Source organism: Amphiura filiformis, chromosome 7 (genome assembly GCF_039555335.1).
Source record: "Amphiura filiformis chromosome 7, Afil_fr2py, whole genome shotgun sequence".
Lineage (NCBI taxonomy): Eukaryota > Metazoa > Echinodermata > Ophiuroidea > Amphilepidida > Amphiuridae > Amphiura > Amphiura filiformis.
The window spans coordinates 32,028,893-32,173,071 of NC_092634.1; the positions used below are offsets into that span (position 1 = coordinate 32,028,893).

The window sequence follows — 144,179 nt, forward strand, 5'->3', positions numbered from 1 at the left end:
TGTCAATATAGTAACGGTGTTGAAAATCGGGAACAGTGTCGATAATTTCATGGCTGATTGCATTTTCCTACACTTCCTCATTTCAACTGCTGATTTCCATAATTATCCTCTTCCAAAATCCAAATACTGCTTCCCACAATTATCATCTTCAAAACTTCATGAGTTATTGCATTTTGCTAGATTTCCTCATTTCAACTGCTGATTTACACAATTATTCTCCACCAATTTTTCGAATATGGTTACTTTACACTACACAATGTTGATTTTTTTTAATCAAAGCCGATTTTTTTCTGTCCTATATCATGACATGTATCCCATTATCTCATTATGGCCATAACATACACTTAAGTTAAGATACATTAATTTAATCCACGATACTTTAATTTAGAATGTAAATTTTCCAAAGTTTCAATTAATTGAGCTTTGCTAATTGTCAATTGCTCGACAAAAAAAACATGGCTATAATTGAAGGCCAAATTAAAAAGACTAGTTTGCGTATGACGTTCTGTCAACCAGACCAACAATGCCGTACTGCGGAGGTCAGCGACCAATCACGTCGCGCCTTTGCACTGACGTCAGATGCAAACTACTCTTTTTAATTCGGTCTTCATTACACATGGTTTTATTTCTCCTAAATATTTCAGGATATGTGTCTTCTTGAAAATAAAAGCGTTAAATAACCAAATCCACCAGAGAAATGCCCAACAGGCTTTGCGCGAGAGTAAGAATGCCTTCTAGCGCCAACTCCCTTCAGCGATTTGAGGAGCTCTGCTCCTGCTCAATTGCTCGTAAAAAACTAGTAACCGTCTAGGTTTACTACCTGAAATTCTTAGGACATCCCTGAAAAAAACACAGTGTTTTAAGAAAACATTGTTAACAATTTAACAAAGAAAGGTTAACAGACTGGTAGCAAGATAATTGAAAAAAAAAGTATTGTCAGAGAAAGAGCTTTTGGTTAGCTAATTGCTAAGCAATAACACTCTTTATTAATCCTGCTCAGTTCATCACTTATGTCATGTTAAAACATCTCAAAATGTGAGGACATACATGTACTCAGCTTTGCAAATAAATGGTCATTATAAAGGCGATGGCAAGATTATTTTAAGATCGGCTGTGAGAGGAGTTCAATGCCTATCTTTACAGACAAAAAATAAATTAAGATCGTTGACACGAGCTGTGGAGAACATCAGTTGTTGGATCAAGTCAGTGTTCGGGTGTTAGAGCATCATTCACAAACAAACCATTGTGGAATGAGCTGCTTGTGGCGACCTCCAAGATTACACATTTTCAGTTTTAAGAATACCATTTTAATTTTCAGGTATTTTTTCAAAATGGATCTAGCTAGAAGCCTTCACATTCTGTATGTAGTTGTTGTTAGCGTTGTGAGCATCTTGACTCTCATTAGCAACATGGCAACAATAGTTTCTTTCTTTAAAGTAAGACTTCTGCGACAGAAACCTAATAATTTATTGATTTTGAACCTCTCATGTGCTGACCTTGGAGTAGGACTGATTCAAATTTATAGGTTCCCTAAAACTGCCTTCAGAATTTGGCCTTATGGCAAATATGGATGTCAGCTGTTACATTTTCTTGTCAGCTTGTTTGTCAGTGCGGGAATGGTAACAACTATAGCAATAGGCATGGATCGATTTCTGCTTCTGTCCCGAGACTATCCAAAGTATCTGATGATCCAATCCAGAAAGCGCATAATAAATATCATTGGTGGGATTTGGCTGTATGGAATTCTACTGGGATCTAGCGAAGTACTCTTATGGGATATACTGACACCACCCACTTTACATGATTACTATGACTTTAACCTAGATTGCCGCTCACCACCAAAGCATAACGTAGTTTACGCACTTGTGGTGTTTATGCTAGGCATTTTTGGTCCACTCCTTGCGATTGACTCATTCAGTATTGCATTTTTTGTTCGGCTGATAAGGAAATTGCGGCAACCAATGGTTCATCCTAGCAGCAACACAGGTATGTCATCTCAAATTATTCATCCAAGTTCAAGTAGGTCTGCAGCAGCACCAAATTCTGTACCAATGGCCAATGGAGCAGATGTACTTAGGCCTGGAGCTGATCCTAACCAGCGCTACAAGAAGGCAGCCGTGTTACTTGGTGCTATCGTGTTACTTGTCAACATCTGTACACTACCGTTCGTATTATACGTTATCATCACCAGCGTCTTCTGTCCCCAATGTAATAATGCATACCATCGCGATATTCTGGGAGATTTGCTATACCTCAACTCCTGCATTAATCCATTTCTGTATGCAGGTACCATGATTAAGATACGTAAATTTTACAAGCGTGTTCTCTGCAACACGCGGTAACTTTATTGTAAACACTTCAGATAAAAGAGTAAACTATTACGTACTACAATTGCAAAGACATTTGATTGATTACCGTAAACGTTCGCCTAATGGCGCTATGGGCTCCCTTGACATAACTGGGATTTTAGACACAAACTAAATATATGCCCTGCCATAAAAAGAAATCCCTCCAGCAAATAAGGGCACGTGCCCTTAATCCTTGTTGGGATTTTTAGAGGAGGGAGCTCTGAATAGGGGTGGATGGCCCAAAACGACATGAGGACACGCCATATTAGCATTCATCATACTGACTAATGTTATAATGATAGTAGTAGGCCTATCTAATTGTAGGCATGGTATATCCAGAATCCAAATGTTATACCTCAAAATGGGTCACTTAAGCATGTTAACTTAAATAACAGGACCGGTTTCGTCCCTCCGATATTGGGGACTCATCAGCTGTGGGATATGTAGGCAGATAATAATAATAATTCAAGAAGTATACTAGGAGTATAAATTGTAAACCCGTTTAGGCCTACATGCATAGGTATGCATTAATTCCGTATATGAAAGTTGCAAGTGGGTAGCGGTTAATAACACGATATGCGTAATTATGCAACTATGTAAACATATAGGATATTATATAAATTGTTGAAGTAAAGTATACATGAATTTATCGTTTTGAATTCAGAAAAAATAAGTACAACAAGATAACAGCAATTATGGATGCGTAGTGTTACGCTAAAAATCCGTGTATGGGCATTGCAATTGGGTATAATAAATACGATAAGTATAATATTGCAATGATGCATAACACAGATAGGATATAATAACTTATTAAATAATATTAAATAATATTATTAAATGTTTTGCTGAATTTTGTGTAAACATATTTGTAATATCGGCTTTATGTGAACAGACCGGTATAGGCCGGTTTCGAGTGGTAGGCACACTATTCATTGAGAAGATCTAAGAGGCAGCTTAAGTTTGCTCGATCAATATCATCCCACGCTGACTTGCTTATCCCATCACTTGATGGATTTGGGTCAATAGGCGGCAATTCCTCAAAGGATGCGTCATGAGGCGTCGATTGATTGATCTCATGCCGACCTGCGACCCTGGGTAACTTTGAGTTTACCAAGATATCAGCCAAGTTTTTGGCCCGTTTGAAAGCAAGAATTGGTGGGTTTGGGAATAGAGCGTGTAAAGTAGGATTTTGCTCGATTTTACCCCAGTATTTGAGTAAAGCTGTCTTAAAATCATGGGTTTTGGTGTAGGGAGTGTATGTAGTTACAAGAACCAGAGGAATATTTTTCTTATTCTTAGTTGTAGGCCCATTCTTTGAACCTTTGAGATAATTGTCCCGATCTTCAAATTTAACTTTGTTAGTAATTTCCCAGCAAACACAAAACGTTTTCGACATCATTCACAAATGGTTATAAAAGGTTGTCAGAAAACGTTTAAATGTCGGGTTATATAAAGGGTATATTAAGAGTATAAAACGTTTTCATAACCTTAAAAACATTTTTTGATAATCTACTGCTCAGCAAACAAAAATGTTTTACAGAAAACGTTTAAATGTCGGGTTATATAAAGGGTATAAAAACGTTTTAATAGCATTCCAAAAACATTCTTGAAAACTTGATACAAAACATTCTAAACAAAATGTTATTTTGGGGTTGAAAAAATATTTTGCGAAAAATGTTTGCCCAAAATATTTTCAATAACGTTTTAAAAACGTTTTCATGACCTTTATATAACCAGACATTTAAATGTTATTAAAAGGTTTTGAAAAAACATTTTAAGAACATTTCTGTGTTTGCTGGGTTCAAATATTTTAACATAATGTTATTTAAGTATTGATACAATATTTGGCAAAAATGTTTGCAAAAATAGTTTACAATAACATTTGTTGAAAACATTTAAAAATATTGTTGTAGTGTGTTTTCATACAAAACGTTTTAAAACGTTATCATGACCTTTATATAACCCGACATTTTAACGTTATTAAAACGTTTTTACCTAAACCAAAAGCCAAAATATAACTTATTTAAAACGTTTTTAAAACGTTTTTGTGTTTGCTGGGTTCATTAACTTTGGTTCGATCATATCCTCTTTCTACCAGTTTGTCTGTGAAAAAGTTGACCTTGTTAATGAAATTTGTTTCTGATGTGTGTCCACGACAGTAGCGGATCGTTTCTCCAAGAACTAGCGCTGAAAAAACAGATGGGCAATGTGCCGAGTCGGGGCTCAGCCACTGATGCGTTTCTGTTTTTTTCATGTTGATCTTGTGATCAAGTAGGCCTTGTTCCAGAAAACGTGGTCCTTTAAAGATTTGAAGATCTAAATAAGTGACGATTTCGTCAGATGTCTCAAAGGTAAATTTCAGGGTGGGATGAGCACCGTTCATGCGTGTTTTAAGGTTCTGTAACTCACTACAATCACCCCGATAAAATAGCAATATGTCATCACGGTATCTGCGATAGGAAACTATATTCGGGTCTGTTAAAATGAACTCTTTTTCAATCACATACATAACCAAATCGGATATTTCAGGTGACAGGATATTTCCCTGTGCCGCGCCTACAATTTGAAGGTAGAATTCATCATTAAATTCAAAACAGTTGCGTTTGAGGATAAGCTCGAGAATTCTACGTACTAGATGAGGCGGAGGTTTTGGGATTTGGTATCTGATGTTAGATCTTTCTAATCTGTCAACAACGATATCAAGACATTGGTCCTGTGGTATATTGGTATACAAACTAGTTACATCCGCGGTTACTAGAGTAATATCATGCGGAAGTTTTAAGTTTGCTAGGATTTTGTTCAGGAGAGTCTTTGAGATACGTGTCTTGTTCTTGCACTAGTGGTAATAGGAAATAGTCTAAATATTCTGATAACGCTTTTGTTGGTGAGCAACATCCAGATATAATTGGTCTACCACAGAAATCACTATCGATAGGTTTAGGTTTGTGTGCTTTGACCAACATATATAGGCTAGGTACCTTGATGGTATTATTATCAGATAACAAGTATTCCCTTGTGTGTTTATCTATAAATTTCTCAACAAATAAGTCATCGACAATTTGGTCCGCCATTTTGGCGGTATGTACGGTCATGTCATGATCAATTTTTTGGTATTGAAACGCTGACAGTTGTCTGTGCGCTTCCTTGATGTATTGATCACGTGAGACTACAGCACATGCTTTGCCCTTATCGAGCGGTTTGATGACAATATGTTTGTTATTCTTGAGTTGGTTAAGTGCAGCTATTTCAGCTTTAGACATGTTGTTTTCAGGTTTGATACGTTTGATCTTCGAGAGTTCAAGCATAGTTTCGTCAAGATATTCCTCCAATGTGATACTGTAGGAGGTCCGTGGGTCCCATGTTGATGGTAGTTTGAATAGTGGTATCTTATTTTTAGACTTAGACTGCATGATATATTTCATTCTCACTTTACGTGCAAGTAGATGAAAGTCTTGCAAAATTTGAGAACGAGGCGGTCTTTTGCCCAATGGTATGAACTTAAAGCCTTTTGATAATGCAATGATTTGCATGTCAGATAAGTGATATTCTGAATAGTTGTAGATGAACCGTTTGCACAGGTCAGCTTTGGCTTTGATATTCGCCTTTGCTTTAGATATATGATTAGATTTAGCTGTCTTTTTGACATTTACTCTATTAGAGCGGGATGCATTGCGTTGAGAGCAGTTAGATTTATTTTTAGCCCGAGAGCGCTTACTTTTAGGATGACCCATTATTCTAATTATTGAGATATATGAGGATAAGTAATTACTTTAATATATTTATATGATAAGGGATGTCGGTAAATGGGTTGTTGGTATGATAATTTATTGATATTAGCAACCACCAATTAATGACACACAAGGTTCAATATCTCTTTTAGAAGTTTTGGTGGCTCTGAAAAGAGCCGTTGGGTTTTAGTTAGAGTTTAGCAGCACTGGTTGAACTTTCTTTTGGTAGAACGGCGTGATTCTTCGGAGTACTTTTCCTCGACTTTCTTGCGTTTGATACCGTACAGCTTAATAGCCTTAGGCAAAGGAGCCCATGTGCGCCATTAGGCGAACATTTACGGTAAGTTACGCGATGCTTATAATCAACTGTCTCACCTGTGTAGGTGAAGTGTTACTATAAAAAGTAAAATTGTAACTTATTATGCAACAAATGTGTATGTAGTGTTAATTGTTAATTGCTCGCGCTCTCTATATTAATAATAATATTCTTATTTCACATACAAATCTAGCTAATTAACTGTCTAAACTGTATTAGTAAAACTTTTAAAATTGTACTGAAGTGTCGTAAAAGAATCTGAAATTAGGGATGCTATTCAAGGTTGATGTAATTGGGTGCAATCTTACATTGAAGCCTGCCCTTAAGGGGTTGTCTGGAATGGCAGGTGGGTCAGGAGTCCAAAAAATTGTTACCTTTTTGACCGCAGCACATGTGTATGTATGATGTACCATACAGAAACTAACAAAACAATACCTTAATATACCGGGGTATACCGTGGGCGTGTCTGTTGTCAGGTCGATGACATAATAGAGGCCCTGCATGCTTTTATTGATTGGCTCCAAACAAAGGATTTGAACCGGTGTCCTTCATCGTAATCATGGCGCAGTGCAGTCCATTCAATCAAATCGTATCATCAACCTATTTGATCGTAGTGCATTTGTTATGTGTGTGAGACGAACTATCGCGGCAGTCCGCCACGGTTACACGTCGCTAGTCATAAGGGTCGCTAGTCATAAGGTTCATAAGTCATAAGGGTCGTTAGTCATAACGTGTAGTTTCCTATACCATGAGTTCGCTAGTCATAAATAAAACAAAGGGTTCGCTAGTCATAAGAAAAAGGGTTCATTAGTCATAAGGTCCGCTAGTCATAATAGGAAAAAAGGTTCGCTAGTCATAATAGAAGAGGACCGCTAGTTATAATAGAAAAAAAAGGCTCGCTAGTCATAATAAAAAAAAGGACCGCTAGTCATAATAGAAAAAAAGGCTCGCTAGTCATAATAGAAAAAGAGGACCGCTAGTCATAATGCAAAAAGAGGTTCGCAAGTCAGAATAAAAAGAAGGACCGCTAGTCATAATGAAAAAATCACGGCCGCTAGTCATAATATAACAAAAGGACCACCAGTCATAATAGAGAAACACGTTCGCTAGTCATAATATAAATTTAGGACCGCTAGTCATAATATAAAAAAAAGGATCGCTAGTCATAATAAAAAAAAAGGACCGCCAACCATAATACAATAGAAGGTTCACTAGTCATGAAAAGAAAAGGGTCTGCTAAGCCAGAGAATTAGAACTAGAGCTGTTTGATGATCTCTGCATGCTCTTTGACCTCAACTATTATACAAATATTATTATTCTCAATTAGGTAACTTTTTTATTTTGTAAAAACAATTTGATAACATTAAATGTCGGGTTATACAAAGGTCATGAATTTTTTTTTAAATATTTGTATGAAAACACACTACAACAATATTTTTTAAATGATTATTAAATGTTATTGTAAAATATTTTTTGCAAACATTTTTTGCAAAATATTTTGTCAACACTTGAATAAAATTATGTTAGAATATTTGCAGTAATCAAAAATATTTTTGAATGTTATGAAAACGTTTTATACCCTTTATATAACCCGACAGTTAAACGTTTTCCGGTCACTTTTTTCGGGGTCATCCGAGGTCACCCAGGGGTAATCTGAGGTCAAATTTAAAAAAAACTTTAGTATGGGCATGAAACTTGGTGGGTACAGTCAATATTTAAAGTCAATTTTTTTGAAGGTCATTTTCGGGTCATGCGGGGTTATCCAGGGGTCATCTGAGGTCAACTTACTAAAAACTGTTGTATGGACTTGAAACTTGGTACAGTCAACATTTAGAGACAAATTTTTAGAAAGTCATTTTGGGTCATCCGGGGTTATCCATGGGTCATATGTCGTATGGACATGAAACTTGGTCAGTCAACATTTAGAGTTAGATTTTTAGAAGGTCATTTAGAGGTCATCTTATGCTATCCAGGGGTCACCTGAGGTCAAATTACTAAAAACTGTTGTATGCGCATGAAACTTGGTGGGCACAGTCAACATTTAATGACAAATTTTGCCAAGGTCATTTTGGGGTCATGCGGGGTTATCCAAGGGTCGTCTGAGATCAAATTACTAAAAACTGCCGTATGGCACGAAATTTGGTGGGTACAGTCAATATTATTTTAGAGTCATTTTTGGATGGACATTTCGTGGTCATCCGAGGTCACCAGGGTCATATGCGGTCAAATATCTAAAATTTGTCGTATGGACACGAAACTTGGTGGGTACAGTCAATATTTAAAGTCAATTTTTTGGAAGGTCATTCGAGTGGTCATTCGGAGTCTTCCGAGGTCACCCAGGGGTCATCTGAGGTCAAATTACTAAAAGTGTCGTATGTGAATGAAACTTGGTGGGGACAATCAACATTTAGAGTCAAATTTTGGGAATTTCATTTCGGGTCATTTTGGGTCACCCAGGGGTCATCTGAGGTAAAATTACCAAAAACTGCTGTATGATCACAAAACTTGGTAGGTATAGTTAACATGTAGAGTCAGACTTTTAGAAGGTCATTTTGGAGTCATCCGGGGTCACCCTGGGTTCACCTGATGTCAAATTACTACAAACTTTCGTATGGGCATTTAGAGCCACATTTTTGGAAATTCATTTTGGGTTCATCCGGGGTCAGCCAGGGGTCATCTGAGGTCAAATCTAAAAACATTCGTATGGGAATGAAACCTGTAAGTACAGTCAGCATTTAAAGTCAAATTTTGGATGGTCATTTCGGGGTCATCCGGGGTCACCCAGGGTTTATCTGATGTAAATTACATACCTGCCAACATTGAAAACCTAGAAAACAGAGTACATGGCGCCCGTAGTATCGCCTCTGACGGCGGGGGTCCAGGGGCCCGCTTAAGGGCCCCTGGTGGGGTCCAGGGGCAAAGCCCCGGTGGGGTCGAGAGGGCGAAGCCCCTCGAAGCTAGATGGTTTCTACACTGTAACATCCCTTATAAGCCGCTTCACAGAAGACGCATTTGATAGAAAAACAACAATAAAGAACAAGGTGAAAATGAAGCCCTAGGCTTTTATACACTTTGAGGAGGGATTTATACTCCATATCTAGCAACAATTTCAACACATATTTTTTTATTTTTTTTTTATTATCTTTGACAAATAAATTGTCTAGCTTACGCCTTTATTTATGAAATTTTCTATATTCTTTCTTTCTCTTTTTTTTTTTTTTTACCATTATTATAAATGTAGTATCATTACTTAATATTCTAATATATTTTACTATAATTCCATTTTTCTTTATCTATATTTATCCTCAGTTTTCGTTTTGTATTCAACATTATTTGATCAATTCTTTTTATTTCCTGAATAAATAACATCAATATAGGTACAGATTTTCCAGTATCATTGTATATTATTCTAGATTTGTAAATAGCAAAACACCCCAAAACAATTAAAATATTAGCTAAATGTTTTTCATTATTTTCAATATCCCACCCACATAAAATGTTTTCCAGGTTTATTTTAAACAAGTTGCAATTTTCCATTTGACAAATAAAGTTTGAAAATTTAATCCAGAATACGTTGTTATTTGAACACATAAAGAAATGTTCCAAATCATCTGTACTATTACAAAAGTCACATGTATCTGAATTACTAAGTTTCCATAAATACAAATTCCTTTTACATGGAATAAGATTGTATAACACATTAAATTGGAATTGCCCCAATCTATTTTCAATTCTGTTTCGAATTTTAAATTGAAATACCTTTTCCCAAACTCTTGCATACACACCATGTTTTTCCCAATACTGAATACACACAGGCTTCTCCAGATCAGTATTTAACATACTATAAATTTCTTTCGTTTCAAGAATGGATATATGTTTAAATTGCTTATTCGAAATTCAAAAATAGTGAACGATTTTTTCTTTACAGGAGGGCATAGAATTACTCCTGACCTCTTTTTTCCAGTTTTCCGGAATCGCATGAATTAATTTGTGAAATAAGAACATGTTCAGTGGATTTTTGATAACTTGAGATAGTTCATTTAAATTTAAAACCTATTATTTATAACAATGTCTTTCATGCGTATTACACCTGCATCAATCCATTCCTTAAAGAAAAGAACTTTATTTTTATGTCTTATATTTGTATTGCCCCATAATACAGTATTATTGTTTACAGAAATGTTTTTCCTTTGTCTGTTTTGCAGTGTATACCAAGCTTTTAAAACCTCTTTATAGAACAGAGGCATTTTGTCATACACGATTTCTTTTATGTCTTTCGCATTACAATTAAACTCGAGTATTAAAGACAAGCCACCAAGCTGTTTGAACCAATGTTGTGATATTTTCTTCCATATATCGTTATTGTTATTTCCATCTAAAATTCTAGCAATCCATTTTATTTTTAAAGCAGCTATTTGATGCTCTAAGTTTATCATCTTCAAACCACCATATTCCATATAACCTGTTATTGTTTTTCTTTTAACCTTTTTCTTTCTGAACCCCAAAGGAAATTAAAAATTTGTTTGTTTACGTTCTTAACAACATACTCTGGTACATTTAGATTACTGGCATTATAAAGTATTTGTGAGATACCCAACGTTTTGATAATCGTTATTTTACCATAATATGTTAGTTTTCTCGCTTTCCAGCTAATTAAGGTTTTTGCAATTTGGTCAATTTCGGTTTCCAGTTAAGGTCCTCAGTAATCTTCTTATCCTTCCCAAAATATAAACCAAGACATTTCACTGGACCTTCTGTCCATTTAAAATCTGGAATTAAATTCGAGGGTTTATTTATTCCCAGCCACATTCCCTCAGTTTTTGTTTGTTAATACTTATTCCTGAAAGAAAACTGAACTTCTCAATTTCTTCCATAACATTTTTAACAGAATCCATATCATTTACAAATACAGTGGTGTCATCTGCTAGTTGAACAATTTTAATTTGTAGGTCTGGTTCCTCTTTGAAAGAGACACCCTTAATATCTACATTATCTTTAATATTTATTGACATAAATTCCGCCGCCATAATAAATAATAAGGCCGATAATGGACAGCCTTGACGAATACCTCTTTTTATCTCAAATGATCTTGATAACCATCCATTCATTGAAATGCAGCTATTTATATTAGCATAAATGGTTTTTATCCATTTTAAAAATTGCGAGCCAAAACCAAATCTTTTTAGACACTTCAACAGAAAATTTATTTCCAACGAATCGAAAGCCTTTTGGAAATCAATAAATAATATAGCGCATTCATTATTCTTACCATTACAATATTCAATAACATCCTCAATAATTCTTATGTTTTGTCCAATGAAACGACCCTTAACATATCCACATTGTTCTTCACTTATAATCTTTTTAAGAATATTTTGGACACGATTTGAGAGCACAGCAGTACATATTTTATAATCATAATTTAACAAAGTTATAGGTCGAAAATTATCCAAATTGTTTTTATCACCTTTTTTTTGTAAAGTAGGTTGATAATGCCTCGTCTCTGAGAGAAAGACAATGTACCTCTTTCAAAACCTTCATTTAGGGAGTTCGTAACCATTTCCTTTATATCAGACCAAAAACATTTATAAAATTCGGGAGTTAATCCGTCAATTCCGGGTGATCGATTAAGTTTAAGTGTTTGTACTGCTTTTGTACATTCTTCAATTGTTAGTAGCCCTTCACATTCGATTGTTTCTTCATTTGATAATGTTTCTACACGAGTTTTGTTAATGTAGGCATCAATATCTTTATCTTCTATTTCTTTTGATTTATACAGATTAGTATAATAATCTACAGATTCATTTAGAATGTCATCTGTGTCTGTGATATTTTTACCGTTTTTAACTTAAGTTCTGTAATTGAATTTCTAGTTGCTTTGTGTTTTCGAGCCCCATGAAATATTTAGAATTGGTTTCACCCTCCTCAAACCACTTGACTCTTGACCTTATTATAGCTCCTTTAGTAGTTTCTTTATACAGCTTTTCTAGTTTTGACTTTGCTTCAATATATCTGTTCTTAAATACATTTCCAACATTATCCATTTCTCTTCTAATTCTTTAACATCATTTTCTAATTTCTCCAAAAGCTTTTTTTTACATCGGGCCTTTTTTTTTACAGTATTTTACAGTGAAATCTTTTATATTTCTTTTACATAATTCCCAAGTAAGTTGATTGGATAATTTTTGCCGGGTACAATCCTTTTGGCAAGAACAAATAACTTCACGAATCTCTTTTTTGTAGTTATTATCATTTGTGAGTGAAGAATTAAATTTCCAAAAACCTGGTCCAGTATTTGTTTTTCCCATTTGTAACTTTAATGAAATAGCATTATGATCTGATTTTACAGAGGGTCTAATATCAGTAGTTTTAACAACATCGATGAACTCTTTGTGAATCAGCCAATAATCTAGCCTAGAAAATAAACCAAGTGATATTTGTCTCCATGTGAATTGACGTTTTTCTGGCCATCTATGCCTCCAGATATCAATTAAATTACAATGTTTAATAATTTTTTGCAGATATTTACATGGTACATTTTTCCTTTTCATGTTTTTAGTATCTTTATTATGGTTTTGAGTACAATTTAAATCACCACCAATAATAACATTGTACTTAGCATTTCTTTTAATCCAATGAAATGTTTTCTTGAAGAAAATATCTTTGTATTTTTGTTTCGTTGGTGCATATAGATTGATTAAAGTGCAAGGTTTTTTACGGATTAGCATATTCAACAAAATTTTTCTACCATCGTCAGCAATATGACTATTTTCGATTTTTACATCTAAGTCTTTTCTATAGACGATTGATACCCCTCTACTGTGAAATGTTCCAAACGAACTAAAAGATTCTATCGCCCACTCTTTCCTCAAAGCATTTTCCAACCTTTGATCAAGATAAGTTTCTTGCAAAAGAAATATATCAACTTTTGGCTTTTTAACCAGTTACATACAATTCTTCTTTTATCTTGATTTCTAAGCCCTCTAACATTGAGGGAAATAAAATGCACATTACACGAATTCATAATTATTTAAATAATACTTATATTATATACTATATACATACTTTGTTTTGAGTTTTTTGTTGCTTTTCTGCTTTTTTTTTTTTTTTTTTTTTTTTTTTTTTTAAGCTCTAAAAGAGAACAAAAGAAAATGCACATTATACATATGCTTCTGAAAGTAGATGGGAAATTCATTCAACTATTGTTTATATTGTTCACTTTTTTCTACTTGATCCTCTGCTTCTCCTCTTCTTCTGTTTGCTATCTTTCTGCTTTCTCTTGGCACCTTGTTGATCAGGTGATGGAGACTTGGCATAAGCTGGAATATTGATAATGATCTTGATCGCTTGATAGATCTGAACTATTATTACTATAATATTCTGTCTCATTCTGGTCAGATTTGTACCCTCCTTCCCACAGATGAGTTTCTATCACAGTTCGGATCCCTGGTGATTGCAATCTTGCCAGCAGTTAGTTTTAGCACACTTTGCTTGCTAGCCTTAGTAGATTTGTTGCTTTCACTCATGTCTCGCGATGGGGTGGGATTAGATAGGGCTAGTGTCTTTGGCAGATGAGACGGTGTCTCTTGCTGCTTCTGCTCCTTCATTTTGTTTTGGTTCGTTTCATGTTGCTCATCTATTGCATTATGATCATTTACCACTGCATTAGTTTTGTTTACATTTTCATTCTGCTCCTTTCGGGGACAACTATCAAGTGAGTGTCCTGGTTGTCTGCATTCTTTACATTTCTCCGGGTTTCCACATGTAACCCAATAATGTCCCTTTTCTAGACAATGGCTGCACTCTACATCCTTAATCTGTGGTTGACCTTGATGGTATACCTTGGCTTTGAAATTGTTCACATTTATGTATCTTGGAAGTGGTTTTACGGGTTTCTTGATAACAAATCTTCTATTGCCCGTCAGGCAATTTACAAGTTCACCGCCGACACGAAGTTTTTCATGCATACACTCCCCAACAATATTCGCACCTAAAGAGAGTATCTTTTTAGTTATATCTGAGTTGTCCACTGATAGGGGCACTTCACAGACACGAACAGTGTCTGTGTCTGTGCGATCACGGAGGAAGGGGTTGTCTTGGTGTATTTGGATGTTTTTACCTCTAATGTTCACTCCTTCCTTCAACACATATTTGATGACTACAACCTTTGAAAAAAATGTGAAAAAACATTCTGGGACCTGTTTTTATAAGTTTGAAAAATATGCTTCCTTCACACAGAAAATGTGCTTTTAAAATGCAGTTTCCTATACTTTTGTACATAACGATCATTCGTTGAAGCGATTTTTTGGCTTTATAACAAGGCCTACGTGACTGATAGGACACTGATATGATGCACAATACAAAGTTAAAAATTCAGAAAAAAAATCTATTAAAAAAATGTAAAAGTTTTTGTTGACTTTCGAGAACCACTAGACGTATTTTGAAGTGCTAGGATCATTCACAGTTAATTTGAAAAAAAATTGAAAAAAATTACCGTTTGTTATCCTTAATATGGAAACCACTAACTAATGTTTACCTCTACATCTATCACATTATTATACATGTATTGGTTTTCCATGCATTTATAATATGTGCTAGATGAAGAGGTAAACATTAGTTAGTGGTTTGCATATTAAGGATAACAAGCTGTAATTTTTTTGAAATTTTTTTCCAATTTTTTTTCAAATTAACTGTGAATGATCCTAATACTTCAGAATAGGTCCAGTGGTTCTCCAAAGTCGCCGAAAACTTTGGAAAAGAAATAAAAAAAAATGTAAAAAAAATGAAATTACTCAAAATTGTCGTATGGGCATGAAACTTGGTGGGTACAGTCAACAATTAGAGTGAAATTTGTGGAAGGTCATTAATTCAGGGTCATCTAAAAATCCGCCTTGTTTTTAATGAAATCGGCCAAAAACATTTTCTGCACAGGGTCGTTCCTATACAGGTGAATGGACATGAAAAGAGTGTATTGCACGAGTATAACGTGAGGATGTAAATTTCGTGTTAGTTGAGGCTAGAAATGTAATGAATCAAAGAATGACCACGGACTCCATAGTGGTCCAGAATTCAAACCCCTCAAATGACGCAATTAATTGCTGTCTTCTGAAGATAGCAATACCAATTGCACTGACCTAAGTGGACACTAAATGATCACTGACCACAAAGTGACCACGTAAATAGCGCCCTCTGTTGTCTGTAACTGGAGCAATTTCTAAAAAATATTCAAATTAGGGACCGTTCACAAACATTTGTTAGAGGAGCAGGGCTGTCAACTTTTTGGAATTGCTTGGCGTGAGACACTAGTGGCAGACCTAGAGCAGTAAAAAACGCCGCGCTTGCGCGGCGCAGGGGGGTATCTGAGGAGGGATGTGCCCCCTGAGACGTAAGAAACTTTTGCAAAATGAAGACCTAATTGAAGCGATTTGGTGGGCCATTTTTGCTGCACTATAATAGTGTGTAAAAGTTTAGTTTGTAAAAGTGGTAAATTTGTGTTGGACCATGAAGTCTTTTGTGGACAAGTTTTCCCTATTTGTAAGCCTATATATTGTGTTAAACATTCATTGTCAAATGTCGAAAGTAAAACAAAAATGGGCGCTTGTTTTTTCACTACGCAGGGGGTGACTGAGAAGTTGGAAAATTTTGCAAAATGAAGACCTAATTGAAGCGATTTGGTACGTGGACCATTCTGGCACTATTTATTTTTAGTGTGTAAAATTTTAGTTTGAAAAAGCCGAAAATTTATGAAATGACGATCCATAAAGCCTTTCGTGGACAATTTTTGCCTATTATCGTAGGCCTATATTGTCTTAAACATACATCCTCCAATGGCAAATGCCGAAAGTAGAAACGAAATGGGCACTTGCTTATTCACTTACGCAGGGGGTCTGAGGGATGGTGCCCCCCCCCCCGGATTCGTCCACCCTCAGAAGTTGGAAAATTTTGCAAAATGAAGACCTAACTGAAGCGATTTGGTGGACCATTTTGGCACTAATAGTGTGTAAAATTTTAGTTTGAAAAAGCCGAACATTTATGAAATGACGACACATGAAGCCTTTCGTGGACAAGTTTTCCCTTTTATTGTAGGGCCTATACATTGTGTTACACATTATGTACATTGGCAAATGTCGAAAGTAGAAACAAAAATTGCTACTTGTTTAGCCCCTTTACAGACCTCAAAAATTTCAGCCCCCCTTTTTTCCCAGAAAAATTTAATTTTTTCAGGCCCCCCCTTAGTAGGGTCGAAAAATTTCAGGGCCCCCTTTTGCATCAGCGCCCCCCCTCCAACAAGTGTTTGTGAACGGTCCCTTAATTCATGTTATATTAAGATATGTGCCTTAAAATAAAGTATATCATTAAAACGTTAATACTAGTATTTTTATTAGTTGAAAACCGAAGTGAGGTATGGGGCTGGCTGGGGGTGCTACGGTATGTTAAAAAAAAGGACCACTAAGGCGACGAAAAAGAAAACCTGTTCTACGGGCGGACGGACCTTTGAAGTAGGGTCGGTCGGTCGGTCGGGCTATTTTTTTTTCTTTCCTTTTTTTTGGGGGGGGGGATGACCCACAAAATCACCAAAATCTGTTAATATTTGCAATTTGGGAAAATAAAAAAAAAGGGTTCCTGAAATTGTCGGAATTTGGGTCGGTATTCATTTGTACAGGAAATATTTTTTCCCAATTTGTTCAAAATCTGGATCGGTCGGGCCCGTAGAACAGGGTTTTCTTTTTTCGTCGCCTAACCGCGAAATGTGGATACCCAAATAGTTTGCTCCGGCCCGCACGGCTGCACAGAAGCACTGACCGCGAAATATGGATATCCAAGAGTCTTAAACTATAAATTAGCCCCTGAAAGAGGGCAGGGCTTGAAGAATGGGGGAAATTATGGGGTAAAAAGTAAAAAAAAAGCATTAAGGTTATGGTTTAGGGTTAGGGTCTACATGGTCTAGGGTAACCTTAATGTAACATTGACTAAAATGAACCATATTTACATTTAAAACCCTTTTACTGATTATAACTTATGTGAGGAGAGGAGAGGAGAGGAGAGGAGAGGAGAGGAGAGGAGAGGAGAGGAGGGGAGGGAAGGGAAGGGGAGGGGAGGGGAGGGTAGGGGACGAGAGGAGAGGAGAGGAGAGGAGATGAGCAGTTTTTAGCGTCATAGGGGCACGGGGGGGCACATGCCCCAATCGATCTGAATTTTTTTTAAATCCCATAGGAAAATTGTCGAAAAACGGCCTGTGCCCCCAAATCAGACCCGGTGCCCCCAATCATGGTCGGTCTCAATCTCGCTCTCTAGTTCGTACTTTTTATTAAGGCTCCTTTTTTTTATTATGACTAACGGTCCTTTTTTAAAATTATGATTAGCGGTCCTTTTTTTTAATTATGACTAGCGGTCCTTTTTTTATTATGACTAGCGGTCCTAAATCTATATTATGACTAGCGAACGTGTTTCTCTATTATGACTGGCGGTCCTTTTGTTATATTATGACTAGCGGCCGTGAATTTTTTCATTATGACTAGCGGTCCTTTTTTTGATTATGACTAGCGAACCTCTTTTTGCATTATGACTAGCGGTCCTCTTTTTCTATTATGACTAGCGACTCTTTTTTTCTATTATAACTAGCGGTCCTCTTTTTGTATTATGACTAGCAAACCTTTTTTTCTATTATGACTAGCGGTCCTTTTTTTATATTATGATTATTGACCCTTATGACTAGCGGTTCTTTTTTTATATTATGATTAGTGAACCCTATGACTGACGACCCTTATGACTAGCGACCCTTATGACTGACGACCCTTATGACTAGCGACCCTTATGACTAGCGGGTGTTCACCTCCGCCACATTTACGGGATGATAAGTCATAATTTTTATGCACAACCTCTATTGACATAACCTTGAATAATACATATTCCGTATTGCTCATTACGGAGATTACCACATTTATTTTCCAATGAAAATTATTTGTTGTACTTAAATACAGTTAATTGTGTGCTATTTTGTTTTTCTAACCAATATTCGTGACATTTTGCATGCAGGTCTTTGTATAAAGTGCTAAATTGCTCCTAATAGTCTATTAAAACGGTCATTAAAATTTCATATGGGTAAAACTATATGCCACAAAAATTGCTGCTATCGTATAGGTTAATTATCCTTTAGTTTCAAGGCCAACTTTGCAGTCCAACTTTGGCGAACATTTTTGTACGAATACAAATATAACTACAGCTGCTGTGATTCAAGAGCCACGAATACATGTGGCGGATTCTGGTTGACCTCATTTGACCAAATTGGGCAAAGTTTAACATATGGCCCCATTTGACCTTTGACCTCTGATGGCTTGATGTTGATTTTTTCATGATCCTCGCATATTGAAATGGATTCAAAAAGAGTATTACAATATATATGATACCAAGAGGTATCCACCATTACTGCACCATCAATTGAAACTACATTTACCACATAGTGAATACTATAGTGCTAATCCGTAATAGATTTACTTAAGATCAAATATGATTCAACATTATTTCAACATTAAACTATGGGAAAGCATCAAAATTGTACATTAGCATTCCCCCTTATACAATGACGGGGGAGGGGTGGTGCATGTGCGTGCGTACCCACTGATAAACTCTTGCGCGACTCTGCAAAATTGCCACTGCGAAACGCCACAGCACATAACCGGACACATTTTGATGAAATATGATTTACCGTAATTTTCCAAATGCATTGTGTGAATGCTTGGAAATATGCATTAGCTTCTATTTCCCATTATGTCATGGGTTGGGACAGTAACTTGAGTATTAAGCTTTAATGGGTATCGAGTTTCAAAGTTATGAGATTGTCCAGAAGAGTCGGTGTTAATAGATCCACTCCACAGTACACCTTACTTTAATAACAAACCCTTGGGTGTAGTTACAAATATCTCGGTATTATGATTTCTTCAAATCTGAAATGGGGGACCATGTTAAATCTGTCACTTCAAGAACCTCGCGGCTTTTCGGATTTATTAGGCGGCTGGTCTGCTGTAATGATCTAGCTGATGTTCTCTTGTCCTTTGTTTTTGTTCCCGGAGGTTTAGTTGCCAGAGAAATTTGATCTGATATTGGCAAAACTGTTGGCTTCTAGCTTGTATAATTATAGCGCTGGACACGAAGACACTTTTGGACAAGTAACAATTATACCAAAAGAAGTAGCGAGTATTTCGATAGCATTTATGCCAAATTTCATATGTACAAGTTGATTGACAAGTTTATAATCCACTGTTTTATACTAAAAAGCTGTGTAAAAAATCGGATGATGAATGCTTAATGCAGCAACCCATGCTCTTGACGCAAGGATTTTTAAAGGAAACATGTCACATACACACATGAATTTGGTGTACATGCTTATCTGAATATTCGCAAGTGTTTTTCGTCCAAAAAAGTGGGATAATTTGTGAATTTAGATTGACAAAATATCAAATGAAAATAGACGTTGCCGAGGGCGTGAAATCATGTCGAATTGTCTGCACAGACAAGATTAATTCGTCGGCTGTATTCCATAGTGACGTATAGTGATTTTTGGTCATTTTTTTGAAAATTGGCACATATGTTTTTAATGATGTTCTCTTTCATTTTTTCTAAGTCTCATCATTAGCTAATTAATTAGTAATTAATTAATTAAATGTGGCGTATAGTTACAAAGTGACATTTTTGTATTCCATAGTGGCGTATCGACCATACGCCACTTTTTTACTACATTTTATAATTATGAAATATCGGCAAAATGAAAAACATCGTATGTCATAGTGGCGTACGCGTATCGGACCTATACGCCACTATGGAATACGAACGACGAAAAGTAACGCCATAGGGATTACACGGCGACCGAGGTGGCGTACGGTTAACGTAAGGTTAGGGTATTGCGTTTTGTTCGTTTTCCATAGTGACGTATAGGTTTATTGTCAGTTTGCCAGCAATAGTATGTATTTATTTCTTTTGAAAAATATATGACAATAAAATCTATTTAGTTTACTACAGAAATTTCACATCATTTACAAAATATAATGAATGTCTGATTTACACAACTCGATTTTAAATTGGCATTTCTTCAAACCCGATTTTCTCGAAAAGTTGTTTATTCGCGGCGCCCCACTATACGCCACTATGGAATACGGACGACGAATTAAGGCATATGTTGTGCTCAGAAGTTTCATAATTCATTCTTTAGAGTTTTCAACACACAATTGTAAACATTTTAGAAAATCCGTCCTCGGGAACGTAATGAAATCACATCTCGAAAATAAACGTGCATGAGCTGAAATGCAACATCACATATACAGGCCTATTTAAATAGTTTCCCATGACCTTACACAAGTGACCATGCTCAAATATAAAATTAGAGAATTTGGTCATTGATGTGCACCATCAATTTTGAACCTGTGATCAATATTGCTAGGCAAAACTTCATTTCTCATTTCTGGGCAGTTTCCACAAAAACTGTATCACCCTTTAATACAATATGTTTCCTAATTTTGTTAAAGTTTCATAATTGCTTGAGCGGTTCCTGGTTGGTTTTGATATGGGAAACAACAAGAACTGTCTTTAAAAAAGATAACGCGATTAATTATTAGAAGAGTGCATATAGTGGAAGCCAGTAGGCTATTAGTAAGAAAGATGAATATAATGGACTTATATAAGATGCGAATGGTGTTTGCTTTTTTTTTAAACTTCGTTTGTGCAATCACAATTATTTATAGTCAGATCATTTTTCTTATTTATAGTCCAAGAAACAGTACTCCTGCACATGGTCTGTGATGGCCGATCTATTAACAATGGATGGAGATGACTTTCTAACCACACGAGTCTGTACATTAGCCCCTGTCACAACTGTTCAGATGTGTGATCAGCATGCAATCAGGACATCATTGAGCAACACATAATGGGGTTTTTCTTTCCATGCCACCTTCTGTGCAATAACAATTAGAACAACTTCGTGTATAACAATACAATAAAGGTAGAACATAATTGAAGAGCTTAGTTTCAAAACCCCTTACATCCATTCTGTATGTAGTTGTTGTCAGCATAATCCCCATTCTGACTCTCACTTGCAGCATCGCAACAATAGTTGCTTTCTTCAAAGTAAGAATTTTGCGACAAAAACCAAGTAATTTGTTGATTTTGAACCTCTCATGTGCTGACCTTGGGATCGGTCTGACTCAAATTATTAAGTTCCCTCTAACTGCCATTAAAATTTGGCCATATGGCGAATATGGATGTGAGCTAATACAATTTGCTACTAATTTCACTGAATAGATTCATCAGGTTTGAAGATAAATAAATATACAATTTCTTCTAAACAAAACCAAAATTTACTCACTAGTTTGACGGTTTTGCTTTTCATGGTCGAAAAGCATCATAATAATATTGATTGATGATCAATTCTTCCGGTTGGACGAGCCACAAAGGAATAAATCAAATGTGAAAATGACTTCAAGAGAATTCTATGAATATCTTTTCTTAAAGTTTGAAATTACAATTTTAAGGGACATACAGACATTTTAACATTTTTGGACAAACTTTGTTTAACGATGAGGCTACGGATACGTTTTAAAAGATTGAAGAAAAGTAATATTTGTAACGTCATATGGATCATATTTCCAAGACTAAATTTACATTTTATTGTGGTTGCAGCGATATGCAGAATGCCACTTTATCCAGCATCAGAGTGAACTTGCAACACTTAAGCAAAGCACTCTTTACACAAAGTAGCCCAAACCCTATCAGAGATTAATAATAACCCATTAAATTTGAAGCGTGTAAAAACTGATGGAAAATTATAAGATGCGATCTTTTCCATAAACTATCATGATTTAGACATATACCACATCATGAAGTCAATAAAATTACATATTCTAACAATTTGAGTTGCGCACCCACAAATTGAATATCTTTTTACTGGCATTGCATCCATTGCCTTTGTTCTTGTATCATTCGGTAGCAACTAATTTGAGCAGAACTTGAAATAAAAGTAGTAAGAACTAAAAATGTTGTGTTTAAAGTTGTAGCACGAATAGTATGTGACGGCTTATAGTCATAACCAGGGCGAACAACACTAATTATGTTATTTTATCCCAAGTATTGTAAATTATGGGCTCATTCATGTATTTTCATGACTAAACGGTTGTTTATGGCCGAGGGCCGCATGAACATGCCCCATCTTTTAGTTAGTTGGACATATTGTGTAATTATGAAGCCTTAATTGGTCACCTCTTATTCTTGGAAAGATGTTTAGGATCACCGTGTCTAAACACCCAAATAGTTGAATACCACTATATATTTTTAAATTTAGGGAGCAGCGTGGCACACTGGTTAAGGTCTTTGCCTTTGGTGCAAGAGGTCCCGGGTTCAATTCCCCGCAGGACCCAAAAACTAAAATTCCGCTCTCCCCGTGGCTCATCTGGTAATAGCAGGGCAGATGACCCGTGACAAAACACCTCGTTACAGTTGGTTCCAATCCGGGTGATAAGCCCGATTGTTGGCTACACTGACTGTCCTGCAAAAATTCCCCAATCAGCTATCTACGGCGATCCCCTTCGTTCACCAGGTCGCTTGTGCCTGGCCGAAGTTTCGTCAGCGTTATCTCTTAGATTTCAGCTGTTAATGCCTAGATATGCTCGACATATAAAAAACAATTTGCGGTTTTGAAATATTAAAAAAAAACATAAATCATAACCTTGCGAGTAGTTTCCGCTATATGTTACTTGGCCAGGATAGTTTGATTGAATAGGATGGACTTTATGATTAAACTTTTTGCTTTCAAACTGTGAACAATAGAGAGCTTCTGATAAGGTTTGGCTACTGAACGGGTCATATTGAAGAATTGTATGTTTTCAAAATGTCATGGAATTAAACAATATTTATTGTTGATGCTATTTTGGTGTGTTATGTTAGCAGTTGTTGTTGCCACTAAGATATTACTAAATAAGTAGCAACAATATTGCATTATGAAGACTTAATTGGCCACCTCTTATTCTTGGAAAGATTGTAAGGGTCACCTTGTCTAAACAACCAAATAGTTGAATACCGCCATATACTTTGAGAATATCTAATTTCCCAGCGTTATGTGTTGCAAAGGTCTTCCTGGCATTTCACCTATGACCTATCAAATATCAAAACGCTATTGCAATAATAAATTTGAGTGGTGGTGATATTTGAAAGATATTAAATATATATATTTTGAAACTTTGAACCAATCAGGGTGCTTGAATTTAGCACCAATGTGGTTCTGGATACTTATGCGGCCCATACACGTTCAATCTTATTGATCAATATCAAAGACCCTTGATACAAAAGTGTCTACAAAATCTACCATTGAAGACGCACAATGTTAGATTTTGTATCCTCTCCTGCATCTAGGGTCCCCAATATTGATCAATATTTTGATCGTGTATGGGTCGCATAATGCTAAAAGTCAACTGGAAAGAGAAAGGAACCAAGAAGACCATTCTCAGTATTCTTGGTAGATCCAGGCGGCTTCTATAGGATACTTTGGCCAAGTGTTATGAAGTGGTACTCCACTTGCATTGCAAATAATGGAAGACAAAGTTGTAGGCAAAGGAACCTGAGGCAGCCATACGAAATAGTGCTATGAGAATCACAGAATGAACATTTATATATAAATTATATAATATAATTTATATATATACCTACCTACACACAATCATAGCATCTAGCACAAAACAGAGTAGCATGGAGACAGGAAGCAAGAGGTGTAGAATTGGTCAATGATCGTCAGTTGTGACAGAAGCGGCAAGCAGGGCAAATGGAGTGCAACTGATGCAGTTTAAGTCTTGCATTGTTAGGATAGTTTATTGGGGGAAAAGGATCAGCTTTTTTAGTCTTTTTTTTCAGACTGAATGAGTGGAGAAGGGAGAATGAAATGGCAGTGAAATTACTTACCAGAATTTATGGAGGAGATTGACGTGTTTCATCACCTTGAAGAATTTTGTTTCTAATTTTATGGACAAATACTCCTGTGTTGACATTTCAGTAAAAGGAATTCAAAGAAATAAAGCTTTTGGAGTCTTTTCTCAGACTGAGTGAGTGGAGAAGGATGAATGAAATGACAGTGAAATTACTGACCTGACTGTATGGAGGAGGTTGTTGTTTTTCATCAACTTAAGAAATTATGTTTCTAATTCTAGGGACAATTGTCATTTGTTGTCAGTTCGTGAGAATTTACAACAAAGACATTTTTGTTAACAAGAAGATTTGATAACAAGAAAATTTACAAATGATATCTACTGACAATCCTGATGAACTTATTTGCGGATTTTTGTGATATGTTTTCTTGAATTTAAATTAAAACTATTATTAGTCTAAACCATGATTGAGTAATATAGCAACAAGTAACAAAGTAACAAAAGGACAGAAAGTAACTTCTTAATTTGGCTGTTTTTTTAATGCTTGCAAATGTCAGGTGGAGATGATATGTACGAGCTATATCAACTACATTTTCTAACAACAAATGACCATTATCTCATTTTAAAAGCTCGTTTTTTATTTCAATAGTTTTTTTTTAATACGAGTCGGTTCATCTCTTTACGCGAATATATTCATCTTTGAGAATGGTCATAATAGCGACACAGGTGAGGATATGATCATTGTAAAGCATGAGCTTACTGTGAGAGGTGTTCAAAGTCTGCCTTGATCAATACAGAGAAAATCAAATTCATCAACAACCAGGAAGCTATACAAGTTTTGAGGTGCACTCGTCTAGACCAAGTCAATGTTTAGGTGTTCACATCATTCACAACAGACCATTTTGAAACTAATTGTGAAAAGAAAAGCTCTCTGAAGGGTAGCAGATACCCAGCCAGGGTTGAGTATAATTATACCGTCTTGATATTCAAGTATCATTACAAAATGGATTTGGACAATCTGTATGTAGTTGCTGTATTCATTATTACCATCATGGCTCTCATTAGCAACGTCGCGACAATTGTAGCGTTCATCAAAGTAAGTCTTTTGCGACAAAAACCAAGTAATTTATTGATTATGAACCTCTCATGTGCAGACCTTGGGATAGGTCTACTTCAAATTTATAATTTACCTCAAATTGCCATGAGTAATGTGTTTGTCAGTGCTGGAATGGTAACGACTGTAGCAATAAGTGTGGATCGATTTCTGCTTCTGTTTTGGGAGTATCCAAAGTATCTGAGGATCCTGACCCGAAAGCGCATAATGTGTATCATCGGTGGGATTTGGCTCTATGGGATTCTACTGGGAACCGTTGAATTGCTACTGTGGGATATGCTAATGTCACCTTCCTTGCATGATTACTTCGGCTTCATCCAAGATTGCCGCTCACCGCCGAAGCATAACTTAGTTTTTGCACTTGTGGTGTTCATAATAGGTTTATTTGGTCCACTCCTTGCGATTGATTCGTTCAGTATTGCATTCTTTGTTTGGCTGATACGAAAATTGCACCAACCAATGGTTCATCCTAGCAGCAACATAATTATGGCATCTCAAAATGCGGATCAAAGTTCCAATATGTCTGCTGCAGGACCAAGTAGTAGTTCAAATGTACCAATGACTCATGGAGCAGCTATACCTAGGCCTGAAGCTGACCCCAACAAGCGCTACAAGAAGGCAGCCATACTACTAAGTGCTATCGTGTTGGCTGTCAACATATGCACACTGCCATATGTATTATACGCTCTCATTACCATCTTTTGTCCACGATGTAATAATGTGTACCTACGAGAGAGGCTGATACATTTGGTTTACCTCAACTCTTGCATTAATCCATTCCTTTATGCAGCTAACATGATCAAGATACGCAGTTTTTACAAACGTATCTTGTGCAACTCGCGGTAACTTTATTGTTAACACTTTTCTTGATAAAACAATAAACAAGCATTTGAGATGAAGCTAAACATTTGAACGGGAATCGTAGCGGAGAGCGGGAAATTGCATTGGAGAACAGAAAATATGTACATTAGTATTTAATATAGAATACTAGACATAAGACAATCACGACTAAGCCTCAGTATTATGATAATGACAATTTTCTTAAATTACGCAAAAAAGTATACAAATATACAGCAAGTTTACTTTGGAAACTTCAGCTTTAGTGATGTGAATTCTAGTAAATGATGCGAATGTTGTGTAAAAGTCACTCTTACTAATCACCTTTATTGTGGAGCTTATTTTGCAAATTGCCCAATAATATTGAACGATTTTTTTCTGTATTAAATTTTTCTTAATGACAAAAAAAGGTCAAGTGATATGAAAATACGTTAATTAAACAAAGCATGTCAATACTGTCATATTACACGTTGTATCAATATGAAAGTTCACTGTCACATAATAGGAGAGAAAATGGGCTATTCCAGAATGATATTCCAGAAATAGATGCACGCCCCTTATACAGGAGTTCGAATTCCCAGTCTTTTTGTTCATTCATGATTGTTGAAAATCCAAACGATTAAAGTGTTCAAGGGCGACAAATCCATCAGAAAATGTTCAAATTGGAAATCCTCAATTTAAGAGGCTCATTTTGGACATTTCCGTGATTTTTTATTCATTAAATTGCATTTCCAAGCTTTTCTAGTAACATAGCAACTAGTCGTTCTTAGAAAGTAAATTTGGAAATCCAGACATTTGTTTTATTGAAAAGTTACTCTATGGGGAGTGTGCACTTACTTTCTGGAATAGCCCAATAGGCGAGAAGTGAAACTGACTTACTTCTGTGTAGTGAGGATAACCAGATAATAAGTGTATTCAGCATGTTCAGAAGAATATTAATTGTAAAATATTAAGCCGAAAATGTGGATGTTGTATTCATTGTGGTTGGTCACACTATGAAAATATTATTATTTCACAATCTATTGTTACATGTATAGTCAACTGTTAAACCTATCTAAGTAAACTTGTACCAGCAAATGGGGAAATACATGGGAAATACATTTATTCAGAAAGTATACTAATTGTAACACATTGTGCAGAAAAAATGGATGTTGTGTTCTCGGTAGTTGTTTGCACTATTATCATTTCTCGTAAAAAATCTAATTAGTAAAGTATCCAAAGTGTGTAAGTAATTTTTTACCATCAAAAGGGGAAACAGAATGAAAAGAATAACAAATGAAATCTAACAAATTCTATTAGGTTGTGTATGGAAGAGAAATTCTATAGAAATCATTTTGAAGATTGAAAATATCATTTTAAAGGGATATAGAGAGATTTTGACTTTTTTGAACCAAAGTGGTTGTATGGTGACCCAACATATACGTATAATATATATCGCGTAAAGGTATCGATATATTTAAAACAAAAACCATTTCCTAAAGACCCTAAAACTAAATTTTGAAATGAAGAGGTCAATTGTTAACAATTCTAATAAATAAATTTATATCTGATGATTTATACTTAAAGTGCATGTAGGTGGGATGAAAAGCCGACGATCAATTTAAAATTTTGACCTTTCGTATTGAAGATATGGATTTTTTTCCCAAAACACCAAAAAAGCATAGGTCTTTTTAGGAAAAGAATCCATATCTTCAATATAAAAGGTCAAAGTTTTCAATTGATCATCGGCTTTTCCTCCCAGCTACATACACTTTAAGAATATATCTTTAGATTTATAAAATTTATTTCGAGGACTGCTATATATCAAAAATTTGAAAAATATCAAATTTTAATAATTTGTCATAAAATTTGTATTATATCGTGAATTTCAAAAAATGAAAATTATTTGATATCAGAAAGACATGCTTCGTATTCAGGATGCAATTCGATACGTCTGAGGTGCTCTCATGTCCCACAAAAAATACTGTCGAAACGCCATAAACGCTCATTCTAGATCCCTTAAGGAGCCTGAAATTGAGCTTTATGAGGAACACAATTTCGGATTTTATGCAACATTGTTCTGTTGGTATCAAATTTACTGGGGTTTTAAGGAGACTGATGTTGAATTTTGTAGGGTACAATTTCTGAATTTGGGCAACATATTATCTAATTTATTGATGTTTGAGGTGATATTTGAGGTGATATTTACTGAACATAAATACCAATATGTGTTCGTCAGAACTGAAATGCACTTGTAATGTACTAGGTTGAAAGTGTGAGGAGCTTCAAAAAATTATTTTTTAAAGTTTTAATGCCCCCTGGTGCCAAATGTTTCAAACTTACTCTATACGAAGAAACAGCTTGATTTCATTGGACAGCCAGGAATACGCTCAATTATTTTTGTATCGTAAGTTTGAAACATTTGACCCCAGGGGGCCATTCAAACTCAAGATCAGGTTTTGGTATAACTGAAGAATTGAGGTGGCGTGTTTACACAAACATAATTATGATATGGTTCATGATCCTACTGTCTTACAACATTACGCAAAATTGTATTGATTTTGGTAACGTTAAACACACCTGAATACCGGCAAGCAGCAACTTCTTACTGGGTGTTCAAAATTTCAAACCCTGGGAAAGTGGTGGGTTCATTATCAGAGGACAATGCAATGTAGTTTATATTAGGCCAAAAAAGAGTCTCAAATACCCTCGCGCATTGCTATGTGAACTCCAATTAACGTTTATTTATAGCGCTACGCGTTGGCTTGCCATACACTCGCTCTTTTAAGGTAATTTTTCTCTCATCAAATACATTGTAGTCTATCACATTGTCAGTAAAATTAATATGCCCGGAAACCTGTATCTATCTATATATATGGTCGAATCCAACCAAAAGTGTCCACGGGCCAAAAATAAAAGTCCGAAATAAAAATGTCTCCACAATTTTTTCCTTTTGCCCATTGATTGATGACATATTGGCCTTATAGGAACCAAAAGTGCCATTACTAATCTTGAAAAATAAATCCAGGACGTGTGATAGTAAATGTGATATCAAAACCCAATGTTACCTACGAATACCATTTGGATGCTTTCACTATCGCAATACTAATCAACCTAAAACCAATGGAATATTCCCATTAACGTTTTTTTCGTGTAATGTAGACCACAGGGTGTCAGGAAAATGCTAACTCAACCAGAAAATATTTGTTTTTATTTTTATAAAGCGATCAATCTGTTCTTTGTCCATTTATGCTAGTTTATTTTTGAAATGAAGTTTAGGTCAGTTTCTGTATTTTATTTATCAAATGAGTATGAATCAATTTACACATTGTATAAGAACGAGTATGATATATGTTTTCAAGAATATTAGGAATTATACGCATACACCTAACGCTTTATACAATGAAAAGGTGAAGAAACCCGGGTATTCGTAGGTAACATGAGCGATTTAACAATATCTATATTGAGTTTATAAAGGGTTCACAAAAAATAACTCCCCCTAAAATTACAAGACATTTCTTTGCATAACTTGACATAGATTTCGTTGTTTTGAAAAATCTAAAAACCTGTGAATAAAGGAATCATTTTCCTACCCTCCCAAAGTTCTTTCATTAAAAAATCTTTTTGTTTTGGCCAAAAATAATCACATTTTCCAAAAATGATACGTTCAGAAAAAGTTGCACTTTTCCACATCCTATACATTTAATGTACAAAAACATTCTCGATATCAATGTTTTGATTTATTTAATGGTGTTTTTGATTTCTTTAATTTTTATGTATACGATTACTCAGTCACCCATGCAATCATCTTGCAGTATAAAACAATGAATAATTAACATGTACGGGGTTTTTCTAGAAGATTTTATTGAGCCGGTGTTTCAAAAATGGTAAAATCAATTTAGGAGTTACAAAACATTTCTTTGCATAACTTAACATTCATTTTGTCGTTTTGAAAAATTTAAAAACCTGTGAATAGAAGCATCTTTTTGCTACCCTACCAAAGTTATCCCTTTTCAAAATCTGTTTCGTTTTGGTAAAAAATAATCACATTTTTCCAAAATAATGCTTTAAAAAAAGTTGCGCTTTTCAACATCCCATACATGTTATGTACAAAACTTTCTCGGTATCAATGTTACGATTGATTTAATTGGGTTTTTTTCCTTCACCTTTTTGTCTCCGAACTCTTAGTCACTCATGCAACCATCACGTTGTGGAAAATAATGATTTGTTGAAGCTAATTTTTACATAAATGAGGATGTTGAAAAGTGCAACTTTGCCTGAAAGCATCATTTTTAGAAAACGTGATTATTTTTGGCCAAAACAAAAAGATTTTCAGACGAAAGAACATTGGGAGGGTAGAAAAACAATTCCTTTATTCACAGGTTTTTAAATTTTTCAAATCCACGAAATGTATGTCAAGTTATGCAAAAAAATGTTTTTTAATTTTAGGGGGGAGTTATTTTTTGTGAACCCTTTAGGTTTAAATTTTGCTATTATGGTAATGAATTAATAAAATGGTGGTTTTTAGATCCCTTTCAGATGGTACGTCCAAATGAATAAATGCTATTACCTTAGATCACACAATTTTTGATGCTTTTAGCAAGATTTTGACCACTTCATTTTGATATACAAGTAGTTAATCAGCAATTTTACATAATAAATAATTGTTGAATGAATCCGTATATGGGTAATAATAGTGTCCTGGGGTACCGCTTAAAGTTTTGACAATTAATTTCCATTGGTAGGGACACTTCATTACATATGTCATGTATTATGCTGTATTCGTAAGTAACATTTCAGTATTTGTAGGTAAGAATTAGACTTTTGGTGGATATCGCAATCAAAACTTCATTTTATAAAGCACTTTGAATGTATTATTTTCTTTATGTGCGTTTATTGATACTTTAGACCCTATCATGTATTAATAATGTCGGTTCACAACGGTTGAAAGAGGATTGAAGTAAGAAACAAAGGCACTAAAGTGACTTTAATTTGCTTAATTGCACACAAATCGCTTAAAACCGTTATTGCAGACTTGTGAAGTCCATCTTGGAGTCAGTTACGTCTTGTGGCCTTTCGTTTGAGGGCAACTACAATTAGCTTTATACCAGGGTCCATCAATGTGTTGTCTAGATCATGAGACAATGAGAACAGTCGTTTTTTCCATGGTATTCGTAGGTAACCTTAGCGAAAACGTCAAAAGTTACCTTCGAATAAATCAATTTGGACACAAATTACTAAGAAACCAGAAGGTCGGTAAAAATTTAAAATGAAGCACACATGACAGTTGACAAATCCAAGTATTTATCCCCTTCTAATCTTCTTTGAATCTGATTTTTCTTTCAAATGAGCAGACCGTCGTCTATTTCAGTACATATTTTTCACCAATTAAGCCGTATTCAGTTTTGCATGGTGGGCACGTATATGAATTCGCAACTTTCATTGACATATGATTTGATAGCAAACATACAGGCCTTCGTTATGTACCAATATGGGCATTGGCATGAATGGCGGTGTTTCACAATACTGTCATGATGTCAAAGTGTATTCGTAGGTAACATTCGGTTACCGAAATTTACCTACGAATACTTGCTTTTATTGTTGACATCTCAGAAATATTTAAACGCAGGTTATTGAAACTTGGTAGAAATAAAGAGTGTATTACCCTGCACCTATTTCTTAACTATTGTTTACTATTCTCTCACTTTGTGGAAATGGCACAGCTTTTAACATGTATTCGGAGGTAATGCATATTTTTACCAAACCTACCTTTGTGCCATTTAGAATTTCTGGCAGCTAAACACAATAATAAAGATGTCCGAATGCAATGCATTTCAGTATTGGACATATCAAAGCTTGTATCAATTGCGCATTTATTAGTGATTTCCATTTTTTAAAGATATATCTAGTGCTATGAAAAATTGTATTCGTAGGTAATGTAACAAAATACCACTCAAAAAATTATCACAAAAGCTTCATAATTATGTACAAATATGTGAAAAATTGAACAGGCAATCTTTGAATACACACCTTTCAGGAAATCAATTTAGATTCAATCCAATGACTTCTTTTCATAACTGATTTAGATGTTTTTAAAAATACTTTAAGAAATATTTTGAAAACATGGGTAAAAATAGCATGTTTTGGGGTCTCTGTGTCTAAGTTTTTCACCGAAGGGGGTCTTATTATATATGGCGCGAAGCGTATGATCAAGGCGAATAAACACAATACAAAAACGAATGCCAATTGATTAATACTTTTAAGCTATGGCCCTGAACATGCCGTGTACACTTTTCGTTGGATTCGACCATATATATATCTATATATATATCCGTTCAGTACTATCCTTACGGGGACGTGTTTAGCTTGTGGAGACAAAAGCCACGTTCCCACAAGCTAAATATGCGTGTGAAGCCCACATCCTTAGGAGCAAGTCTTCACAGGGCATGTCTTATAGGGATCTGAGTTTAGTGGGGACATTTTGTACTCATAGAGATAGTACAGAACTAAACGGCCCCAAAAAGCTTACACACTTACACACACTTGGTCCCCATAAAGATAAGAGTGTCCGTATGTGTGCACCATGTGTATGACACCAGGGCCGTAGCAAGGTTGAAAAATGTGGGGCGCCATGGCATCCCGGGCCGCCCCGCTTGTTACGGCCCTGTATGAGACGGTGGTAGTTGCGACTAGAGACAGCGAAGGCATGACACCGAAAGCATGACGCTATCCAATTTTGTCCTTTGTTACAGTTTGGTTGTTGTTGGTTTATTTTTTACACATTTCGCCACGATTGTAATACAGAGTGTCCCAGAAAAAAATACCGAATGAATTACATGAATGCAGTTCATTCCAAGTTTGATCAACAGGCGCTTTTTTTATATTCGCTCAACGCTTCCTAAAGTTTGTGTATCTCATTAGATTTAGTCCACATTATCTATTTTATAATCCGACGGTGTTATGTTATTCATGCTTTCAATGAAGACGAATAACAGTTTGTCCGAGAAATTGTCTGCAATTGGAAACTTTTTAAAATTAAAATTCTTTAGGTTGTGCAAACATGTTATATTTTAACTTTCCAAAGAACATATTTTGAGCCAAGAATGACAATGATCAAGTGCTTACAGCTTTACGTGTGATTTTTGATACCGTGCAACATTAATGTTGAAGTTTTAAAAGATTTAAATTTGCAAAAACATTAATGTGTGTGAGATTTTTTTAAGCCAGGTGGAATTCTTTATGCATTAAATCTATGTATTTCCGATCAAATCGTAAAGAAGTCGATTTATCTCTATTTGTGAGATAGCATGCTAGCAAATTTTCACACGCCCAATTGCATTATGGGTAGGTCCAGGAATTTATCTTCGATGAAATCGGGAAACTACTAGCTACTAACAGCTTACTGATATTGCTTTATGCTTAAATGTTGGCGTTATTCCTGTTAGGTGCACGCTTTCTATAACATGTGACTTATTCTGTCGGTCCGTGCCACGTCACTTCCGGTTGATGATGCGACTCACGGTCGAGTGAAAACAAGTCCCTGATTCGATTTTTGTTGATGATTTCTGTCATTGGTGTTATGTAAATTTCTATCGCAAATAGTCAGTGGAATCAAACAACCGTTTCTAAGTCTTCAGAGTGGAAGAAACTTACTTGATTTACCGTTTATATACAGACAAACTTAAAATTAAATTTCATGGTCGAGCGTCGTTTTTTCTGAAATTGAATGTCACTCCAACAACATCGCTATGTAGCCTCCTTCACAGCCGGTTTCTGTTGTTCATAACAAACCATGAGCCGCATGCAGTTTGGGCCCGAGACTAGAGATAGCCCGGATGTTGGACCGACAGAATAGATTGACATAAAATCACCCTTTCTTCTCATACTAAACTATAACAATCCGGTATACCTGTTTGCTATTTACAATGATGGGTACAGCGATGCCATTTTAAATTCGCGCGTACTAACATGTGAGGACCTGAGCGCAAGAAGACCGTAAGTCCACTTGGCCCCTCCACATGAATACATTATTAAAAGTTACGTATAATTTCTTAGGGTTTTATAATGTTTAATACATGTTCCAGGGTGAAAACATCATGAAAGGTTGTGAAAGATTTGTTTTGGCAAGTTGAACATGTATAAAACATTACCCAACTGTACAAAACTATACGCAACTTAAGTGTATACATGTCGAGGGGCCAAGTGGACTTACGGTCTTCTTGCGCTCAGGTCTACATGTTGGCTTGCTAATTGTGGTAATTAATCACATATTTACGCTAAAAATGTTCTAATTTTGTACATATGAATAAAGGGGTACGAAATTTGATATTGTATGTAAGTTTGAAGAAAATACATATCCTAAACTAATAGGGTCACTCCCTTTAGATTAGATCGTGAAAGCGTTCCTCCATGGCATGCATGATCACGTGTATGTCTACTTCTTCCACCCTTCGTTGACTTGAACCTGGGTAAGCAGATTGGAGCGTAAGGTCTGCTGTGCGACTCTTGCCACGTCATTCCAAGTGGAGTGAAAACGAGCGCAAACGTTGTTTGTTGGGTTCGCCGGATCCAGAATGAAAGGTCTAAAATTAAACACAAAGTATAGATCAATTTTCTTCTAGAACCTAAAAAACTATTAAATTGTTCTGAAGCTAATTATTGTTTTCACTTCTGCAGTTCGTGCTACCATGTGTCATCAAAATTATTGGTAAACAATATGAATAGTATAGTACTTTTAAGTTAGCGTTAGCATTATGGGTGTCATTCCTGAAGGACTGGGGACACCCCAACACAGCCACCCCCACACCTCCACCCCACCCCCCCCCCCCCCCCACACACACACACAGACACACCCTTTTTTAGTAAGCCACTTTTGGTTCTTTTCCGGAAATAATTTTGGTAATTCAGACCAATAACTGTTCCCGTCCAGTTTTCAAGATGGATTGACGTCGTTTGTTAGAATTAAGGATAGAGTTATTGCTAAGATTTAAGAACCCTGAAACTAGAAAATCAAAAAAAGAAGATATAGGTAATTGCTGTCATAGTAGTTAGACTAAAGACATTGTCGCTTAATTAGCGTAATGTCTAATATAAATTTATACATGTAAATAATAATAGTTAGACAAAAATATTTTTTCAAACCTTCGCTTGGTTTCCGAATCCATCTTTTGACTTGCTCGTCGAACCATAGATTCGTCGTAATTGCATGTCCAATACGTGTTCAAAGTTTTCAGCTCGGTAGCAATGATAGTCAAGACAGCTTTAAAACCTTGCAGGCGATTGAAGGATCTCGGACTACCAACTCTTTCCCACGCAAGAATAGTAATGAGCTCCATTGGCTATGACGTTGGAAGAGGCCACTTGCCTTTCAAGGCAGATCCAGGAATAATAGACAAAGGGATAGGCATCCTAGTCTGCTGCCCTCTTTCGAAATATGTATCCTAGGTCTCACAATAGGCGGATTAGCGGCCATTTTGTCTTCGACATCACGTGTCCTTATATTTTAGTACACAAATATATAAGTTAACAGGTTTACTATTTTAAAATTATATTTTGAGTATACAATATATTCTGTGAGTAAATAGATCAAATGACGATGATTGTTTAGGTATTATATGCTTGATAGAATTAAACTGTTTGACCAGCTAGTATTCTCCTCCGCCGTCAGTGTGATTCCAGTCACTCCACGTACCGTGCAGTTGTGTTGCGAAGGTGGAGGAGTCTAAAGCTGTATTGACGAACACGCATGCGTTAAAAATATGTAGCCTAGGTCGAACAATAGCGTGACGTAGTTTCCGGCATTGTTCCTATGCACTTTCACCCTCCTGGCAGATCCCACGACTTGTGAATTCCAGTACTTTAGTAGACGGATCAATTCCTTAACACCAACTGGTTTAGTCTTGATGAAGTGTACCTGAAGTTTTACGAGACTCGCAGAATAGAATTCCCTATCATCCTTGGTACGACGCAACATAGACTCATAGATTTTAGGTTTTCCTATCATAGTATGAAAGGGATAAAAGTAATCATGAGATATGGGTATCATGCATCCTTAAGCAGGATAGCTTCTTCCTTTTATATCATGTTTTCATCTCTTCGTTTCTCCCACCTCTGCTCCTCCCCCTTTTCTTCCGCCTCTTCTTCCATTGTCTGCCCTTTTCTTCCGCGCCCATACTCTTCTGCCCATTCTCTTTGCCACCCTTTTCTTAATTCTATAATATTTTTATCTAACTCTACCATATACAATGTACATATAACGCTTATGTCCTCGGCATGCCTTGTCAGTATCGAGGTTAAGTTTGCCATGAGCCGTGGAAGTGGGTGCGGATCTTGGAATATCTTTTGTTTTTCACAATGGTTAATACGTACTTGTGGTAAGTACTATGCCAAGCAGGAAACTTAGTCTATCATCTCTGGCTTAAAATTCATTCGCAATGAAAAACAAGGAGATGCTTACTTACGGCATTTAAATCTACGTACTGGAAACTTAACCTCTATCGCCAATTGGTGGCCAGATTAACAGTCCCACACAACCCCTGTGGAGCGGTTGCTTGATTTTCGAGTACGTCTCTCTACTGCTGCATTGTCGGGTTTTTTTGGCACCGATTAAAAAATAAGAAGGGGATTTTGAGGATAGCTGGGGGTTCCACCTTTGGCCATAATGTATCGTTCCATTACCCAGAGACAGAACCGATCGAAGACTGTGGGACAGTCTACTACAACCGTATACCTTTTTTGACAGAAAATACTCAACCTACTCGTGGACCGCACGGACCGAAATTAAAGCAATAATATGTGATTTACTTTACAGCGACGCCTAAAGCCCAATGGAGTACTAACATACCATGTGAAAGACTAAGCCTGAATTGCTTTATTTACAGTAAAATGTAAGTTTTTATAATAAATTCGGAGATCTCTGGTTTTATTCCGAGATCACCAATTGAGTGATGGCTACCACGTCTATTGCATGTGTATCAAGGCCTCAATGTATTTAAAAGGTAGAAAACGTCTACCTTTAATGCTCCACATGATACGTCATAAGCCCATTTCAAAACATTTACAAAGACTCACCTTCTTTTGTGAGATTGTCAGCTGTTGGAATCAAATCGAATTTCAAACTGTGGCCTGACACCTTCAACGTTGCTTTGACCATGTACTTATTCGTCTTATCTTTAATCACCGTAGCGTTCTTTTCGATGGCTTTCTCGATGCTTTGGTTAGCACTTGCTAGAGCTTGCTGTACGTAGTCGTCAGAAATTGTTTGAACATCTTTAAGGGCTGGGGTATGAACGTTTGGACAGTATTTATTTTGGGACATTAGAGCACATCAGACATATCAAATTGCATTCTGAATACGAAGAATGTCATTCTGATATCAAATAATTTTGATTTTTGAAATTCGCAATTTAATACACATTTTATGGCAAATCATTAAAATTGATATTTTTGATATTTAACAGTACTTGAAGTAAACTTTATAAATCTGATGATTTATACTTAAAGTGTATGTAGGTGGGATGAAAAGGCGACGATCAATTGAAAATGTTGACCTTTCGTATTGAAGATATGGATTTTTTTTCCCAAAACACCAAAAAATATTAGGTCTTTTTGGGGAAAAATCCATATCTTCAATATGAAAGGTCAAAATTTTCAATTGACCGTCGGCTTTTCCTCCCTGCTACATACACTTTAAGAATATATCATTAGATTTATATAATTTACTTCGAGGACTGTTATATATCAAAATTTGAAAATATCAAATTTTTATAATTTGTTATAAAATTTGTATTATATTGTGATTTAAAAAAAAAAGGAAATTATTTGATATCAGAAAGACATGCTTCGTATTCAGAATGCAATTCGATAGGTCTGAGGTGCTTTCATGTCCCACAAAAATACTGTCGAAACGCAATAAACGCTCATTTTGGATCCCTTAAGATACGGGAGATCTGAGCTGTCTATCATAACAACACAGTCAATATCAGATATTCCTTTCAGCATTGTTCCTTTTCCAAGTGATCCGCCCTAAAATACAATAATTAACTTACATACTAATGCAATATTAACGCTGGGCAGGAAAAACATCCTATAGTTTGATCAGCTCGTAATCAGCGGGCCTTATAACATCGCGGATTAATATCAATATATTTTACTTTGTGAATTGTCTGGTGACATCTCGTCAGAAGCATCACAAATTATTACTTGAAGTATTGTTGACCAGACAGGTCAACTATATAACTCCGGTCTATATTTCGGCGTAGTGGCAAAAACAATTCCCGCCAATTACGACCTGATCAAACTGTAATTGTTCTTGTGAAAGTATACTCAGCTTCAATGCCTCCAATCTGAGACTAATAGTACTAATATTCTCAGCTTCAATGTAGAATATACGAGGGTCATTCAAAAAGTTCCACCTCCATCGTCATATCTCTGTTATCTTAAGTGCCAGGAAGTTGAAATGATACTCTTAAATCTTGGCAACAAAATAAAAGTTATTTGATTTAAAAATGTGATTTTTGGTTGTTATGTTTTGGTTAAAGCTAACAGAGATTTGTTACGTCGGAAACGGTCTGAAAAGAGAGGCTAATTTTGATTTAAAAGGTAGGCCACATCTATGTGGAAATCATTACAGATTTATTTCTGAAAATGATTTAATTCCTTTATTTTTCTACTACTTGCAGGTACTGTTTTACTGAGTATCGTGTTTTTTGCACCACAAAAGCGATTCATGTTCAGGATAACCTTCATATTATCCCTTTTCCATAGGTTGTTGACTTCGACCGGGTGAGTACTTGTTGGATCAAGTCGTATTAATTAGGTCATAAGTTAAAATCAAATTCGTATCATTTTTGTATTTTGTGAGTATCAAGTTTAATTGTTCATCTTATTTCCACGTGAAGATTTACATTTTGTTTAAAATAAGGACGTAATAACGAATTACCCTTAAACATGGTCTAGTCGAAATCTTGCCAATTTCACTAACATTTGTGTGTCTGTTGAACCCTTCGATGATTTCTTCTCATATAAAACGTGTTTTATTTTGTTTTGAAGTCACAAGGCATGTCAGGGAGCTCAAATAGGAACAAAATATTTATCCTGAGTAGGCAGTTGGACAAATCTGTATTCGCTTTAACCAACATATCTAAACAACCAAAAATCACATTTTCATAAAATAACCTTAATTTTGTATCCGAGATTTAAGAGTATAATCATGGGTAATTTTAAAATCCTGACACGTAAGATAACAAAGATGCGATGATGGAGGTAGAACTTTTTGAATGATCCTCGTATGTGTGCGACTTTGCTGAAGCAAAAATCATAAGAATGTAAAAATGTATTAAACGTTTTAATTGAAGACACGTGGAGTATTTTTTTATTTCGAAGGTCAAATACTTAATTAGTATACTTGGTTGGCTTGTCTGGGCAAACTGTTCCAATTTTTAACCACTCTATTGGCACAGAAGTGGTCTGCAAACGTGGCTCTTGTTCGCCTGCCATCGACAAACAGGTTTTTTTTAATAACCTCATAATTCTAAGTGGGAAGGAGAAGAATAATTTATCCACTGAAGTTTTTTACAGTCCATGGACATTATTGTAGGAGTCAACAAGTTACGTTTTCAACGCTTTCTCATGCAGTGATTCCATCTGAATATCTTCCTTACACAGGCATCAACACAACTTCTGCACCTTCTCTAAGGCAATTCTCGTTTGGAATACGCAATCTACTTAAAACCGGAACTATCTATGTCCACAATTACAATAGTTCGGCAACAAATGCATTGTTAATTATGTCCTCCATAATAAATGCAAGTAATTTTGGGGGTATGTACATAATCACTTTTAAGTGTTAATTATGTCCTCCATAATAAATGCAAGTAATTTTGGGGGTATGTACGTAATCACTTTTAAGTGATTATGTACATACCCCCAAAATTAAGTGATTATGTACATACCCCCAAAATTACGGTTTAAAAACAGTTAGTTACCCAGCAAACACAAAACGTTTTTAAAACGTTGTTAACAGGTTATATTTTGGATTTTTGGTTTTGGTTAAAATGTTTTAATAACATTAAATGTCGGGTTCATTTTGGTGTTTTTTAAATATTTATTGAAAGTCTATTCATTCAACATAAATTTGTCAAGTATGAACCTGTTATGATGTTGAATAAAGAAACTGCAGTTAATTACTTTAAAATAATACAAAAACTACAAAGTTTGACATTTTGATGGTGTCTGGAATATAATTTTCTTTTTTACTGTCAACATGGTATGTGCCACCATTACTCAAAGCCAACTCCAAAAAGTAAAAATATAAATTCATTTGCAATGAGACTTTAAATTAACATTTTGTTATCTGGATTAACATGGGAGGGCAAATGCTAAAAGGAACCGCCATTCCACTCTAGCCCGTATACAAAAATAGTATGGCCTTGGACACACACAATGGCATAATGGAATATCTTTGATAATATTATGTTTCAACTAGTTTTCCTCAAGCGCTTCATTCAATGTCGACGGAAATAATTTACATGCTAAGAAAGATTAGTATTTTAGCTAAATGGTGGTAGGTCAGACTATTTCAATAGGCCTATATTTACTGATTTATGAGCGATCGTCAAAAAGTCCACAAAACAGGCAGTAATTCTTGAACAAAGCAAAATTTAATTTTGTCGGACTCAATGGTAGCTTCAGAAAGATTTCACATACCATATATTAAAAATTCAAACAATTGGGATAAATCAGGCCTTCTCAACTAGTTTATTTGAAGTGCCAACTGGAAAAACTGGAAAAGGGAGGACTCTGCATAGCGGTTAAGGTGCAGTGGTGCTTTATCGGGGGTCTAGGGGGCAGCGCCCCCGGAAGCTCATGGATTTTAAGGTTTTTAAAGGCCCAGATTGGGTATGTTTACCCATTGTTTGTTCAAGATTTATGTAAACAAATTATTAAAATTACCGTGCGTCACTTCATGCGCCACTTCGACTGACTCCAAGCGCCACAAGTGTCGCGCGCGCCGCCAGCTGAGAAGGCCTGGGATAAATGGAACATACTAAGGAAATTCATTTTTGACATTGATGTTTTCCAAAAATCAGCCGATTTTGATGCGTGCGCTTTTTAATTCACTCTTATGCTTGCATGCACTACTAACAGTAACATAGCTAAAGCTTAAAGTGAAAATCTTGTAACCTCTAGGCCTGTGCAATACCGCCGTGAAACAATTAACCCGTGCGAGTAACCATGTTCTCTGTTATTTCACCGTCAATATTTAGATACTGGTCCTGATACAGAATTCAGATTGTGCCATGAAACCGCCGTATTTTAGCTGCAGTTCTGTGGGTTTGCTTGTGTGCTTCTCAAGGCAACATGACGTTCTACACATTAATACCCCGAAACTGTACGCCGATAATGGATGTCTTCATCTGACCTTCAACTTGCAGAAAGGGTAAGTTTTGAAGAACTGAGTCGCTCTTGAGTCAAGAAAATGACGTTTTCCCGGACCCTGTTTGTACACAAAGTAAATTGGGGCTATTTAATGGTGTGCACCCATAACCGTACATCTGCTTCCACTAGAAACACGTTTACTGCTACTGCGATTTTGACAGAACTCTCAAAATGCATTTCATAAGCCCTGCAGTCACTTTTACAATAATTTATGACGTCACGAGTCAACTCCTAAAACATACTGACTGACCCTCGTATGATGAGCTCGTAATGGGCGAGAATTATTCGCAAAAGCGCGCGTCAGTCACGCAACACGCAAAGCGCAGTTCGCGTAGGTGCGGCGTCCAGCTGTCTGTACACTATCAATTCACGATGTTATGAGTCCCGCTTTTTACGAGCCGATCGTATAGTACGAGTACATGTATTTAACTATACAGTACAAATAATTTATATTTGGTGAAGTTGTGAAAATGTGTGTATTTAAACAGAACTTGCTGAAAAGAGTGTGTTTTTTGAAAACCTGTGAGGCAAGTCATGTCTGTACAAATATTATAAAGAGCCAGATGTTCTTACCGAATTGTTTTAATATCGACTGCTAGATCCACGTACATGACAAATTAGGACGTACTATGTATTCACTATTTTGTACCTGTCGCAGGAATCTTATAACTTGCCAAACATTTGAGCAAATATTTTATCATACCATCAAGTAGTTTCCCGTGTTTTCATTGGATAAGCGTTCCAATTTACTGACATGGTATATCTCGTATAATACCTGCTAAGCGAGTATAATTATGTGCGTATCGACGCACCGTGTCATGCTAGTAAGGGCATACGCATGCGCGGCTCTGCATGACATTTCGCTCAGGATACAAGCCGATGTGCCCGCATTGAAACACGGATTTCACTGATATTTTGCCACTCCAAATAACACAGAGAGCAAACATGGTAGCTTTCAGTGGCGTAGCGACGGGGGCAGAGGGGGGCACGTGCCCTTGGCGCCACCCTTAGGGGGCGCCGAATTGACCAATTCAGCATCGATTCTGCGCCCCTAGCGATGAAAGTCAAAATTTTCCGACGCTTCGCGTGCATTTCAGGACAAAATTATTTGAAATTATTTAAGACCGATATTCAACTTCATTATAACCAAAAATAATGACGGATAGGTCCTATTTGTGCACTTGTTTCAAGAATTAGGGAGGGCGCCATTATGTATCCTTAGCCCTGGGCGCCACAACCCCTAGCTACGCCACTGGTAGCTTTTGTGAACGAAATTTACAGCAAAAAGCGGGTTTCAGTAGTCTCAGCATTGAAAGATGACCGTGCTGGTTGACCTCTCAAACTTTATTGTAGAATTAGGCCTAGGCCTACTGTATAGCGAGGATTATCGTGCAGACGGGTTTGAGTACAAGTGCTTCAGCCAAGAATTACGCCCGTGAATATTTTTTTCGATATGTGAGATTATTTGTAAGGTATGAAATTGGTTTATGGGGGTAATAAGGATTACGTCTTGTTTCGAGTCCGTACCACCCCAAAGCCTCACCTAATGATTAATGAGCCTATTACCTCAAATTAAATGCAGTTTTTTTGTTATTATTTTTTCCTTTGTTGGTTTGTATTTATTCATTAAACTATGAAATATAGTCACAATACCATGCACCAATAACATTGTGGTGATCCCGGGTGATGATGGACTGAACAAGTTTTGGGAAATCGGTCTCTCACATTTCGTCGGCTGTATTCCATAGTGGCGTATAGTGATTTTTGGTCATTTTTTTGAAAATTTGCACATATGTTTTTAATGATGTTCTCTTTCATTTTTTCTAAGTCTCATCAGTCATAATTAGCTAATTAATTAGTAATTAATTAATTAAATGTGGCGTATAGTTACAAAGTGACATTTTTCGTATTCCATAGTGGCGTATCGACCATACGCCACTTTTTATACACATTTTATAATTATGAAATATCGGCAAAATGAAAAACATCGTATGTCATAGTGGCGTACGCGTATCGGACCTATACGCCACTATGGAATACGAAAGACGAAAAGTAACGCCATAGGGATTACACGGCGACCGAGGTGGCGTACGGTTAACGTAAGGTTAGGGTATTGCGTTTTGTTCGTTTTCCATAGTGACGTATAGATTTATTGTCAGTTTGCCAGCAATAGTATGTATTTATTTCTTTTGAAAAATATATAACAATAAAATCTATTTAGTTTACTACAGAAATTTCACATCATTTACAAAATATAATGAATGTCTGATGTACACAACTTGATTTTAAATTGGCATTTCTTCAAACCCGATTTTCTCGAAAAGTTGTTTATTCGCGGCGCCCCACTATACGCCACTATGGAATACGGACGACGATTTAACATGTCCAGATGCTTCGTACTCAAGATCGCACACGAATCGGATTACCATTCCAATGATCATGAATCAACCATGCAGAAATGAGACTGCAGCAATCAGGTAATCATCTTGAGCAGACCAACCCACGTTTCAGGATATATGTCTTTAAAATTAAACATCGCTAGGCTCTACTGTCTCGGTCTTCAATGCTCCGAAGTTAAACAACCCGTCATGAATATGTACACGCCATTAAGATTAAACCCATGAGGAATAGTTCAAAAGAAGTCCAGTATCTAAACTCCTCAACAAAAGTTTGGAAAGTTTTTTCAAGCATCTATATCTCAAATTATTTGTAGCATGTTCATATCATGTTGCATATCAATGGAGAGCTAATTAATTCCTCTTTACAACGACACCATATTTGAAACAATCACCCTTTTCATGACTGAGTACACTTCTTGTGAATGTAGCAGGGATTCAAACAGAATGTGCCAAATTGACAATTATTATGTGTTCAAACAACACTAGTCCTCAATTTATCGGGTGGAAAAAACATACGCAACCACAACAGCCTGGCACCTCCTCCTTATGCTGCTCACCAGCCTGTTCACACGTTACTGTAGGATGGCATTCCATTCTTCAACCATGATTCGTCGCAGTTCGTTCAATATGGTTGCACAGTACGACCAAGTTTGTTCCCACAAGTGCTCCATCGAGTTGAGGTCTGGGCTGATAGCAGGCCATTCCATTCTCTCTACTTCCATATTCTGTCGGTAGTCGTTGATTACCCTGACACTGTGGGGGCGAGCGTCATCATCTTGGAGGATTACATTAGGTCCCAGATTGCAAAGATATGAGATTGCAGTTGATGCACAGAATATTGATGAATTTGGCACATTCTGTTTGAGACCCTACTACATTCACAAGACGTGTACTCAGCCGTAAAAAAGGTTGATGTGTTGTCATTATAAAGTGGAATAAATTAGCTCTCCATTGATATGCAACACGATATGAACATGCCACAAATAATTTGAAAGATAGATGTTTGAAAAAACTTTTGTTGAGGGGAGTAGTTCAAGGTAACATTATATCTTGTTATCATTTTTAGCTCGAAGCTAATAAACGGTATTCCAATTAACACCTTCTCTGATACTGCATAAAAGATTTGATCTCAAGGTGCCCCGTGCGATTCCTGCTACGTCATCCCACGCATCACGATATCGACCGCATACATTATTAGTTGGATTTGCTGGATCCAGTATAAGTGGGCTGAAACAAATAGATAAAACACAAATAATGTGAATTGGAAATATTTTGAAGCTGTGGAAAACATTTAAAGAAGAGTTTTTAAAAGAACCATTTCATATTATTCCCAAGAAATTTCAGGTGTATGGTGTATATATTTTCATCACGAACATTAAACTTCGACATGGTTTCCACATATTGCATACCTATGAATACCAGAAACAGTCCCTTTACAATCCGTGATATGCCTAATGCGATTCGCCGAGCGCGGAAAGCAACCATGACAAAAACAGCTTTGCAAGTGAAAAAGGGAATTCTTTGTATAATATAATTCTGATAGAGTTTTACAGTATACCGTATTGTGTACAATGGTAATAAAATATTTTCAAGTACAAAACTCAATTTGCTCATGTGTATGCTAACGCGAGTAAATGAAACGGGTGACAGCTAAATCAATTGCAGGCAGATACCAAAATATGAATAATGGGTTTCATATTTCTAAATACTTTTTAACAAAAAAAAAAAAAAATTGATCTGTTTTAGGGTTCACAAGTTTTAAGTTCTCCTCTTTTTAAAATAAATCAGAAAGTTTTACACGCAATTAAGAAATTATAAAACTCACACAATGGCTCATTATAGAAAAGATGCAGTTTTGATAGTTGCTCTGCGGTCCGTTCACCTCTCACAAATTATGCAAAAACAAACATGTGGATAGGTCAGGTACACTAACTTTTTTGAAATTTAAAGGACCACAGTACAACCTTCAACATTGCATAATTATTTTCATTAAAAACATGAGCCATTGTCACTGAACGCAAAGATGTGTGACATTGTAAATCGGACCAGTGTGTAAAATAAAATAGGCTACCAATAACTTTTATCACTTTTGAATTTAAAAAAATATCTTTAAAGTCTTAGGGGGAACATCAATAATGCGACTTTGACCTGCCAATATGTGGTTGTGGTGCCATTTTACTTCTTATATAATGGATATTGCTGGGTATTTCACTGCATTGGGTCACATACCTTCTCTTCCATTCGTCCTTCATGCTTGCAATTCCACGATTCGCCATCCTCTCATCATAATTCACAGTCCAAAAATGCTTCAAAGTAGAGAGTCTATAAGCAATAACTCTCATGACAGCTTTGAAACCTTGCAGACGATCAAACACTTTTGGTTCTCCCGCCATTTCCCAGGTATATATGGTAATTAGTTCCATTGGATACGATCTCGGCAACGTACGGGGATCAAGATCATACAGGGCTGGTTTTACGGTGTATTTGTTCCAGTATTTTACCATACGAATTAGGTCCTTAACTGCTGATGGCTTTTCTCTGATAAATTCCATTTGAAGTTTGACCAGACTTGCTGTGTAAAGTTCTCGCTCTCTGATGTTTCTGTCCAAAATTGACTCATATATTGCTGGTAAACCTGGTAAAAACAAATAGGGGAATCTGGTGAGTTTCATATCTGCAGAGTTTGACTTTTATTCGGTGTGTTTAGCATTTTATTCTTATTTTGAATCTACTATAGTAGATGTTATTGTCTGGCCAGGAGAGTGCCATATGTGGAATATAAGTGTTGCTAGTGATGCAGAATGGTGAAGCCCCAAAATTGGCACAGGTGCAGCTCTTGATATGCTTAACAAATTTGGATCGAGGGCAAAATTATATTCATTCCAAGATGGCGGGTAGGGGTCATCGAGTTTTCAATTTTGTTCAAATTTTGCCCCTGTAGAGGTCAAACCTTGACCTTTGACATTTTTTCTTATAACTTGAGAACCGTACATCGCAGATAGGTAAATTTTCCCTGTATAAAGTTCGATGACCTCTATGGCGGCCATATTGGACAACATATTTTTACCCCTCCCCCTAGAATTGTTCACCAGACTGAATACTACATCTGAGCCAAATTTCACACTTTTCACAAAACTTTAACAATGGTTTCACCATTCTGCAGCACTATGCATAATAATGCCCTCCTAGGCCAGTGGCTCGACCCGGTTAATCTCATTTTCTCCCTTTGTGGTCAGTTTGGCTGGACCAGTATACGCAAGGTCAGCCAAGTCATGCAAATTATATCCAGCCTACATGCCACCTATCCTTTTTCTGCTGGAGGTAAAGTTCTGGTTGATTTAATTTCAAATGGATATACTGCCAAAATTCTAAAACTTCATACAATCTAAGAGGAGAACCAACTCAAGTCATTCATGTGGATCCAAACTAATTTGACTGTAATTTCTAGATTTGTATATTTCACACACATGCTGTCGTATAGACGAATTTAATGAGCCAAGTGGTGGTCAGAATTAATTCGGCCATTACTGGGTCCCATCCGCAGCATACCAGACTGGTGTTGTGACTGCCCAATTGGGTGGATAAAAGCAGCTTAAATTCGATCTTATATTGTATTATGTTGTACACTGTCCTCATTATTTTGTCTATACGTGTAACACGGGTGATTGAATGCAGTTTAAGATCCTGGTCAAGGCTGCATCATTTAATATTGCAGGTGGGTGGGGCCCAGCAATGTCTGCCACATGGTGTTGTTCTGAGACTGATTGTAAAAGCAAGCACATACCTTCATAGCGTACGTTGTCCGCGGTTGGTATAAGGTCAACTTCCACTTCCATTCCTGATACAAGCAAACCAATTGTCAACATGAAGTTATTCTTCTCCTTAATGCTGACCAAATTGCTGTGGTTCCTGATGACGTTTTCAATATCACTGATGGTATCGGCTAATGAATCGATCACGTAATCATCAACATTAGAAACGTCTTTAAGATAGGGCACAGAATTGACTATGATCACGCAATCGACTTCAGTCACTCCTCTTAGCATTGTTCCTTTACCGAGTGATCCACACTATAACAAACAAATACATAAGTGTGTCTTAATCACGCAATATTGCAATCTTTGATTTTAGTAACTTTGCACATTTCTGATCTGTTTGTGTGTTTGCTTATTTGCATTGTCAAAACTTGAGATTAAACAAAAGAGCTTATTCGACAAAGAGCTATATGCTATTTCAGATTATAGGTTGTGTATTTTGTAAACATGGGAATCTGGTAATTCTGTACTCTTGGGTACAATATTCCATGTTATCAATGTTGTTTATAACATAGAGAAATTTCTAAACCTGAAATAATGAAATGAAGCCCAATATATTCTGCACAATTCGACACCTTATGTGTCAATAGCCCTTTGAATGTTGCCATGGCGATAATGTAAATCCTAAAAACTCAATTTCAGATAATTATTTGCCAAATTTGTATTTCAACAAAAAGGGTAGATCTGTCGACTTCCGAGTTTTGCAGGAACGAGTCACATAATGCTAATATTCCATAGAACATTAATTAGCTTTATCTGAAACCTGCCATATACCCCTCTGGAAGAGTTAAGAAATGACTTCCACAGAGTGAGTATGTTTTTAATTTGAATTGCAAAATAGGGTTAATTATTTTGAAATCCCTGTAATATGGCTTTACCTATTTATTCCACAACTGGAGTGAGTATTTTAAATGGAATTAAGTTACCCATATGACTATTCTATTTGAAACCCATTTCCTCTGTGCAAGACTTGGGGAGTATGGATTACAAATAGCCCATTATACATTTTATACCTACCGATATGATCCAAAACTAACTACAAATCGTCGTCTGCTTTACATACTGTCGTATCTCTAAAGGCTGCCTTTTGTGATTTTTGTATAATTGTCATCTAATTGTGATGAGATGCATTGTAAAAATTAACTTTATATATTAATGTTGTCGTATTATCACATTACAATCTCATGTCCATTCGCAAAAGAAAGAAGCATGCTGAAATATACAATAACAATATGAAATGTAACATTGATAATAAAAATCACACAAGGCAGCCTTTTGAGATACGACAGTATGTAATGCAGACGACGAAATGCTTGAATCTACCATGTATTATACATAATACTGTTGTTGAATTTTTTATGAATTACCTTCACTGCTTTAACATTTCGCCTTAAATGCTGATTTAAAGTTCGTATGACTTTATCAATCGCTTTACTACACTTTTCTTTAAAGTTTGTAATACCATACGGATGCTCCACAATCGCTCTATAATACCACGAAATAAACTCATTTGGATCCAGTATCCATGGTTCGTCTTCTGAAAGGTTAGCGCTACGCGATTCGAACTGGTAATCGGTCGCTGAAAGACGGTCTCCACGACAGCTATAGGGGTAAAATCTGAACTGTCTTGCAGAGTTTATGTTCGTATCTTGTGTAGACGAAGAAGTCCTCGATGATGACGATGGTGCTGCTGGTTCTTCCGTGAAAGCTTCTTCAGAAGAACTGAATCCAGCATCTTCAGTTTCACTTGGTGATGGTGATCTACCATGGCGACTATCTCGTACTGTTGAGCTTTGCTGATGGCTTGAATTTCTAGAGAAGAGCAGCTTATAAAGCGCCAGCAATATAGCCCATAATACATTGATTATTAATGTAAAAAATGATGCCAAAACACTGCATTCAAATATCAGAACAGCTGCATCAAGAGCTAAAGCGACGAAATGTTCACACAATTCTAGAAAAGATATAAAGACATTTTGAACACTTGTGATAAACATGATGATAATGTTGATTAGCTTCTCGCGACAAAGTTCGACAAACTATATATTTTCAGGATTCATTATCAGCCTGCATTTCCACTTAGTTTGCGCAACATGTTTATGTGACTGAGATTGCCTGCGTTTATGATAACAGTATGTTTTAAACGATCCATCCTGTAACCCCATGAACTTCCACGTAAAATGAGGCACACTGCAGTACATGAACAGTCGTCTGAAGATTACAAATTCACACGAGAGAGCGGGCAAGAGACGCTATTAGCTGCTATTGCTATCTTGACAACTATATTTGTCGATTAAAAATGTCATACTTTTCATGTGTATCATGAAGAATTCCCTTGTGTTTCACTAATTCCACAATTCCATAATTGGTAACAACTAGACCCTAAACTCGTAATGTGGTAGATCTAGGTATACGTGTATAAAAAGTGTAAAGAAACATCAAGACGTACAAGTAAGCATGACGATTGCGCAGGTCACCACGCAGTATGTTGGGTGCTCGCGCTCCAGACTGTCTAGATATGACTCATTATGAATGGGGACTTCCCTATTCTCACAGATCTTCAATTTGTTTAAAAAGTCTATGGAATAAATGAGTAAATAAATAAATAAATAAATAAATAAATAAATAAATAAATAAATAAATAAATAAATAAATAAATAAATAAATAAATAAATAAATAAATAAATAAATAAATAAATAAATAAATAAATAAATAAATGGTATGATTTATACAGTTAATTATACGCAATACAAAAATGTAAGTAGGTCGAAAAAAATACAAAATAGAAATGTAAAGATAAAATGCTCGATTTTGGCAGTTTTTAAAAATAAATGTTATAAAAATAGGAATTTGTCATCATAAATGGTCACTAGAGCGTAAAAGTAAACATTTTACAAAGTTAGACATCATGGGGCTATAATGTGGAATATAAGACATATCGGCTGATATTTGGTAAACCGGTAAAGCTGTGAAAAACGCTGTTCACAAGATTGAAATTATTACATTTACCTCTGTATGACCTTTAATCATTTTCTGAGCATGATGTGTTTTGACATTTTTTGGATATTTTAGCGCCTTCAGAAGACTTATAACTTTGGTTGCAAACTTTGATCACAAAAGTGGAAATCTTCCTGTTTGAAGAGTCTCTGTGGTGGAAATTGATTGCTACCCATATGATATTGTACCATTTTCTGCTATTAAATCCCTGAGGCTTAGCCCGCTTCCTTTAAATGCAAAAATCTCAATTTTGATGTTGGTAAAGTGGGGGATAAGGCTGTGTCAATCAGGCTATTCGCCTTCAATTCTCACTTGTACAAATAAACGTACAATAAAAGAAACAACGTAAATATTTTTTTTTTAAAAAAAAAAACAATTTTCTTCAAGAAGTAGTTGTCCTGGCCTTTTTTTTTTAAATCAGACTACAACAAGACAACCCATCGTTTTTACTGTTTGTTCTTTGTTTAAATATATATGTACGGGTGGATTAAAAATTTCCCTTTCTGGTTAAATCAACGGAGCTTCGGAATGGAAAGGTCAAATTCAAAAACATTTTGAAAACTGTATTCGCTGTAGAAGTGACGTAATGATCGGATTAACTCCCATAGCAATAGATGAATACAATTTTTGACTATATCGCCCTGCATTACAACGTTTACGCGGTACCTATTAATATCATGCCGTTCACCAGCACCTGTAAGATTAGTATCTTTGAAAAAAGAGTGGTATCGTATTCAATCTATGATACGCTGGCGAAGTGACGTAATAAATCGGATTAACTACCATAGCGATAGGTGAAAACAATTTTGAATATACCGCGCTGCACTACAAGCAGGTTGCACTCATCACCTGTGTGTGTCTGAAATCATAGACTGAATGCAATACCAGTCTTTTCAAAGATACGAATCTTACAAGTGCGAGTGATCAGCATGATTATGTTTCAATGCGGAGGTACCGCGTGAACGTACCAGTGCAGCGCGGTATATTCAAAAATTGTTTTCACCTATTGCTATAGTAGTTGATCCGATTATAACATCACTTCGCCAGCGTATTGCAGACATACACAGGTGATGAGTGGAACCTGCTTGCAGTGCAGAGCGATATAGTCAAAATTGCATTCATCTATTGCTATGATAGTTAATCCGATTTATTACGTCACTTCTACAGCGAATAATCAGTCACTTTTAATTAATTAAAGTCAAGCAGAAACATTTCCCTGCGCGGGCCATTTTAGTTCTAAAAATATTTTTCGAGATACAGTGTAGTTCTTTCAAACCATGTACAATAAGTTTAAAAGAATTGGATTTAGAGTAGGAGGTTTGAAATTGGTAGGTAATATACAAAACTTAATTTCGGCAAACAATGTAAGTTGTGCCATTTTATCGTAGTAACACTTTTACCGTTTAAAACAGATGAACACGTTTTTTAATTTCTATAAAGCGTTATAATTATTATTGTGATGTATCAAATTGTTATTGTGAATTATTTCTCTTCAACGTTCATTAATCTTTCTACTACTTTGCAGTTCAACTACATATTTTAATAAATATATTAAATGGATACTACAACAACTCTTCTTATATACCTGTGACAAATCTGTGCCCCTCTCGACCTGCCAAAATCGCTTGACCCCCCCCCCCCTTTCGACCTGCCAAAAATGTTTGCCCCCCCCTTTTTGGACTGCCAAAAATCTTTGCCGCCGCCCTCCCCCCTATAATTCACCACCCGGGGTACATATAATTATTGCACCACCCCTAATAGATGCGGTTATTAAATGATGGGCGGGGTTAAATGTATTTTCTTACGGAGCTATCAGCTGTTGAACAAAAGTTGTTCAGCGATTGTATAACAATATCGCATTGATCGATTGGTTATTCAGGCGTTTCATTGAAGAATGAAAGTGATCACTTTTGATTCACTTTACGCTTGGCGGTCGCCCTGGACAGACCTGTTGTGCTTTTATCTAGATTTGCATCTAGATTTCGCGGTTTTCTTAGTTCTAAAAAATAGTTCATGCCCTTTGTAGTCTATATAGCATGTGCCCACTTCATAATCTAATTCACTATGGTAGTAGTTTCCACGCTTTTGGATGAGTTTATATCAACAGAATTCTTCTAGCTGGCTGGAAATTACAGCACATTGGCATTGCTCAAGAGAACAGTAGGCCTAACGCAAGTGGCGCTGACAGACAGACACGTGTTTTGAAGCGGTTTCGCAGGTAAATGGTTGGATGACCATTAATAGTGGTAAGCTCACCAATGATACGTCTATGCAATGGCGATGGTAAGCAGGGAGGCAAGTTCTATCCTTTCTCCGGTTTTTCTTTCTCCATGTTGGACAGCTTTTTGTACGAGGAACTAGCCAGGTTAGTAAATTTTATTCATGTACAGCTTAAAATAATTCCGTCGGTGATCGGAATTTTGATTAATAATTCAAAGACGTGGATGTCATTTATACACTGATAACCGAATGGAGAGTTCATTACAGGAGCGTATTAGTAGCTGCCTGAAGTCAAACTTAATGGCAATATTGCACCGATATCTGTATATGTCGGGTGAAATGAAGGAGCGTATCAATAGCTGCCTGAAGCCAAAATATGGCATCATTGTTGTCAGCATTCCGGGTTATACATTATTAATATGATTACAGGATATTCATTTCAAAGTAGAAGTCAAAATATACATTAGCGTTTTTGCAGTTTTTGTAGATTCTAGATTTGTTATCACTGATAATAACATTAATAATAATTTGGAAATAGCGTAATTTCAACCATCAGATTTTTATCACAGAATACCTCAACCTGGAGCAGTCGGAAGTCCCGGGGTTTTCGTTGTTACGAGGTAGAAATATTTGGTTTGTGCAGTTTGAGCGCAGTTATAATCAACCCCGATAATAAAAGGGTGGTTGAGATGAGTTGTTGATATTCAGATTTTGCCTAAAGATTTTGACTCCAATTTCGTGGTGTCAGAGTTTGAGTAAAACATGTTTAAGAGCAATAATCCCGCAATTACATGCAGATGCAGTTTTTAAGAAGATAGCCTACATCTAAGCAAACTGATTTTGGTGAACAGAAGGATTGGTAAAAACAGGTTTAAAAGAGGAATTGTGCCAACATTCAGAGGTCATTAATTTTGATATTCTTTTTTTTTCATATTGAGGAACTCAATCATGAGTTTCCGATTGGATAGGGGAATAATGTCAACTGGCTATGATTGCCATTATATTCCAAAATGTATTGTTTTATTTCTAATGTTTCAGAGATCGAGCTAAAGAGCAAGATTTTAGCTTTCGATAAGTATTCAGATGTCGGTTCAAAATGTATAAAGAAACAAATAAGCGCAAGTGCGTGAAATGCCAAATCTTTTAAGATCGTTTTCTTGATTCATTTCATTTTCTCGAGCTTAAAGTGGTCAATGTATTAATATTGATTACAAGCAGGGTTGTCGTCTAGTCTTGTCAGCAAGACTTCAGGCTTTATCATAAACATAATGACATCTACGGACCCGATCAGATAATGTCATAAAGATAAATAAAGATTACTGAGTTACAGTTACTGGAAATAGGTTGTAGTCATTTTTTAGAATAAGCTTCCAAAATATGCAATTTGTTTTGTCGGGTTATCAGAATTCCGTCACATTGGCATAAAGTCTCAATATTAACAGTTATTGAGTTTTAATGAGAATCTTTAAGCTCAATAAGTTATGTATCATTCTTTTTATATTGATTTGATAAAATTGATAGCATTGCGAATATAATATCAGGCTTCTTTATGTTAACGGTTTTTGTTTGGGATCTCATATCTGCATAAATTACGTTTGTCAAAGTTATCATCATTGGTTAAGTTCCGGAGAATTTAAGGATTGCTCCTCGAGTTTGGTGGAGCCCCGTATAGATTACTTCTCCACTGGGAAGAGTTCAAAATGTTGAGATTGTTAAGATTATATGTTTCTTTGTTTTTCTAAATTCCCCGCGAAGAGATTGTAGATGGATATAAACGAGACGTAGGATTTAGGTAATTGAGCATTGAACAGCTAGTGGTGAGTTTTCTTTCGCGTAAGGATTCTGATTTTGGTTTTCACAGGGTAGAGTAGATTCAATGTTCTTCTATGAAGATGAGAATTATGCTTGTCGTATTCTTTTACGTCAAGAGGGAGTAAGGCTGAGTTACATTCCTTCAGGTGCATTCCCTGGTTTCCAGAGCTGGTGAGTGTAGGTGATGCCTGCATAGCTATCTGGTAATCTGTTACAATTAGGCTTTTCAGTCTAGTTTGCATAGCATAGCCTAATATCTGTGCTTTGGGCTAAGTGCGGTCCCGTCATTAATGTCATACATAAGTTAAGGGCAATCTTGGTTAAGGGAGAAATGGAAGTTTTTTCTTTCAAGCGCAGTTACGCGGTGGCCCGTTTCCGTTTAGTATAGCACATAATGTAGTAGTTCGGATTAAGACAGAACGGACAATGATGCTGGTTTCACTGGATATAAATATCACGAATGTGTTTCTAAGAGGAAACATGAGCGCAAAATCAGAATTATTGAAAAGGTGTTCACGTATGCCTTTCCAGGTATATTCGGTAATGGTTCTCTTTTTGAGACTGCCTATATTAATATAATATGAATGAAACATCGGGTTTTCTGAAGCTAATTGAGTTCCAGAAAGGAGTTGGAGTGAAATAATGATTTTTTTAGGAAAATTCGGTAATTAGTTATTATGGAACGAGAAGCGTTGATAATGGTAACCAAGTTGAGGTCTTAAGAGGAGCCAGAGAAATGGGTCGGGCATACTTGATAATATGCAAGGGTAAAGTTAATTGTCAACGAAACAGGGAGCTAGCGGACAGTGTAATTATGTCCACTGAATTTAAATTTGAATTTAAATGCTATGAAGCTGAACCAGAGGGTAGAACATGATTCGAAAGCGGATTTAAAAGTTCATTGGCAGAATATTGGCTGTAAATGCCATGAGTGCGACCCAAAAGGAAACAGAGGGTATTATAAGAGTCTGAATGGACAGCGGGATTAATAGTCCATTGGCTGTACACGCCATGATTGTGTTCCTAAGAGGAACCAGAGCGTAATTATGAGTTATGGAAAGTACATTGGACTTATAAAAACTGGCACTGGACGCCACGTATAGTAGTGCCTAAGAGGAAATAGAGCGTAAATATGAGATTCTGGTAGTTTCATCCACTGGCTGAGAATGCCCCGAATACGTGTGTTCCTAAGAGGAACCAGAGCGCAATGAGTACTTAAATGGAAAGAGGAATTTCCATTGCTGAGGTATGAATGAATGAGTTCCTAAGAGGAACCAGAGCTTAATCATGAGTAATGATTTTCTGATCAGACAGCATAATTAAGTTTATTGGCTACGAATGGCATGAATGTGTTCATGAGATGAACCAAAGCTTAATCGTGAGTTACTGATTGGTAAGCGCAATTATGTCTATTGGCTACGAAGGTCATGAACGAGTTCCTAAGAGGAACCACGGTGTAACGGTCTTTATAAATTCGTTACAAAATGGAAATAGTTATTGTTCGGGATGTTTTCTAAGAGACGTCTACAGAGCATGTATACTTATCGTAATCGATATATAAGGAATAATGAAATTTATACTCCGAGTGAGAGTAGATAGAGCAAAGTAAAAGCCAGAAATATTTAAAATTTGCTTATGTTATAGCAAGCGTTTTTAATCAAAGACGTGTTCCAAAGAGTAGCCAGAGCTTAACACAGGAATTTGATAATTAGTGATCATTCTGCAAAAAAAAAAAAAAAAGAAACAAGATATAAAAATATCATTTTGTAAGCGCACAAAGATGCCTAGTGTTGAGAAGATAATCATAAATACGCCTAATATCAGCTGAAGGCCGGTCATATTATATATAGGCCTATACATTATTAGCAAGTCAAGGCGCAATCCAAAATTGATATAGCAGCAGGAGGTTTAAGATTGTCGGCCAGAAATCTAACGATTCAGAGATCAATAGATATTTAAAGACGAATATACTGGCATTCAGGCATCAATATGCACGCTGTGATTTCAACTAGTCAACAAATCCGCTACTAAGCTGTTCCCCATTTCGGTTTCGTATTCTGTTGCAGCTATTCGCAATGACTTCACCTAGCTGTGCGAATTTCGAAAAAAAATTATTATTCTCTTGAGTAGACTGATCGTGTCTTTCCTTTTTTTGTCGTTACCGTTCCGGCCATCCGAGTCATATTAATAACACTTCGAGAACTTAGCCCTAAATCATCAGTGTTCTACGCATTAAAATATGGCAATTGGCATTATGATGTTGATATCTTTAATACTAAGCTTTTAATAAGCCATGAGATTTCAAGCAGTGTTTTTGGCTTGGAAATTGGTTTGCTAAAGAGCATCCGGCAAAAATTTCATGGAGATGAATAGCATTCGTATAATGCCTTCGGACGTTTTGATTTTAGCAGGTTTCTTCAGCGGAATTTAAGCTTTGAAGAGATGCGGTATTCAGATTTTTAATGATGCTCTTCACAATTGCAGAGAGTAGCAAATAAGGTTTTAAGTAGGCAAGGATTTAATTCTTCAGATCAATTAAGCTTTTGCGGGTTCTCATTCATAAATATATTTTTGAGGTAGTAATGTTATATAAAGGAACACACGTGTAGGCCTATTTAGAAAGCTATAGGCTAGTTGCTATATATATATACATTATTGCATGCTGCATGCCCACGCTGGAATTTTGAAGGATTTTTTCCTATAGTAATAGCTCAAGATCTGGAGGAATATGATTATGCGGCGGCCCAGTCAGGTTGTGAAGTAGCAAAGTGTTTGCTTTCACAATATGCCAAAGATACGGTTGTGTTGAAGATATTCTTCAAGCTCGTATACGTGATTAGGCCTACATGGATTAATGTCTTGTATCAGATCATGTAGAAGTTTTCTCTTTAAAATGAGACCAGTTGCGATTTCACTATTTGCTTTAACATTTAGAGAATTGTTTAATCGGTTTCACGGTTCAATGTAGGGCCTTTGCATATTTATAGTAAATTGAGCCCTTTTCTCGATAAGCCCGTTCTTTGGTCTTTACGGGAGGAGCTGCTGCGACAAGGCGTCATATCCCATGTGAATGTTGTTTTTGTGTGTATTTATTATGTTTAGGGAAACAGCGGCAGCGCGTATGAAAATGTTTTATTCGCGTTTAAGCGTAGCGCATTTAGCGAATAAATGTATTTTCTTACGGAGCTATCAGCTGTTGAACAAAAGTTGTTCAGCGATTGTATAACAATATCGCATTGATCGATTGGTTATTCAGGCGTTTCATTGAAGAATGAAAGTGATCACTTTTGATTCACTTTACGCTTGGCGGTCGCCCTGGACAGACCTGTAAATTGTCAAGATTTCAAGAGAAAAAGGTTAGATTTTGTTTTTAAGAATGCTTTTTCCTAGTTTGGAGTTTGTTGGTAAATTGATCTAATTTTTCTCTTGGTCTGGTAAGTAGGCTTAAGAGTAGGTTTTTTTCCTGGAATTAGTACAGCCAGGACATACCGGTAGATTTTCCAGATCCCAACAGAACGAGGTTCGGTTTTGTTTTTAACATGTTTAAGAACGCGTTTCTCAATGTCGTGTTCGTCGGTTAAGCTAGCATAATTTTATCTTTGGTCCGGTACCGTACGCAGGCCTAAGGATAGGCTTTTAGTATGTATCACGTAATTCAGCACAACACCAAGTCCAGAGCTGCTGCGACAAGGCGTCATATCCCATGTGAATGTTGTTTTTGTGTGTATTTATTATGTTTAGGGAAACAGCGGCAGCGCGTATGAAAATGTTTTATTCGCGTTTAAGCGTAGCGCATTTAGCGAATAACAATCATATTTAACTCCCTTGGTTCAGGTCACTGTTTATTATAATAAGAGTGCGCTGCTGGGGGTAGAGAACGAATCTAGAAGGACTGTTGAGTCCTTCTGGAAGGACTAACCTTGTATTATACATATCGTCGCTGGGCGGGAAAAAACCTCATATGTAATTCCAAGGTCAAATGCAAAACCTCATATGTAAAAGGTGGGCCCCAATTACAAAACCACATGTGTCAACTTGAAGAAAATGTCCCAACACACCTTCTGGTGTTTCCCTTTTAACTGTCAAGTGCATTAGTGTTTGTAAATAACCAAAAGAGCAACACCATGTTCTATGTAAATCCTGTTAATGTTTAACTGTTTTTTGCGTCTCACACAAAATGGCGAAATCGTTACATATGAGGTTTTCCGTCCCAGCGATCATATACCATTTTTGAGTTTTTTATGAATTACCTTAACTGCTTTAACGTTCCGCCTTAAATGCTGATTCATAGTTCGTGTGACTTTATCAATCGCTTTACTGCACTTTTCTTTAAAGTTTGTTATCCCATACGGATGCTCCACAATCGCTCTATAATACCACGGAATAAACTGATTTGGATCCAGTATCCATGGTTCGTCTTCTGAAAGGTTGGCGCTACGCGATTCGAACTGGTGATCGGTCGCTGAAAGACGGTCTCCACGACAGCTATAGGGGTAAAATCTGAGCTGTCTTGCACAGTTGATGTTCGTATCTTGTGTAGACGACAAAGTCCTTGATGATGACGATGGTGCTGCTGGTTCTTCTGTGAAAGCTTCTTCAGAAGAACTGAATCCAGCATCTTCAGTTTCACTGGTCCTATTTGGTGATCTACCGTGACGGGTATCTCGTGCTGATGAGCTCGGCTGATGGCTTGAATTTCTAGAGAACAGCAGTTTATAAGGCGCCAGCAATATTTTCCATAATACATTGATTATTAATGTAAAAAATAATGCACAAACACTGATTATGCATATAAAGGATAATGCCAAAACACTGCATTGAAATATTAGAACAGCTGCGTCTACAGCTAAAACGACGAAATGTTTACACAATTCTAGAAAAGATACAAAGATATTTTGAACACTTGTGATAAACATGATGATAATGTTGATCAGCTTCTCGTGACAAACTATATATTTCCAGGAATATACATGTTTTTATACAAGTCATCACTTCAGCCTGCATTTCCACCAAGTATTAGTTTGTACAACATGCTTCTGAGATTACTTGCATTGATGAAAACAAGATGTTTTACCAATTACCATATACACACTATACGATCCGGTATCAACCCCTTGAACTGCCACTTGCTGAACAGTTGTCTGCTTGCAAATTTACAGAGCGGGCGAGATAGAGATATTAGAGCTATTATTCCTTAAGCTTCCATACAGCCCTATCTTTAAAAAAAATTGTCGATTAATAATGTCATACTTCTGTGTATCATGATGATTGTGTTTTTCGAATTCCACAGTTACCTATAAATAACTAGACCCTAAACTCGCAATGCGATAGAGCAAGGTATACATGTACATGTATTTAAACATGTTAAAAGAAAAAAAACACGAAGACGTATACTAATAAACATGACGAATGCGCAGGTCACCACGCAGTATGTTGGGTGCTCGAGCTCCAGGCTGTCTGGATGTGACTCATTATGAATGGGGACTTCCCTATTCTCATGCAATATGTAAACACAGATTTTCAAATTGTTTATAAAGTCTATGAAATAAATAAATAAATAAATAAATAAATAAATAAATAAAGAAAGAAATAAAGAAATAAAGAAAGAAAGAAAGAAAGAAAGAAAGAAATAAAGAAATAAAGAAATAAAGAAAGAAATAAAGAAATAAAGAAATAAAGAAATAAAGAAATAAAGAAAGAAAGAAAGAAAGAAAGAAAGAAAGAAAGAAAGAAAGAAAGAAAGAAAGAAAGAAAGAAAGAAAGAAAGAAAGAAAGAAAGAAAGAAAGAAAGAAAGAAAGAAAGAAAGAAAGAAAGAAAGAAAGAAAGAAAGAAAGAAAGAAAGAAAGAAAGAAAGAAAGAAAGAAAGAAAGAAAGAAAGAAAGAAAGAAAGAAAGAAAGAAAGAAAGAAAGAAAGAAAGAAAGAAAGAAAGAAAGAAAGAAAGAAAGAAAGAAAGAAAGAAAGAAAGAAAGAAAGAAAGAAAGAAAGAAAGAAAGAAAGAAAGAAAGAAAGAAAGAAAGAAAGAAAAGAAAGAAATTTCACAGAATACCCTCACTTACGATCATTGGGTATACCGATCATCCGTCTGATACCCAATGATCGTATAAGTGAGGGTATTCCCTGAAATTATTTAAGGTTGCCTTAAGGGATCTAAAATGAGCGTTTATTGCGTTTCAATAGTATTTTTTGTGGCACATGAGAGCACCTCAGACCTATTGAATTGTATTCTGAATACGAAGCATGTCTTTCTGATATCAAATAATTTTCATTTTTTGAAAATCACAATATAATACGAATTTTATGACAAATTATAAAAATTTGATATTTTTCGAATTTTGATATAACAGTCCTCGAAGTAAATTATATAAATCTAATGATATATTCTTAAAGTGTATGTAGCAGGGAGGAAAAGCCGACAGTCAATTGAAAATTTTGACCTTTCATATTGAAGATATGAATTTTTTCCCAAAAGACCTAATTTTTTGTGTGTTTTGGGAAAAAATCCATATCTTCAATACGAAAGGTCAAAATTTTCAATTGATCGTCGGCTTTTCAACCCACCTACATACACTTTAAGTATAAATCATCAGATTTATAAAGTTTACTTCAAGTACTGTTAAATATCAAAAAATCAATTTTTAATGATTTGCCATAAAATGTGTATTAAATTGCGAATTTCAAAAATTCAAAATTATTTGATATCAAAATGACATTCTTCGTATTCAGAATGCAATTCGATATGTCTGATGTGCTCTAATGTCCCAAAATAAATACTGTCCAAACGTTCATACCCCAGCCCTTAACAGAGGTTTATACTTTGTTTCTTAGCTCACCTGTAATGGGTTTGAGCACTGTTAATTCCAAAGTTAGTCACTTGTAAAGTAAACTTGTTATATAAATAAATATATTAATAAATAAAATTAATAAATAGTTAGGGGCCCTAATTATTAACTAAATGGTCTGTTTTATAGTTAATACGCCCGGTAAAAATGTGAAGAGTGAGAAGACGCTTACATTCTTTATTACACTGTTTTGTCGATTAAATCGTTTCTTATGTCGAAAACAAAATACAAGACAGAAAGGTAAACAAAGAATGCACCACGGTTTTTTGGCATTTTTAAAAAAACGATTGTGGCTAATTTTTTTTAAATAGGATTTTTCATCATAAAATGACCACTACCCAGCAAACACAAAACGTTTTCGACATCATTCGCAAAAGGTTATAAAAGGTTGTCAGAAAACATTTAAATGTCGGGTTATATAAAGGATATATTAAGAGTATAAAACGTTTTCATAACCTTAAAAAACATTTTTTGATAATCTACTGCTCAGTAAACAAAAAAAATTTACAGAAAACGTTTAAATGTCGGGTTATATAAAGTGTATAAAAACGTTTTAATAACATTCCAAAAACATTCTTGAAAAATTCATCCAAAACATTCTAAACAGAATGTTATTTTGGGGTTGAAAAAATATTTTGCGACAAAATTTTGCCCAAAATATTTTCAATAACGTTTTAAACACGTTTTCATGACCTTTATATAACCCGACATTTAAATGTTTGAAAAAAACATTTTAAGACTATTTCTGTGTTTGCTGGGTTCAAATATGTTAACATAATGTTGTTTAAGTATTGACACAATATTTGGCAAAAATGTTTGCAAAAATAGTTTACAATAACATTTTTTGAAAATATTGTTGCAGTGTGTTTTCATACAGAACGTTTTAAAACGTTATCATGACCTTACCCGACATTTTTATGTTATTAAAACGTTTTTACCTAAACCAAAAGCCAAAATATAACTACTAATAAAAATAATCATTTTTCAAAAATAGATATAAAGGGTACAATGTGGAATATAAGACATATCGGCTATACTTAATGAACTTTCGCATCACACTATAAGAGAGTGCAATACTACAGTCTATTCATGTGTTTTACTTTCATGGTCTATGGTACTGCAAAATTCTTGATTTAATATGTGGTGTTTGTCAGTCATGTTTGACGTTTGGGAGAATGGATAGCTTAGCTACTGTTTTATAGGTAGTGTTAGGTGGGTATTTAGGTTGTAGGTTTAAGGTTTTTTATAGCACAGACGTGTCTATGTTTATAGGTAGGTAGATATGGCCTATAGATGGGAAGGTAACAATGCATAGGTCAGGTACGCCTAGATGGTAGTTGCTGTTGGAGCAGGTGTATAAAGGGCCAGTGCAGTGCTGACTTGGACAAATTGAATCAGATCGTTTCATATAACTGAGTAATATAGGCCTACTGCAATGTGAGTTCCAGTAGTGTAGTATGTTCTTTGTATTTATTTTTTGATATATTTTATTAAGTTTGGGTATTCCAAGGCCAAGCTCTTCCTTTTAAAGGGATTTTTATTCAATAAACAAACTCTCAATTTTGATGACGGTAAAGTGGATGATAAGGCTTTCAATCAGGCTATTCGCCTTTAATTCTCATTTGTACAAATAAAGGTACACATCTTCAAAAAAGACAATGTAAATATTAAAAAAGACAATTTTTTTAAAGAAATAATGTCCTTTATTTTTTTATTCAGACTACAACATGACATTCCATTGTTTGTACTGTTTTGTTCCATATTTCAATGTGTAAGTGCGGATGCATTGAAAAGTGCGCAAAATACATACTCATTTGTATGCTAAATCCATTATTTGGAGGGAGCTGCTAAACATTGTCGTTTTATTCTGTAGTTTATATTGATATCAACAGAGAAATCATCGATCTTCGTGTAATGTTAATTGGCAATGACTAACTGACATTCCTTGTTCAATAATCAGGTGCATTAAACGATCTTTATCTTGTTTTAATCGTTGAAAGGGATTCAATCATGATTCACCGTTGTTCACCATCATTTAACAACTCGCGTCGAACGTATACACATTCACACAATAAGCATCATTATAGCTTAACCTTCCACGTATTTAAACAATAATTTAGTTATGGTATTCGATTTCAGCTCTTTCCCTTATAAACAAATTCTTCATTTGATTGTTGGGTATTGTTTGGTAATAATAATGTCTTTAACCTTGCAATGCCATTTCATTTACAAATTGAAGAACTTCAGTGAGGTCCATAATTCATTCATCAGCATGATCAATTCCACCTTGGGTTGACCCGAACCTGGGAGAGTAGCTTAGAGCTTAAGGTCTGCTGTGCGACTCCTGCCACGTCATTCCAAGTGGAATGGAAACGAGCGCAAACGTTGTTAGTTGGATTGGCGGGATCCAAAATGAAAGGCCTGAAAATTAAAAAAAAAAAACATCGATTTAATTCCAGAACATAAAAACTAAGGCTAAAAACCTTTTTTTTTCACTTCGGAAGCTCGTGCGCCCGTAACTCAAAGGTTTCTCTCGTAGAATTTTTCAACATTGTCAATCATCATTGACCTTTAGAATTAGGGTTCGATTCGGGCTAATGTTAGTGTATAAGAGTAAGTAACGCGTAATAGTTTCTTGACTGGTGATATACAGTAACAAAAAGCTATTGTTGTCTAAATACAATTAAAATGATTCGGTTAATCTAAAAATATAATTATTCATCATAAATCATTTGATTGTTTGTATTTTTGAACAAAGTCTGCAAGTAGTAAGACCGCAAGGGAAAAAAACATGTCATTTAATTGAATGTTTTCTGAATGACTGAATGACTGCGAGCCTCATCTTTTCAGTACTGCTGTTTTCTTCGTTTTTGCCAATTATTAATACTTTCACGCTTTTTATAATGCCTTTAAGGGATCTAAAATGAGCGTTTATTGCGTTTCGACAGTATTTTTTGTGGGACATGAGAGCACCTCGGACATATTGAATTGCATTCTGAATACGAAGCATGTCTTTCTGATATCAAATAATTTTCATTTTTTGAAAATCACAATATAATACAAATTTTATGACAACTCATAAAAATGTGATATTTTTCAAATTTTTGATATATAACAGTCCTCGAAGTAAATTATATAAATCTAATGATATATTCTTAAAGTGTATGTAGCAGGGAGGAAAAGCCGATGGTCAATTGAAAATTTTGACCTTTCATATTGAAGATATGAATTTTTTTCCCAAAAAGACCCAATTTTTTTTTTGTGTTTTAGGAAAAAAATCCATATCTTCAATATGAAAGGTAAAAAATTTCAATTGACCGTCGGCTTTTCCTCCTTGCTACATACATTTTAAGTATAAATTATCAGATTTATAAAGTTTACTTCAAGTACTGTTAAATATCTAAAATATAAATTTTAATGATTTGCCATAAAATGTGTATTAAATTGCGAATTTCAAAAATCAAAATTATTTGATATCAGAATGACATTCTTCGTATTCAGAATGCAATTCGATATGTCTGATGTGCTCTGATGTCCCAAAATAAATACTGTCCAAACGTTCATACCCCAGCCCTTAACGCGTGGGATATTTTGAACATGTAAGTACGATTAACATTAAATTTAAAGACAAACAGAATGTAATTTCAAACCTTCGCTTGCTTGCAGAGTCCATGACACTACGTGCTCTTTGAACCATAGATTCATTGTAGTTACAGGTCCAATGTTTATTCAATGTTGGCAGCTCGGTAGCAATGATACTGAGGACAGCTTTAAATCCTTGCAGGCGATCGAAAGCTCCCAGACTACCAGCTCTCTCCCAGGCAAAAATAGTAATGAGCTCCATAGGGTATGACGTTGGAAGAGGCCACTTGTCTTTCAAGACATATCCCACGACGTGTTTATTCCAGTACTTCACGAGGCGAGTCAACTCCTTAAGAACACCTGGTTTAGTCTTGATGAAGTCTACCTGAAGTTTCACGAGACTAACAGAATAGAACTCCCTGTCATCCCTGCTCCGGGCCAACATTGACTCGTAGATCTGAGGCTTTCCTAGGAAAAAGATAATAACAATCGACGCAAATAATCATCTGCCCCTATGAGTTCGTAATTAGTTTCTTTCATATTTACCTTCACTTCGCCGGTGTATATATTCTTATGTTGCTGTAATTTAAAGGTGTCGTGCTTATTCCCTTCATATCTCCTTTCCTTTCCACTCTTCCCCTCCCCGCCACTCTCCTCTCGTAGCTCCTCATCTCTTCTCCGATCCCCTACTCTCCTCCTCTCTTCTCCAATCCTCTACTTTACTCTCTCTTGTCCAATCCTCTCGTCTCATCTACTCTCCTCCCCTTATCTCCCCTCAACTCCCCACTCCACCCAATCCTTTTCTCTACTCTCCTTTTCAAACCTCTCCTCCCCCCTCCCATCCAATCCGCTCTTGTTTCTCTCCTCCCTCTCCTGTTATCTCCTCCTAATCTCCCACTTCTCTTGGTCATCACATCATTTTATACAAGAATGTAGCATAAAACTCACCTTCTGCTGTGAGATTGTCAGCTGTTGGTATCAAATCAACATCTACATTCACTCCTGACACCTTAAGGGTTGTTTTGACCATATACTCATTCCTCTTCGTGCTCACAACCGTAGCATGGTCTTTAATGGCTTGCTCAATACTACGGTTAGCTTTTGCTAACTCTCTATGTACATAATCGGACATATTTGAAACATTTCGGAGATACGGCAGATCTGGGCTATTTATCATAACAACACAGTCAATATCAGATATTCCTTTCAGCATTGTGCCTTTTCCAAGAGATCCCCCCTGAAAATAAGAACAAAGCAAAAACCAATAACAAAAAGGTTAAATGTATTATTTATACAGATACAATATTGTGAAACAATCTTTGAGTTCGAATTAGAATCAATTTTCCCAATTGAATCTCACCTTGATAATCACCTTCACACTCAAAGGCATTTGCCGGCGCAAGATCTCTCCGACCTGAGACATAGCACGACTACACTGCTGTTCGAAATCTTGTATCACATCTTTAATTATCCTTCTATACCAGCTCCTGAATTTGGATGTTGAAGTGAAACTCCAAGGCTCGCTCATTAGAGGATCTCCTCCCGATCCGAGGACTTCAGATTCTTGCACACTGCGAAATGGGTAAAAAATCGCTTGTCCAACTTCTCTGTTTAAGGCCGCCATTTTATCTGTAGTGCTTACACACGAGAGAGCTCATTTCATTCACTCAAACCTCCATCGTAGAAACCATTCGATTAAAAGCGCTGTCTATTTGATGATTATCCAACTGTCATAATACCCTGTATCATGAAGAATTTCCGGTTGTTTGTCTAATCCACACTTCCCTGATAAGTAACAACTTAACTAAACTATAAACTTGTGATGTGATCGATATAAACGCATCAAAAAAAGAAAGCAAACACTACTTTGAGCGAAATTAACTTAAAGCAGGCATGTGCAACCTACGGCCGCGGGCATCATGCGGCTCGCCGGCGAATTTTGTGCGGCCCGCAAGACGCTTGGAGAAAATGTTTTAAAATGCCGGGTAAAAAATACCAATAATGTCTTCTAGATGAATTACCTAGGGATTTTGGTGTTGTTGAGCTCCAGGCTGTTTTAAATGTCACCATGAATCACCGTGATCACTTCCCCTTCCCATGTAATGAATGTATTAAAGTATAACGGAAAAATGAATCGCAATGCATGTTTTGAACAGAATTAAATTGGAACTAGAGCGGTTACTGCACCATAGCTGAACCATGTGGTTTCAGCGGGGAGGGGGTGTTCTCTTTCATTTGACACATTGGGTTCATACCTTCTTGGCGTTTCGACATATGAAAAGGACCCAAATATGAATAAGTAAGTAAGTAGGTAAGTAGGTAACTAAGTAAGTAAGTAAGTCGGTAAGCAAGCAAGCAAGCAAGCAAGCAAGTAAATAAGTTACGAGGCTTAATTTTGTGGTCCTAGTGGTCAAAATATCAAAAGTGGCTTTAATTGTAACAACTCGATTTAGTTTTGCTTTGATTGGTAAACTTTATGTCAATTATTGCTTGTTTTGCTTAACTTATTCAAATTGTAATTACTTAAAGCAATAATGTGCGATTTCCATAAAGAATAGATTTTTATTTATATTCCACAAAATGTTAGCTTTCACTGATCATATGTCCCTTTTGATTTCGAGCCAAACACATTATTGCAAGAATTGCTATTTCATTCCAGAGCCTATAATTATCGTCAGTGCGTGTAAACGTCACTGATTCAATGATAAACATGCATGTCATCACTCGATCGGTTAAATATGAATAAACCTGGACATCTCCGAGTTTATTATAAATATTAACTATAATTAAACACTTCAGGCTTAGTCTTTCATATGGTATTTTAGTACATCATTGGGCATTACAATCATGTAAAAATTAGTAGTTCGAATAAGGGATCATATGAATTCGCGAGTGAAATAAATAGCTAAGTAGCTATGTATTATTAGGTCATGCATTTTTCTGCAATACTCATTTACTATTTAGCATAAAATTGGTATCCTATTTGATATTCTAAGTAAGCCTTTCGAGGTTTATGAGATTGATTTACACATTTCGTTACTACTCTTTACGAAATACTTCATTTGCTTCTAGGGTTAAAATATTAGTAATATCGGTAAGTGGTACTAAATGTGTTTTAATCAGTTATTATAAGATTAATATTTCGGTTTCGGTTTGTTCAAGAACTTCCATAATTACTCCATCATCATGATCAGTTCCATCTTGGGTGGACTCGAACTTGGGCGAGCAGATTGGAGCGTAAGGTCTGCTCTGCGACTCCTGCCACGTCATTCCAAGTGGAGTGAAACCGAGCGCAAACGTTGTTAGTTGGATTGGCCGGATCCAAAATGAAAGGCCTGAAAATGAAAACAAAACATAAAATATGTTGCTATTTTTTTTTACTACGGAAGCATTGTTTTTGATGTTGCTGTTGTTTTTGTTGTGTTCGTTTTTTGTCAGTTATTCATTTTGGAAGAATTTATATTGGTTATTCCTTCAAATTGCACATTTTCACGCTTCCCATTACGCCTTAAATGCATATCATGCCTATAACATGTATGTAAGATTAGCATTAAATTTTCAAACCAAACAGAACTAATTTCATACTTGCGCTTGCTGGCGGAATCCATCTTGTTAAGTGCTCGTTGATACATAGAATCATTGTAATAGCAGGTCCAATGTTTCTTCAAAGTTGACTGCTCGGTAGCAATGATCTTCAGGACAGCTTTGAATCCTTGCAGGCGATTGAAGGCTATTGGACTGCCAGCTCTCTCCCAGGCAAGAACGGTAATGAGCTCCATTGGGTATGACGTTGGAAGAGGCCTCTTATCTGTCAAGACAGATCCCACGACTTGTGAATTCCAGTACTTCACGAGACGAGTCAACTCCTTCACAACACCTGGTTTATCCTTGATGAAGTCTACCTGAAGTTTCACGAGGCTCGCAGAATAGAACTCCCTATCATCTTTGCTCCGGCGCAACATCGACTCGTAGATTTGAGGCGTTTCTAGGGTAAGATGCAATAATCGACAGAAATTACCATCTTTCACGCTTGAGTATGTTACTTTACATCATATTTCCTTCTCTTCGCCTCCTCTCCTCTCCTCTCCTCTCCTCTCCTCTCCTCTCCTCTCCTCTCCTCTCCTCTCCTCTCCTCTCCTCTCCTCTCCTCTCTCTCCTCTCCTCTCTCTCCTCTCCTCTCTCTCTCCTCCTCTCCTCTCCTCTCCTCTCCTCTCCTCTCTCTCCTCTCTCTCCTCTCCTCTCCTCTCCTCTCCTCTCCCTCCTCCTCTCCTCTCCTCTCCTCTCCTCTCCTCTCTCTCCTCCTCCTCTCTCCCTCCTCTCCTCTCCTCCTCTCTCTCTCCTCTCCTCTCCTCTCCTCTCTCTCTCTCTCTCCTCTCCTCCTCCTCTCCTCTCCTCTCCTCTCCTCTCCTCTCCCTCTCTCCTCCTCCTCCTCTCCTCTCCCTCTCCTCTCCCTCTCCTCTCCTCTCCCTCTCCTCTCCTCTCTCTCCCCCTCCCCCCCTCCTCTCCTCTCCTCTCCTCTCCTCTCCCCTCTCCTCTCCTCTCCTCTCCCCTCCTCTCTCTCCTCCCTCCCCTCCCCTCCTCTCCTCGCCCCTCCTCCCCTCCCCCCTCCTCTCCTCTCCTCTCCTCTCCTCTCCTCTCCTCTCCTCTCCTCCTCTCTCTCTCCTCTCCTCTCCTCTCCCTCTCCTCTCCTCTCTCTCTCCTCTCTCTCCTCTCCTCTCCTCTCCTCTCCTCTCCTCTCCCTCTCTCCTCTCCTCTCCTCTCTCTCCTCTCCTCTCCTCTCCTCTCCAATTCTCTTCTATCCAATCCTCTCTATGTTCCCAGCATCAGAATGTCCCATATGATATTGAAAATGTATTTCGTAGTAATTCCATAGACTCACCTTCTGCTGTGAGATTGTCAGCTGTTGGTATCAAATCAACATCTACGTTGACTCCTGACACGTTAAGGGTTGTTTTGACCATATACTCGTTCCTCTCCGTCCTTACAACCGTGGAATGATTTTTAATAGCTCGCTCAATACTTCGGTTAGCTTTTGCTAACTCTCTTTGTGTGTAATCCGACATATTTGACACATTTTGGAGATATGGGAGATCTGGGCTATTTATCATAACAACGCAGTCGATATCGGACTTTCCTTTCAGCATTGTGCCTTTTCCAAGCGATCCCCCCTGAAAATAGTAATAAAGGAAAAAACAATAACAAAATGCATTATTCGCATATTGATACAATAATATTAGTTACCCACTGTTTGTTCATGAATTATGGGAAAATATCTATGGTCTGGCTCTATAGTGTATGAAGCCGAAGGCTATATGGAATACGGCACCAGATCGTAGAAATCTTCCCGTATTTCGTGAGAACAGAGGGTAACGATTTTATTCTTTAGTGAACATGAATTTTATTATCTTCCGACTTTTTCGTAACCTTTGTTGAAGGAATTGAGTTTGATAATCTTACTGCAAATTAGGCTAGGTTCTTCCTTGCAGTGCAGCCATACCGTGCGTAAAGTATGCGCGCGAGTCTTAGGATATCGCTCGAGTCGTGTTACGCAGACTCGCGCGTGTTAGGATTACGCAAGTAATACGGAAATATTACTTGCCTGTATATTAATGAGGAGTAATACGGATTTTTATCCAAGTGGTGTATGACCAATGAGATTACAGAATTATTATCAACAAAAGAATAAAATATTGTATCGATTTTAAAATTCGCATTAGAATCAAATTTTCCCAATTGAATCTCACCTTAACAACCTCCTTCACACTCAAAGACATTTTCTGACGCAGAATCTCTCCAACCTGGTCCACTGCACGTCCGCATTGCCCTTTAAAATCTTGCATCCCATAACTGGAGCTAGTTTTCCCAGCGATTTCCCTTTCGTACCAGTTATCGAAATCGGATGTTGAAGAGAAACACCATGGCTCGCTCACTCTGGAAAATGCCGCCATTTTATTGTTACTTGATGTCTATGTGTTCAATATTAATCGTGAAGGAAATGAACGATCGTACGCATAGCTTGCAATACTGGATTTTCCCAGCGCAAATCATGCAATATTTAATTAGCGATTGGAATATTTGCTTTATCATGTCTATGCACGTCACCGTCGTACGAAGGTCCGTGACGAAGGTTGACAACAATCACGGTTACCAATGGTTCAGCGTGTCAAACGGTCATGAGGCTGAGTATATCCTAGTATATTCTAGTATATCCAAATATTTATCAGAACACCTATATAATAACTTGCCTATGCCTACGTCTCTAACTTTCCATCTCTATTTAATTAGTTTACATTTATTTGATTGATGTTTTTGATGCAAGTGACATAACACCTAAAACATTCGGGGTTTTTTATTAGAATATTTCAAAATTATTTTATGTGTACAAAGACCCATGAACAGATAAATATCTATCAGTGCTATAATCCAAGTTACCTATAAGAACCTCTTATATTTTTTTTGCATACGGCTACTGTGCACGTGATTGTTTGGTAGAAATCACGAAATACATTTTGAAACCCGTCACTTAAACGATATTATCATAAACAGATGGAGAACTTAGTCAATATTGTGTGATTTTGTTCATAAATCAATAAAGCGTTCATTTATGAGAAGCCTTCATGTTTGAAAGAGAATTAAAATCATACACAATTAATGTGTTGATCCAACACTCGATTAGTGAGCTCTGAATAACACCGGAGATCTCCGGTTGTAATTAAAGCCCTTCAGGCTTAGTCTTTCATAGGGCATTCATGTAAACAATTGTATGACAATTACAGTGGTGCAAAAAGTAGAAATTCGAAAAAAATGAGAGCGTTGCTGTGGAGCAAATCACACATTATGGCTTTAAGACGGTTTAAGATTAAGACGGTTTATTCAAAATATCAGATTTTTACAAAACTACAGCACTTCAAGTCTAGCTTTTTGCATGGTATGTTAGTTTACTAAAGTACATAACAATCGTTAAAAGAACAGAATTTTGAAAAATATTGAGGGCGTCCTCCTCATCAAATGTTAAAATATGGCTTTAAGTGTCCTGGACATGTATAATGAACTTGGTATATTTAACAAACATGATAATGGACTTTTACAGAGAGTCTTCGACGATTTGTTTATAAAACATTCTGAGATATTTATGATTTAAACACCAGAAATGGTGATCCATTGAGGTTTCATTTTATAAATAAGTTTTCTGTGAAATAATCTATCAAGTACAGGGTGTCCCAGAATGATTTGTACCGTGTTTGCAAAAATAACTACAAATAGCAGACGGGCAGTGCATCTATTTTTGTTACCAGCATTATAATGCTGGACATGTCTCCTACTTATTCTGTTAATTTCAGCACGCTACCTTTATTTGTTTTGGCGTGGCATGCAATAATGTAAAATCGATGAAAAAGGACTCGCATACCTTTGAAAAATGGCACGATACGATTAAATGAAGAACATGGGATGTTTGGCACAGCATTTCGACGACAACTACTGTTGGGGTTGCGCCTTAAAGCTTGCCGGACAGCTGCAATGTTCGCTCTAGTTCTTACAGTCTTACGAGTACCTGAAGCTTCACTCTGCCGATTCCTGATCAGTTCCGTGCTCGTCAAACTTCTTTACGTTATACACTATCGTCTAATGAATCTTCTTTGCGTCTCAACATAGCTGTCGGTTTGCCAGTAAGTTTTTGAAAGAAATTCACGCTGCTGTACAGTAAATTGAGGAGCCGTCTTTCTGTACCACAAACAGTTCGATATCTGCAAGCATTTCAAATGACATGGACCTCACACCACAATTATTTAAAACTACCGCCAAAGAGAGAATGTGATTAGGCCACAAATCCTTAATTCCATATTATGATTGTTTCATAACGTCATAAATAATAGATAGATATCGGCTATTTAGTGAAAATATGAACAGGGCACAACTAAAATACCTGCATAACTTTTTCCAAATAACTGTGTGCTGAACGGTTAGTAATGTTACAGATTTTCAAAATAGGTTGCGTTGTCAAAACTTCACCATTTTTACGCAATCTTCTATAACTTCTACTAGAAACGTCGAATTTTTAAAATCTAAAAAATCTGAGAAAGCTAAATATATGTAGAACTTAAAATGCAAAACAATATGACCATTCAACATGCCCTTCATACCTAAAAAAATTCCATCTTTCCCGGTATAGATCATTCTGGGACACCCTGTACATGTACATGAAGTATACAGCTACTAAGTTGTGGAATAATTCGGGGGGCACTTAACACAAAATTACATACAGGTATGTTCTCCCTGAAATACCCACCTTTTTGGATCCGAAAGCCTCCTCCCGGAAGGCTCCTCCCCCATATTTGACCAAAATAGAGCTCCGAAAGAGCCTTGATTTTGATCATTTCAGCTCTAAAAGACCCCAAAATTGTTCATTCCTCATATTTCTGGGGGATTTTTTAGGCGATTATTAACCAAAAAGCAAAAAAAGACCCTAGATTTTACTTGTTCGCAGCTCCAAAATACCCCCTTTTACAGGTACACTGTCATCTCCAAAAGATCCACCACCTCAAAATTCCGAGGGAACATACCCACCAAAGTTTTGATGTGCCCCCCCCCGGAATAATGTTCAATACAAGTTCATCATCGGTCAATCAATGCCGCCATGTAAATGTATTTAAAAGGCATCTAATGCAAAGTTACTATTAATTCTTTTTGTCTTTGATTTATATGAGTCGTGGGAAGTTTGATTGACAGTGATGTCAGATGCAAACTAGTTTTTTAATTCTGTCTTATATTTGATATTCTATTTGGTATCCAAAAAAATAAGACTATCAAGGTTTTAAGATTGATTTACACGTTTCATTACTGCTCTTAACGAAATTCTTCATTTTGCTTCCTGGCTTTGGCTTGTTCATGAACTCGGTAATGCCATTAATAACTCAATCAGCATGATGATTAATTCCATCTTGCGTTGACTCGAACCTGGGAAAGCAGATTGGAACGTAAGGTCTGTCGTGCGACTCCTACCACATCATTCCAAGTTGAATGGAAACGAGCGCAAACGTTGTTAGTTGGATTGGCCGGATCCAGAATGAAAGGGCTGAAAATGAAAACAAAAGATATATATTGATATAGACCTAACTAAGGCTAAATTGTTTTTCTTTCAAATCGGAACCCGTGTTGCCATAGTTCAAAATTTCTCCTAAGCTCTTAATTTCCCTCGTGGGACTTTTTTTGTCACATTATTCTCCAAAACTTATTAGCAACTATACCTTCGGCTTATATAAGGCGGAAATTATTCGGATTTTGTTACTGCGCGCGTCAATAAAGTCCCAACTCACGCTTGCGTAAATTCACATAAGCGTGCGCCAGTCACGCATTACGCAACGCACAACTAGCGTAAGTATTTCGCTGAGCTGGGTGCATGCCATTCTGTCTTATTTTTCCGCCTTATATAAACTGAACAAACTTTAGTGTGTCTCATCTCAATTTGCGAGTAGCGTCATGTTGGATTTCGCAGTGGCAGATTCGAACAGTGCGTTTACTTGGTTGCGTTGTAAGCCCGGGGGGTCACTCACTACTTGACTTGCTACGCACCCGTGTCCAAGAAAAACGTCTAAAAGGGTATGTTTTTCACCACACAGCATCGTCGACGTCTTTTTGAAAAAGGGGTACTTTTTCAGAAGGCATCGCCATTTAGGGGTCCCTTTTCAGCCAAATTGTTAGACGTTTAGGGTTAGTAATATTATTGTTTGAGTGATTTTGCACTAATTTGATAAAAAAAATCACCACTTTTTAATTGATTCTTGTTACTATTGTGCATGTTTTCTTCAGTATCTATATGTCTGCAACATCAAAAAGACACCTTGGGTATCAAATTAGCTCATTTCCCTGTTTACGCCACTAAGGTATCAATATAGATATTTCTCAGTTGATGCCATTTAGGGTATGGTTTTTTGCATGTGCTACGCCATTTAGGGTAGGGCATGTGTTTCGCCATTAAGGGGTGCAATTTGGTTATGTGAAAATTTGGTTATGTAAAAATTCGCCATTAAGGGTGCATTTCAGAGGTTTTGGGACGCGGGTGGGAGGCACTTTGATAGCGTAAGTAAGCGTACGAACAAATCGCTCTTCTACGTGTATACGCTCCGCGGGTTTAGGTTAACACGCGCGATTCGAATCTGCTAATACGAAATCTAACATGGCGTTACTCTCAACTTGAGACCAGACACACCATAGCAAATAGCAGGACCTTTAGAATTTTGATTAGATTCAGAATTGGCGCTATTCTAAAAGAGTTCGGAAGCTTTATGACTGTTGACATAAAAGTAACAAGAAGCGATAGCAAGCTATAAAAAATCAGTTGGCTCAATCAAAAAGGCGTTCGACTATGGTGCGAGAGGTTGCGGGTTCGAACCCTGGCGGTGGTTTAGTATGCTCTCGTGGAAAGTTAGCTTGAAATTCCCCTGGACAAGGAACTTATTGCTAATTGTCTCGTTGTAACCGTACGAAGAGCAAAGTCCCTGAGTCTCCTCTTAAATGGTTTATGGAATGATGTGGGTCCGTAGTGGTCAGCGACAACCTGTAAAGTGTGCTGAGTCTATGCCTTGTGCACTATACATCACTGCACTTTGATTTTTCTTAAGTTAAAGCCATATTTTAACATTTGCTGAGGAGAACGCCCTCAAAATAATTTTAAATTCAGGTTTTTACACGATTGTAATGTACTTTAGTAAAAAAAGATTCTCTACAAAAATCAAGACTTTAGGTGCTGTAGTTTTGTCAAAATCCGAGATTTTGAATAAACCACCGGAACCGTCGTTTTATTATTACGATAGAAATATTAGTCGAACGCGTATGTGATGTCAACACAGTACTTTACGTACACGGCGTGCGGGACACTCATACACACGCCAGAGGATCGTACCATATTACAACCGCCGGAGTAACATGCATTGGCGCTAGTAGTAAATTCCAATTTTCTTTGCTTTACCTCACTTGTTCGGCTCAAAATTAGAAGGGGACATATCTGACAGTAAATGCTAACATTTTATTAAAAACGTTTTTAAAGAAATGTTATAATATGGCTTTAAGTTAAACTTAAGACTCCTGTCTGTACTGTACGGACATTTTCAACAAAACGCAATTGAATCTGAGGTTCACTTTTTGTCGCTGCTATTTGTTGCTTTTTTGTCAAAAGCTTATACCAATTGGGAATTGGATAGACTATCCTTCACAGTTAAAATATTTTCACGCCTTCAATAATTCTTTTAATGCGTATAACGTTTAACATGTATCCTATGTATATAAGATTAACAAGAAATGTTAAGACCAAACAAATGTCATTTCAAACCTTTGCTTGCTACCAGAGTCCATCACACGAAGTGCTCGTTGAACCATAGATTCGTCGTAGTTACAGGTCCAATGTCGGTTCAAAGTTGACTTCTCGGTAGCAATGATACTGAGTACAGCTTTGAATCCTTGCAGGCGATCAAAGGCTATTGGACTGCCAGCTCTCTCCCAGGCAAGAATGGTAATGAGCTCCATTGGGTATGACGATGGAAGAGGCCACGTGCCTTTTAAGACAGATCCCACTGTTTGCTTATTCCAGTACTTCACGAGGCGAGTCAACTCCTTAACAACACCTGGTTTGGTCTTGATAAAATCTCGCTGAAGTTTAACGAGGCTAACAGAGTAAAACTCCCTCTCATAGCTGCTCCGGCACAACATAGACTCGTAAATTTGAGGCTTTCCTATGAAAAAGATATAACAGTTGCCAAAAATTATCATCATTTAAAACGCTATGGCTTTCCTTCATATGTCTCTCCCCTTCGCTCTGAACGCCCTCTTCTTTTCAGGATGCTACGAGTTTCGTCATAATGTCTCCATCGTCTGTCTGAGTTTCTTTTCTTTCCTTCCTCCGTTCTCTCTTCTCTTCTCTTCTCTTCTCTTCTCTTCTCTTCTCTTCTCTTCTCTTCTCTTCTCTTCTCTCCTTTCTCCTTTCCTCTCCTTTCCTCTCCTCTCCTCCCCCTCCTCTTCTCTTCACTTCCCTTCCTTTCCCTTCCCCTTCAATTCACTTCCTTTTCCTTCCCTTTGCCTTTCTTTCACTTGATTTCCTTTCATTTTCCTTCCCGTCTTGTCCCGTCCTTCCCGCCAGTCCATTCCCTTATCCTCATCTCGTCTCTTCTCTTCTCATGGTTTCAGAATTTCCCAAATAATGATGATGATGAAGTCTAAAAACTAACCTTCTGCAGCGAGATTGTCAGCTGTTGGTATTATATCGACCTCGGCATATACGCCGGATTCATTTAGAGTTGCTGTGACCATGAATTTGTTCACCTTGGTGCTCACCACCGTCGCATGATCTTTGATGGCTTGCTCAATATTTCTATTAGCTTTTGCTAAATCTCTCTGCACGTAGACGGACATATCTGAAACATTTTGGAGATACGGGAGATCTGGGCTGTTTATCATAACAACGCAGTCGATGTCAGACTTTCTTTTTAGCATTGTGCCTTTTCCAACTGATCCACCCTGAAATTAAAAAAAGATACGTACGCAGTTCGTAATTTTAATTTTAAACCTTTACCGTGGTGCCACCTCTCAAGGTGTATCCCAAAACAAAGGTTCGTTAATAACAAAGGGTTGTTATAAGTTTATTATAATATTTTTCACCCTGGTGTGGCAGTGGCGTCTTTAAGCGCTTCGCTAACTACATGAAAAAGGTGAAAATGGTATAATCATAAATGTGAAAATAACATGAAACATTACACAATTTCCACAATTTATACAGCACAAGAGATGATCGTACTCTATCACCTTCCCCGTACTACAACCTGGTTTCCCAACTGAACTGCCGTTCAGTTTACAAATGATCTTAAAATGATCATATACGGAAATGTACGTATATTGAACGACGCAAATCGATGTCATAATATCTCACAATTGACCGCAAAATGCGTAATTGTTCGAAAGTAAATATTAGTAACCTCCACGAGCGCCTTATTGTGCGTCGACCAAACTGGCTGCCGTATTTGGATTGCGCGCTACCATATTTGCACAGATTGTGATACGCACTTTTCTTATTGGTCGTCCTGTTTTAGCCAGATCGATTTTTGGAAAGGGAATTTTTTATTTTTACAAACTTTTGAGCAAAATTTTTTTTGTAAAGTGAAAAGGTTATGACGGTTATGAATGAGGTTAAAATCTTTGCATCGGTAATACCGTATTCACTCGATAGTTAGCACATGTGCCTACTATCGAGTGCTTTTGAAAACGTGCAAAAACGAAAAAAAAATGAACAGCGCCATCCACAAAAGTGACAAAAGTGTAAAGGGTTTTGAGCAAATCATCGATACTACACAAATTTGTAGGTTTAATTGTTCGTATATAGCTATGTGTATCGCTGATTTGCTCAAAACCCTTTACACTTTTGTCACTTTTGTGGGTGGCGCTGTTCATTTTTTTTTCGTTTTTGCACGTTTTTCAAAAGCCCTCGATAGTAGGCACATGTGCTAACTATCGAGTGAATACGGTATGTCGAGCATTGTGAAAAATCTAAACATTTTGATTTGGGCCTCGGAACATCCCTCGGGGCTACGCCCCTCGTGATATTCCTCGGTTCCAAAGGCAAAATATTTAGATTTTTCACAATGACCTCCAAATAACTGATTAACCTCTAATTATATTACATTATCGTTACATTAAGGGTACGCAAGGTTTTAAAATAAAGGTCAAGTTAAAATGGCAATTCCGTTAGAGACAGTCCGTCATCCTTGCTTTCTTGCCCTGCGGGGCTATTATAGATTGGAACTCCATTAGTGGCAGCATAACAGCCCCGCAGGGCAACAATGTAAGGTGAATGCGTAACCTTAATGAAATGGGTGACGGGCTGTTTCCAAGTATGACATTTCAATGTTGTTTCCACCTGACCGCACGGGTGCGTATTTATTTTCTGCGACCATTGTGGGCCGCAATACGCTAACCTTAATCCTAAACGTTAGGTGTGTTACGGTCCATTATGGTTGCAGAAAACCGCCCGGACTGCCGACCAACCATACACATTGTTGTGAGTGCCAAAAAGGCAAAATACATTATTTAGTACAGTGGTAAACACGATATTATACAATCTTTAAATTCGAATCGAAATTATCTCATTTTAACATTACCTTAATAACTTCCTTCACATTCAAATGCATTCGCTGGTGCAGTATCCGTACTACCTTATCCACAGCACGTCCACACTCCTCTCTAAAATCTTGAATTCCATACCCAAAATTACTTCCAACAATTTCCCGTTCATACCAGCTGTTGAAGTCTGCAGTTGAAGTTAAACTCCATGGACTGCCTCTCCATGTTTCTTGTGTTTCTCCATGTTTGTCAGAGAAACTCCATTGACTGGTTCTCCATGTTTCCTGTGTTTCTCCATGTTCTTCAGCAAAACTCCATGGACTGCTTCTCCGTGTTTCATGTGTTTCGCCATCTTTATTAGCGAAGATCAATGTATAAGCCGCCCATAATATTTTCCATAATACTTTGAATATGCATGTAAAAACTAATGCCAAAAAACTGCATATAAAGACATCTTGAACACCGCTAAACAGTAAAAACAAGAAGATGAAGATGAAAGCAATTTTAGTACTTGTACTAAACATGATGCTAATGTTGGTGAACTTCTCGCGATAAACTATTTATTTGCTGATTCAAATATAATGCAAGTCATTTATCGAGCTGCATTTCCTCTACGTTTTCACAACATGCTATTACTGATATGTATGTGTACAAATGTACCATCGTACATACATGTATTATGATACTGCCTCATCTATCCGGCAGAATTAATCAACCCCGTGAACTTGCACATGAAACGACAAATACAGCTGCACTGATGAGTGAAAATTCACATTTGCGGCTCCATCGGGGAAACGGCCAAACACTGAATAGATTTATTGATTATCCCAACGTCTTACTGATTGTCTGTATCCGGGAGGGGGTCTCTCCCTGGTCGAAGGTATACGGGGATGTGCCACGGTTTTGGGGTACCTTCTCAGCAATTTTGGTATAACGATGGGTGGGTTTTCAGTGAAGACCAATGGGCCCAATTGGGCGAATTTTGGCAAAAGTGCCCTTAAGGGGGTACTACACCCCTGCCCAATTTTGTGATTATTTTTGCATTTTTCTCACAAATTATAATGCATTGGGGACAAGTAAGATATGTATATTATAGGGTCAAGGACTACAACTACTGCACTGGAAATTTTATTTCAGCACAGACAACAGTTGTGGAGTTATAGTCAAAATGAGGGAAAACCAATATTTGATCAATAAATCAATAACTACTTGCTTTGAGTTGCTGAATTTTCAGTACAGTAGTTGTAGTCCTTGCCCTTATAATATACATATCTTACTTGTCACCAATGTGCTATAATTTTTGAAAAAAATGCAAAAATAGGCACAAAATTTGCCAAGGGTGTAGTACCCCCTTAAAAGCTCCCAATTAGGGCAAATTTTGGTGGTTTTGGGGGTGCTTTGTGTTGAAAATTGGTATAGTGATGGGTAAAAAACAGCAAAAAAGTAGCTATAGAGAAAGTCAGCATCCGAAAGTCTGCGTGGCACATCCCCGTACAAATTTTTGCAGCCCCGGGGGTCTTTATCATATCATACGTATGACCATGCAGAATGCAAATTGCTTATATAATGCCACATTTCCCGAAGAGGTACGAATTAGAGCCTAAACTCGTAATGGGCTATTCCAGAAAATAGGTGCACACCCCCTATAGAGGAGTATATTTTTCAATCAAAGAAATGTCCGGATTTCCAAGTTTGCTTTCTGAAAACGACTGGATTTCCAGTTGCCAATGTTACTGGAAAAAGCTTGGAAATCCAATAAAATAAAGGAAAAATCACGGAAATGTTGAAAATGAGCTCTCATATTGAGGATTTCTGATTTTAAACTATTTTTCTGCCGGATTTGTTTGCCTTTGGGCACTTTAAAAGTCTGGATTTCCAACAGTCACGACTGGACAAAAAGTCCGGATATCCGAACTCCTCTATAGGGGGTGTGCATCTATTTTCTGGAATAGCCCAATAGATAAGACGACAAAAACATGAAGCCATTATGACCTATAAATATTACGATTGCCCAGGTACCCGAAGCAGTATGTTAGACGTTAAATGTCATCACGAATCACCATGATGACAGTTGATGACGGTGACTTCCATATGCTCATGCAATTCATTTATAAATAATATTTCTCTATAGGGGGAAATATTAATTTATTTACTTATTACTTATTTAATTATTGTCTATTTTATTTTATTTATTTGTTTATTTAATTATTCCTTTATCAAAAGGCTTTTGTACTTCTATCTAAACATTACAAAGTATATATACGAGAAGAGAGCTTAAAGAGTTAACAGCACATCTGGATTTATTCATAAAGTGTTAAACAAGCTCAGCATTTTATGGCATAACATAATCCATGATAATAAAAGTGTCCAACTCACCAAGGTCTTGATCATCTAAAAGAACATTGTGATATGTAAGGACAAGATTGCCTGCCCAAATCCTAGTAAAACATTTAGTAATTGTTGGTATTTAATTCCTGCATAAACCTGCCAGTTCACCAGGCCAACGATGTTAGACCTTTAAAATTTTGGTTATTTTAGTTCAAAAACAGTTGAAAATGGTTGGTTGCTATGACAATTAGGTTAGTTGCTATGATTTCCCAACTTTGTCTCTGGACGTGTTATTTTCCTACCCAGCCCGTCCGACGGACGCCCTGTAACTAGTAGTGACGTACCGAACGTCGAAATACCAGGACAAAATTAACCAAATTTGTGATGTTTGTCTTTCGTTTGACATCTTTAGGCCTTATTTTTATTTGGCTCATTTCAGCATTAAAATTGTCATTTTTGCGCTCTTCACGCACACTCGTCCCAGTAACGTCATTCTGGTTGCGGGTCAGCATGAAAATGTTGCAATTTTTCCCACCTTGGAATTGTTGTGCACTGATAACTACCAAACAACCACACAACGTTTAACAGAAAAGGTTTTTATATGTCGGGTTATATAAATGGTATAAAAACGTTTTAATAACATTCATAAAACATTTTTTTAAACGAGATGCAATATTTTAGTGTAACAAAATATTTTGCAAAAATGTTTGCCCAAAATATTTTGCAAAAATGTTTGCCCAAAATATTTTGCAAAAATGTTTGCCCAAAATATTTTAAAATGACGTTTTGAAAACGTATTCACGATCTTTATATAACCCGACATTTAAGTGTTATTAAAAAGTTTTGAATAAACGCGTCCCAGCACCGATACATCAAAACCACAGTTACACATAATAGGATATGGACAGGTTTACTTTCAGGCCGGACGGGCTACTTTAAAGAGCAGCCTGTCCTACTAACTAGTTGCTTTTTGGCTGAATTTTACACACTGGTTCAGATGTGATATCAATCGCTTAATAGCCTGTACCCAACATAACATTAATAACATTTCTAACATTTAAAGGAAGGTGACCCAATATATTTGGAAAATTGAATTCCTTAAAACATACGTAAAAACAAAATGTTGTCCCTTTCAAGCATTCATGCAAAAACAACACGTAAATGTTTCTTGTTAACTACCCAGCACCCCCTTGATATCGAATGGTGCTCCCTAAACCGCCCTCTATAGACCACTAAGCTGCAGTAATCATGGTAATATACAATGTATTTTGCAATACTGGGTTTTCCCCGTGCAAATCATGCAATGTGTAATTTCTAGCGATTTTCTTTACGCACGTCGTCATGGTAGGATGGTTGAAAACAATATATCAACTATGTTCGGTGGGTCAAATGTTCATGAAATCATGTTGGTAATTATCTTAAAAAACCATGAACATTTTTTTATCATGATTATATTGCACTCAGTATTAATAACAAGATTAAAATATAGAAAAGGATATATACAATTTTATTTGCAGTGAAAAGGCTGTGTTCTTTACTTTGAAATAAGAACAATTTATAAATTGTTTTTGTTACAACCTGTATTCTCATACGTCGACCAAAAAAAAGAATATGTTATTCATAGCTTACTGTTTCTTGTTTCAACATTGTATTGTAAGTAATCAATGGATTGAAAAATGCTTCTTGCTAAAGTCAAAAACAAAACGTATGTGAAAGCTGCATAATCAGTAAATTTTAATTTAGTAAAGCACACATTTCTCCGCGCGAGCCATTTTAGTTTGTCGAGAGTACGGTTCTTTACGCTGTTAAACCCCATACAACAAGCTATAATCTAGTTTAAAAGAATAAGATTTGGAGTCAGTGGCTTGAAATTGATAAGTGCTTAAAACGAAAACTTAATTTCGGTAAATAATGTAAGGTGTGCTACCCCATTTTAAAGAACAGATCATATAATACGTTCTTAACCGTTAAACAGGTGTATAGTTATTATTGTGTTGTATCACATTCTTATATGATATACTCATCTTCCACTTTCATTACATTGTTGTATACCATAATGCATAGTTATATTCAACTCCATAGATACATATATAACGAGTGCCCATAGTGACACCAAGATTTGTACAAATATAGATCGAATATAATAAAGAACTGTCAGGTACATGCATAAAGACTGTCAAATATTCATAATGAATGCTAGATGATATAGAAGGAATGCTTATTATGTACATAACACACCATTTTACATTGAGACATGTATACCTTTACTCAGGCTTTTACTATTAACATTAATATTATTATTCTACTGTACATTATCTCAGATTTACTATTAACGTGTCAGCTTAACGTTCAGCTAAAGCTTCTCGTTTTAAGAAATTTAGTTGAGGTATATTTCCGCTTTTGCCTAATAAATTGCTAGCAAAAATCTTCATTTTACTGTAGGATATTGGTCTAGTAATAAGGTAAATAATGGCGTCTTTACAAGAATTTGTGATATTGCCCTTACAATGATATTCTTTTTCGGAGCTTAACAATAATAATATATCGTGATAATTATTATCAGTGGTGGCTCCAGGAATTTTACGGGTGGCAATGGAAGCGGGATGGAAAAGCAAACAATCTGAGAGGGGCACAAATCGGAAGTAAATTTGGATTTTGTGCCAAAATAGTGACATTTTCGGTGAATTTTTGTTCTGGTGGGCTGTTTCACCATGCCCACCTTGTCGATACCACTTTTTATGATAACATTACTATTAAGGTTCGTGCTTGTTGACGAATTTCGGTGATGATCATAATTCATCTATTAGCATGATCAATTCCACCCTGCGTTGACTCGAACCTGAGTGAGCAGATTGGAGCGTAAGGTCTGTTGTGCGACCCCTGCCACGTCATTCCAAGTGGAGTAAAATCGACTGCAAACGTTGTAAGTTGGATTGGCCGGATCCAAAATGAAAGGACTGAAAATGAGAACAAACATGTACATCGATTTACTTCCGGAACAATAACTATATTAACAAGGCTATAATTAACTTTATATTTCATAAGTGACCGCTTATGGGTTCGAATTTCAGCAGCCTAATCATGAAGCTCCCGTGGCCAAGTGGTTAAGGCGCAGGTCTCGTAAACCTTTGGTCCTGGGTTCGATTCGATTCACTGTTTCTACTTGTCTCCTTTATTATTTGCGACGGCGAACCTGATGAAAAATAATGTTTATTTATATAATTCCCGTCGATCATGCCATTGTTTTTCCGTGTTTATATTTCATTTTGGAAGTTTTTATTGACATAGCTCAACGTTTTTCTGTAGCTCACGGTAAAGAGCAAGACCTTCAGAATTAGGGTTTTAATTATGGTTAGTATTAGTATACAAAAGATTGCGGAATACCCACCGCACTCAGAACCATAAGTGTGTGATGCCTCGTTGTAACTAATATAAATTGCACACACGGGGTACGCTATCACTAGTGGATATTAAAATGAGAATTCTTTCAAACCGATGAGAATTGGACAAAACCATGCGAATTGAACATTATCTCATCTCTACAAAAATTCTCATCCAAGTGAATGAGAAATATTAATTAACGTGTCAACAACCTGTCACATTGTATTGTCGTGTTAATTGTTCTCATTTAAAACATTGCTGCAGGTTGTTGACACGTTAATTAGTATTTCTCATTCACTTGGATGAGAAAGTTTCGTAGAAACGAGAATTGTCATAGTTAAGTCCAAATTCTCATCGGTTTGCAAGAATTGTCATTTTAAATTTCCAATAGTGTGTGTAGGGTATAACGTAATTATTCCCGATTCGTATTACTTTCATATCAACAGTCAAGAATATGAAGAGTTTGGTTCCAAAAGGCGCAAAATCCAAAGGCTGCTCTGTGTAAAATTCATTTGAAGGTATTCCTAAGAGTAGCAGTAACCTTGCAAATCTAATAACATCCCAGCAAACACAAAACGTTTTCGACATCATTCGCAAAATGTTATAAAAGGTTGTCAGAAAACGTTTAAATGTCGGGTTATATAAAGGGTATAAAAACGTTTTAATAACACTCCAAAAACATTTTTGAAAACTTGGTACAAATCATTCTAAACAGAATGTTATTTTGGGGTTGAAAAAATATTTTGCAAAAAATGTTTGCAAAAATAGTTTACAATGACATTTCGAAAACATTTTAAAAATATTGTTGTAGTGTGTTTTCATACAAAACGTTTTAAAACGATTTCATGACCTTTATATAACCCGACATTTTAATGTTATTATAACGTTTTTACCTAAACCAAAACCCAAAATATAGCTGATTTAAAACGTTTTAAAAACGTTTTTGTGTTTGCTGGGATTGGACCACTAGAATAGTTATAAAAACATTTTGTTTATCTTTAAAAAAATAATTGCAAATCTCATTAACCTCCCACATGCTTAGAAGAAAATAATAAATATAAAAGAAAATCTTTTTTTTTTTTGTTCCAAAAGGAGCTAAATCCAATGGCAGCCATTTTAAAACTGTGTATTGGGGAATTGTTAGGGGACAAAATGATGTTGAAAATAGTTATTGGATTTAGCGCCTTTTGGAAACAAACTCTTCATATTACGTGTTACTGAGCTCTTGCAATAACCCTGTAGAATTCCGTAACTTGTGCTTTTGTGAAAGGCACTGACATGAAAGTAAATTAAACAAATTAGTTTGCAAGTAAGACCGAAAGCGACATAAAGAGGAAAATGTGTCATTTTAAATGTTCATGATTCTATCCGTGTGGAAACGCAATTGAACGAGAGCTTAATTTTTTGTCGGTGCTATTTTCTTAATTTTTGTCAATTGTTCATACCTTTTTGGAATTTTATAGACTAATGCTTAACTTTTAAACGGTTCTTTCACATTTCAAATATTTTCACGCTTTCAATAATACTTTAAAACATTAAATTTTAAGACCAAAAAAAATGTCAAACCTTCGTTTGCCTTCGGAGTCCATCACACTATGTGCTCGTCGAACCATGGCTTCGTCGTAGTTACAGGTCCAATATTTACTCAAAGTTGGCAGCTCGGTAGCAATGATACTGAGGACAGCTTTAAATCCTTGCAGGCGATTGAAGGAACTTGGACTACCAGCTCTTTCCCAGGCAAGAACGGTGATGAGCTCCATTGGGTATGACGTTGGTAGAGGCCACTTGCCTTTCAAGACAGATCCCACGACTTGTGAATTCCAATATTTCACGAGGCGAATCAACTCCTTAACAACACCTGGTTTCGTCTTGATGAAGTCTACCTGAAGTTTCACGAGACTAACAGAGTAGAACTCCCTATCATCTTTGCTCCGGCGCAACATCGCCTCGTAGATTTGGGGCTTTCCTAAGAACAACGATATAGAAATCGACTGAATTAACATTATCCCCATGAATGTGTAATTAATTCCATTATATTTCTTCTTGCTCTAAGTGTGTCTTAAAAACTCTGTCTGCTCCTTTATCTTAATATTTCGACTTCTCCTCTCTTCTCGCCTCTCCTCCACTATACACTGCAAAACAATGTTAAGCATTTAAACACTTTTCAGAACACATTATTTCCTTATCTTTGTAAACGTGTTTAAATACTGAACTGTTTTGAGTATTAAGGGTAGACGAGGTATTGTTGGTCGAAGCAACCCAAAAAATCGATTTTTATTATCTAGATCAATATATTATTGCAAATTAACACCTTGATGTTTTGCAAAACTTAGTTCTACAAATCGTATACTTTGCAAACGTGCTTAATTTATTGTGGTTAATGAGTTATGTACGTTTTACAAAAGTGTTGTTGTTTCAGCCCTCTTTACAACGTAACTCAAGAACCGCAGCACCTATAAAAGTATATCTGTGATATTTTAATTCTTCTACACGCTCGCTATGAATTGAGCAATGCAGATTTTGCCAAAGCTCACTACCATTCGTAAGATGCTGTGAACTACCAAATCACAACAGTTTAAAATAATTAATAACCTTAATGGAAAATATTTAGCCATTGGACATTGATGTTTGATGGGAATTTAATACGTAATGTTTATCTTCTAACCATGGTTGCTTTATCTTCTCTTTATATCAGGTGGCATGAAATGCCACACTGATATATTGTTGATGAAATTTTCTTCTCCTGCTTCTGCTTCTTCTGATTCTTTCGTCAATCCATCTTTTAAAATGCTACTAGTGCCAGACGCTTGCATCAATCTCGACCAAACTTGGCCATAGGAAGCACTGACCCAAGCTCCTTCAAAGTTGTACACAGTTAGGGGTGAAAGCTCATGTAAGGGTCATTAGATCTTTCAAATGCTACTAGTGCAAGGCGCTTGACCCAATTTCGACCAAACGTGGCCATAAGAACCACTGACCCAAGCTTGATATAAGTTGTACACATATAGGGGTCAAAGGTCAGATCGCGGATATTAGGGGTAATTTAGTGAAAATCTTTAAAATGCTGCTACTCCTTTAAACTGGATGCTATGACCACAGGAGAACCACTGGCCCAAGCTTTATATATATTGTACCACAGCTTAAAGGTCAACCCAAGGTCAAAGGTCAAATGAGGTCACATGTTAAAATTAGCTTGATTTGGCTTTGAACATCTTTGTGTAAAATTTGATAGAACAGCTATCATTAGGCACGGTGACCTACATTTATAGTAGACAAGCCACAAATTTTAAGTTGCTCCGAGTTTCCTATAACTCAGGAGAAAGAATCCCTGACACTTCAGGAGTATGAAACCATAAAGGTCATATGAGGTCAAAGGTCAGGTCAAATTTTAAGTTGCTCCCATTGTGCTGTACCTTGGGGAAAATGACCTCTATAAACAAAATAAACAAAAACTATCCTTCCATTTTAAGCATTTCCACATTTAATTTCATCATCCATATCAGCTGCCACCTGATATTTGTGCTTCTTGAAGCACAGTAGCTCTAGTTCTACTTCTCCTTCTCCTGTTTTCCCTCTAGTCGCTTCGCCTCTACCCTCTTCTCTCCCCTCCGCTCTTGTCCTCTCCTCCTCCTCTCTCCCTTTCTCTCCTCCCCACTCCTCTTCTCTCCTAATTTGTCCACTTCTTCTTGTGTTTCCAGCATCCTTATGTCAGATTTTCAAATAAGTCCATAGACTCACCTGCTGCTGTGAGATTGTCAGCTGTTGGTATCAAATCAACATCTACGTTGACACCTGACACCTTAAGGGTTGTTTTGACCATATACTCGTTCCTCTCCGTCTTCACCACCGTGGCATGATCTTTAACGGCTTGCTCAATACTTCGGTTAGCTTTTGCTAACTCTCTTTGTATGTAGACGGACATATTTGAAACATTTTGGAGGTACGGGAGATCTGGGCTGTTTATCATAACAACGCAGTCGATGTCGGACTTTCCTTTCAGCATTGTACCTTTTCCAAGCGATCCCCCCTGAAGATAAGGACAACAAAAAAACAATAACAAAACTGTAAAATGCATAGTGTGTCTCGTCTCAAGTTGAGAGTAACCCCATATTGGATTTCGAATCGCGCGCGCTAACCGAATACCGCGGGCCGTAGACACACACGTATAAGGCGTAGAAGCCTGGTGTCGCAACCGGGTAAACGCACTCATTTGAGCCTGCTACTGCACAATCCAACATGGCGTTACGCTCAACTTGAGACAGATAATAGTACAGTGGTGGATATAAGTTGCAAACGATCTTTAGATTCGTATCAGAATCAAACTTTTCCTAATTGAATCTCACCTTAACAACCTCCTTCACACTCAAAGGCATTCGCTGACGCAGGATCTCTCCAACCTGGTCCACTGCACGTCCACACTGGTCTTTAAAATCTTGCATCCCATAACTGGAGCTAGTTTTCCCAACAATTTCTCTTTCATACCAACTATTGAATCCGGATGCTGAAGTGAAACACCATGGCTCGCTCACTTGAGGATGTCCGCTAGATCCTTGGACTTTAGATTCTTGCACACTATGAAATGGATAACACGGTACTTTTCTGGAAAATGCCGCCATTTTTGTCGTTACTTGATGCCTATGCGTTCAATATTAAGCGAGAAGTAAATGAACGACTGTACGATTTTGTCATAGGCGTTTTCATGCATAGCTTGCAATACTGGGTTTTTCCAGCGCAAATCATGCAATATTTTAATTAGCGATTGGAATATTTGCTTTATCATGTTTATGCACGTCGTCGTCGTCGTACGAAGGTTGACAACAATATCGGTTATCGACTGCTCAGTGTCAGAAGTGGGTAAATGCAATAGCTGCCCTGTGAACGTTTGGCATTTACACACAGTATACTGTACTCATCTATACATAGCAGATGCACATGGCAGCTAATGCAGTTACCCACTTCTGGCACTGGGCAGTCGTTATCAATTGTTCAGCGTGTCAAACGGTGATGTCGTCATGAAAGCTTCAGGCTGAGTAATTTCCTAATATAAATTTATATGTATATTTTTCAGAACACCTATACAATAACTTGCATATTATCTTTACTTCCCAGGGGTCTATTTATTTGACTGATGTTCGTTCTTGATGCAAGTGGCATTTTTGACAAGAATCGCAATACCCATAAACAGAAATGCATTTGAAAACCCCACCGTCACTAAACGATAATATAGTAAACAGATGAAGAAGTTGCAATATTGCGTAATACTGGCGCGGGATTTCCCAGGTCATTCTTTTGTCAATATCGCGTGATTTTGTTCACAAATCAGTAATGCGGTCATTTATGAGAAGCCCGCGTGTGTGAAAGAGAATGAAAACTATGTTTAAAATGTTTCCGGTCCTCTTACGGGAAGGGATAGCAACGTTTGCACAGTATTTTTGTGGGACCTGAGAGCACATTAGACACGTCAAATTGCATTCTGAATACGAGGAATATCCTGCTGAGATGAAATAATTTTCAGTTTTTGAAATCCGCGATATAATACGAATTTTACGGCAAATTTATATTTTTGATATTTAACAGTCCTAGAAGTAAACTTTTAATAAATCTAGTGATATGTACTTAAAGTGTATGTAGCTGGGAGGAAATGCAGTACATCATTTGGAAATTTTGACTTTTCGTATTGAAGATACACATTTTTCCCAAATTGTTTCACGGTTTACTAAGCATGCAAAGGAGGTGATACACCCTTTACTTAAGGCTTGATCATGCTGATATTTAAATATATTTTGTGGACTACAACCAATATCCGCAAATTTAGCTCATCCTAGCGATTCCCATCCCGAGTTAAAAATACTTAACTAATGAACACATTATTTTTACATGCCTCTTACTCTCTTAGCAGCTAAGGGAACAAACCAAAAGATTTATGACGTCCTATAAACGAAACTAGTTTCGTTTCGGGGGGAGGGGGTAAAAATACTCGATTACGTTTGTACAAAAACATCGGTCTGAAGAATGTGTCATTATTATTATTATGTCAACATTTTCAATATTTCTTTATTACGTTTCTGGCAGGGGGTCGGCTGAGAAACGAAACTAGTTACGTTTATAGGACGTCGTCGATCTTTTGGTTTGTTCCCTAAGCAAATACACCTACTCCCACTTTTTTTGGGTTTGCCAGCAAATTATTCCCCCTCCCCTTTACCCTATCCGGGGCTCATAATTATTTGACAGCCGCTAAATATATAAACTCTCAATACCATTAATATGTTAATACTCACTCGTATAAATTATGTCCCAGTCAATAAATCTAATTCTTTAATCAAAATACAACAAAACAATACATATTTTACTGTTCCTTATTTAAATAGAACTTATGCAATATGACGTCGCTCATCCTCATTAAAATAAAATTCTAACCACCAAAAATGCGAATGGTGAAATTCGCATGATAATATAATAAAATACTCGTAAGTATGAATGGTCGTGGCAACGAATTAGAAACCTGTCCTTTTGTCATCTAGACTAAACCCACCATTAGCCATTAAAATAGTTATTTTATCAAAATATCATGATTTATTTCTCTTGCACTTTCACTTTACTTTATTCAATTCAACTACATATTTATATATAGTAGATGATAAGGATAATGAACTGAGTGCAATGCATTCGTCAAGATAATCGCACGCGCCGTGGAGTTATTGCCTTTAGCTCGAGAGCCGATAGGCTCGAGAGCTAAAGGCAATAACTCCATGGCAAGTGCAATTATCTTGAGGAATGCATTTGCACAAGTACATTATCCGTCTTCTTTTAGCCAAGATATTACTGATTGTATTGCATGTAACATTTGTGCCATAACTCTTTTATGTTTTTCCTGAGAAGTCAAAATCCAATTGTATAAATTTTATTGTTACACCCTGTATACCATTTTAACACCACAGAATGTATATTCGTACTTTTTGATGGTATATATATCGAACAGACAATTATATAGTTATGTGACCTCTGTGTCGAAAGCGCCACCTAACTCTACTATATAGTTATATGAAAGTAGTATTTCTAGTATTTGAGCGTGCACGTATTATCTAGAATCTATTGTTTAGCGTGCGGGTTTTAGATAATGCATTGTTTAGCGTGCAGGTTTATATAATTTGGGCTATGAAGGGTAGTTCGCGAAAATAATGCACGGGAGAAGAATACATAACAATGAATAGAAACGGGCACTAGAAGTGTATACATACATAACGAGTGCCCATAGTGAAAGCAAGATTGATATAAACACTTCTAAAATCGATATAATACATAACATTCTTGATCAGATTGCCCGATTATCCGCCCAGATACATACATAACATGCCTAAAGACTGTCTTATATTCATATCGAATGATAGATTATTATTATTATTATTATTATTATTATTATTATTATTATTATTATTATTATTATTGTTATTATCAGTATTATTATTATTATTATTATTATTATTATCATTATTATTATTAGCGTTATTATTATTATTATTATTATTATTATTATTATCATCATCATCATTAAAATTTTACTGTATACTTGTCTCCGATTTTACTATTAAGCATCATATTAGCTAAGCCTTCCGAAATTTTCTACTCTTTTCCTAGTAAAGTAATTTTTTGTTGTTTTTTTATTGTTAATATTGGGCATTTATGGTAATAATGGTGTCTTCAAACCAATTTCTGATATTACCCTTGCAATGCCATTTCATATAGGCCTACTGAGCTCTACAATATTCGTGCTTGTTGAAGAACTTCGGACCCAGCAAACACAAAACGTTTTTGACATTATTCGCAAAAGGTTATAAAAAGGTTGTCAGAAAATGTTTAAATGTCGGGTTGTATAAATGGTATATTAAGGTTATAAAACGTTTTCATAACATTAAAAAACGTTTTTTGATAATCTACTACCCAGTAACCACAAAATGTTTTACAGAAATCGTTTAAATGTCGGGTTATATAAAGGGTATAAAAACGTTTTAATAACATTCCAAAAACATTTTTGAAAACCTGATACAAAACATTCTAGACAGAATGTTATTTTGGGGTTGAAAAAATATTTTGCGAAAAATGTTTGCCCAAAATATTTGCAATAACGTTTTAAAAACGTTTTCATGACCTTTATATAACCCGACATTTAAATGTTATTAAAAGTTTTGAAATAAACATTTAAAGAACATTTCTGTTTGCTCTGTGCAAATATTTTAACATAATGTTATTTAAGTGTTGACAAAATATTTGCAAAAATAGTTTACAATAACATTTGGAAAACATTTTAAAAATATTGTTGTAGTGTGTTTTCATACAAAACATTTTAAAACGTTTTCATGACCTTTATATAACCCGACATTTTAATGTTATTAAAACGTTTTTACCTCAACCAAAAGCCCAAATATAACTTATTTCAAACGTTTTTAAAACGTTTTTGTGTTTGCTGATGAGATGGCCATGAATTCATCCATCAGGATGATCACTTCCACCCTGGGTTGACTCGAACCTGGCAGAGCAGATTGGAGCGTAAGGTCTGCTGTGCGACTCCTGCTACGTCATTCCAAGTGGCGTGGAAACGAGAGCAAACGTTGTTAGTTGGATTAGCCGGATCTAATATGAAAGGACTGAAAATAAAACAAAAACACGTAGAATTGATCGATTAATTTCCGGCACTTTTAAAGTAAAAACACGAATGCTAAATGACTTTTGTTTTATACTTTGGAAGCTTGTCCTCTTGTAGCTCAAGGTTTCCCTCGTGGCACTTTTCCACATTGTTTTTCAAAACTTTAAAACGTGTACTAGCAAATGCATCTTTAGAATCACGGTTTTTATTAGGTTAGAGTTAGTGTCAGTGTACAAAAGTATAAAGGGGTTATTGGAAGAGGACAGTAACGCGTAAGAGTTTCTTGACTGAGGACATAAAGTAAACAAGACGCTATCGTTGGCTAAATCAGTGCTGCACTAAATATAAAAATATAACAATTCATCACATATCAGGAAAAAATATGTTATTTCGTGTTTTGATTCGGGTTTAAAAGTGTTAATGTACAAGGGCTAGGGTGATTTTCTCGTATATGGTTTTACAGTGACTTAAGTAGTGGGCCCCTGGTGGGCCCCCTCGTCCCTATTCATAACATTGGGTCCCATTGGCTGTTGGCATAAAACTAACAAGATGCTATCATTGATTCAATATAAGTGATTTACTAAATCAAAAATCTAATTATTTATAAAATAATATATTTGAATTTGGCATTCCATTGTACATGGTCTGCAAGCAGTGAGACCGGCAAGCGACATGAGGATAATACAACTATGGCATTAAGTTCATGTTAGGAGTTTTGACCGTCGGACAGAAACTTTTCAGTTAAGTGCTCATAATGGAAAAATACCAATACCTAGTTGAAATTTCAAATAGACTTAACCTTCACCTTTAAGCAATTCCTTCACATTTCAAATATATTGACGCTTTCGTGCCTATAACGTTAATTCCTGTTTAACATTCATTTTTAAGACCAAAAATTGTCATTTCAAACCTTTGCTTTCTGTCGGACTTCATAACACTTTGTGCTCGTCGAACCATAGATTCATCGTAGTTGCAGGTCCAATGTTTCCTCAATGTTGGTAGCTCGGTAGCAATGATACTGATAACAGCTTTGAATCCTTGCAGGCGATTGAAGGCTGTCGGACTACCAGCTCTCTCCCAGGCAAGAATGGTAATAAGCTCCATTGGGTATGACGATGGAAGGGGCTTCTTGTCTTTCAGGGCAGATCCCACGACTTCTTTATTCCAGTACTTCACGAGGCGAGTCAACTCCTTAACAACAACTGGTTTAGTCTTGATGAAGTCTACCTGAAGTTTTACGAGGCTCGCAGAGTAGAACTCCCTCTCAAAATTGCCCCGGGGCAACATGGACTCGTAGATTTGGGGCTTTCCTATTATATATTATATAAAAAGATTATAGCATTAACAGCCGTGAGGACAATGTGAATTATCTTCACAATGTCTCTCTCTCTCCATCTGATCTGTCTACTCTTCTCTCTGTAAAATAGTATCTCTCCTCTCGACTCCTCTCGTCTTCTCTCCACTACTCCACTCTCTTTTCCTCCCCACTTCCATTAATTCTCTTCCCTCTGTCTCTCCTCTCATATTCCCTCTGTCTCTCCTCTCCTCGTCATCCCATTTTCGTTCAACGTTCCATGTTAGAACACATTCATGTCTTTATGGTTAAGGCTCACCTTCACCACCGAGATTGTCAGCTGTTGGTATCAAATCGACCTCTACGTCGACTCCTGACACGTTTAGAGTTGCTGTAACCATGAACTTGTTCGACTTGATGCTCACCACTGTAGCATGATCTTTAATGGCTTGCTCAATACTTCGAATAGCTTTTGCTAAATCTCTCACAACGTAATCATCGTACACATTCGAAACGGTTCGAAGATACGGCAAATCGGGACTGTTTATCATGACAACGCAGTCGATATCAGACTTTCCTTTTAACATTGTACCTTTCCCAAGTGATCCACCCTGGAAAAACAAAAACAAAAACACGTGGCGTATAATTAAAGACCGAATTAAAAAGACTAGTTTGCGTCTGACGTCATGACAAAGGCGCGCCGTGATTGGTTGCTGACCTGCGCAGTATGGCATTTTTGGTCTGGTTGACAGGACGGCATACGCAAACTAGTCTTTTTAATTCGGTCTTTAATTATAGCTGGGGCGCCGAATCAACCAATTCAATGATCGATTGTGCGCCCCTTCCAAGCGAGGAAAGTCAAAAGTATTCTAATTGTGATTTGAAATACCAAAATTGTGCAAATGTTTGCGCACTCCGGTCGCAATTGTTTCATGAATGGGGAAGCCATTCTGTACCCTTGCCCCCAGGCGGCAAAACCCCTAGCTACGCCTCTGCAATCTCAATTTTGATGGAGTAAAGTGGGGATACGGTAGGATCGCCGTCCTCGTTTAACTAGAGCGGTTACTGCACCACAGCTGAACCATGACCTTTGGCAGTATTTTGTGGTAGATGTGAGATGTGCGGGTATACCTTCTTCGGATTTCAAGATAAGACAAGGACCCAAGGAGTATTACCCCCGAGTGGGGCAATTATTTTTTATTATATTCTTTACTTTCCTCTTTCATTTGACACTACTGGGAGGTCATATACCTTCTTGGCATTGACCCAGGTCTCATGAGGAATGTCACCCCCGGTGGGGAAATTATTTGGATTAAATTCTTACTTTTTCTCTTTCATTTGACACCACTCGGTGGGTGGGGGGTCAGAGCTTCTAGGAATTTCGAAAGGACCAAAATAGAAATACTGACCCTGGTCTTCTGAGGAGCGTCACCGCGGTGGGGTAAATAATGTTAATACATTCTTTACTTCTCTTTTATTTGACACCATTCGGGGGTTAAACCTTCTTGGCATATTAAGATATGAAAAGGACCCAAAACATGAATATTGACCCACGTCCTAAGAGGAGTGTCACCCCGGTGGGGAAATGATTTTTATTATATTCTTTACTTTGTTCTCTTTCATTTGACACCATTCGGGTTGACCCAAAATATGAATATTGACCCAGGTCTTATGAATAGTGTCACCTCCGGTGGGGAAATTATTTGTATTATATTCTTTACTTTTTTCTCTTTATTTGACACCACTCGAGGGGTCATACCTTCTTCCCATTTTGAGATATGAAAAGGACCCATATGAATATTGACCAGGGTCTTATGATGAGTGGCACCCCGGGTAGGGACATATTTTTATTATATTCTTTACTCCTTCCTCTTTCATTTGACACCACTCGGGGGTTCATATCTTCGTGGCATTTAAAGATATGTCCATTTCAGACCAAAAAGCAAGTTAGCTAGTAAGCTAGTATCATACACTGATATCATGGATATAGACTGATCCCATTTCATGGTTCAGCAAAAACTAAGGCCTACTGTCTATGCAATTTTAAACCAATAGCTAATAAAGATAGACAGAATTACTTGTTACCAGTGTCCAAGAAGATCCGAATATAGAAACAAATTGACAAAGGCGGGGGGATGTAGTCCACTTTTTTCATGCTGCAAGGGGACTTAGGGAAAAAGGTTCACATTTTGGCACTAACCCCTATAAAATATTAATGATACTCACCTTGATAACTTCTTTCACATTCAAATGCATTCGCTGGTGCAGTATCCGTACCACCTGATCCACAGCGCGTCCACACTCCTCTCTAAAATCTTGCATTCCATACCCAAAATTACTTCCAACAATTTCCCTTTCATACCAGCTGTTGAAGTCCGCGGTTGAAGTTAAACTCCATGGACTGGTTCTCCAAGTTTCCTGTGGATATCCCCTTGATTCTTGGACTCTGCGAAATGGATAAAACAGCACTTCTCCGATTTCTCTAAAAAATGCCGCCATTTTATAGCTACCCTTCAAATGTAGCGAGGGAAATGAACAATCAGTCGTACGATATTTTCGTAAACACAATACGGGTTTTCCCCACGAAAATCATGCAATATGTAATTAGCGATTGGATATTTGCTCTGCTCACGTCGCCGTCGCACGAAGGCCGACGAGAAAACTATATTTGCGCGTATATCCCAGCAAAATACAAACGTTCTTGTTGGCTTATATATATATTGGGTGTAAAACGTGTCAATAACATTTTAAATACATTTACGAAAACAGAGGTTAGTTAGCTTTCCCAGTTACTAAATGCAAATACAGTTTACGAACTATAATGACATGACAATTACTTTTGACGATGACTTTTGAGATTTCTATATATTTGTCATTGTGATTTCGGAGCTGCTGAAACCCTGGGGTTTCGGAGCAACACCAGCGATGCACAAACCAATGGCTGCCGTATGCATTGGTATGAATAGTGATAGTGGGACCCCGGGAGAGTGAGACTTACTTCTGATTACAAACAAATACAGCACTAAATTTTTGGAATTAAAAAATATTAGTATGTTTTGCCAAATGAAATATGGCTAAATCCTAATCCTTTTGCTAGTTCTAACTGGCAATAAAAATAGATTTTAATAGTTTTACAATTTGAGGGGAAAAGGTCAAAAACATTTTACATGTATTCTTATAATTAGAGCCACACAATTCTAAGACTTGGCACAAGTCTAAGCATTCAAAATCTAAGTATATGCTAAGATTTACCTCATAATTGTGATATTTTATGTTATTTTTGATAATTGGTTATGAACAAGATTTGAAAAATGTGTTTTCCAAAAATTAGAATGCATAAATTGAAATTAGTCTTTGTACAAGTCTTAAGTGACAATCAAGCGATTGTCACAGCTTAACAAAAACGCTCTAAAATGGATGATTTTGGCCGTTTAGTTCCATTGTAAAATATTACTTTCATTACAAACTATTCATTTGGCAAAACAATGTAGTAATTTTTCAATTTAAACAAATTAGTGCTGTATTTTTCTGGAACCTTTGAATGAACTTTGACCTGATTATTAACCTTTCGTGTGTCAAACAGAGAAAAACATCTGCAACTAATACCATGATAACATAATATGTGATAACAAGATTTTCATTTAATTTGGGGAACGTATGGAGGTACCGTGAAGAACTTACGATTGGGTTACGCCCTGGTTTACTCTCTTCTGGTAAGACGGTCGCAGTCGGTGTGCATCTTGTTTGGTATGGAAACTATAATTTCGTTTACCTCAAATCAATATGGTGTTCCATGAGGAAGTTTATAAATAACCCATAGCCTATGCCCGTAGATTACCAAGAGACAAAAATATTCGTCTATTGAAACTTCTCCACGGAGGACGTATGTTAACGGGTTAGGCCATTTTAAATCGACTTTCGAAAAGTTTTTTGATACATTCATTGATTTCTCAAAAAGTAAAAATCGCAGTTTAACAAATAACGGTTCAAATGAAAGCCATTATTGGGGGCTAATTGTTGTATCACTATGAAAGGCCTGACACCAATATAAACACTTGTTTCGGTGACTCAAGTTCATGGTCATTTCTGCTCACGCACTTTTTTACAGATGGCCTAGAATTTCATATTTCGGTTTCAGCGATTGCCCGAAAAAGGTGGTATGTTTTTGAAAAGCGTTTCCGCTTTTTTCGTGGATATCTACTGAATAATGTCATAAAAAGAGATTGCTAGGATCACGAAACACTCCTTTAATAGGCCTACTGGGCTTTAATCAGTTTTGCAAACAAAATCCCAACTTTTTCTTCTTCGCGTGCCTCCCAATATAGGCCTACGTCACAATTTCAAAACACGGCCCGTAATTCTCGGGGTCGTAAAAACATACTCGATAAAATAGATAAGTAACAAAAACCCTAGACTATGCCATAGTCGTTATTAATCATGATGAACGCATTCAGTTGAACTCGAAATTATACTGATATTTAGTATAGGCCTACATCAAAATACTAGTATAAAATGGTTATGAAAAGGTTTAGGCTACCGGTATATAATTATATTTGTGACAGTAAAAGTAAAGTATAGGCCCTACGTAGGCTTATATTATTGAATGCAACATATCATAATGGCATAATTATAATGACACTTCAATACTGAACAATTCTAATTTTAGAATCTGCCAGTTTATTATCCGTAGACTATGCCATAGTCGTTATTAATCATGATGAACGCATTCAGTTGAACTCGAAATTATACTGATATTTAGTAGGCCTACATCAAAATACTAGTATAAAATGGTTATGAAAAGGTTTAGGCTACCGGTATATAATTATATTTGTGACAGTAAAAGTAAAGTATAGGCCCTACGTAGGCTTATATTATTGAATGCAACATATCATAATGGCATAATTATAATGACACTTCAATACTGAACAATTCTAATTTTAGAATCTGCCAGTTTATTATCCGAAAAACCGACTATGGACTTTCACTTTTAAGCAGAACTTTACCCCGGGACTCACACACTGTCAATCATACTTGTTTATCAATAAAATCTAACCACAAGACTAAGCATGGTGGTACAATACGCGCTAGATGCATACGTTCATCCACCAGCACAAAAGCGCCGCATTCCCTAGATAGTTGTGTACCATGTATAGTTATAATGGTACCAGTACGCGTCGGGAGGATTTAAACAATAACGAGATCTGGGCGACCAATCACAAGCCAGATTCATTTTTAAAGATGCATTACATCATCACCAATTTTAGTTAGGCCAGAAATTGGCCTAACTCTCAAGGCAAAGTCAGTAGTCCACTTGGGAAGCTAACAAACAGAGGGCGTACGGTGACTGAAAAGATCAGTTGTGAAAATCTATCAATTGTGCACTCATTAATTAAATCAGAGTTTTAAGCTTAAATGTAATAGCCAGAGTAGTGCACAATTGGCAAGTGGACTACGGAGAAGTCTACAAAAACCCATATGGATGGAAAAGTACATGATCAAAAATAAAATGTTTTCATAACATAAACATAGTCAGCTCAACTGAATCTCGGGGCTGAATCACAAGGGTTTCTAAACAAATTCATAGCATTACACGTTTATATATATCACCAGCCAAATTGTTACAAATACTCAACATTTATTTAAAAACAGCACTGCATACTGTCTACTGAAAATACAAATTGTATTAGTTACGAACAATGGATTGTAAAAACATGACAAATTCATAAAATACAAAAATACATTTTAATGGCATAAAATTCATAGAACACCGTCAAATTTGTTTACAAAGACATAGGCCTACAGTAAATAAACAAATTAAACAACACAATGTAAAGTGATTCAATAATATAATAATAATTAAGATATACTAGTACTATAAGAAAATAATAATAATACTATAATTTTTACTATAATACCGTATTAATTATTATTATATGAATAGGTCGTATTGATTATTCCATAATACATGAATATAAATGCAAACAATTGGAAGTTGTATTGATTGGCCATATGACCGCATGCACTGCATTCACGGCACTTTACAGTTTACACAGTGAGTCAATTGGGGCGAACTTGTCGTGGTATGTACGTGTATTGGGGCGAACTGGTCGCGGTATGTACGTGTATTGGGGCGAACTGGTAGTGGTATGTACTGGTGTGGGGCGAAACGTCCTGACACCGAATGGAGATAGTTGTTGTTGCTATTACTGTTCGCGATTTTAATTTATGCACTTTTTAGCCGACAATTTTCAATGCATTTTACATAATAGAAATGTCGCTGGCATAAATACCGATATTTTTAACAGTATCGTTTTTTTAAACCAAAATACCATCCAAATTAGTTCCCAATACTTTTATGAAACCATAGATACCAAATCGGACTGCAGGTGATGAACAGATTTTGAACTAGAATTAAAAGAACCAGCGTAGGCCTTCTCAAAATGTACTTTTTTTAAATATCGAGTTGTTTAATTTTGGACTGCTTTTTCCTTGTTTTTTATAACAAGAAAATGCTTTACATACCCCAAACTTCTCACATAGTCTTGGCTAAGTGTCCGTTACTGGTTGATATTATTAGAATTAAACGATTTTCATGATTAACTTACTTTTACCGCAATGTTTTCCCTCGCAATGTTCAAATATATCCTCAAAATGGCGTTGCTTTCGGTCTCACATTAATGACAAGGTTATCCTAAGATGTGTGAGAGTTTCTGACACTATATTCACGGGTATTCTATAGCTATTCAAACATATGACAAATTTGGCTGGTTTGCGATAAGCTAAACCATTTTCACCCTGATGTGGTAGACTGGATCCTTCAGTTTTTCAACAACTACGCACGGTCATCGGGTTGTGCTGTTGGTGAATAAGGCAACGTGACGGATTGTGGGTAAATAAAAGACGCCGTCATTAGAGGCCAGAAGGATTCAGGCTACTGATATGGCAGTGACGTCAGCACTGTGTGAATTTCATTACACTCCCTAGCGTTCGATCAAAGCGCTGGTGTACACTCGCACGCGCTTAAAGACGCCGCATAGATGCGCGAGCGAAACAGCTGCTTCAACGCGTTGACGTCACTGCCACATCGGGGTGAAAAATGGTATAGGTCAGGCTTCCTCAAATAGGTTTGTTGAAGCGCCACATGAAATAAAAGAAAACTGAAAAGCGCCACTCAATGGCTGCGAAGAAGCTTTCGCGGTGCTTTAGCACGACCGGGGGAGTCAGAGGGGTGCCCCCCTGTGAAGTTATCGGGTTTTTTTTTAATTTGAGGTGCAAATGACGCCATTTGGTGCAATATTTTGCACTATTTTGGCCTGTCTTTACACGGAGAACATGGGAATTTATTTATTTATTTATTTATTTATTTTAAATCTAAACTCGGGAAGCCACGCTATTTGCGGACCCCTGGTATAGGTAATAGATGACTATGAAAACTTTCCGCATACCGAATATGGGTTTAGCCCATATTTAATTGCCTTTAGGTCCTATGATTTATTTTTAGAAAAGAAAGCCTAAGACTGGAGCCTAATCAATTGAGAAGGGAATGGATTTTGTCACAATAATATCAAAATTAATATCGTCCATAACAAGAAGGAATGCATCACGATTTTTTTTTATTTTTTTATAGTATTTTAATTGATTTACACTGAACATGAAGCTATAATATCTCTACTATATAGCTTCATGCACTGGACATTTTGCAGACCGGCCTTCTCCATGTAGCGAGTACCACATTAGATTGTGTTTACAAGAAATATATAATAAGCGCCACTTCCACGAAATTTCCTATATGCCAGCAACTTTGATGATAATATATTATCTACAACATCACACCTGTTTTTCAAGAACTCGCTTTTATCTATTCACCTCAAAGAAAGGATTAGAATTATTATAATAGAATCCCTGACCTGATGCAACGCATTTTAATGAGTTGCTGAGGGACTAGAAATCTTTATGGTCGAATGAACAACGTATGACCACTACACAGGTCAATGTCCTTATTGTGTTCTGGCGGGTTATTTAAAAGCACGGTCCCTGAATTTTTCCAGACAAGGAACAATAGGGACAAATTGCCTGGCAATGGGGTCACACATAATCCCAGTCTATAGTGTGATCAGAACATGGAGGTAGTAGAGAAGGAGAAAGCTCGCACACATTCTATTGTACAATCATAATTGCCGCCCTTTGAGGTTTCCAGATCAACGTTTTGATTATGTAACACGATTATCACTTATAATCTTTTGTGTTGTATACATGCATGGTCGCACACTTGTGTGCGCTATAAATATGATGAAACAGCATAAGTCATTCTAACTTGATGAAAATGATGCACATTATGCGTTACATCTCTTTTATTGGCTAGTTTAAAAGAGGGCTCAGGACGCGGTTTATTTTGAAACCTCGGGGGAGGAACAATTGTTAAAGTTTTGGGTAAACAAATAAAATCGGACCAACCCGGGCAGTACCGGGCAACACTGAGATACATCTCGTTTGATGGGAGTATAATTCAACTCATCAATGCGCAATTTATTTTAATAAGATCTTCGTATTTTTAAAACAGTGGTTAAAACAATTTTACCCGTCCTTAAAATGTGTGTAAACTGCACTATTCCATAATAAAATGTTTAGAAACATTCTGGAACAACATGTTTCAACATATTAATCGTAAAAAACATCATATATTAAATGAAATATGAATATTCAAGTTCAACAGCTAAGTAAATGTATGCGCATCCATAATACATGTTTTGCGCATACGTGATTTACTTGTTACTAAATATGAACCCCCCATGAGACGGAGTCATTCCAGAAATTATCGGCGATGATCATTAGATCAAAGGTATATCTGTCTCTATTGTGTATACAATAGGATTCACGTAAAGAGCTTAACGCGAGCTCACTCCTTCTCTACTACCTTCATGATCAGAACATTATAGGCAGGTAATCATTATAGTATAATCAGTACGAAAAGTCCAATGCGATTTTTAATGTATTTTAAAAAATTCAAAGAACCACTTTTTAGCGGGAATTTTTGCAAGTTACACAGCTGAAGTTGTAAAATGGTTGAAATACTACAATATTACGGCGTAAACAAGAATATGTTTGTTTGGTCTTTGTTCCTATAGCCACATCCCTTAATAGGCTCTGAAGTTATACAAGGAATAACGTGAACAATCTGAATATGAGCACTCATCCGAGACAACTCGATATGCATTCAAGTCAACCAAGTACTACCAGGCGGCTGACACTGAAAAATTTGCATGGAAAAATGACCCGTCTCCTCCGCAGCCAATTTGGTTCCGCTCCATCGAAATCAAGCCGGTCACGGAGGAGACTACCTCCCTTGTGTTTGTTCATTTGTGTATGGAGAGCCCTTTTGGAGTCCGGAATGACTTAGGCTACGCTCTCAGCTAGAGTCGGACGCTGCATTGCACTAGAAATACCTTTTCTGTGAAATCGCTATAGAGCCAACCGGGAGCACGTATTCGTTTTGAAAATATAGCATTAAAATTAGTATCACCCTTGTGGCCACCGTGCAGTGGAAAACCTTAATTCTTTCATTAAAAGGAAATGAAAATTTAAAAAACACGGATCTACTTGTGCACCAATAAAATTGGCACAGCAATTTGTCTCAAATATGAATGAATTTTAAGAAACATACGGGGTATGATGAACATTGACCTGACGCCATGATAGTAGGATCTATTAGTCGTTTTATATACAATGTATATACCGTATTGTCATAATACCAATATTTGTCATTATATATAATGAGTAATATCTAGCAACGTAAATGTGCAGTTCATATGCACAAACGAATACTGATCTTTATGATATTCAGGTTTTTGTACATCACATATAACATGTCACATAGGAGGTCATACGTGTTGACCTTCATCTATTGTATTTGTTCATCTGTGTATGGAGAGGATTAGCGCCATTAAACGCCATTAAAACGCCATCAGTATTAGGGCGTAGTTCAGTGAACTCACCGGATTGCTATTCCAAGTACTTTGATAATACAGATAATATGTATTAATGGGTCGAGGCGATTGCATTGAAAAACCTAATAAATTATTCATAACAGTTACGTAATCAATCGATAGTGCGGACACTTTTTATTTGCAAACCACCAAAATTCGTGATCTTTTAGCGTTGGAAAAGAAAACACGTGAATAGAGTGCCCTCTCAAGAATATCAACTCTCTGGTACTACTACAGCACACAGTCATGGAACAATATCCTGGAAACGGCAATAGCTCATTTGCATGAGCCGCACTGTTATGTAAATAACGTATTGTTATTCAAATTTGCTCCCTGGTCTTATAGTCGGCGCTATTCATAGCATGCAGGCGGAGCCTGTCCGAACTAAATGGAAGTGTGCAGGCATGTTAAATTGATGCGTAATATCACCTTTCTGTGTTATGTATAAGCTAGTATATTTCGTGCACCTTGGTTATATAAAACAGAATGTAATATTCAATGTATTGAAGTGTATGACATTTGACATATAGTAGCCTTGTTATTGTCTGAAATGCAGAGCTCTGGCGACTTAAGCTGGCGATGTATGCAACGTGCCCGTCCCTGGCTGCATGTAGAATTCAATTCCAATAATATTGAATTATATCCGATAAATTTGAAGCAATCACAATTGGCCTGCATTTAAAAGAAATGTTAATTCCTAAAGATATATAATCGAGCATCACGATGTCATTCAATCATGTTAAAGCAGCTATAGATCTTCAAAAGTTCAAGGACATGGGTTACGTAATTTCCACAGCACGCGTTTGATGATAGACCTATGAATAAGGGATAAAGTACTCTTCATTTATGATCCGCTACTGAACAACGCCGCGCCATCACTGGCACAATAATTAAGGATTAAACCTACAAACTTACATCCCTGTTAGTGTTAGCTCATGTTCATGAGAATGAGCCTTGGGTAGGCATATGCTTTATATTACACAATGAATCGGTGATTCTGATATTTAGACTCGGGTATTTAGGCCGAGATGTGTTTGTGGGTAGGCCCCTAGCCTATACTTGCTTCCTTTTAAAATTTTGTTTTTATTTCCCATGATCATGATCACACGCGTTTCTCCCGATCGGAATAGAATCAATCACAGATAGATTTGTCAACAGTCTGAACTGACCAGTAGATAGTTGGCGTACATCAAGGTGTGCAATGACACAGTTAGTAGATCCTCTTTTTTTTTTTTTTTTTTACAAATGTAGCTGAAGGCGATACGACCTATCTGCTCACCTATGCCCTAAAGCAGACTGTGACCAATCAGATTTTTGGTCCATTGGTGCTGATATATGATTCTTAAATAGTAGCCTTTATGATTCTTAAATAGTAGCCTTTAAATTTGTTTCATATTTTGGCTTCATTCGTTTATTTTGCAAAACAAGATTTGTTTGAGTTATATTTATACTATCATGCTATGCCTTACTACTATTTTGTGCAATCAATTTCCATATTGAATTATTTGTATTTGACATTAAATGAATTATTTTGTTTGTATTTGGTGCAATCGATAGTTTTGAATAATATTAATGTTTTATAGCTATGCTGGTTCATAGGTTGATTTTGTAGTGTTTTATCTTTTAAGTAGTTTTAATGCTTATTGGGTCCCCATATTATTTGATCCTTTATTCTATATGCTTTGCCTATGTATGTAGTATTAATAGTATTTTAAACATGTTGTAAAGTTACATTGTAATTTGATTTATTTTGTAAACATTGTATTTATCTAAATTTGCAATATTATCATGTATTTGAATGTATTTAGTATTTTTAAAACCTTAATAATTATGTTATGTAAATGTTGTATTGATCCCTGGGCCTCAAGGAAGAACAGATGATTAATTGTGTTTTCAACTGATTGAGTGTCCCAGGTTAAAGAAGAAATAAAACAAACAAACAAACAAATATACATAACTAAAATGGCAATATGATGTAAATTTCTTTACATACTTGTAAAAACATTACTTCACGCCCATAGCCGCAAGCACCAATATGTCTGATTATTGCAGATTGATAATTTTTTAATGAGAATAGGAAAGGAATACAAACACACATACAATACCCCCGTACAAGCTAATATATCGCCATGTTGAAAGGTCAGATGTCATGTCAAAGGTTTTATTGACTTGAAATACTACTTGTATTTCATACCTTGCATCTGACACGCGTTTTCATCGCATTATTGACAGCAAGTCCTTATTTCAACATTACTTTTGTAAAAAGTCATTCCCGACTCAAACTAGTAGACTTTCTGGAAAAAAAACAAATCACTGGTGCCTGATGGGAAATACTAGTGCGCCATCACCGGATTGCTCCCTGCTCTGCTAGCTGGCGCTCTTTCAAGCTTGCTACTCGCATTGAACAGGCAGAGTTCGCAAAACTAACGGCGTCGTTATTTGCCAACCCTAATTAAACATGATCAAGGGATCGAAATTAATTATTCATAACCGATCGATAACTGGCCTCATTTTCTAACGAGCAAACCAGCGGGGTTTGTCATAGGTTTGCGTTGGGAATAGAACAACCGTGAATTTAGTGTCACCCCCTTGACACAGTGCACAGCACATAGAACCCGTTGTAACGGTGTTTATGAGGAACAAGGATGTCGTAGGATACTTATCACGAGAAGACTTTAAAGAACAAGGACTACAAAACGAAGAAGTATATTTGGCTTTATGTAAGGTGATTAGACAGGAACATATAATAGGAGTCCAAAGGATTGGTGGCTTATGGCGGCTGTACATACAGGGTACACCCCGCGTGTGAAACTACTGGCGGAAGGAGTGAACATTAGAGGTAAAAACATCCAAATACACCAAGACAACCCCTTCCTCCGTGATCGCACAGACACAGACACAGTCATTGTTCGTGTCTGTGAAGTGCCCCTATCAGTGGACAACTCAGATATAACTAAAAAGATACTCTCTTTAGGTGCGAATATTGTTGGGGAGTGTATGCATGAAAAACTTCGTGTCGGCGGTGAACTTGTAAATTGCCTGACGGGCAATAGAAGATTTGTTATCAAGAAACCCGTAAAACCACTTCCAAGATACATAAATGTGAACAATTTCAAAGCCAAGGTATACCATCAAGGTCAACCACAGATTAAGGACGTAGAGTGCAGCCATTGTCTAGAAAAGGGACATTATTGGGTTACATGTGGAAACCCGGAGAAATGTAAAGAATGCAGACAACCAGGACACTCACTTGATAGTTGTCCCCGAAAGGAGCAGAATGAAAATGTAAACAAAACTAATGCAGTGGTAAATGATCATAATGCAACAGATGAGCAACATGAAACGAACCAAAACAAAATGAAGGAGCAGAAGCAGCAAGAGACACCGTCTCATCTGCCAAAGACACCTGCCCTATCTAATCCCACCCCATCGCGAGACATGAGTGAAAGCAACAAATCTACTAAGGCTAGCAAGCAAAGTGTGCTAAAACTAACTGCTGGCAAGATTGCAATCACCAGGGATCCGAATTGTGATAGAAACTCATCTGTGGGAAGGAGTGGGTACAAATCTGACCAGAATGAGACAGAATATTATAGTAATAATAGTTCAGATCTATCAAGCGATCAAGATCATTATCAATATTCCAGCTTAAGTGCTAAGTCTCCATCACCTGATCAACAAGGTGCCAAGAGAAAGCAGAAAGATAGCAAACAGAAGAAGAGGAGAAGCAGAGCATCAAGTAGAAAAAAGTGACAATATAAACAATAGTTGAATGAATTTCCCATCTACTTTCAGAAGCATATGTATAATGTGCATTTTCTTTTGTTCTCTTTTAGAGCTTAAAAAACAAACAAAAAACAAAAACAAACAAAAAAAAGCAGAAAAGCAACAAAAAACCCAAAACAAAGTATGTATATGGTATATAATATGTGACCGTACAGCACGAATGAGCCGTAAATGTCCTCAATTGTATTCTGAGTTACAGTGTAAAATGGGCATGAAGGTCGTATTCATAGGTACCTCAATTTGGTGCTACGTGTACCTCATTTAATGAGATACACGTAGCACCAAATTGAAATACCTATGAATATGACCTTCATGCCCATTTTACACTGTAACTCAGAATACAATTGAGGACATTTACGGCTCATTCGTGCTGTACGGTCACATATGTATAAGGTATATATCTGTAAATAATTATGAATTCGTGTAATGTGAATTTTATTTCCCTCAATGTTAGAGGGCTTAGAAATCAAGATAAAAGAAGAATTGTATATAACTGGTTAAAAAGCCAAAAAGTTGATATATTTCTTTTGCAAGAAACTTATCTTGATCAAAGGTTGGAAAATGCTTTGAGGAAAGAGTGGGCGATAGAATCTTTTAGTTCGTTTGGAACATTTCACAGTAGAGGGGTATCAATCGTCTATAGAAAAGACTTAGATGTAAAAATCGAAAATAGTCATATTGCTGACGATGGTAGAAACATTTTGTTGAATATGCTAATCTGTAAAAAAACCTTGCACTTTAATCAATCTATACGCACCAACGAAACAAAAATACAAAGATATTTTCTTCAAGAAAACATTTCATTGGATTAAAAGAAATGCTAAGTACAATGTTATTATTGGTGGTGATTTAAATTGTACTCAAAACCATAATAAAGATACTAAAAACATGAAAAGGAAAAATGTACCATGTAAATATCTGCAAAAAATTATTAAACATTGTAATTTAATTGATATCTGGAGGCATAGATGGCCAGAAAAACGTCAATTCACATGGAGACAAATATCACTTGGTTTATTTTCTAGGCTAGATTATTGGCTGATTCACAAAGAGTTCATCGATGTTGTTAAAACTACTGATATTAGACCCTCTGTAAAATCAGATCATAATGCTATTTCATTAAAGTTACAAATGGGAAAAACAAATACTGGACCAGGTTTTTGGAAATTTAATTCTTCACTCACAAATGATAATAACTACAAAAAAGAGATTCGTGAAGTTATTTGTTCTTGCCAAAAGGATTGTACCCGGCAAAAATTATCCAATCAACTTACTTGGGAATTATGTAAAAGAAATATAAAAGATTTCACTGTAAAATACTGTAAAAAAAAAAGGCCCGATGTAAAAAAAAGCTTTTGGAGAAATTAGAAAATGATGTTAAAGAATTAGAAGAGAAAATGGATAATGTTGGAAATGTATTTAAGAACAGATATATTGAAGCAAAGTCAAAACTAGAAAAGCTGTATAAAGGTCAAGAGTCAAGTGGTTTGAGGAGGTGAAACCAATTCTAAATATTTCATGGGGCTCGAAAAACACAAAGCAACTAGAAATTCAATTACAGAACTTAAGTTAAAAAACGGTAAAAATATCAGACACAGATGACATTCTAAATGAATCTGTAGATTATTATACTAATCTGTATAAATCAAAAGAAATAGAAGATAAAGATATTGAGGCCTACATTAACAAAACTCGTGTAGAAACATTATCAAATGAAGAAACAATCGAATGTGAAGGGCTACTAACAATTGAAGAATGTACAAAAGCAGTACAAACACTTAAACTTAATCGATCACCCGGAATTGACGGATTAACTCCCGAATTTTATAAATGTTTTTGGTCTGATATAAAGGAAATGGTTACGAACTCCCTAAATGAAGGTTTTGAAAGAGGTACATTGTCATTCTCTCAGAGACGAGGGATTATCAACCTACTTTACAAAAAAGGTGATAAAAACAATTTGGATAATTTTCGACCTATGTTAAATTATGATTATAAAATATGTACTGCTGTGCTCTCAAATCGTGTCCAAAATATTCTTAAAAAGATTATAAGTGAAGAACAATGTGGATATGTTAAGGGTCGTTTCATTGGACAAAACATAAGAATTATTGAGGATGTTATTGAATATTGTAATGGTAAGAATAATGAATGCGCTATATTATTTATTGATTTCCAAAAGGCTTTCGATTCGTTGGAAATAAATTTTCTGTTGAAGTGTCTAAAAAGATTTGGTTTTGGCTCGCAATTTTTAAAATGGATAAAACCATTTATGCTAATATAAATAGCTGCATTTCAATGAATGGATGGTTATCAAGATCATTTGAATTAAAAAGAGGTATTCGTCAAGGCTGTCCATTATCGGCCTTATTATTTATTATGGCGGCGGAATTTATGTCAAAATTTATGTCAATAAATATTAAAGATAATGTAGATATTAAGGGTGTCTCTTTCAAAGAGGAACCAGACCTACAAATTAAAATTGTTCAACTAGCAGATGACACCACTGTATTTGTAAATGATATGGATTCTGTTAAAAATGTTATGGAAGAAATTGAGAAGTTCAGTTTTCTTTCAGGAATAAGTATTAACAAACAAAAAACTGAGGGAATGTGGCTGGGAATAAATAAACCCTCGAATTTAATTCCAGATTTTAAATGGACCGAAGGTCCAGAGAAATGTCTTGGTTTATATTTTGGGAAGGATAAGAAGATTACTGAGGACCTTAACTGGAAACCGAAACTGACCAAATTGCAAAAAACCTTAATTAGCTGGAAAGCGAGAAAACTAACATATTATGGTAAAATAACGATTATCAAAACGTTGGGTATCTCACAAATACTTTATAATGCCAGTAATCTAAATGTACCAGAGTATGTTGTTAAGAACGTAAACAAACTAATTTTTAATTTCCTTTGGGGTTCAGAAAGAGAAAAGGTTAAAAGAAAAACAATAACAGGTTATATGGAATATGGTGGTTTGAAGATGATAAACTTAGAGCATCAAATAGCTGCTTTAAAAATAAAATGGATTGCTAGAATTTTAGATGGAAATAACAATAACGCTATATGGAAGAAAATATCACAACATTGGTTCAAACAGCTTGGTGGCTTGTCTTTAATACTCGAGTTTAATTGTAATGCGAAAGACATAAAAGAAATCGTGTATGACAAAATGCCTCTGTTCTATAAAGAGGTTTTAAAAGCTTGGTATACACTGCAAAACAGACAAAGGAAAAACATTTCTGTAAACAATAATACTGTATTATGGGGCAATACAAATATAAGACATAAAAATAAAGTTCTTTTCTTTAAGGAATGGATTGATGCAGGTGTAATACGCATGAAAGACATTGTTATAAATAATAGGTTTTTAAATTTAAATGAACTATCTCAAGTTATCAAAAATCCACTGAACATGTTCTTATTTCACAAATTAATTCATGCGATTCCGGAAAACTGGAAAAAAGAGGTCAGGAGTAATTCTATGCCCTCCTGTAAAGAAAAATCGTTCACTATTTTTGAATTTCGGAATAAGCAATTTAAACATTATATCCATTCTTGAAACGAAAGAAATTTATAGTATGTTAAATACTGATCTGGAGAAGCCTGTGTGTATTCAGTATTGGGAAAAACATGGTGTGTATGCAAGAGTGTGGGAAAAGGTATTTCAATTTAAAATTCGAAACAGAATTGAAAATAGATTGGGGCAATTCCAATTTAATGTGTTATACAATCTTATTCCATGTAAAAGGAATTTGTATTTATGGAAACTTAGTAATTCAGATACATGTGACTTTTGTAATAGTACAGATAATTTGGAACATTTCTTTATGTGTTCAAATAACAACGTATTCTGGATTAAATTTTCAAACTTTATTTGTCAAATGGAAAATTGCAACTTGTTTAAAATAAACCTGGAAAACATTTTATGTGGGTGGGATATTGAAAATAATGAAAAATATTTAGCTAATATTTTAATTGTTTTGGGGTGTTTTGCTATTTACAAATCTAGAATAATATACAATGATACTGGAAAATCTGTACCTATATTGATGTTATTTATTCAGGAAATAAAAAGAATTGATCAAATAATGTTGAATACAAAACGAAATCTGAGGATAAATATAGATAAAGAAAAATGGAATTATAGTAAAATATATTGGAATATTAAGTAATGATACTACATTTATAATAATGGTAAGAAGAAAGAAAAAGAGAAAGAAAGAATAAAGAAAATTTCATAAATAAAGGCGTAAGCTAGACAATTTATTTGTCAAAGATAAAAAAAAAAAGAGACAAAAATATGACACAATATTAAGTTTACGTATGTTTAATCTTAAGTTACAACACTTACAATAACCAATTAGTTAACAACGATGGATTACAGATTTACTGGCAGCCTGGGTCAAGAAAAAAGGACTTCATAATCCAATCTCAACTGCCACTGAGGCTTTGACTAAAGGCCATAATGTGTGATTTGCTTCACAGCGACGCCCTCAATTTTACTCGAATTTCTAATATTTGCCTGATTATAATACCCAGTGGCGTACAATACAATACAAAAATACAATGTAAAGAAAGTGTAACAGTAAAATTTAACATTTTATATTAAAACCGGGGAGACCCGGTTTTATTCAGAATTCACCGATCGAATGCTTGCTAACGTGTCCGCGGATGTCAGCTTATGTGTACATACGTCGAGCGCGATGCTCCGTGCAGTCTACATGTAATACGATCTGAGAGCGTCGTACACGCATAGAATGTAGGGGCCAATGAAATCGCAATTTTCGCAATATGAAAGATTAATAATCAAAATTAAAAGGTGATATGTGATCAGTGAAAACAAACATTTAAATATGAATCTATTCTTTATGCAAATCACACATTATTGCTTTAAGAGGCCGGCCGAGTGCAGATCCGGCGGAACACGCTTGACATAATCGTGACATCATCCAAGCAGCAATATTCATTTCCCATTGAAAAGCGTTATCCGACGGATCTGCAGTCGATCATTCTGTAAGGTCGGTATCCTGATGCTTAGTAGCCACGTCCGTACAATACGTCGTATATTATTCATGTGTTTCACATAATGTACAAATATAAATTTTGTTACATTTTATCATTATGATAAAATATTGTATACTTTATACTTTTTTATCATTTATTTTTATCAATATGATAAAACATCAATACACTAAACATGGTATGTTTTTATTTTTATTAATATGATACAATTATTAACACATTTCAACATGGTACACATGATGCTAAGCTTGCGTTTCAGATATATGTACAAAACCAGCAAACACAAAAAGTTTTACAGAAAACGTTTTATTGTCGGATTATATAACGTTTTTATAACGTTCCAAAATTATTTTTGAAAACTTGATGTAAACAATTCTAACGTAATGTCATTTAAAATATGATAAAATATTTTGCAAAATATATTTTACAATAACATCTTGAGGCTTTTAAAATGTTGTAGTATTTTTTCATATAAAACGTTTTGACTGTTATATAACATGACATTTAAATGTTATCATATCAATACGTTTTGAATAAAGGCATTTTTACACGTTTATAACATTTTTGTGTTTGGTGGGAATATGCATTTTGTTACAATTCATCAATACATTAAACATGGTATTATTTTTTTTTGCGTTTCATTTCGCGTAATATAATGGGCCTCACAGAAATATGCTTAATATCCCGCATTATACGTGGTATAATCGCCTTTGCTATACGTCCTAGATAGGTCAAACTATACATTTTCTAAATCCTTTTGACTTGAGGAATACATTGGAATGTGTTTAACACAGTTTGAGCTGACGTTTGAAATTAAACCCTGTTCGATGACCTTTTCCCGCCAAAAGCTACTCTGGTTCAATTGTTATCATGCATTTTTGTGTCGCCCATGATGTCATCTATCTCTGGCAGCAGTGCAGCTTTGCCCTCCCTCCCCCCAACTGTTACCAAACAGGCAAACACCCCATATGAGGGGGGTCAAGCTCATACACTCTGAGACAAATGTTATTCGTGTGACCCCAAAAATTAAAGTCTCCTGTGTATTAATTATATCCCCTGCCAAACTATAACGGTCAGTGTATAAAGGGCAAACAGAACACTCCTTAAAAACGCGGTTTCTGGTATATAGAAGACCAAGTTCTTCTGGACATTCTGTAAACTTCCACCAGGTGCAGATCTTGGACTTAGACTACTGGTGGTTTGAACGAAGCGTCAAGTGCAAATTATCAGCATCAGCAATCTCTCAACAAAAACGGCGCCAGGTTTAAACGTCCAGTAGTCTACGAGACTGTGATAAAGTCTAAGGTCAAACATGTCAAAACGGTCAAGACTTGATGATAACATCACAGTCTCTCTGATGAAAAATGAAGTATATCATCTGAAAATTCCGAGGTAGTAATAATTGGCATGTGTTTGGATCAAAAGTTTTTTATCATTAATCTTAATTTTATTATACTGTATGATCATAACACCTGAAGATGCTCACCTTAAATGTTATTTATTGCAAGTCCCGGCCACAGTCTTTGTCAACAGAAAAAAATATATACTTAAACGCATTAAATATCCCAGTGTACCCTCGTTTTATGTAATTATTGCTCAAAAACGAACACAAACACATCCTCTAAAATTGGTAGTAGATTTCGTCAGTGTTGCCAGAGAAAAGATACCATCGGGACGAACGTACTTGATTTAGGAATGTGCTTACATTATTCAGCAATACTATGCTAAAACATAGGTCACTGTAAAGTTAAATGTGCTAAAAATATGTAATTCATTTTAACTTTATTTATCGCTACTAAAATAAATTCAGTTACCATTTTAGTAGTATTTGGTACTGCTTTTGTCATGTCCCAACATTTCCTAACGGGTTGTTCAGTGGCTGATTTTCAATGAAACGGCAACGTATCAACTCGAGCTCAGCGATCTACGTATATATAAATCTTACTATAATTCACCAGAATCTGTCTGTTTCTTTGTTTTTGTGTCTGTCTGTCCGACTCTTTTCTCGGAGACTAGGGGTCGCACGTTCCTCAAACTTGGTGGGTGGGTGCAGGTTGATATGAGGAAGAACGAGTTTATATTAGTTAGTGGGTCAAGGTTACCCAAGGTCATCCAGGGTCAAATTAGTAAAAACTGTTTTTCTCGGAGACTGGGGGTCGCACGTTCCTCAAACTTGACGGGTGGGTGCGTCTTGACCCGGGACAGAACTAGTTTGTATTGGTTAGTGGGTCAAGGTCACAAGAGGTCATCTAGGGGTCAAATTAGTAAAAACTGTCATATGGGCATGAAAATTGGTGGGTAGGTGCATCTTGACCTAGGACAGAACAGGTTTGTATTAATTAGTGGGTCAAGGTCACCCAGTGGTCATCTGAGGTCAAATTAGTAAAAACTGTTTTCGGCCTATTTTCTCGGAGAGACTAGCGGGTCGCATCCCAGCTAACAATTTTACGTTGTTAAAACGTCGTCTAAAAGTTATATAAAGTGGAATAAACGTAACATATGGACATTGTAAGTACGTAAATCTGTGAACTCGTATTCGTGTAGTGACAACGTTATTCACTGACGTTAATGTAACGTCATTTTGACGTTGTTTCGACGTCAAGTTGTGAACGTCGAAACAACGTCACTACGACGTTAAACCTACGTCCGATAATAACGTTGTCACAATACGAGTTCACAAATTAACGTAATTTCGACGTCCGTAGATTACGTTGTATCGGAGTGAGACCATGTCATTTATACGGCGTTGTAATTACGTGCTTTATACGTCATAAATTTGCGTACTAACGACATCCGTAGATGACGTTGTACCTGGGTCAGTCCATGACTTTTAAACCACGTTTTAACCACGTGCTTTATACGTTGAGACAACTTGATTATGACAGACATTGTATTAACATCCGGCAACAATGATGCTCAATCCCAAAAAAGGAGAGCTTATGAAAATTCAAAGTTTAGAACTTCAGGAATAGAAGTCTTTACTCTGAGTTTCACGCCTAAAGGCGATCGTCAGACGACACGATAGAGAATTTTTGGCTGAACAACCATCTCCTTGGAATGGAAGAATTTACATTACATGGTGTTAACATCCAAACTATTCCATGTCTTTTCAGATACGTATTTGTGTAACGTTTTCTGAACGTATTATTCAAACGTTGCCACCAGGTCTGGTCAAACACATTGCATCAACGTCGAAACAACGTCATTACAGCGTCAAAATGATGTTATATGAACGTCCAAAATCAACGTCGAAATTAACGTAGTCACAACACGGATACGAGTTCACAGATTTACGTATTTACAACGTATTATTCAAACGTTGTTATCCGGTATGGTAAAATATTGCATCAACGTCTGGAATAAAACCTTATCTCCTCACGTGACCCTATAATTATACGGTATTACAACGTTCTAACGGACTTAATAGGGACGTTTGAATGATACGTTCCCAACTTGACATCGAAACAACGTCATAATGACATATCAAAATCCAAAAATCAACGTCGAAAATAACGTAGTCAAAACACGAATACGAGTTTCACGCCTAAAGGCGATCGTCAGACGACACGATAGAGAATTTTTGGACGAACAACCATCTCCTTGGAATGGAAGAATTTACATTACATGGTGTCAACATCCAAACTATTCCATGTCTTTTCAGATACGTATTTGTGTAACGTTTTCTGAACGTATTATTCAAACGTTGCCACCAGGTACAGGTCTGGTCAAACACATTGCATCAACGTCGAAACAACGTCATTACAGCGTCAAAATGATGTTATATGAACGTCCAAAATCAACGTCGAAATTAACGTAGTCACAACACGGATACGAGTTCACAGATTTACGTATTTACAACGTATTATTCAAACGTTGTTACCAAGTCTGGTCAAACATTGCATCAACGTCTGGAATAAAACCTTATCTCCTCACGTGAACGTATTATTATACGTTGTTACAACGTTCGACCGGACTTAAAAGGGACGTTTGAATAATACGTTCGCAACTTAACGTCATAACGTCATAGTTACGTTATATCAACGTCCAAAAATCAACGTCCAAAATTACGTAGTCACAACACGAATACGAGTTCACAGATTTACGTATTTACAACGTAAATGAAAAACCTAAGCGTTACGTCAGCGAATGTCGTGAATACGTAGTGTGTTAGCTGGGATGTTCCTCAAACTTGGTGGATGGGTGCATCTGGACCTCAGACAGAACAAGTTTGTTTCAGTTAGTAGGCCAAGATCACCCGAGGTCATCCATGGGTCATCTGAGGTCAAATTAGTAAAAACTATCGTATGGGCATGAAACTTGGTGGGTACAGTCAACTTTTATAGTCAAATTTTGGAAGGTCATTTGGGGTCATCCGGGGTCTCTCAGGGGTCATCTGAGGTCAAATTAGTAAAAAATGTCTTATGCGTATAAAATTTGGTGGGTACAGTCACCTTTTAGAGTCAAATTTTGGAAGGTCATTTTGGGGTCATCCAAGGTCAAATTACTAAAACTGTCATATGGGCATGAAACGTGGTGGGTACAGTCAACATTTAGAGCCAAATTTTGGAAGGTCATTTCGAGGTCACAAGGGGTCATCTGAAGTCAAATTAGTAAAAACTGTCCTATGGGCATAAAACTTGGTGAGTACAGTCACCATCAGCCAGGTAATCGCGACAGCCGAGAACCGCCAAATACGGGTAACCGCCTAGTTTATATAATTGACAGGATCCGATCGCAAAAAAATCCATTGCAAAGTACGTCTGCGCCGATGCGCACATCGTTATTGCGCACGTAAAGCTGCGCAATAATGATGTGCGCATCGACGTATTATCGGTCAAACTTGCAAATGCTTTCGTGAATTACCGAAATAGGCAATTTACTTTTTGAAAAGTCTGACTTTACAGGCCAAAAATTCATCGATAAGATGTAAAATGATTTTTTAAACCTGAATTTTCGCTATATTTGTCATGTTTACACATGTCCCAACTTATTATTAATATTATTTTTATTCCAGTTTCGATCATATACTCGATTTTAACGGCGATGACAATGTGACAAACTTAGCGCTAGGCCATCATTTCTTCTGTAATTTTACTGAAGTTACAGTAGACAATGAAATCAATTATTCCTGTCAAAAGGCACAAGACAAAGGATGTCCAGGCGAGTTTGAAAGAGTAGCCATACTCCCAGGCTGTCATCCCCTCGTCGTTAAATTGGTGCTGCCAAATCATCATTAAATGTCCTAAAAGCATGAACATTCCTGGCAAAAGAACAACAAAAATAAACATAGAATAAGTTAGATTTTACTTACAAATGATATACTATTTTAAAGCTTATGATATATATTTTCTAAACACGCAGTAAAACGAAATTGACCGGGGCCGACTTTACGGCTGATTCGTAGTGTCCAGTCACAAATATAGTTTTGTAACATGTCCTAAATTTTTAGCTAATTTAGATGTTTGGAAATATTCGTACTTTTGTGTATTAGTAAGGAAGGGCACGCCATGGCCTGCAAAATCCCCTATGTAAATCGAATGTAACTTTTAGTGACTATCACTCATTTTGTGGACCGCACTTTTCCGAAGGGCATTAAAACTAAACCACTTGACAGGTATTTTTTGTACTTGCTGTCAATCAAGAGTAATGCATACATTACATGTAGGCTAAAAACTGAGTAGGTGGACAGCTGCAAATGGTCGTACCTCCCTGATATGTAATGACAGATAACAGCAAAAACAACTCTCAAATCTGTCCATACCTTTGGCCAGTGGAGAGAGTCAGGGGATTTCAAGTGGGTTATCTTAATGCATTTTATATCTATTTACCTTGTATTATTGTATCATTGTATGTGCAATATTGTAGATACCGAATAAAATCAAATCAAATCAAAGTGATTATTGATTGGCAAGTGACATATTTAGGCATATGTGCAGCCCAGCATTCAATGTGATGTGCAGGATGGACTAGACTTTATCGATTGATTTTGCTGGAGTAATTTTCTGTTAACCAGGTTTAAGTACTGCAAAGGTTAGGCATCGTTAGCGAGATGAATTCGAATCGACTACTCTCTTGTGAACCAAATTATTCAGATATTACTTTGTTATTGGTTTTAATATTAAACTTGTGGGAGACCCGCTAGTTGAGTAAACGGGAGTGGTTAGTAAAACATGGTTGCTGATCAAAGCAATCATTTTTGTTATCAATTAATGATTTAAATGAAAAATGTAATTCTATATTTCTTTTTATGTTCAATAGTTTGTTAAGGTTACACGAAGAAACGTATAAAAAACGTATAAAAGACGTATAAAGTTGTTCTCTAAAACAGAGTTTTCTCAGTAATCAAATATCGCAGCGAGTGAAATGTTGGTGCATTGGATGTAGCTTAACATTTTTGTGTGTGTTATATACAAATTTTTAGAATAAGTTTGAAAATCCTTCGTTTAAAGCATTTTTACGCACCATGTTCACAAGACAAAAAACACGTTCCATGACGTTTTTTTCAAATGTGCGCCCCGTATAAATCCACGCCGAGTGATTGTTTTCTTCTTTTTCGTATTGTACTACAAATCGATCAAAGAAATAATGTTGCCATGGGGAAGAACCAAATACAGTACCGATTAAATTTTAAAAGCCCGTTTTTGGGGAAAATTTTGGAGAATTTGTTTGAGAAAAAGCTGGTTTGTGAAATTATCGATATCTTGATTACGGGACGTTAATTTAGAAAATTGAATACCTACATTATTTCTCAACATTCTGCCAATTGCTATTCCATTTGATTTTCACTCCAAATTGAAGCTAGTTTTGAAAAAAACGAGGTTTTTCTCCATCGGGTTCGTCCAAAATTTCAGCGCCGACATGCGTGTTTATTCTAAGAGCCATTATGCGGACGCAATTGTAATCAAGTCATTGCGTCAAATTATAATTATATATCCCTTTCGAGGACAATCAATTGCGTAAGCTGATGTGTGGCCGAGCGGATAGAGCGTTGGACTTTGAATCTATTATGATTTATTTTTGTGGGTTCGAGTCCCCGTGCGGCTAAAATTTCGGGTTTTTCCTCTTTTCTCATTTTTACTTCTGTTCTTCCCTCTTTTCTTTCTCCTTTTCTTTTTCATTTCTTTTTTTCTTTCTTTCTTTCTTTCTTTTTATTCACTATTTCTTTATTCTTTCTTGCTCCTTTCTTTTATATTTTTGTATATTTGTTTGAATCGCTGACTACAGTGATTGATTGTTTTTCACTTTATATAATTCAGAAATTTGTAGGCCTGCTAAGTCTGTCTTGTTGAATATTCCCAAATTCAATTTAAAAATAATTGCTTCATGATGTTGTTGTTGATGTTATTTATTTATTTCATCAAAGATATCAAGGCTCTATAAATTTAATATCAACACATTTTCTAGACGGTGGCGTATCTTCATGGGGCGGGCATAGGGGCCAGAGGAAGTGCCCCCAATCGATTTTAAAATGTATAAAATCCTCATGAAAATTGCCGAAAACGGCTTGTGATCCCCCGCCGCATCACGAGCTCCGGGCACGAGCTGAGCCAAGTTTCATGTCTTGACCGTGGATCGATATTCTATTATAATTATTAAAGTATGCTTACCTCCCGGTACGCTTGTTCATTTTCTGCATGGCTGGCTGTTTCTGTTATGAACTTACGCCCCTCTGAAATCAAGCGCATGAAAAACCTTTCGGCTAACCTTAAGCTTGTTTTGATAGAATAATTTACTTGCTAGACTTAAATCCAGTCCTCGTTTACGGAGTTTAGGGTTTAGGGTTGGGGTAGGGCAGTCATGTAATAAGACCCCGGGGGCACTCAACTTTAGAAGTGACGGGTATGTGCCTACCAGCGTCGCGAAGTAGGGGCCTATCGGGTACAACGCGTTATTTAAAAAAAAGGTACAAACAAAATGAAAAAGGGGGTCATTTGGTATAATATTTTGAAAAAAGGGGGTCATTGAGTATAAGATTTCAAAATAAGGTCATCGGGTAGAAAATTTTGAAAAAATGAAGCAAAACCTTGACAGTTTCGGCATAATTTTGAAAAATGGAGCATTTTGATGATGATATTTTAGAAAAGCTAGAAAAAAGGGTGTAATTGGGTAGCCGTAACCAAAAAAAGCCTTTAAAAAAGGGGGGTCATCGGGTATAGTCGACTTCAAAATTGACAGGCACATACCGTCACTTCCAAAGTTGAGTGCTCACCCCCACCCCCACCCCCCGGAATAAGACTAGTAGAGTTGCACCCTATTTGGTAATCGCTCCATAATTTTAATCCATTATTCATATTATTTTCATTGGCTAACTGAGAAATATCCCATAATTGCAACTTTGTCCGACTAAGCATTCAAAGTTAAAATTCAAAATTATTAGCTGCATAAATACACAATTTTGGAGCTGTATAAGAGCGTGGTCTCAGTGTAGGAGACACAAAATTTGTTCACATATTCCTTTTATTTATATAAGTTTTTAGAGTTTATTTTTTCTAGTTGATAAAACATTTACACAAGTTACTTCTATTCTATTAGAGACACAACAGGTTGTTATTCAGTTTATTTTGTCCTTATATTTATTTATTTTAAACGCTTGTGACGCATGCAATATAACCTACTTGTTGTCAGGAGGGCCAAACTTTAAAGTGATTTTCTAAAGTATAAATGCTAGGATCCCCATCTTTGGTCAACTTATATATATGAAAAACAAAAAACTAAAATGACAAAAATTACGTGCCAGTCATCAACTGGTAGATCATCACAACAACAATAAGTTTCGAAAAAGTCAGCAAAAATGTAAGTTTCTTCAATTGATTTTGACAAGTCAAACACTTTTACTTTGTATAATTACCAACCCTGATGAACCTGTTCCAAAGAATAAAATTACCTTATTTCACACTTTTTAGTGTTGCCCTTCTCCTTAAAGTCATAATGTACGATCTTTTTTCAGAATTTACCTTTATTTTTTTTTAACCGATTTTTTTTTTGTAATACTTACACATGTTCTAACTTAAATCTATGAGCAAGCTGTCAAATTCGTCCTATTTGTAGTAAAACGGGACGATTTTCTGTTGGTCCGACATAAAGTCATAATTTTTTTATATTATGACTTTATGTCGGCCACGATCGCAAACCGTAGTCTCGTACAAAACTAGCTTGGTTACGCTCCCTCCACATGTGGAGGGAGCGTAACCAAACTGGCCGCGTAGGAGACTAACTCTGAGGCCGCACTCGCTGTCCTAATCCAAATAGTGCGAGATGTTTCGAGTGATAGAGGTGAAGTTTATGATGTTGTTTCTTTGCAAATTCCCAATGTTTTTCGCGTCCAAATGTATTGGGAACTTTCATAATGATTGTATATTATCATTTTAGAAGAAAAAAAGAAAAATCTAAAAATTGACAAAGATCGTACATTAAGGGATCTAAAATGAGCGTTTATTGCGTTTCGACAGTATTTTTGTGGGACATGAGAGCACCTCAGACCTATCGAATTGCATTCTGAATACGAAGCATGTCTTTCTGATATCAAATAATTTTCATTTTTGAAAATCACAATATAATACAAATTTTATGACAAATTATAAAAATTTGATATTTTTCAAATTTTTGATATATAACAGTCCTCGAAGTAAATTATATAAATCTAATGATATATTCTTAAAGTGTATGTAGCAGGAGGAAAAGCCGACGGTCAATTGAAAATTTTGACCTTTTGTATTAAAGATATGGATTTTTTCCCAAAAAGACCTAATTTTTTTTGGTGTTTTGGGAAAAAAATCCATATCTTCAATACGAAAGGTCAAAATTTTCAATTGATCGTCGGCTTTTCATCCCACCTACATACACTTTAAGTATAAATCATCAGATTTACAAAGTTTACTTCAAGTACTGTTAAATATCAAAAATATCAATTTTAATGATTTGCCATAAAATGTGTATTAAATTGCGAATTTCAAAAATCAAAATTATTTGATATCAGAATGATATTCTTCGTATTCAGAATGCAATTCGATATGTCTGATGTGCTCTAATGTTCCAAAATAAATACTGTCCAAACGTTCATACCCCAGCCCTTAAGGCTTTAAGTTAATAAATGCGTATTACTTGTTAAGAGAGATATTGGGATCAATAATACACGCGGACTCAGATGGGTCAAATGCAAGAACCGCGTAGCAGTGGCGTAGCTACGGGGGCAGAGGGATTTCAAGTAATCGAATAAGCCCCGACCCCTGCAAATCAGGGGAAAAGATAAGGAAGAAGGGACAGGAGAGGAGAGACAGAGAGAATGAAGGGGGGGCGAGATGAGAGAAAGTGAAACTAGGTGAGTGAGGGAGTGATGGAATCATTGGTCATCGTGGTGTAGTTCTATACGAAATATATCATCAATATGATATCCGTAGGTCCAAGAATGGTGATCATTGTTGACAATATTTTCAGAGTGGCGCAAGCGGGGAGACACGTTTTCCTCCCTACATGGGAGGGATGTCCCCTTAAAACTCCTAATTATGTTAGTATGTTAGAAGGGGCAGGCAATAAAGAAACCCTTCATGTAACTACTTTAAGGTGCTGCAACCAAACTGGTTCAATTTTTGGGATAGATCGTCGATCTTGGGCGATCCCTTGTATTTATATAACATCAGCTAATAATCATTTACTGTTGGTAGTTGTTAAAACGGTAATCTTTGCGTGTAATGAATTCAGTGTAATTTTACCATTAATTATAGGTTAATAAACGCGTATCACTTGTTGGGAGTGAAATTGTACAAAATAATGCACTCGTACTGAGGTGTTGATGCATCTAATCCACGAGCCCCGAAGGGGGGTGCATTCGACGCATCAACATATGTGGTAATGACTGTGTTTGCTCGAGTATCTATTGACGCGATCGCGATGGACGAGAGCGCATCATCAGTAAATCTGTGTGCGTCCTAGTTAAATTGAGTAAATAAAGCCGGCAAAACGTAAACGCGGGACTAAAATTGCACGGAATTAATCTGGTCTCGTCGCGTCCGGAATATTCATGACCCCCCCCCCCACCCACCCACTCTTCCAAAGAAAATAACAGCCTGTCAGATCGCAGCTTGTTCTAACTCATCACGCATGTGGTAAAATCGGTTGATATTTCGAAAATTATTCTTATGGAAATGTTACAATATTGCTTTAATAACAACATACATGTATATCGACGCAGCATCGACAGGCGATCTCAAGATCGAAGCAATTTGGATGATGTGCCTTACCTGAGAAGACCATAGTTAATCCTGCAACTAGCACAGCTAGTGACCGTTCCTGAACCATCGCTGCTAGAGCTACAAGGCACCCCATGAGTGTGGCGACAGAACTTATAAGTTCAAATGCTATCACAGATTGGAAATGGGCTGAAAAAAAAGTTTTTTTTAAATAATTTTAAAGCAATATATGAGAGTAAGGGTTCAATTTCATGTCGAAGAATTAGGATTTTCCTCGAGCCATCTCAAGGGAAAGATTAGTTATTGCTCATCTCACTTCATCACGTACTAAGCAGTATCTACCAGGTTTTAATGTGCATCCCCCCAGGACTCTACCAAACCAACTTTTTTATCTTCCTTTTATCGTCCTATAACACATTCAAGATGTTAACAAAAAATATTTCCCGGCACTCCGGAAGTTGGTTTGGTAGAGTCCTGGGGGAATGCACATTAAAGCCTGGTACCAAACGCTTACTGACCGTGTCATTCGTACTGTTGATTGTGGAAAATTCAAATAAAAATCTAACTACCCCTGTGGAAGATTGTGGAAATATCTGCCATTTTAAATGAAATGAATAAATTAGGCAAATATTAAACAATATAAACGTGACTTGATTTCAAAATATGATAAATTCTTGGGCACTGCGTGTCTCGTTTGTTATGTTTTAGTCATATGATCAGTTTAGTGATACTTTCTTTTGATGTTAAGTATTCTTTGTTAAATGTGGTGACTTCTTCTGGCCTTATTGGCCATCTGGTCATCTCCTCCATCTATGATTCGTTTGTTAAACCCGTTTTTGTCTGATATTGCTTTTTTTCTCTTTTAAGTTTATTTTTGTGAGATTTTTGTGAATTATGGAAAATAAAATTATCTTGTATCTTTTATAAATTTACATAATTGTGTAAACTTGTTATTGCACCTATCATGCTTACTAATGTTCATCCATACTCACTTGATTGTTTTTTCTGCAGTTGTTCTATTAACGGAAGTGGTTTTATACAAATCCATTCTGAAATTAAGCGGGAAGAGAAAGCAGACAATATTAATTTCATTGTATAATATTTGAAGACCTGAGCGCAAGAAGACCGTAAGTCCATTTTTCCCCTCAACGTGTATACACTAACGTTACGTATAGTTTCTTTGGGTTTTCTAATGTTTAATACATGTTCCAGGGTAAAAACATCATGAAAGGTTGTGAAAGATTTGTTTTGGCCCCTGAACATGTATAAAACATTACCAAACTATACGAAACTATACGCAACTTTAGTGTATACATGTTGAGGGGCTAAGTGGACTTACGGTCTTCTTGCGATCAGGCCTTCATTTTATTGTCTTATTTTATATGGATATAACTGATGATTAAGGCGGCACGATCTTTTGTGCGTAATTATAGAAGGCCAGGGGATTCTCTCTATCATTATAAAAAATGTTTTAAGAAATCAAAGAGCCCTAGGAATGAAAATTGAAATGTAATTCACGACAAACAATTATTTCTTTTTCTGACAAAAATAATTTGTTGTAATCGATCAAAAAATAAACGTTTTATACCAATTTTGAATTTAGCCTGAATCCGTAAATATGGCACCTCTCGCCCTTTTTTAGATCAAGGCTGTTTTTACCATTATGCAGGGAACCATTGTTGAAGCTATTTCACATGCATGTTTAAAAACTCTAGAAAAAGACTGATGCCGTGTACTGTTGAAATATCTTTTGTTGATTTCGAATGATAATGTCATGAAGTCGTAAATTTTAAGGTCAAATTCCCAAAAGCAAAAAAGAATATTGCGACGCAGACATTTCCCGACTTAAGCAATTTCATCATTGTATTAGTGTCTTTTATTATTATCTGTTTGAGCCCTTTTCCAAATGTTCGTGCTATTTATGCATAAAACGGCCCATCTATATTTACAAAATGTCATATTTATGTAAACAAAAGGCTAAAGATAGCATTATGAGATTTATGTTTTATTATTACACTCTTCTGTCTCCGTGGCCTAGCAGTAAAGACCTCGACTCGTAATCGACGATGTACCGAATCGTTGGTTCGAGTCCCAGCGAAACCTGTTGAAACTTTTTTCTTCAAAATGCATGATCACATGTCACTTGTCGATAAATCGTGTATCGTATCCTTAAGGGATCTAAAATGAGCGTTTATTGCGTTTCGACAGTATTTTTTGTAGGACATGAGAGCACCTCAGACCTATCGAATTGCATTCTGAATACGAAGCATGTCTTTCTGATATCAAATAATTTTCATTTTTGAAAATCACAATATAATACAAATTTTATGACAAATTATAAAATTTGATATTTTTGATATATAACAGTCCTCGAAGTAAATTATATAAATCTAATGATATATTCTTAAAGTGTATGTAAGACCTAATTTTTTTGGTGTTTAGGAAAAAAATCCATATCTTCAATACGAAAGGTCAACATTTTCAATTGATCGTCGGCTTTTCATCCCACCTACATACACTTTAAGTATAAATCATCAGATTTATAAAGTTTACTTCAAGTTCTGTTAAATATCAAAAATATCAATTTTTAATGATTTGCCATAAAATGTGTATTAAATTGCGAATTTCAAAAAATGAAAATTATTTGATATCAGAATGACATTCTTCGTATTCAGAATGCAATTCGATATGTCTGATGTGCTCTGATGTCCCAAAATAAATACTGTCCAAACGTTCATACCCCAGCCCTTAAAGAGTTTAACTTCAACACCACACTATTTTTCGCTCACCTGGATTATTTTCACTAGATCAACTAACGTCTTCAGCAGATGGCGATATTGTGATGGTATCCAGGTGAGCGAAAATAGTGTAGTGTTGAAGTTAAGGTTAAATGCAATTGATTTTAAAGCCTTGATTCCAGAGGGGCGTAAGTTAATAATGGAAACAGCCATGCAGAAAAGAATGAACTCACGCGTAAAATAGTGTATCAATCTGAACTAGGGCCACGGACAAACCGCGGCTCGTGAGTCATCCTATATGTTGCAGGGATAGGGAAGGGGCGACCATGATAGGACCATATGGGCTGATGGGGGGGGGTGATTGTGGGCAGCCGATTTCGGCAATTTTCCTTTGGATTTTCTAAATTTTCAATTTTTAAAATTATCCTGAATGATATCTGTCGTGAAATAAATCAATGCTTCCCATGCTATAATAGGCCTAGTAGGCCTATTTATACCCTGATTATGCAATATATAGGCCTACAACAATAACTACAACAACAATAACAAAACCAACAACCAACCGCGCCTATTAGACTAGAATAGCCTAAAAATTCCTGAATTATATCATGAAAAAAAACGGGCAAAAACAATCAATCGCTGCAGTCAGAAAGAAAGCAAAGAACAAGAAAAAGGAAAAAAGTGAGAGAAAAATAAAATAAAATAAACGGAATGGACCACGTAGGGACTCGAACACGTACCAAATTTTCCAGCTCAAAAGTATAGTATTATAGTCGAACGTATAAGTCCGGCGCGCTAACCGATTGAGCAACTGAAAGGACATATGAAATCGATTGATCTCAAACTGACTATTATGGAATAGTGCGTAAACAGGCTCTTATGATAAACACGCTCATTACCGCTGTAAATGTCGGAGGTATCGATGGCGAAAAACCTCGTTTTTGCAAAAGTAGCTTAAATTTGGAGTGAAATTCAAATGGTAAAGTAAGCGACAGACATTGGAGAAATAATGTAGGCAGTTAGAAATCAAAATTAACGTTCCACAATCCAGATATCGATAATGTTACATAACAGTGTTTTGTGGTACAAGATTCTCGAAAATTGTTCCCAAAAACGGGCTAATAAAATTTAATCGGTACTGTAATTGGTTCTTCCCCATGGCAACATTATTTCTGTGGTCGATTTGTAGTACAATGCAAAAAAGGAGAAAACAATCACTCGGCGTGGTTTTATACGGAGCGAAAATTTGAAAAAAACTGCATGGAACGCGTTTTTGATCTTGTGAACATGGTGCGTAAAAATGATTTAAACGAAGGATTTTCAAACGGATTCTAAAAATTTGTATAAACACACAAAAATAATGTAAAGATACATCCATGCACCAACATTTGACTCACTGCGATATTTCATTGCTGAGAAAACGCGGTTTTAGAGAACAACTTTATACGTCTTTTATACGTTTTTTATACGTTTCTTTGTATAACCTTAAACTCATTAATCATTTTATCTATCTATCACTACGTATGAACTACGTACTACTGTATATGAATATAACTGTAAACTGCAATGACTGAGCAAAGTATTGATGTTGGGAACAAGCTAGCCACCTCACTAAAATGATCATATGAATTATTCTACAGCTGGTCTTAAAATGATTATATGAATCATTTTAGTACAGTAATAGTCATAATCGGAAGGTTGCAGGTTCGAACCCCGGCGAAGCCTTTGTGTTGTGCCCTTGAGTAAGGCACTTTATCTCGATTACTCCTCTCCACCCAGGTGTTTAAATGGGTACCGGCATTCTTAAATGCTGGGAAGGTAACAGACTCGCTGTAGAGGAGGTGTAGCGATCCCCTATAGCAACATTACATGGAGGAGTCTGGCCCAATCGCCAATGAAAGAGAGATGGGCACTCCGATCACTGTTTATACAGGATCGTCTCCTTTACCTTTTTACCTTTAATAGGCTGATAGCGCCATCTGTTTTCATTATTTACTACTATCGCAAGGTTACCTATGTTTTGTCAATTTAAAAACAATGAGCTTAACAATATAATGGCCGAAAGCGTGCGGCAGGGCTGAGGCCGCCGACTTCCATAGTAAAGACTTGCAACTAATGGAGTTCCAATATACGAAAGTAAGTTGAAGAAAATGTGCGACGGGCTGTACCTAAGTATGAAATGGGTGACGGGATTCCAAGGCACACAGAAGTGTAGAACTAGCAAAAGCAACAGTGATAAACAAGAATCAACTTGAAGTATAACAAAACTGACCATACTGCTGAAAAAGATGAGCCGATCAGGTATTTCTTAAAATAAACAAACAAACAAACAAACCTAAGGTATTAGGTAAAAACAACCTCAAAATCATAAAATCATGCAACAATATTCCCCATCATAACATTAGTTTTAAGAATTATCGATATCTATTACCATATAAAAACAAGTGTCTGTTTTCATGTGCGATATCGCAATAAAGCTGGTATTATAGCTTCAGTTGGGTAACCGATTATAAAGGAAACGAAAGGAAACAATGGTATGTGTACCTATGTTCACGAAATGAGACAATGGTCTGCTTTTTGTAAACCAGCATTCTTGAAAATGAGCAACATAATGATTGTTGACTTAACACGGTTTGGAAATAATTTCTTCATATTTTTGGTGTTATCTGTCGTTTACATATCCTTCCTAAAACACAAAAGTGCGACCCTCTCCAAACACCTAAATTAGCTAAAAATTTAGGACATGTTACAAAACTATATTGTCTAGAATTTTAGAAGAGTACTTTTAATATTGGCCGGTTATTTTTCACACAGCGACGTTAACTAGGCAATGTACTATTACCTATAACATTAACTAAAACACCAAAGTACGAATATTTCCAAACATCTAAATTAGCTAAAAATTTAGGACATGTTAAAAACTATATTTTCTAGAACTTTAGAAGAGTACTTTTAATATTGGCCGGTTATTTTTCACACAGCGACGTTAACTAGTCATATCCCCATACTTTTAACGTAGGGCTTTTTGTAGAGGTCACGCGTCAATGGGAAAGAGCACTGTGTATTGTGTATAGGAAAACGGACAGTAACTGCAGTATGGTCCACGGTTACGCTGTTAACTACAACGGAGGCTCATAGGGTCCACGTTTGTCGGTGATAACATGTTAAGTGTGTGTGGGGGGTATTACGTTTTTAGCCCACTCTTTCTTTCCTTTTGGTACCTGTGTGGCCAGGTGTGCATGTTTCACCCGCTGCATAATTGTAAAATTAAATTTTGTTGGACAATGCATTTCCCCAAAAATATGTCATCAAGATGCAATTTTTTGTTAACGAATATTTAAAAATCATGTGACATGTATTCTCCAGAGCAAATATGAAGTTCATACTTTATTTACTTTCAATGTTATAGCTGTTTTAATATTGAAATTTTTGGTTTAAAAGGGTAAAAATCACAAAATCTTCATTTTCAACCCAAATATCTCAGCTCACGTCACTTTTGCACCTGTATATAATGCCAGCCAGGTTAAACAGAAAGATGAAACTCTAATGTTAATTCTAACCCCACTTGGGTCTTTGTCTTAAAATATTAACTACAGCAAAAAGACTGATGTAGCCCTTCTTCTAAAAGTAATCTATCACTTAAAATGGTCAAATTGTGTTCAACTGTTGACTTGAAGTTATATATCATTTGCGTACAAATCCTCGCACAAATGATAATTTCCCAAATAGTGCCACTTTCATCAATCACTCACTTTCTCCAGGTAACATGCCTTTTCCCGCAGTTTAATGACAGATGTGTTGTTTCATAAATCAGATTTCAGCAAGTCGCCAGATGAATATTATTCCCTTGCATTGGCTATACAAAATGACTGGTTTACAGGTACTTTTCTTTCAAGGCATACGGACTACCAGCACATTAGATTATGTTCTTGATCCAATTCTGGCGAAGACATATTTTCATTTGTTTACAGGTTTATACTAACAAAATAAATCTCATTTATGATTATATTATACAGTGATTTTCTGGGAAAAAATCTGCATGTTGGGGTTCACATCTCTCGTGAAATACATGGTGTCCCAATAAAAACAGAACCCTCATTGTGTCCTCTTTTTCTCCTATTTCTGAAAAGGTGATATAATTTTTTAATATATGCCCTCTTAAAAATGTATTCGTTTTTCATTCTGTCCACGGATGGGGTTTGGCTACATCAAAGATTAAAATGAAACACACGGTTAATGATATGGATAGATAATAGCATTAGGCTTTGGAACGCATTCACTTTGAGTGAGGATCACCAGCTTCGAAACCGTATTACTGCTGCATTCACAAGTATACGGCGCACAAGGAGGGAACACAATGCATTTGATGCAATGAGGACCAGGGCTAAAATCTGTATTCGTCAAGAAAGCAACCAGGTAGAGGGCAAAGCAGCACAGTAAACTCACTTCAGAAGAACGAAGGACATACCAAACAGCCCTTTTCAGGCTACCTTTTCAGGCTACCTTTTATCCCCAAATACCATGACTGCTATAACATTAGACCCAGCTTTAACCACCGTTTATCAGTGGGAGCTGGTAGCCTAATGGATAAGGCGTCCGTCTAGAGATCGGAAGGTCCAGGGTTCGATTCCCATGCCGATATTTTAAAAACACCGTCAGGCCACTGACCAGGTAGCATTTAACTGCATGGTCAAAAAAATCAATCACTGTATCAATGGTATCGATTGCGCCATACGTCATACTTTAGTAACTTATTCACGCATGGTTTGTAACCAATTGACTCTATGTTGTGATCATTTTTATCGTGGTTCCGAACACAGAGAGCATGAACCAGTTGACCTGGAAACGATCGATTTTGACGTCCCACTAGTACGACGGTGAATGGAGATGAGAGAATTAACTTATATCAATATCAACTGGACTTTATAGTTCTATTATTTAAAATCTACTTATATTAAAACACACGACAGTGGAATTTTACAATTTGTAGAGTATTATAAAGCATGATCATGATATTATGGGCTAGTGTGTGTTTCCCGGACGTTATGTTATTTTAGATATAGGCCTACATGTATTTCATTTGTAAAATGCTGAATATTTTGTAATGGTGTCATCTTGTATATGGTCCACCTGTTTTTAGCTCTTTTTAATTAATAGAAGCTCGATTATTCTCATTTGATGTTTGATTTATTTGAGTTCATTAATCATAATTTATGGCAATGATAGTTGTAAAATAGAACACTGTTTGTAACCTATGATTTACCTCGTGCGCATGAAAAATACCATAAACTATAATTATTTTAACACCACAGAATGTATATTCGTACTTTTTTGATGGTATATCGACCAGATAAGTTACATAGTTATATGGATGTCAGGCAAGACCCGCTGAGCTGACATACTATTTGTTCGCGGGCAACTCAACCCAAACCTCCACGTGGTGTCGGATGGGTAACGCAAACTTGGGCAATGGGGACCAGGCTTGGATGCGAGGAAGTCAAGCTACCGGAGGTTCATGTAAAGTTTTGACTACGTTCTAGCCCTCCTCGGCTGACTCAGCCTGGTGTGGATCTGAAGAGATACCGTTTGGTATTTTACTACGTCTACAAAGAAATAAATTTGGATTCATCGTACGAGCACATACAGCAAGAGATATACAACGAGGTAGGCATGAAGAAGATAGAAAATAACTAAGATGCAGTGAAGCAGATAATTACGTTTTGTGACTGAATGAAGATATACAGGTGCAATTTGACAAAGGAGTGAGTACTGGCGCAAATAACCATAGGAGTTGAAAGCGCCATACAAATCTACAAAAAACAAAAAACATACATAGTTATGTAAAAGTAGTATTTCTAGTATTTGAGCGTGCACGTATTATCTAAAATCTATTGTTTAGCGTGCGGGTTTTATATAATGCATTATTTTAGCGTGCAGGTTTATATAATTTGGGCTATGAAGGGTAGTTCGTGAAAATAATGCACGGGAGAAGAATGCATAACGATGAATAGAAACGGGCACTAGAAGTATATAAATACGTATTTAAAAATTCAAAGAACAGACCTTCCAGAATAGGTAGTCGTTACTCTGAGTTTCATGCCTAAAAGGCAATCGTCAGACGACACGATGAAATGCTTTGGGTGGACTACCATCACTTGGGAATGTGAAAGAATATACATTCCATGGTGTCAACACAGCCAAAGTCAAATACGTATTTATAAATATAGTCCAAGCATACTGATTAAGATCAACTAACAACAACAAACAAATACCTACCCGACTCGTAAAAGCCGTTATAACAAAGATACCACAGTCCACTTAAAGAAATAACCTTTTTTTCTGTTGCACCATTTAAGGTAGAAACATGCACAGTTGTATCATTTGCTGAAATACTTATATTGGCTGTTGCTTTTTCCACTTTTGGTTGTCCATTTATAAGTAGAATCTTATCAGTTCCTACAAACCATGGAACCGTAGCTATTGCCACTATATCCAACAAAAACGAAAGACCGCCAAGGAACACTCCAATATAAAATAGTACTTTAAAATGTCTTGAAGCAATCATCTTGTCCGGCCCTTATTTATTTGCTTTGCATGTTGTCTTCTTATTTACGACGCCAGGGTTGCTGTTGGTTGAGGGCTCTTTTAAATAAACCAACCAACATGTGCGATGATGTCCCGTGTGCATATAGACAATCCCATGTGAAGGCATGTATTTGAGACGGGTCTCTCTGAAACGACCGATGATAGGTAATAAAATGACACATCTGTCTGGCTTGGCTTAAAACTTGTTGAATCTACATGATGTGGTACGTGCTTATTCTGCACTGTCTGAAATACCTTGTAAAACCACAACTTAATAGTTGTTTAAATATAAGCATGGTAAAGTCAACGTTATGAACTGTTCAAGAAGTGCTCAGTTTATACAGGGTGTCCCATAAGTCTCTTTACACTCTAATTCGTCGATTAAAAAAATTTTTAAAATTTTAAACTTTCTTAACTCTGCTTAAATAGGGTTTTCTTCTACTTAGTTTAAAAGCTTTAAACTTGGCCACTATTTAAAGCAATAGTTGTTTAAACCGTTAACTCAAAGCGAATTATAAGCTTTAAGGTAACCCTGGCGAGATCAGGGTGATTTTCTGTAACACAGCAAAAACACTGTTTAAAATGTCGCTGTTTGTTTAAAAGACAGTCCTTGAATTTTAAACAGTGTTTGTTTAATTCAAGAATAATACCAAAAAAGGAACTTCGGGTCAGGGAAATAATTTAAAGTCAGTAAAAGCCCACAATGTAACATTTCAGAGAATGCTTGCCCGGAATTTTGCATCCATTTAAAATACTCCCTGCCTTAAGTCTCTGACACAAATAATGCACTAAAAAGTACTAAAAAGTAAATGATTTTATTTTACTCAGTATACGATATGTTTTACCTCATAGGCCCCATTTTTATGCAATGAAAAGTTACCTTGTGATCCCGATTCATGCACGATTTAGTGCACTCCAACAGCGATATTAAGAGTAACCCCAATGATATAGTATCACAAACAGGGTATTCATCGTTTTGTGACCAAGAAGGAAAAAGTGTCTGTGATGTTTTTGAGAAAAACCAGTAAAGCTGCTTTTTAAATTAAAATTTGTTTTATGTATGCGTTTCTTAATTATGCGATGAAATATTATTTATATTTTGTATCTAACCACATTGGCAAGAAAACTGTTCAAGATAATGTGCGCATGAGATTTAGCATTTTTAAATGGTAAAGGAACTTTTGGGACACCCTGTATAGTGTATATACATATCGGCTAAATCGTGCGATAAGTCTGGAACGATATTTGAACTTGTGTGTATGCAGTTGGCTGCTACTTGCAGTAAAGAAAAGCGGTAAATACACAGAACATTTCCTTTACTTAGCCTTGACTCAATTGACCAGTCATTTTGGCTCTTATTTGCAGTAAAAAATCGTTTAATACACAGAGCATTTCCTTTACTTTAGCCTAATTACATTTTAAAGACTCAATTGACCACTTATTTAGGCTCTTTATACTTATACACATCGGCTAAATCGGCAAAATCGGCTAAATCGTGCGATGTTCTGGAACAATATTTGAACTTTCGTGTATACAGTTGGCTTTTACTGCAGTAACCCTAATTACATGTTTAAGACTCAATTGACCACTTATTTTGGCTCTTTATACTTATACACATCGGCTAAATCGGCCAAATCGGCTAAATCGTGCGATAGTCTGGAACAATATTTGAACTTTCGTGTATACAGTTGGCTTTTACTTGCAGTAACCCTAATTACATTTTAAAGACTCAATTGACCACTTATTTTGGCTCTTTATACTTATACACATCGGCTAAATCGGCTAAATCGTGCTATAGTCTGAAACAATATTTGAACTTTTGTGTATACAATTGGCTTTTACTTGACCAGTCTTATTTTGGCTCTTTATACTTATACACATCGGCTAAATCGTGCGGTAGTCTGGAACAATATTTGAACTTTTGTGTATACAGTTGGCTTTCACTCGCAGTAACCCTAATTACATTTTTAAGACTCAGTTGACCACTTATTTTGGCTCTTTATACTTATACACATCGGCTAAATCGTGCGATAGTCTGGAACAATATTTGCCGTTCAATGAAGACTGCCCCTTGTGAAGGGGCAGTCTTCAGTGAACGCCTTCAGAGTCTTCAGAGACTGCCCCTTGTCAAGGGGCAGTCTTCAGTGAACGGCTCTTTACAGAGCCACCAAAACCTGTATATTAGTAGAGATCTCCTTGTTCTCTGTTGACAAGGGGCAGTGTTCAGTGAACGGCTCTTTTCAGAGTCTACATGTCAAAATCTTGGACCATCGTTTAAAAATAGTAACCCATCGCAGACCACCGTTTTAATGCCGCAGGTACTCGTAAACGACCCGCCATCAACAGTCAATATCCGTCACTCTCCGGACAAAATTCGCAAGTCACTGTCGCACCAAGATCGTTACAATTTCGTTACAATTTCGTTACTTGCCGCAACGTGTCGTCAGGGTTCGAGATGTGACGTCACTTGCCGTTGTTTTTTCGTCAATGGTCGTTGACAACGACTACCAACGAAATTGTGACGACCTCAAAACGACTAGAGACGGCTTCGCACGGTATGGAAACGTCAAAGAAATGAGGGTTGCGGTCTCCAACGAAATTTGAACGGAATCACAACTACTTTTTTGTCGTCACAAAATTTTCAACATGTTGAAAATTTGCCGACGAACGCGACGAATAATTTCGGCCGTCTGCGGTCGCTAACGGATTCGTCAGCGACAACTAACGGCAACCCACGATGAGTGACGGTAAATTCAAAATTGCAATTCGCAGCTTAACGTCGCTTACCGTTCACCCCTATTCGTCATAGTGTGACCGGGCCTTAAAGGCCCGGTCACACTATGACGGACGATAAGCAACGAAAGGTGACGAACGTGAAAATCACAAAATGTTGACGGCAAAGCGACGACAAAAAGAGGAAAAACAAGATTTGCTGACGAGTGGGAACGACCTTTAGCGACAACACGACGGCAATGGACGAAAGGCTGCGGCAGGAAACGGAGACTAGCGACCAAAACCGGACGTTGTCTGGGTGGTGAGTGACGAAGTCTCGACGGAGCCCGACAACAAGCAACGAGGTCAGACGGCTGGCAGCGGATTTGCTTGCGGCAATCAATCTTTGATTATAATAATTGATATTTATGTTAATATTTTATTATTGATATATTATTGATATAGATATTAATAGTTTTTACTATTTTTGATTATTATTGATATGTGTAATATTTTTGATTATTATTGATATTGATGTTAATAATCCTGATTATTATTGATATAGATATCCACGGAAAAAACCTATTCCCACACTTTCAGTTGATTCCGTTTTTGCGTTCGCGAGTTATGCATGATTATGTGTATTACACTGCTCCATAGACAATGCGTTGTAATTTCGTTCTGGTGCACCAGAACGAAATTCAAATTTCACGATATCTCTGCTAAACGAATTAATCTGCAAGAAATATTTTGTACATAAACGTTATGTAGCCAGAGGTTTCCAGTGATATATAATCTCAACTTTTTTTGAGAAAAGTGGGGGGATGAGGCTGTGGATCACGAAATGCCCCTTTAATCTTCCATTACGTCTTTATGTAACCTATAAAGACCAATAATAGTCGAATAGAACTCGCTGTTTTGACATACTGGCGTATGACGATTTTTGGGCGAAATGAGTTATATAAACTTTCAAAATCTGTGAATGAAACTCTATATATTCTCAAAGTTTTGAAACCTAAATGTAATTAGTTAATGAGATATGTCACTAAATAGTGTGATACGACATTTTTTCATGTAACCCCCCCCCAAAAAAAAAACGTCATTCTGTATTTTGACATACAGTCATATCAATGATACGTCGCCATAGGCCACCGTGTAACTGTAGCCTATTATTTTGACATACTGTCGTATCACAATGTCGTATCATTATTAATACATAGGTTTTCAAATTGTGCATATTTTGGCATACTGTCGTATGAGTTTGCAGATTAATTACTACTAATTAGTGAATGAATAAACAGTTTGTATTATGTTGAGAACAAAGACAGATATATTATTGATTATATTCTTTGATAACAATAAACATATTTTACTTTGGTGCTCTCCAGTGGGTCTTCAAAAATTGGAAAAACTTTAAATGCGATTTTCTCAAAACTGCATTTTTCGTCATACGCCAGTATGTCAAAACAGCGACGCTATGGGAGGTTAATAATGATTTGGTCTAAAGATTTACCAAAACATTCTTAAGGTCACCTAAGGATTCAGAACAGTTTGACCTACCTACGGCCATTTACTCTGGAGTTAATAGCGAAGAGGGCAAAGGTTGAATTTGCACTCAATCATTTGATGATCTATCAATTGTACACAAATTAATACAAATCAGAGTTTTATGCTTTAAAAATTTAAAAATATAATAGCCATTGTATGCACAATGGGGAAGTGTAGTACGGAGAAGTCTACCCGACTACATTAAAGTCCACTTCTACTGATTTGCGTCAAAATTGGCCGATTAACGTCAACAGAATTTTGCACTGAGAAAGAAAATTCCGACGATCGGAGAAATTGTGAGAAATAAGCATTTGTATTTAAAAAATTGCTTTAATCCCCCGGGGGCGACTGATGCGTACCTTGCCATTGAAAATGAACGTAAACAATGCGCCAGACGTACGTCATACGTCATATCATATGTACATTGTACACGGAAATCGCATTTAAATATTTTCACACCTACCTACGTGCATGAGTTTTCTCGGGAGGGGAAACACCCACAATTTGTCGTTTTGATATATAACCGTTTATCATTCGATTTTAACGGCAAAATGAATTTGAATAAACATGGCCGCCCATGCCAGCTTCAGTACGAGAAAAAACAGGGGTTTTATACTCAGAATTGGTAAATCCATAAATGAAACTTTGAAGGTATTAGTTCAAAAATTTGCAACAAACTAAAAATGACTTCGCTAATCCCCACCATCTACTGAGCTTTCATTTTAGTATTAGACAATGTATTTGAATATGCATGCAAGTTGAACAACATTAGTTTACTGATAAACATGTATCGTTTGAGCTAGATGCAATTAGTTAATAATGTTAAATCGGAGTAATGAAGGTCTCGATTTTGTTTTACTCATATCAAAAATATTTGAAATGACAAAGTAGGTAATGGTGTCTACAATGGACGGAGGTATAAAACACACCAACGATCAAAGGATGATACAAGAGGTAAAAACAGACAGATTCGAGCCAGGTATACAAACTTGATGTGGGGAACAAGACAAAGACAAGATAAAAACTAATGCAGTATGTAAACCATGGATGTGTACACTCACACTGCACTAGTAAAAAATTAAAACCACAGGGATAGACTAAAGTAAACAAAAATACAACTGACGTTTCGAGCAGAGACAAACAACAAAAATATATGACAGCATTATGTGATTGAAACTGCAATTCTTGAAAAAAGTCCTTGGAACAGTTTAGGCATCTTTAATAAAATCAAACGTGTATTTCTAATGTGGATAAAAATGTTCAATATTAGGTATTAGATGAAAGCTGTGCCTTCAATTAATTATACCCCCCCACACACACACACACACACACACACACCCACCCCCACACACACACACCCCCACCCACACCCTTTATATTCAATCTTACGACACTTTGGAGACACACTGAACACATTTGCACGTCTCAACAATGCATTCATTTCCCCTAAAGACGCTTGAATGTTTCAAGACTTTTTTCGAGGATTGTCTTAGCCATTCGCAAAAACAATTTCTGATTTCAAACTTTTGGCTGTAACTTTAAAACTACTTGATGAATATTAATTAATACATAGGCTATGATGTAGGTATAACATAAAACAATAAATAGGGGAATGTGTCAATTAAATATCCCGTGAAATTAATGATTCTATTGTGTTTCGTCTGTGCATGTGCATTTTCAATATAGCGCCGCGCTAGTAAAGTGAGATTGTAATAATTCTTCCCATTGAATTCTTCCCATTGAATCACTAAGTGATTTGACGGTTTACCGTTGTCTAATACTGAATATTAACACATGGAGCTTCTATAATTTAGAAATGGTAAACCGTTGACAAAATTCATAATTTGGGCCGATTTGGTGCCTACTTTTATTTATAACGTGTTTTATTTGAAAACTTATGAAAAACTATAGCTAAGTTTACTATTTTACGTTATGTAAGCTCTAACATTATTTACATTTTACTGATTTTAGCAAATGTAAATCGTTTGTCGATTTACACTTTTGATAATCACGAGAATACAATGCGCACCCATATATCACGGAATCCCGTAATTATTGCAACATGACAACGTGGTTTAGCGGATAGTACTTCAGACTGTGAAACAGAAGACTCGTGGTTCGAGCCGCACACCAGTTTCACTTTATTTTTTGTGATTTATTCAAACCAGTAACCATTCTTTTGTATTCATGACATTGTGAAATGTGCAAATAAGTTTTGAAAACCTAAATTATATATGCCATGATATTTCATGGTTTGTTTTTGTTGGTTTGTTTTTATAATTGTAATAAACACCCAAATAGATCCGCACATACTTTTTCCACAATATTCAATTAGTCCTACGGTTCTTGAAAATCCGTAATGCATTGGGCATACATACATTAATGATTGACCACTTCCTAAAATGTATAATTTTGTCCATTACTACGGTATATAACTTTTGTGGTTCACATGACATATCTCACTTTTATACTGTATATAGCCTTCTTATTAATATATTCACATTGTATTTAATTTGTATTTATCGCGTGTACATAAACACAATGGAACAGCTTAGAATCATTAATGTCTGTCATGGGATATTTATTTGACCAGTCCCTAAACAAACGATGAAGTCAAGACCTTGTTCTCGACAATGTGTTTATGTATTACGAATGTTGCAATGAATGAATGATATGAATGAATGAATGAATGAATGAATGAATGAATGAATGAATGAATGAATGAATGAATGAATGAATGAATGAATGAATGAATGGATGGATGGATGAATGAATGAATGAATGAATGAATGAATGAATGAATGAATGAATGAATGAATGAATGAATGAATGAAACAATTAAAGTGCATTGCCGTATTTATTGTTGCGGATGATATTACATGCCCTGTCTGTCTCTGATAGCAATTCCAAACACTTACAGCGCCATCTTTATTTCACGACTTCAATTGCACAATGAAATTTGCTTGACCATGTTGACGGTGTCTTCTGCACGGAAGTTTGGAATATGGAAATGGTACGAGAGAGAGAGAATATGAGAGAGGGGGAGAAAGAGATAGAGTGAGAGTTAGAGAGAGGGAGAGAGAGAAAGAGAGAGAGAAAGAAGAGTAATAACACGGGTGTCACATAAAATAAGTCATCATCTTATAAATCATAAATCATGAATCTTTTAAATCAACACCAGCGCCATCAGCAAAAAAATGTACGATTCCGTATCCTTAAAGGAGCACCATAACTACTATGCATTTGGATTCCATTGGTGTTGATGACAATGGGACAATGGAAATGCTTAAATAAATTATATATTGCAATTGTCCATGGATATATGGCTGATGACGAAATAGAAGAAATAATAACTGGTTTCTGTGGTCTAGCAGTTTTAAAACTTGTACACAATATAAACTTGACCAAGAGCGTGATTGTTGACACGTAATGATGGACGAACTCAGTGTCATGGTTGGAAAACAAAATAACCACCGAATTTTTTGTTGACCTTGGTTGTCAATCTATTTTGCACGCTTGTCCGATTTCACCTTGACGTTTACATCACTGATAGGTGCTACTGCTATAAATTGTCCAATGAATGAATTGGACGATTACATTTGATAGGTACTCTAACACAAGTTACAAGTTATTTAATTGGTCAATCATCGATCGCTCGCTCTCTATCCGCGATAAAATTATAAAGCGATTAAACTCGAAATAGATCATGTATATAGATTGCAACTGGAGCTTGATTGGAGCCGCTGAATTTCATTATAATATAGTTGGTTGAGGTCGCTGCACAATAAATTTGGGGCAAGAAATATGCTGGTAGAAATTTAACATGTTTAATGTCAAACCTTCTGCTCATTGAACTATAGATTATATACTGCACTTTTACGACAAGCTATTTTTAAAGAGAGAATCGCGAATTGAATTGAACAGTTTGGGTGCACCGTTCTATATAGCATAGCACTCGGGTCGCTCGCTCTCTATTCGCGATAAAATTATAAAGCGATTTACTCAAAATGGATCATGTAGATTGCAATAAGATCTTGAATGGAACCGCTGCATTTTAATATAACAAAGTTGGTTGAGGTCGCCCCACAACCAAGTTTAGGCAAGAAATATGTGGGTAGAAATTTAACTCACAACCTTCTGCTCATTCAATTATAGATTTTACACTGCACTTTTACTGGAAGCTATTTTAAGGAGAGAATCGCGAATGGAATAAGAACATGCACTTTTAAGCTTCATGCAATATTTGCCGTGCATGGTGCACAGTTCTTGTATAGCACAGATTACATTTTATTGGTCTGCGACATAACGGTAAGTGTTATATTTTTATTTTCTTACCTATATTTAAAGTTGAGCATAAAATGTATCATTGAAAACCGAATTTTAAAAAAGACTAGTTTGCGTATGACGTCCTGTCAACGAGACCAAAATGCCGTAATGCGCATATCAGCAACCAATCACGGCGCGCCTGTGCCCTGACGTCAGACGCAAACTAGTCTTTATAATTCAGGTTTCAATTATAGATGCCTGATGGATATCCGAAGAATTGCAAAAATTTTGTTCCAGTATAAAAACAAATTTAAGAATATTGTTTCGAGGGGTATCAAAAGTTTTTGACATAGATGCCTGAAATTTTGTGTGATACTGGTCCTTCTCTACATTATGGTCCAAAAAGTCTCATAAGTATGCAGGTGGCGCTAGATGGGCAGTAGGCGCATAACCTGTTGTTCCAGATTAAGTTCCTGCATTTCCGCTACGGTGATGATTGCTCATACTGTTGCTTTTGTGCCATGGCCACATGTCCTCACAGATGCCAATGATCTTATCTAGCGCCACCTGTAAAGAAAGTAAACATACTTATGAGACCATTTTTGGACCATAATGTACATAAGGACTAGTAATTACACTGACAAAAATAGTCTCATAAGTATGTTTACTTTCTTTACAGGTGGCGCTATGGGCAGTAGGCGCATAACCTTTTCATGATAAGATCCTCCACTTTCTTGAATTTCTTCACTGTGGCCGCATCATCCGAAAGTGATGGACGTCCACTTCTTGGCTCATCTGTGAGGGACATGTGGCCAGTTTGGAAATTCCTTTTACAAAAAGCAACAGTGCCATATGATGAGCAATCATGTAGCGGATAGCTTTCATTTCATCATAGATTTTCTGAGCATTGTAGGCCTAACCCTTCAAATGCAGGAACTTAATCACGCTGCGTGCCTCAATTTTCACGATTTTACAGGTTATGCGCCTACTGCCCATCTAGCGCCACCTGTAAAAAAAGTAAACATACTTATGAGACCATTTTTGGACCATAATGTAGAGAAGGACCAGTAATTGCACTGACAAAATTTCATCGATATAGCTCCTTCGCTTCTTGGTGATGTCAAAAACTTTTGGATACCCCCTCGTATGTTGCTTTATACTTATATCAGCACACTCTAAATTTTAGAACGGATGATGTTGTTGTGCACAAATGGTTGAACCATTTGTTGCACTGCCTTAACTACATACTTTGAATAAACCTGTGTACATAATGT

General features: G+C 36.3%; 8 protein-coding genes across 9 annotated transcripts; 2 read left to right on the forward strand and 6 right to left on the reverse strand.

Annotated features, from left to right (window-relative positions):
* The first annotated feature begins 1,331 nt into the window (after positions 1 to 1,331).
* On the forward strand, positions 1,332 to 2,342 carry LOC140157801 (beta-3 adrenergic receptor-like). The gene has a single exon (XM_072181048.1). The coding sequence runs from the start codon at positions 1,332 to 1,334 to the stop codon at positions 2,340 to 2,342; it is 1,011 nt and encodes a 336-aa protein (XP_072037149.1).
* A 16,450-nt stretch (positions 2,343 to 18,792) lies between these two features.
* On the forward strand, positions 18,793 to 26,252 carry LOC140157802 (melanocortin receptor 5-like). The gene is made up of 4 exons (XM_072181049.1): positions 18,793 to 18,805; positions 19,062 to 19,086; positions 20,642 to 20,676; positions 25,447 to 26,252. Exons 1-4 carry the CDS (start codon positions 18,793 to 18,795, stop codon positions 26,250 to 26,252), a joined length of 879 nt encoding a protein of 292 aa, XP_072037150.1.
* An 8,171-nt stretch (positions 26,253 to 34,423) lies between these two features.
* On the reverse strand, positions 34,424 to 67,193 carry LOC140157803 (2'-5'-oligoadenylate synthase 2-like). Its single transcript, XM_072181050.1, has 9 exons — positions 66,688 to 67,193; positions 66,276 to 66,564; positions 65,396 to 65,795; positions 64,032 to 64,166; positions 39,456 to 39,525; positions 37,293 to 37,458; positions 36,043 to 36,218; positions 35,364 to 35,560; positions 34,424 to 34,804 (listed from the first exon to the last, which is right to left on the reverse strand). The coding sequence occupies exons 1-9, from the start codon at positions 66,949 to 66,951 to the stop codon at positions 34,657 to 34,659; spliced, it is 1,845 nt and encodes a 614-aa protein (XP_072037151.1). The 5' UTR covers positions 66,952 to 67,193; the 3' UTR covers positions 34,424 to 34,656.
* On the reverse strand, positions 44,041 to 59,970 carry LOC140157027 (2'-5'-oligoadenylate synthase 1A-like). Of its 2 annotated transcripts, none has more exons than XM_072180088.1 (4): positions 59,155 to 59,970; positions 47,844 to 48,129; positions 46,289 to 46,694; positions 44,041 to 45,286 (listed from the first exon to the last, which is right to left on the reverse strand). In XM_072180088.1, the coding sequence occupies exons 1-4, from the start codon at positions 59,818 to 59,820 to the stop codon at positions 45,133 to 45,135; spliced, it is 1,512 nt and encodes a 503-aa protein (XP_072036189.1). In that variant the 5' UTR covers positions 59,821 to 59,970; the 3' UTR covers positions 44,041 to 45,132. The 2 variants fall into 2 exon arrangements, with proteins under 2 accessions (XP_072036189.1, XP_072036190.1); XM_072180089.1 differs by lacking the exon at positions 59,155 to 59,970 and adding an exon at positions 49,242 to 50,353.
* Positions 67,194 to 68,201: 1,008 nt separating the features above from the next.
* Positions 68,202 to 71,431, reverse strand: LOC140157028 (2'-5'-oligoadenylate synthase 1-like). The gene is made up of 4 exons (XM_072180090.1): positions 71,072 to 71,431; positions 70,207 to 70,495; positions 68,913 to 69,312; positions 68,202 to 68,662 (listed from the first exon to the last, which is right to left on the reverse strand). The coding sequence occupies exons 1-4, from the start codon at positions 71,273 to 71,275 to the stop codon at positions 68,518 to 68,520; spliced, it is 1,038 nt and encodes a 345-aa protein (XP_072036191.1). The 5' UTR covers positions 71,276 to 71,431; the 3' UTR covers positions 68,202 to 68,517.
* Positions 71,432 to 73,406: 1,975 nt separating this feature from the next.
* LOC140157029 (2'-5'-oligoadenylate synthase 1-like) lies at positions 73,407 to 80,260 on the reverse strand. Its single transcript, XM_072180091.1, has 4 exons — positions 79,469 to 80,260; positions 77,546 to 77,834; positions 76,654 to 77,053; positions 73,407 to 74,400 (listed from the first exon to the last, which is right to left on the reverse strand). Exons 1-4 carry the CDS (start codon positions 79,952 to 79,954, stop codon positions 74,256 to 74,258), a joined length of 1,320 nt encoding a protein of 439 aa, XP_072036192.1. The 5' UTR covers positions 79,955 to 80,260; the 3' UTR covers positions 73,407 to 74,255.
* Positions 80,261 to 81,664: 1,404 nt separating this feature from the next.
* LOC140157030 (2'-5'-oligoadenylate synthase 1-like) lies at positions 81,665 to 89,949 on the reverse strand. Its single transcript, XM_072180092.1, has 4 exons — positions 89,483 to 89,949; positions 88,878 to 89,166; positions 86,706 to 87,105; positions 81,665 to 84,715 (listed from the first exon to the last, which is right to left on the reverse strand). Exons 1-4 carry the CDS (start codon positions 89,753 to 89,755, stop codon positions 84,571 to 84,573), a joined length of 1,107 nt encoding a protein of 368 aa, XP_072036193.1. The 5' UTR covers positions 89,756 to 89,949; the 3' UTR covers positions 81,665 to 84,570.
* A 2,708-nt stretch (positions 89,950 to 92,657) lies between these two features.
* Positions 92,658 to 97,844, reverse strand: LOC140157032 (2'-5'-oligoadenylate synthase 1A-like). Its single transcript, XM_072180093.1, has 4 exons — positions 97,301 to 97,844; positions 95,394 to 95,685; positions 94,691 to 95,090; positions 92,658 to 93,781 (listed from the first exon to the last, which is right to left on the reverse strand). Exons 1-4 carry the CDS (start codon positions 97,571 to 97,573, stop codon positions 93,637 to 93,639), a joined length of 1,110 nt encoding a protein of 369 aa, XP_072036194.1. The 5' UTR covers positions 97,574 to 97,844; the 3' UTR covers positions 92,658 to 93,636.
* Positions 97,845 to 144,179: the final 46,335 nt, after the last annotated feature.

What these genes read in the sequence shown, in the direction of transcription:
- LOC140157802 (XM_072181049.1), top strand. An exon ending in AACCGGACACATTTTGATGA is followed by an intron (nt 19,087 to 20,641) that starts AATATGATTTAC and finishes AAAATCCGTCCT; the next exon opens with CGGGAACGTAATGAAATCAC. An exon ending in ATCACATCTCGAAAATAAAC is followed by an intron (nt 20,677 to 25,446) that starts GTGCATGAGCTG and finishes TCTCATGTGCAG; the next exon opens with ACCTTGGGATAGGTCTACTT.
- LOC140157801 (XM_072181048.1), top strand. Translation starts at nt 1,332, where the DNA reads ATGGATCTAGCTAGAAGCCTTCACATTCTGTATGTAGTTGTTGTTAGC.
- LOC140157030 (XM_072180092.1), bottom strand. Translation starts at nt 89,755, where the DNA reads ATGGCGGCATTTTCCAGAAAAGTACCGTGTTATCCATTTCATAGTGTG. An exon ending in GTGTGAAGGAGGTTGTTAAG is followed by an intron (nt 89,167 to 89,482) that starts GTGAGATTCAAT and finishes CCTTATCTTCAG; the next exon opens with GGGGGATCGCTTGGAAAAGG. An exon ending in TGACAATCTCACAGCAGCAG is followed by an intron (nt 87,106 to 88,877) that starts GTGAGTCTATGG and finishes CGTTGTTCTTAG; the next exon opens with GAAAGCCCCAAATCTACGAG.
- LOC140157803 (XM_072181050.1), bottom strand. Translation starts at nt 66,951, where the DNA reads ATGGCGGCCTTAAACAGAGAAGTTGGACAAGCGATTTTTTACCCATTT. An exon ending in CAGGTTCGGGTCAACCCAAG is followed by an intron (nt 39,526 to 64,031) that starts GTGGAATTGATC and finishes TTTTTGCTTCAG; the next exon opens with CAAAGTCGCACACATACGAG. An exon ending in GATTCGGAAACCAAGCGAAG is followed by an intron (nt 34,805 to 35,363) that starts GTTTGAAAAAAT and finishes GTTTAATTTTAG; the next exon opens with ACCTTTCATTCTGGATCCGG.
- LOC140157029 (XM_072180091.1), bottom strand. Translation starts at nt 79,954, where the DNA reads ATGTTTAGTACAAGTACTAAAATTGCTTTCATCTTCATCTTCTTGTTT. An exon ending in ATGTGAAGGAAGTTATTAAG is followed by an intron (nt 77,835 to 79,468) that starts GTAATGTTAAAA and finishes TTTTAATTTCAG; the next exon opens with GGTGGATCAGTTGGAAAAGG. An exon ending in TGACAATCTCGCTGCAGAAG is followed by an intron (nt 77,054 to 77,545) that starts GTTAGTTTTTAG and finishes TCTTTTTCATAG; the next exon opens with GAAAGCCTCAAATTTACGAG.
- LOC140157028 (XM_072180090.1), bottom strand. Translation starts at nt 71,275, where the DNA reads ATGGCGGCATTTTCCAGAGTGAGCGAGCCATGGTGTTTCTCTTCAACA. An exon ending in GTGTGAAGGAGGTTGTTAAG is followed by an intron (nt 70,496 to 71,071) that starts GTGAGATTCAAT and finishes TACTATTTTCAG; the next exon opens with GGGGGATCGCTTGGAAAAGG. An exon ending in TGACAATCTCACAGCAGAAG is followed by an intron (nt 69,313 to 70,206) that starts GTGAGTCTATGG and finishes ATCTTACCCTAG; the next exon opens with AAACGCCTCAAATCTACGAG.
- LOC140157032 (XM_072180093.1), bottom strand. Translation starts at nt 97,573, where the DNA reads ATGGCGGCATTTTTTAGAGAAATCGGAGAAGTGCTGTTTTATCCATTT. An exon ending in TGACAATCTCGGTGGTGAAG is followed by an intron (nt 95,091 to 95,393) that starts GTGAGCCTTAAC and finishes AATATATAATAG; the next exon opens with GAAAGCCCCAAATCTACGAG. An exon ending in AAGTCCGACAGAAAGCAAAG is followed by an intron (nt 93,782 to 94,690) that starts GTTTGAAATGAC and finishes TTTTATTTTCAG; the next exon opens with TCCTTTCATATTAGATCCGG.
- LOC140157027 (XM_072180088.1), bottom strand. Translation starts at nt 59,820, where the DNA reads ATGTTTATCACAAGTGTTCAAAATATCTTTGTATCTTTTCTAGAATTG. An exon ending in GGAACGTTAAAGCAGTTAAG is followed by an intron (nt 48,130 to 59,154) that starts GTAATTCATAAA and finishes TGTTTGTTATAG; the next exon opens with TGTGGATCACTCGGTAAAGG. An exon ending in AAGGACGAATGGAAGAGAAG is followed by an intron (nt 45,287 to 46,288) that starts GTATGTGACCCA and finishes TATTTGTTTCAG; the next exon opens with CCCACTTATACTGGATCCAG.